The sequence below is a fragment of the Heterocephalus glaber genome, unplaced genomic scaffold (genome assembly GCF_053883595.1).
Source record: "Heterocephalus glaber isolate CG9 unplaced genomic scaffold, H.glaber_assembly_v1.0 deba00001481, whole genome shotgun sequence".
NCBI lineage: Eukaryota > Metazoa > Chordata > Mammalia > Rodentia > Bathyergidae > Heterocephalus > Heterocephalus glaber.
The window spans coordinates 17,448,685-17,586,222 of NW_028258317.1; the positions used below are offsets into that span (position 1 = coordinate 17,448,685).

Here is a 137,538-nt window from a genome sequence, read left to right on the forward strand (position 1 = left end):
TTTTAAATGTTATTTTTATTTTTTTAATTTTTATTTTTATGAGTACACGTTTGCAGTACCTAATGATCACATTCCTCGTGGGGAGTTGGTACAGGTACATAACACACTCTTTTTACACCTTTCTTTTTTCTTTCCCTCTTTCCCTCTACTGATCTCCCTCCATCTCTTGGTTTCCTTCCCTTTTGCAAAAGACCTGTCTCCCTGTTTCCTATTATCTATCTTTTATTTTGCTGTTTAATTTATACTTTGGGTTTCTCGTAAAAAGAGAAACCATGTGATATTTAAGCTTGAGAGTTTTGTTTGTTTATTTGTTTGTTTGTTGGTCTGTTTGGGGTTTTTTGTTTTTGTTTTTTTATATTGGTACTTTTTTTTTTTTTTTGGTACCAGGGATTGAACTTGGGACCTTGAGCTTTCGAGGCAGGCAATGGTACTACTGAGCTAAATCTCCAGCCCTGTTTTTGTTTTTTTGAGACAAGCTCTCCCTATTCAGGCTGGCTTTGAATTCATAGCAGTCCTCCAGCCTCAGCCTCCCAAGTGTAGGGATTACAGGCATGTGCCACCACTCCCAGTAAGTTTATGTTTCTGATTTATTTCACTTAACATTATAGTCTGAAGGTGCATCCATCTTCCAATAAATGACTCAAATTTATCCTTAATGGCAGAGTAGTACTCCATTGTGTGTAAATACTACTTTTTTTTATTGATTCATCTGTAGCTGGACATATAGGTCATTTCCAAGATTTAGCTATTATGAATTACGCTGCTATAAATATGAGTATGTGTGTATCATGTAGTAGGATGAATTTAGCTCTTATGAAAAGATATTCAGGAGAGGTATAACTGAGTCAAATGGAATTTCTAGTTTTAGTTTTTTGAGAAATCTCCATACTGATTTCCATAGTGGTTGTACTAGTTTATATTCCCACCCAAAATGTAGAAGGGTTCCTTTTTCCTCACAGCCTCACCAGCATTGTTATTATTTGATCTCTTCATGATGGCTATTCTATCTGGAGTAAGATGGAATCCCAGTGTTGCTTTAATTTACATTTCTCTAAGCGCCAGAGATATTGAACATTTTTTCATGTATTTATTGACCATTTGTACTTCTGAGAAGTGTCTATTCATTTCAGTTGCTCATTTTTGTTTGGATCTTTTATTTTGGGGAATCTAACTTCTTTGGCTCTTTTTATATTCTAGGAATTAGTTCTCTTCCAAAGAATAGCTGGTAAATTTTTTTCCTGTTCTGTAAATTGTGTGTTCATTTTGTTGGTTGTTTCCTTTGCTGTACAGAAGCTTTTTTTTGGTACCGGGGTCCAAAATTTGGACCGGGTCCTTGCGCTTTCCAGGCAGGCCATGGAAGCACTCAGCTAAATCGCTGGCCTCAGAACATTTTTAATTTTATATAATACCATTTGTTGATTCTTGTTGTTACTTATTGTGCAACTAGGACCTTGCGCTTTCGAGGCAGGTGCCAGACCCACTGAGCTAAATCCCCGAAACTGGGGTTCTGTTCAGGAAGTCCTTTCCTATGCTTACGTCTTTGAGAGTTTTACCTATTTAATCTTCCCACAGATTAAGTGTTTCTGTTTGTTTGTTTGTGACAGGGTATTACTTTGTAATTCAGGCTGGCCTTGAACTATGTAACCCAGGCTAGCCTGGAACTCACAGCAATCCTCCTGCCTCCCAAGTGACCATGACTTGCCTGTTTCTGTTTTAATATTTATTTTTTATTTGTTTGTTTTTGTTTTTGTTTTTTGAGACAGGGTCTTACTATGTAGCCCAGGCTGGCCTGGAACTCATGGTGATCCTCCTGCCTCAGCCTCCCAAGTGCTGGGATTACAGGTATTCACCACCACACCTGGCTGTTTTAATATTTAGGTCTTTGATTGACTTTGATTTTAGTTTCATACATGGTGAGAGATACGGGCCTAGTTTCAACCTTTTACAAACAAATATCCAGTTTTCCAGTACCATTTGGTGAATAGGTTATCTTTCCTCCAATGTATGTTTCTGGTCCCTTTGTCAAAGGTCAGATCAGATGGCTGGATATGCCTGGGGTTGTTTCTGCATCCTCTAGTCTGTTCCATTGATCCACATGTCTGTTTTTGTGTTAGTACCATGCTGTTTTTGTCACTGTAGCTTTGTAATATAACTTGAAATCTGGGATTGTTATACTTCCTGCTTTGTTCTTGTTGCCCAGGATTGCTTTTGCTATTCTGAATCTCTTCTGGTTCCATATGAATTTTAGGATTGCTTTCTTGGTTTTTTTTGGGGGGGGGGTTGTTTTGTTTTATTTTTGCTTTTTTTGGTACCAGGGATCAAACTCAGGACCTTGCACTTGTGAGGCAGGCAGTGGCACCACTGAGCTAAATCCCTGGCCCAGGATTGTTTTCTTTAATTCTGTAAGGAATGCTGTTGGTATTTTTATTGGGATTGTATTAAATCTGTATATCGGTTTTGGAAGTGAGGCTTTTTTTTTTTTTTTTTTGAAATAGGGTCTCCCTGTGTAGCTCAGGCTGGCCTTGAACTCTTTAACTTACTATGCATCCCAGGCTGGCCTCAAACTCAGTGATCCTCCTGCCTCAGCCTCCTAAGTGCTGGGATTACAGACATGCACCACCACACCTGGCTAGTATGGCCATTTTGACAATATTGGTTCTGCTTATCAAGAAACAGGGATATATTTCCATTTGCCGATGTCCTCTTCTATTTTTGTTTTAAGCAGTGACAAAGTTTATTTGAAAAAGTAAAAGTGAAGAGTGAAGGAGAAACTGGCTCTGCAGAGTGAACTTGGGCCTAGTAAAAGAGGAAAAAGCAAGATAAAAGAACACTCTGGAGGGACGGGCATGGTGGAGCACACCTGTAATCCCAGCTCTCGGGAAGCTGAGGCAGGAGGATCACCAGGAATTTGATGCCAGCCTAGGCTACATAGTGAGATCCTGTCTCAATAAAAAGAGTGCATCCTAGGGGCCGGGGATTTAGCTCAGTGGTTTTACAAGGACCCAAGTTTGATCCCTGGTACCAAAAAAAAAAAAAAAAGAGTGCATCTTGGAGTATGAAGGGTAGGCTATTGGGAGGAAAGCCATGATAGCCCTCTTCTGTCTTCTCCTTCAGAGTACTATAGTTTTCTTTAATAGAGGTCTTTCATTTTCTGTTAATTCCTAGGTATTTAATTTTTCTTGAAGCTATTGCAAATGGTATTGTTTTCTTAAATTTCTTTCTAGGTGGGTTCATTATTGGTACACAAGAATGCTATAGATTTTTGTATGTTGATTTTGTATCCTGTTACATTTTACTTTGAGATAAGGTCTCACTAAATTGCTAAGGCTGGGATCTCATAATCCTGCTGGCCGAAACCCCCAAGTGGCTGTGCTACCACATGGGCTAAAATTTAATTAAAAAAAAAAAGTCAAATAATTTATCCAAATCTGCATAGTAAATACTCAAAGTTTAAAGATCAATCGAGATAATTTCAAACTGTGCTTTCTCCGTTATACAAAACCTTTCCAATTTTATCTAGGACTATATAGGTATTTGTATCATTGTTTGAAAAGCAAATTCCTTAAAGGCAGAGAAAAAACACACTGAACTACACCTCAGCCCCTCCCAATAATTTTTTATTTTTGAAACAAGGTCTTGCTAAATCGCTGAATTGCCCAGGCTGAACACTGGGCTTTCAATACTCCAGACTCAGCCTTCCAGAGTATGGGAATTACAGGTATGTGCACCACCACACCTGGTTTGCTTCTTTCTTCCTTCCTCCCTTCCTTCCTTCCTTCCTTCCTTCCATCCTTTCTCTCTCCCTCCCTCCCTCCCTCTCTTTCTCTTTCTTCCTTCCTTTCCCCCCTCCCTCTCTTTTTTTTCCTTCGTTCCTCCCTCCCTTCCTTCCTTTTTTATTGACGTAGCACACAATTGGAGTAAGTAGACCAGTTTACTGACAGACTGTGATAGAGCCTAAAAAATCTGAGATTTCTGGAACTTCATCAGGTCCAGTCCATCCAACTGCTCCTTAAAACAGGCTCCAGATTAGCTGGAAATCCAAACCCACTAAATTCTGCAAGTGTCCTGTTGTGCCATCTACCGGTATTTTGGAAGCATCGATCTCCCCTGGCGTATTTCCTGGGGGCAGTTGGCGAGGACTCAAGAACTAATAAAATTGCAGAACAGAAGTAACTGACACATAGTTGACTCGACACCTATACAAAGGAAAGGAACTACTTTTCTCCACCAATTGCAGGCGTTCCTAACTCCATACCAAAACTTATACTTGTAAAAGACACAGTTCTTGGCTGACTCACCTCCAGCAGCTATGAGGCAGGCGGTGGAACCACTGAGCTAAATCCCTGGCCCTCCACACTTACAAATACAACTTACTGCCTATTCTAGAACCCGACCTGCCCACACAAGGTAGGCTTCAGAAACCCCACAAACCTAAAACACCACTGCCCAGATTCCCTTATTTTCAGACTCCTAAGATTCCTTGCACTACCTTGCAAATCCCACCTACCTTCCCCTTTGCAAATGCACACGTGCTAACCTAGACGTCCCTACAAAGAGTCAAGTTCCCTCTGGCAGCTCAAGTCAGTAAGAAAGACTCGAGAGAGCCCCGGAGGGTTCGACTTGCGCTCTGGCTCCCCAACCCCGCCCTAATCCGGGTCGGTTTGGGTTTGCAGCCAGCCGATCAAAGCCCCGCCCTTCGAGACCTGTCATCATAGAAGCCGCACGTGGCTAGGGTGGGACCTCAGCGACCTGCAGCCATCACTTTGTCTCCTAGTCGTCCAGGCCGCTGCCACCAATCAGAGTTAGCGGATCCGGTCTGGAGTGTGAGCGCTGGGGTGAGGCCAGCGAGAGAAGTGGTGGGGGAGGACAGCCTCTGAGATGGGAGGGGGCTCGAGGTGGAAGGGGTCTGGCTGGGGGGAGACTGCCAAACTGGACAGCGAGGGGCGTGTCCTGGTGAAAGGCGGAGAGACCAAAGGGGGCGGAGCCTGGGGAAAGCGGAGGATCCTGGGGAAAATGCAAAGAATAAGAGAAGGGGCGGGGCCAGAGAGGGGTGGGGCCTGGGCTTCAGAGGAGGATCCTGAGGGATTAAAGAAACGAGGAAAGGGGACTAGCCGGGGAAGGTGGGAGCTGGGACAAGGGAGAGGGTGGGACGGGGCGTTACAGGGGCGGGCCAAAGGCGCGAGGTTTGCAGGCCTAGGCTGCAGCTCGGGCTGCTTAGTAACTGCCCCTATCCACTACCTCCTTAAGTGCAGCGCAACCCACGGAACTACAGGTGTGGGGCAGGGTATGCGGAGAAGAAAAGTGCGCTTGGGCAGACCTGAGGAGGTGGGAGCACCGTTAGGGAAAAAGAAAATCTCCAGGCTGTTGAGGGGGCCATAGAGTTGGGGGAGCAGTTATGGGCTCAGTATGTGGGCTAGAAGGTGTATTCTCCAGGGGCTCTTGGAGGGGGAAGGTCAGGAGCGCTTCGTGGAGGTGGGAAGTACAATGTTAGGGGGCAGGTTTGCTGTCTAATGTGAAGGCTTGGAGGTAACACATGATAGAACTGGGATTTGGAGATGCTTTGCAGGGAAGGGGGTTTATTTGATGGAGAAGGGCTGGTGGTCCAAGTTGTGGAAGGGTCAGAGGGCTGTGTGGAGGAAGAGGGGATAGGACTGTGGCCACTGTGTGAAAGGAAGTGGTTGTGGACCCTAGTTTAGGAGGGAGAATTCCCAGTACTTTGAGAAAGTAACAGTAGGGCATTGTAGGGGCTCCAAGAATACATTTGTGTCTGTGTTCTAAGAGTGAGGATGGTAGAATTAGTGGGGTTAAAGGAGCTAGTCTGGCATGCTCCTGGCTGCTCAGCTCCTAACTCCACCTTCAGGCCTGGATACTCAGGAGCCAGGCCCTGCTTGCCACCAGGACTTATGTGACTGTCTCCTTAGTCTACTTTGGATTTGTGGGGCTAAGACAGGGATTTCTTCCCCTAACTGGTGTCCCTGGGGACCCTCCCCCACAGTGTTTGTGTCAACCCCCCACTCCAGTTCCTGTTCCTCCCAGAAGCCTCCCTTGGTCTCTGTCCCCTTCCCCCACTTTGCCCTGCTCTTATGCACTGGGTGTGTTCATTTCCCACTTCCTTCCTCACCCTGGGGCCTGGCCTGGTCCTTGCCTGACTAAGGATGTAAGCTCTGCTGGGGACTTTGTACTCAATGACCAGCGACCCCAGTAACCAGCAGCAAAGCTCAGATCCCACCCCACTATTACCACCAAAGTCTGCCAAGTGACTCCCGAGTGACTGCTAGCCTCATTTTACCACTTGCCAGAAGCTGATTTTGCTCCCCACTCTTGTCCCTCTCCTGGGTGGGAAATCCTAGGGCCTTCAGAAATTCTGGGCTGGGGGAAGTGGTGAGGAGTATTGAGGGTCTTTGATGTATGTTTTGAGAGGTGGCTGCTATTGATACTTATTTTTTTTTTTTTGGTAGCTGGGATTGAACTCGGGCCCTTGTGCTTGCACAGCAGGTGGAGAAACCACTGAGCTAAATCCCCGGCCCAAGGTGGCTGCTATTATAAGCTCAACCTGGGAAGGGACGTGAGGGTCCAGTCCCACTGTGGGAGGAAGAGGGAGTGACACCCCACCCTCCTGACTTGGAGGCTCACTGTCAGAACTGAGACTAGAATGTAGTCCTCTTGGGGGCTTCTCTTGTTCCCTGAGGGGACTTGATGTAGTGCCCAAATTTCTTTTTCCCTCTGTTGGCTGGGACAGGGTGGGAAAGGGCTGCCTTCCACACCGTGACTGAATGAGTGTGACAGTGTTGCTGAAAAGGGGCCCCAAGCCAGTCTCCTCACACAACCACCCAGTAGCTAAGAGACTGGCTGGGGGGGGGGGGGTTGCTGAGGCCAGACAAAGCCGTGGGGTAGGGTGGGGTAAAGGAGGGAAGGCTAAAGTCTTTCGAGGAGGAGCTGATTTCTATGGCAACACTGCTTCCCAGACAGTCTATCAGAGAAGGAGGGCCTAGGGCACACTTGCTCCAGCTTCTTCCGGACTGGGGCGTTTTGTGTAAGTGGGTGGGGTGTGAAGAGAAAGGACGTCAGTTTGCTCTGCTGAAGCTGGAGTGTAGTGTTTATGCTTTGGCTCAGGGGTTAGGGCCTTCAGATGCTTGAGTCCATCCTCTGAAATGGATTCTGTGTGAACAACAGCCTTTAGAATAATAAGGCCAGAGTTCCAGAGGTCTTCAGTAATCACTGTTTTTGATTTGTTTTGTTTTTTTAAACAGGGTCTTGCTATGTAGTTCAGACTGTCCCTGAACTCACTCTGTAGTCCAGGCTGGCCTCAAACTTGCAGCAATTCTTCTGCCTCAGCCTCCCAAATCCTGAGATTACAGGTGTGATCACTGTTTATACAAACCCTTCATTTTGCGAATTTGGAAATCTATGGTCAAAGAGACTATGTTTCCCCAGGTCTCATAGAGAAGAAGCAGGAATTAGAGTCCAGAATTCCTTTATTCTAATAAAGGAAGGCATAAATTGTGTGTATGTTTGTGCAGCATGGTAGCGCACACCTGTAGTCCTAGTACTCAGGAGGCTGAGGCCAGAAGATTGATGTGGATTGGAGACCACCCTGGGCTACATGAAGGCCAATCTGAACTACATAGTGAGACCCTGTCTTAAAAAACAAAAAATCAAATAGACAAAATTGTGTGTCTGTGAGGAAAAAGGGGAAAATCAATTGAGATAACTATTAAAAAATAAAAAAGCAAGGTAAGAGTTTAGGACAGCCACATAAGGCCTCTTGAGGGCCAGGGATTTAACTCAGTGGTTCTGCTGCCTGTTTCGACAGCACAAGGCCCTGAGTTTGATCCCTGGTACCAAAAAAACCTACAAAAAAACAAAAAAGTCCTCTTGATTGTACCATGCTGGTTTCCTGTAGTACTGAAGCCTGGAACATCTTTGATCCTTTCCCCTGAACTATTGTCCATTGATATTTGTGGATAACTTAAATCCTAGACCTATGGTGGTAATAGTAATACCAAACTGAAGATTGCTGAGGGATTATTTCTTTTCTACAGTGTTTTATGTATATGTTTGTTTTTGTTCTTTTGTTGTTTTTTTGTTTTTGTTTTGAGATGATTTTGGTATGTGGCCTAGGCTGGCTTGAACTGAAAAGCTACGTGCCTCAGACTCTTCCTCCAAGTACCAGGATTACAGGCATTTGCCACCATGTCCAGCTTCCTACAGTATGTTATGTCTCTATCTGTCTTTCCTACTAAGGCAAACAGGCTCTTACCATTGGTACTGCAATTTTATTCAGGGTATTGAAAATTTTCTTAATCCCTTAATTTTCTTAATTCTTAATTCCCAAGGAAGTAAGTCTAAGGGAACCGGGTTATTTTTCAGGGTTTCCCCCCTCATCTGAGGTAAGGAAAAAACCTAGAAGAAACGTTGCTTGTTTCTCTGAAGTCTAGAGCACAAAGAGGAAGTAGGGGAAGAAGAGACTCTTTTCACTGTCCACTGACAACCTAATGGCCCTGGGATCACAAAATAGGGAATGCAGAAACTAGGGCCCTTCTGCCGCCTGCCTCGCAAGCACAAGGACCCAAGTTCGATCCCCGGTACCAAAAAACAAACAAACAAACAGAAACAAGGGCCTTGAGCATTATTAGAATAACTACATGAGAATGGGCTTTCCTTCGTTTGGCTCTGGTGTTTGCCTCCTGCTTCTATGGATGCCAGGAAGAAGCCTGACCATTGGACTTACTGACAACCTGTCTTCCTTACTGACAAGTTCAGAGGGCAAGGTAGACAAGAATTATCCTTTTTTTTTTTTTTGGTACCGGGGATTGAACTTGGGACCTTGCACTTTCAAGGCAGGTGGAGGAACCACTGAGCTAAATCCCCGGCCCCAAATTATTCATTTTCCTAGGTTGCTTCTAAAACAGCCCCTCTAAAATATGTCTTTGAATGGCCAGTCCTTGCAGAGGTTTCCATCTTGGCCATCTAATGGATAGGATGACAGGGGTTTGGGCATGTTGGTTCTGCTGCCGCTTGATTTGGCTGGATTTGGGTTGCGCCTGGGGCCCAGTGGCTTAAGGCAAGGGTGGGAAGTTTCAAGGGAGCCGTGAGTCATGAGGATAAATTCCATTACAAGAGTTGGGTTCATTTCCCCCACTCTAGGCAGAAGCCCTCCTATCCCACTTTGGAGGGCAATTTGCCTCCTTGAACTCAATTAAAAGGGATGGGGCAGGTTGATCTCAGAAAAGGAGTTTAGAAACACAGAGAATGATGCCTAGGTCCCTGAAATGAAAATGTATCCCTGTATCAGGAAACTTTGGGGCCCCTCCAACACAAGCAAAAGAGTATCAGCTGTAAGAAAAGGAAAATACCATTTCTTAGCACAGATAAAAATAGGGTAATACTTTAGGTCTTTTTCTTCTGCCCTGGCACGAAGGAAGCTTCCTGGGGACTCTAAACAGTCCTCTGGCTCTGAAGCTGTAGCTTGGAATATGTGAAGAGAAGAATGGAAGTGGGTCATTTGGGGTAGGGTATGGTATGAGAAGAGCAGACTGACTTTGGGGGTTATCGAACTGTCTATGAAAGCTCTGAGGCTTCCTATTAATCAGTCTCAGAACAAGAAGGGTGGGGGGAGGATTGAGAAGTGTGAGGCCTACACCTTTGAAAGGGTTAAATGGTAGCTCACAGAGCTGCTTTGGACTCGGGCAGAAGAGAGGTTAAGGAGATGGGCGGGGCAATCTTTGTAGGCCTGCACCCTTGTGGACCAATAGGTGTGCACCTCTTGGGGAGGGCGTGACTCACACTTAAGGTCGCCGGGAGGCTGGCCTCTTCTGGGCCAATGAACATGGTTGCAGTTTGGGAGGTGTGGCCTAAGGGGGGCGTGGCGGCGGTGGCAGCCGCGGCGGGGGTGGTGGGGCGCTGGGAGGGGCGGGCGGCCCCATCAGCTGGTAGGAAATGGCCTGTGAGTCAGAGGGGCAGCGGAGTCGGCGGCGCGGAGCCGGGGCGGCCCCGGGGAGGGACTACGCGGGGAGGGGCGCAGCAGCGGCTTGGGGACTGCGGGCTCCAGGGCTCGCTGGTATTGCACTCGAAGCAGATCAGAGAAGAGTCTAGTAGAGCAGGGCTCAGCCCGAGCCACCCTTTGTCTGGGTTGGGGGCCCGTGGCAGGGAGGACCAGGGATCTGAGGGGAGGGACTGGGACGGGAGGAAAGGGTCCGGAGCTGCGGCCACCACAGCGGAGCCAATTTAGTAGTGGGGTGAGTGTGTGCTAGGGGGAAAAAGCAAATCTCCGAAGCCACTGTAGGGTATGGGGCCTGTCCCAGGCTGTGGGAAGGAAAAGAGCGAGAAAGGACCTGGGAGGCTTAGCAGGGGTTGGGGGATCGTCCAGAACAAGGAGTCCAGGAGCCAAGGTGAGTCTGCCGGACTTAGTTTGGAGGGGTTGCTGAGGTCTGCTCCTTCTCCGCCGAGGGTGGAGGGCTGTAGATTAGGGGCCAAGGGGTTGGTGAGGGAGCAGAGGCTGACCTTCCTACCCATAGTGGTAGTCTGGGAACAGCCACGCTAGCTTATGGGGACAAAATATAGAGCAGCTAGCAGCAGCTCTCTCTGCACAGGCTGAGGGTGGAAAGACATGGACAGGGATTCTTCCTGTCAGCTTTCTAGGTCAGGGCAGAAATGGGTATCTTTAATATTGAAAGGAAGGAAGGAAAGAATGAACCTAAAAGGTCCACCTGTACCAACACCCATTTCTCCCACCTCCCTGGCCTAGCAGGTGTCTGAGGGTACAGACCCCATGGTATTCTGGGACTTGTTGTTTTTGCTGGGCTTGCTCCTTGGCATGTTGGGAGCTGTAGTCCTTGCCAGCCACAGCCTGGCCCAGCTGTTTTGTGCTTGCTGCTGCCTATCCCCTGCACAGAGGGTGAGGTTTAGCCTACTCTGCCCTGCCCCCCTTCAGTCCTGCCCCATGAGTCAGCTTGAAGCCATGATCTAGAGCCAGACTGGCTTGGTGGCAAGGGAGTGAGTCTTAGAGCATCTAGGTGACAGGGTGGGAACTGAGAAGCCTCTAGGGTAATGAGCAGATGCCAGGCGTGCTGGGGTCAAGTAGGGCATCATGTCATCACCTGGCTTCCCCAGGGCAAGGGCTCAGAAGGAAAACTGGAATGACCTGGAACTAGGGATATTAAGAAAAAGGCCCTTCCTGAACCTGTATGGCTTGAGTGAAGGACAAGAAGGGTAGAGATGAGAGTAGGTTGTATGCTCAGAAAACACTGCCATTAGTGTTCTGCCTATTCCAGTTACCCCACTCACCACAAAGGACCAGAATTTTCTTAGGGATCTCAATTTATTGAGACCTTGGTGAAATGGGGAGGTGTGGGATGCAATGATAGGAATAATTGGTATAGTAAAGCTTTTCAGTCCCTGAGTGCAAATGTCTTCTTTCTTCTTTCCTTCCATTCCCATTTCTGTTGTTACCAATTTTCCTTGTACAATTTCTGCTCCTTTCATCCTGGGAGCTTTTCTCTGCACTGTCAGGATTGCTGCTCAGATTTCCAGGACTTGCACTCTGTTTTTGAGCCCTGCTATTTGCTTTCCTCTGTGCTTCGAATTGTGCAGAGGAGCGGGGCACTGATGTCACCTCAGGAATCCTGTGGTCAGTCGAGGAGATGCTCCGAGGATGAACACAATTGCCACTGGATTATAGGAAGTAGTGACATTGCCATAGGTGAGGTCTTAGAGGAGGGAGAAATGTTTATGATCTAGAATGGAGAGCAAACTTTCTGGTTTGTTTGTTTATTGGAGGGGGAGGGTGCTGAGGCTCAAGCCCAGGGACATGCTAGGCAAGTGATCTACCAGTTTGAGAGGTAGTCTTTCTGGAAGAGATGGCATTTGGCCTAGTGAAAGAGGATGAATAGGACTTGAATAGATACACAAAGGGTACTCCTTGAAGGGGAAAGGGCATTGTAAAGGGCAAGTAGCACAAGCTACTGTCCAAAGGAGGAGGCTGACAATGGGGGCAGTTGACCTTCAGCTTGACAATTGCCTCATCCTGGTATGGGTTCCTGACAGTAGACTAGTCTGTGAGGACTGCCTTGTACTCTGACAGAAACAAGGTAGTTTGGGTTTTGGGGTTTTTGGGTGTGGGAGCCCTGGCGGAGGGGCATAAAGAGATAACCTTAGTTGCTTCCAGTTGTCTGCCTGCTGCTGCCTTATCTCTAGTTTGCAGGGCTTAGCGGGAGGTGTAGGCCCTGTGTCTTCCGCCAGTGCCTTTTCCCCCAACCACTTGTTTTTGATTGGATTTGTTGTCTCTAATTAAAAAGACAGATTGCTGGGGGGAAATTGGGAATTCAAGGATGAAGGGCTGGCTTCGAGCTGACCTGAGATTTGTATCGCCAAGGAGTATGTGATGGGGTGTGACTATCTACCAGACCTCTGTCCTTAGCACCCTGAAATGGTACTTGTCATAGGGGAAGGAGTTGTGCAACTTGGTGGCCTTGAATAGGAAAGCTGAATTATTTCCCTGCCCATCTCCTAGCTGGCACTGTCTCATGGATCTTGGCAATAGCTCATCTTCCTGCTCATTCAGGCCAGGATTCCACAAGGTGGTGGTCCTGACAAGTGGTTCATGTTGCCTCAATTTACTTCTCACAACCTTATTACATTGAGCAAAGACCTGCCTTTGTATGGCTTCTCAAATAGCCCAACTCTATTGCCTGGGCCCTGAATCCTTCTCTTTCTGAAGAGCTCATCATGTGGGAGGAGGATGTCCTGGAATATACTTTTAGCTCACAATTGAGGAAAGGTCATACCACTGCTTCCAGGGATCCCGGGTTATGTCTGTTTTTCTCTCCTCAGGGTCCAGCTGAGCCCAGGAGTTGCACGGAATGGTGGCAGTCACCTTGCCAGTGCAGCAGGCATGGAGCAGACAGCAAGCTAAGGAAGCAAGGCATCAGTCAGGAAGAGGGGACATACAACTAGGCTTGAGGCCTCTTGATCGTGGTAGGTGCCAGGAAGGGGGGGGGGAGGGTCCAGTAAGAAACCTGAGCTAAATGCATTACTCCCTCAGGAGGTCTGAGAGGAGCCTCTATACTTGGTTAATCCATCTGGGGATTTAGATACTTTTACCCCCAGAACCCCTCAAGGTCACCTCTTCAGGCTAGGGGAGGGTCTGAAATTAATCAGGAAGGAAGAAAAGTCACTGATTCTCCTGACCACCTTTACTTCTTTTCCCTTGCACAGATGTCACCAGGCCCCCCAGCCCAGGCCCAGCATAAAGGCCTTGTTGGGGGGCCCCCCTGACCCAAGGTGGGCTTCATGCGCCACGTGCAGGTGGAGCCGTCTCCATCCTCAGAGCCAGAGGCTGGCCCTTCACAGCCTCCAGTCAGACAGGGGGCCCTCCAGGGTGGCCTGCTCATGGGCTACAGCCCAACAGGGGGGGCAGCATCCCCTGGGGTCTACCAGGTATCCATCTTTTCTCCTCCAGCTGATGCCTCTGAGTCTCATAGGGCTCTGAAGTGGCCAGCCCCACCCACTGAGGGTTCCCGGGAGACCAAGAGAGGCCCTGGTCTTGGGGCCAGAGAGGGACTGCCCCCTGAAGAACCATCTGCTGTGGGGCTGCTGGGTCCAGAGGGACTGGGGCTGGGACTAAGTGTGGCCAGCCAGCATTTCTCCCACCATGGCCTCTGTGTTGTAGAACACGGAGGTAGTGCCACCTCACCTTGGACTGCAGGGCCCCAAAGTCCCTCCTGTCCCCCATCAAATGCTTCCTACAATACTTTGCACACCAGAGACTGGGCTTCCCCAGATCCAGGGGGACAGGGGTCCCTTGAGGATTCTCCAGGGTCAGCCCCTTCAGGCCAGCTGCACACACTTGACACTGATTTGCACAGTCTTGCACAAATAGGGAGTAAGAGCCCAGTGGCTAGGGTGGACAACGGGGGCAGTCCCTGGCCTAGGGAGTCCCCTGGCACTGCCAATGGGCACAGTCCCGAGCACACACCCCCTGGCCCCGGACCTCCAGGCCCCTGCCCCACCAAGCGAAGGCTGCTTCCTGCTGGAGAAGCCCTAGATGTCAGCTCTGAGGATGAGGGGCCAGCCCCTCGGAGGCGCCGGGGAACCCTGGGCCACCCTCCTGCTGCCAACAGTTCTGATGCCAAAGCCACACCCTTCTGGAACCACCTGCTGCCTGGGCCCAAGGAGCCTGTTTTGGTAAGCCAATAGAGGCACTTATCTACTCCCAAGTGGATATTTATGTGGCTGATGGTGGAGGCCTGTGGGAATGTTCCTTTGAGAGCTACTGATGAGCCCCTGACCCAGGATACACCTGGCCTTCCTCAAGTCTCTTTTATCTCCATAGGACCCAAAAGATTGCAGTCCCATGGTGAGGAGGCTGAAAGGTGCCCGCCACCTGAAGCTGTAAGTAGCCAGCTTTTTCCTCTACCTTGTCCTTCAGAGTAGGGGCAGAAGTCTGTGATCCTCTTCGCAGTACGAAAGTAGGGAACCCAGGGGAGGAGACTAAGATAGTGGCAAAGGATGGAGCCGGAGGATGTAAGTAGGAATCCCAGAGTATCTCAAGCCAACCCACTATGTGTCCTCTCCCCAACCAGGAGCTCCCTTCGAAGCCTCCGGAAGGGCCCAGGCCTGCTGAGTCCCCCCAGTGCCTCCCCCATTCCCACCCCTGCCATCAGCCGTACCCTGCTGGGCAACTTTGAGGTAGTTACTCTTTGGGCTTTGTGATTGAGGGGTCTTGGAGGAGTCGGGTGGTGGAGCGTGGCTCGGGTGGATAAGGAAAAGAATTGGCATCTCCCTCATAATGTGTTTTTCCCATGCTAACACCAGGAATCATTGCTTCGAGGACGCTTTGCACCATCTGGCCACATTGAGGGCTTCACAGCAGAGATTGGAGCTAGTGGGTCCTACTGCCCCCAGCATGTCACGTTGCCTGTCACTGTCACCTTCTTTGATGTTTCTGAGCAAAATGCCCCGGCCCCCTTCCTGGTATGACCTGACCCCAACCAGTAGTTCATCAGGAAGAGAGGGGTAGGGGGCAAGAGGTATTCCTTAGATGTTCCTCACCCAGGAGTGATTTGGGGTCAAGTCGGGCAAAATCTCTTGTGGGGCAAAGGCAAGTCTAGATGAGAGATTGTGGAGAGACACTAGTGTTCAGGGCTTAGGGCTCTCCTAGTGCCCACACTGACTGCTGGTTCCATGGTCTTCCCAGGGGGTCGTGGACCTGAACTCCCTGGGGAGGAAGGGTTACAGTGTGCCCAAGGTGGGCACCATCCAAGTGGTAAGTTTGCCCTGAGGAAATGGATATGGAGAGAGAGGAAAACAGGCCCTAAGCCCTACCAACCATGACTGTCCTATCCCCAGACCTTATTTAACCCCAACCAAACTGTGGTGAAGATGTTCCTCGTGACCTTTGACTTCTCGGACATGCCTGCTGCCCACATGACCTTCTTGCGCCATCGCCTCTTTTTGGTGCCTGTGGGTGAGGAGGGAAATGCGAGCCCCACCCACCGCCTCCTCTGCTACTTGCTGCACCTCAGGTGAGGATAGTCCCCAGGAACAGCTGGTGAGGCCCAGGTATCCTTTCCCAAATGCAAGTTCCATTCCCTGAATAGCATCTCTCTTTGCTTCTCTAGTTCTGGATTCTGGCTTTTTTGGTACTGGGGATCAAACTCAGGACTTTGTGCTTGCCAGGCAGACAAGGCGCTACTGAGCTACAACTCTGCTCCCTTGGATTCTGGCTTTGATCATATTCTCTTCTCTCAGGTTCCGGAGCTCCCGCTCAGGCCGCTTAAGCCTGCATGGAGATATCCGCCTGCTTTTTTCCCGCCGGAGCCTGGAGCTGGACACAGGTCTCCCCTATGAACTGCAGGCTGTGACTGAGGCCCCTCACAATCCACGTTACTCACCTTTGCCCTGATTGCCAGTCCTCTGAACCTAGGTGGGCCAACATCTTGCCTATCCTGCCCATCCTGGACAGAGTAAACATGCGGAGAGATGGCAAGATCCCTTTAAGGCTTGTTAAAATCCTTGCCACACTCATGCTCAAACTGATGGGTGAAGCTTCTGATCCTTTCACACCCTGCCCTACTTCCGGGTACTCCATGTGCCTGTCCCCTTCCTTGGGTTTTCCAGGCCAGCTTAGGTAGTAGGCAAAAACCAGAGCTACCCTAAGATTGTCCCAAGTTCCCAGGCAAGTCATGCCAGCATTGCCTCCTTGTCCTGGGCCAGGGACCACTTATTATTTTATTTATTTTTAATTTATAATTTATTCAAATTGGATTGCCTTGGTAACCTCCCAAACCTGATAATTGGCATCACCCCTCCTTTCCCACTCTCAGATATTGCTCAACCTCAGAAGTGGAGTTAAAGAGGCTGATGTGGGGGCAAGGGGAGAACTGCTGTCACTCAGCTGAGTGCAGAGGGGTTACTTCAGAGGGACTGAGTCACTTGCCAAAGACTCAGCTTCCCCTGTCCTTCCCTATTCCCTCCATTCCCCCTACCCTCTAACCCATCTTTGAAAGCCAACTTTGTGTGTGTGTGTATGTGTGTGTGTGTGTGTGTGCATGCGCATGTGCATGCACATGAGCACAAGCTCATGTTTGTGTGGTGTGAGAGAAAGTGTGTATGTGTGAACACATGCAGGGGTTAACCACCCTTCACCTAGGGCTCCAGATCCAGTTATCCCCCTTCTCCTCCCTGTGTTTCTTTGCTTTGGGGTCCTGACGAGGAAGGTGACCAGGCACAGAGTCAGGGCCAAGGACTGGGGTGCCTCCTTTCACCTGGCCAGACTCTGACCCACCTACCTCAGCTGGGGTGAGGGGCACCCCTCAAACTCAGTTATGTGGTTCCCAACTACCCCATTCTCCACTTCAGACTCTACCAAGCCTCAGCCCTTGACTCCTGGGGCTAGGCTGAGGGGAACAAACATTTGCTGAAACTTGAAGAAAACAAAACAAAAAGCAGGAAAAAAATTGTACGTGGTACTTTTTTAAAGAAAAATAAATAAACAATAAATTCTTGTTTGGAAACTTGAACTAAACTCTACTCTTCTGTTGGAGAGATCTGAAGAGGTCTGGAGCTGGGACTCTGCCCTTTCTCCTAGGGAGCAGGCATTAACCCTGAGCCCATGAAGTATTCAGCTAGGTCCTGGGGATTCTTCGATCATGGTCTTGTTCATTTCCCGTAATGAGAGTGCTAGGATAAAGTCCAGCTGTAGGACTCGGTGGATCTGGATTTATTTTGTTTTTAAGTACTGGGAGGAATTGAACCTGAGGCTTTCTCACTGAGCCAGATCCACAACCCTTTTTGTTTTTGATTTTGAGACAGGATCCTGCCAAGTTGCTCAGGCTGGGCTCAAACTTGTGATCCTCCTGCCTCAGCCTCCCGGAGTGCTGAGATCACAGGTGTACACCACCATGCCCAACTAGATCTGGGTTTTTATACTGGCTGTTAATGATTTTAGGGCACTTTCAGTGCCTTTATATATAAAATGAGGATGACTATTATATAGGCTTCTTTAAAGATTTGCCAGAGCAGTAGGGATATTTGCAGGGTGACACGATTCAGACAAGGTTGAGGCTTTTGGCTGGACTCTGTATGCAAGGGGGCCAGGCCATAATTGGGAAGAAATGGAAAGAACTGTGGTGTCTTGGGAAAGGGGGCGGGGAGAGAAATCTTAGCCCAAACATCGGACAAAGTTAGGTTCAGTTACCATGACAACGGGAATGGGGTCAGTTCCCAGTGGGAGGGGTGGGCACAGCACAGGAGGAGCATATCACTATGGCAACGAATCAGCGCAAATCCACTAGTCGCCATGGTGACAAATGGGGCTATTACACGCCTTGGAGGGTAAACTGAGTCTTTGGGGCGTAAAGAATTCGATAGGAGGTGTTTCTGGAACAAGTGTACGCGAAAAATAGCCTTCATTTCCGCCACAATGTCCAAAATCTTGGGCTCAAACAGCGCGAACCAGAACAAGTCGCAGCTTCTGGCCCTCGCTGAAAGGTCTCCATTTCCCAGGGAACATCTCGATGCTCACTCTGCCAATTAACGCCGATCTGGTGAGTATTCAACCCGGAAGGAGCTGAAGAAGTACTTCCGGGGTAAAGGACCTGCAGGAGAAAAGGCTCCGGTCTGAGCTTCTGGATCGGCCTCTCCGCTCCGAGTCTCGTTGGTTCCGGAGGTCGCTGCAACTGTGGGAAATGCTGGCGCGCGCGGCGCGGGGCACTGGAGCCCTTTTGCTGAGGGTGAGAGTAAGGCAACCTCCAGAGGGTCGGGACAGCAACCGTCTGTGTGCTCAGCTGGGAAGGAGCGGGATTCCAACTTTGGGAGAGGAGTGGGGTCAGAAGTCATGGTCCCCACGTGAGTCATTCTCCGAGGACCTTTGATGGTCGCTGTACTTGAGGGAGAGAGGGACAAGTTGCAGGGCCGGCTTATGTCTCAGCCTACGCTTCTCTTTCTTTCAGGGCTCTGTGCAGGCTTCTGGCCGCGCTCCGCGCCGCGCCTCCTCTGGATTGCCCCGAAACACCGTGGTACTGTTTGTGCCGCAGCAGGAGGCCTGGGTGGTAGAGCGAATGGGACGGTTCCACCGGATCCTGGAGCCTGTAAGAACCTCTTTTGCCCATCTCGGGTCAGCCAAATACCCGGATACCACACACAGGGCACTGAGACCTCCTTGGGCCCTGTCTCTGCTTTTGACTGACAACTCCCTCAATTAGTTCTGGCAGGGCCCAGGCTGCTGACCATTATGCCTATGTTATCTTTTCTGCTACCACATTCTAGCATCCTACAGGTCCCATTCTTGGTACTACCCCACTCTCAAATCCATCCATCAGCCTAAAGACAGCTATTCTTTTGGCTCCCATTCTCTTGATTCTCCTCTCCATTTAGAGGCTTAATCTTGCATTCCTATGCTCTTAGATTTCCCTGCCAGTGACATTCTAGCCTTCTGAGGACATCTCTTGGCAGGGGTTACTGCCTTTCTGGGCATGTTCCATATGTTGACTCCCTATCTACTCCAGCCCTAGCTTAGATTCCAACCCTGTCCTCCCCATCCTTCTGAGGACCCGTGACTCCTCTTCCCAGGGCTTGAACATCCTCATCCCTGTGTTAGACCGGATCCGATATGTGCAGAGTCTCAAGGAAATTGTCATCAACGTGCCTGAACAGTCGGCTGTGACACTTGGTGAGGGGTACAGGGTGACATGGGTGCTCTCAGACCATTAGGTTGTGGTTGCTGTAGATCCAGAGCTTAGGAGAAAGAGCTGGTTGGGACCTGGAACTCTGACCTTCCCTCTCTTCTGTCCTGCTTCTCTTTTTGTAGATAATGTAACTCTGCAAATTGATGGAGTCCTTTACCTACGCATCATGGACCCTTACAAGGTATCTGTATCTGCTCTTTGCTATATCCAGTTTTTTGTTTTGTTTTGTTTTATTTTTTTGGTGCTGGGGATCGAACTTGGGATCTTGAACTTTTGAGGCAGGCGGTGGCCTCACTGAGCTAAATCCCCGGCACGCTATATCCAGTTTTTGAGTTGCCCTCTTCACTAAGATCCTGCATCCTAGCTTCTTATACTACCCATCCTCTTTCAGGCAAGCTATGGTGTAGAGGATCCTGAGTATGCTGTTACCCAGCTAGCTCAGACAACTATGAGATCAGAGCTTGGCAAACTCGCCCTGGACAAAGTCTTCCGGGTAAGCAGATTTGGGCCAGAGTTAAGCGTTTAAAGGCACCTGTCTTGGTACTGCCAGTTTTTTTCTAGGGCTCAAAATTGGTCCCAGGCACTTTACCACTTAGCCTTAGTAGGTATGATGATGCTGTGGAGCTTACACCTCTCTTCCTCTAGGAGCGAGAGTCCTTGAATGCCAGCATTGTAGATGCCATCAACCAGGCTGCTGACTGCTGGGGCATCCGCTGCCTTCGTTACGAGATCAAGGATATCCATGTGCCACCCCGGGTGAAAGAGTCCATGCAGATGCAGGTGGGAAAGAGAACCTCGTTGTATTACAGCCCCATGGGGACCTGGACCCCCTTTCCTGTTGTGATAAGTATATGAGGTCTATGTGAAAATTTCTCCTGGCTTTTTATTAATGAGGGTTGTCTGGGGGCTTCCAGGTGGAGGCAGAGCGGCGGAAACGTGCTACAGTTCTAGAGTCTGAAGGTACTCGAGAGTCAGCTATCAATGTGGCAGAGGGGAAGAAACAGGCCCAGATCCTGGCTTCTGAAGCAGAAAAGGCTGAACAAATAAATCAAGCGGCAGGTGAGCAGAAGCTAGAGGCTGAAGGAGGAGCAGGTCATGGGTCTTTGAAGGTTGGTGCTGGAACAGGAGCTTTTAGGCACTCTGATTTCTTGGGTCAAATTCTGCCTCTTTTCTTTCAGGAGAGGCCAGTGCAGTTCTGGCAAAGGCAAAGGCAAAGGCTGAAGCTATTCGAATCGTGGCTGCAGCTCTGACACAACATGTGAGAGCCTCCTGGGTGGGAGTAAGACACAGGAATTGACAATGGAAGAGGTTTTTCCTCATCCAACCTTGGGGGATGTTCCCAATGTTGTGGGCTCCACTGAGCCAGATTCTATGTATTGTAACAAGCATACTTTCTTTCTAGGAATCTGAATTCCTTTTTCCACCCTCTCTTTCTTTTCCAAATCTTTGATCTCTGATTTTATCTCTTTGTGGCCACAGAATGGAGATGCAGCAGCTTCACTGACTGTGGCTGAGCAGTATGTCAGCGCGTTCTCCAAACTGGCCAAGGACTCCAACACTGTCCTATTGCCTTCCAATCCTGGTGACATTACCAGTATGGTGGCTCAGGTTAGAGCTCTCTGATGACCCAGCACAGAGCCCAGTGCAGGAGGCTGAGACCATACCATTCCTAAGACCACTCACACACCATGGAGGTCTTCAGGGTGCTTTGGCCTTCACCTCCCTTCATTCCTTATAGAGAAGAAATATCTGAGAAGATACTGCTTTATCCCGGCTGATAAGGAAGCTCTTGAGCTACCTTCATTCTGTAGATACCTGTGTTAGTGTTCTGAAGGTCACCCTGCTTTGATAGTTTTTTGGTTTTGTTTGTTTGTTTGTTTGTTTTAGTACTGGTTATCGAACTCGGGTCCCTCCGATTTCGAGGCACGTAGCTGAACCACTGAGCTAAATCCCTGGCCCCTGCTTTGCTAGTTTGTAAGATTCCTAGAACTGATTCCAGAGCTTTTAAGACTGCGGCTTGGGGAAGGGAGAAAGAAAAACCAAGTTCTCTGTCCCCAGCCACGTTTGTCCTTCTAGCCATTGGGAGGTTGGGCTGTGTCTTCTACCAGTGTCCTCATGGCTGTCTCTCTATCCCTCTCCTCAGGCCATGGGTATATATGGGGCCCTCACCAAAGCTTCGGTGCCACAGGCACAGAACTCAGTCTCCAGCGGGAGCAGCAGAGATGCCAAGGGCACAAATGCAAATCTTGATGAGGAAATTGATCGAGTCAAGCTGAGTTAGTGGAGCTGGGCTTGGCCAGGGAGTCTGGGGTCAGGGAGCAGCACACCCAGATTCTGGCTCTAGCCTCCCTACTAAGATTTTATTTTTTATTTTTTTATTTGAACTTATTAATCATGTAATAAACTCACCAGTGGAAAATCAGAAACTGTCCTCTTTGATTGGGGAATGAAGTTGGGAAAGTCACTGGTGTTTTTTCTTGGATGTCTACTTCTACCCTGTAGTCCTGTCGGGTCTTGGGAGCTGATGCCTTCATGAGCAAGAGTGAACTTCATGTAAAGTAAAATCATCCTTTCTGTCTTCAAGAGAAATGGGAATAGCATGGAAGGGTGAAACTACACGTCTACTGAACTGCCAGCTGGGGAATTTAGTCCCCCTCCTGCTAAGTGTGGGACTGTGTGTTTCAGGCAAGTGTTTGGGGGATTTTACATAGGAAATTCCTGAGTGCATAAAGGGGGTTAGGGGCTGAGAGCCCTTCTCTTTTTTTTTTTTTTTTGGTACCAGGGATCGAACTTGGGACCTTGCACTTTTGAGGGAGGTGTCGGAACTACTGAGCTAAATCCCTGGCCAAGGCCCCTTCTCATTCATTCATTCATTCATTCAAAAACATTTATTAATGTTGGGCCGGGGATTTAACTCAGTGGTTCTGGTGCCTGCCTTGCAAGCGCAAGGTCCTGAGTTCGATCCCTGGTACCAAAAAAAAAAAAAAAAAAAAAGAACAAAGGAGCTGCTATGGTTGGAACAGAGTTAAGCAAAGAACTGATAGCTAGATAAACTAGGGGAAAGGGCCCCTAAAGGGTAGACTTGTAGGGTCATGTAGGACAGCTGTGGGCTTTTGCTTAGATAAACCAAAGGAGACTTTTTATTTTTAAAAAAATTTTTATTTATTTATTTATTTTTTGGTACCAGGGATCAAACTCAGAACCTTGTGCGTGCCACTGATCTAAATCCCTGGCTTATTTTTAATAGTAGTTTTATTGAGATATTATTCACATGCCATACAATATACCCATTAAAAATGTAAACTTAAAGTATATTTAGTAGTTTAGTATATTCATGCAGTTGTGCAATCACTACAGTTCTAGAACATTCTTCCCCTGGCCTGCCAATATTCCATTGTCTGGGTGTACCATACTTATTTATCCATTCATTAGTTAGACATTTGGTTTTCTGCCTTTTCATGATTATACATAATTGCGACTATCAACATTCATGTATAAGTTTTTGTTCAGATACATGTTTTCATTTCTGTTAGGTATCTACCTGGGAGTGAAATAGTGAAATTGCTGGGTCATATGATAATTTTAACTTTTTTTTTTTGTAATGGGGATTGAACTAGGAAAACACATAGCTACATCTCCAGCCCTTTTTAAATTTTGAGAAAGACTGTTACTACATTGTCCTGGCTGGCCGCAAACTTGCCACCCTCCTCCCTCAGTCTCCCAAGCAACAGAGATTACAAGAATGCACCACCACACCTTGGCTCTATTTAATCTTTGGAAGAACTGTTGTTCTATTTTCCAAAGCTGCTGCACCATTTTACAGTGCCATCATCGGAGTATGAAGGTTCCAATTTCAACATCCTTGCTAGTACTTGTTAGTGGGTTTTTTTGTTTCTTTTGTTTTAGCATCCAATCTGGGGCATTGCATATGGTAACCAAGGTATCTATTACTGAGTTATACCTCCAGTCTTTCTTTTTTTGTTTTAATTATAGCCACTCTGGTTGAGTTTGAAGGGGCATCTTGTGTTTTCCTGATTGGAAACAATGTTGAGCATCTTTCCATGTGATTGATTACTGGCTATTTGTATCTATCTTTCTTAGAAGAATGTCTAGGGAAATCTTTTGCTCATTTAAAAATTGGATTACTTGCTTTTTAAAAATTTATTGAAAGATTCAGTACAAGGCTTTGAAGACAGGAATAACGTACTCTATCAGTTGGAGTCAGCTAAGCAAAAAATGGGAAATAAATATTATTTATCCCTGTTTTACAGATGATAATGTCCAGTAGTTCACAGTGAGTGGCAGAGCTAAAGTTCAAGCCAAATTTGACTCCAGAGGCCATGCTTCTAGTACTAACCAAGAGTGGATAGTAGTTTCCTGAATCCATCTAGCTTAGTCCCTTTTTCCAATTCTAAATTACAATACATTACGTGCTTAAAAAAAAAACTTGCCCCGTCTACCTTTCTTGAGAAACTTCCATCCAGGCGCCGGCAGGTGGCGCTGGGGCTCCGTGTGACGCTCTATCTGGTGAGCGCAATTCTGTAGTCCCGGGCCTCTGGGGCCACCGCCGCACTTCCGGGAGCCGATTCAGGTGAGCCGTGGTCTCCCTAGAACCCTCACTGTCCTAACCTCAAAATAAGAGAATCCTTCCTCTGCCCGAGGTCTCTGCATACGGGGGCCAGAGTGCTCAGGTGGAGGTTGAGAAGCCAGTGAAGGAGGCAGAGCTGCCTGTATGCCTGGGTCTCTTGGAAGGCCTAACCAGCGTTAGGTGGTGTAGGGGTAGATCTACCTGGCTTCGTGGGGAGGTTGTGCCTTGGGTCTTTTGGAGATCCTGGCCTCCCGGAAGCGGGAAGGGCCAGAAGCGTGGCTCCGCCCCTTTGTCTCTTGGCCTCAGGCTGGCGGCATTGTGGAATTGGTTCAGATTTCCCTGCGGGCCTTTGCAACCGCAGGTGTGTTGATACAGGTCAGGAGAGAAGGCGTTGAAACGCTGTGTCGGACAGTAGCCTACCACTCAGAATAAGTTTTCGTTCAAGGACGATTTTTCAGCCTTAGGATCACCTAGTTGTACATATGCAGATTCCTATGCCCCACCCAAAGATACTGATTCAGTGGATGAAGGGTGGACTCTGGAAATAGCTTTTTGTTTGTTTTTTGAGACAGGGTCTCACTATTTCAGGCTGGCTTTGAACTCACTTTGTAACCCAGGCTGGCCTCAAACTTGCGGGCGCCCCTCCTGCCTCAGCCTCCTGAGTGCTGGATGGAAATAGGTTTTTTGGGGGTTTTTTGGTACCAGGGATTGAACTCGGGACCTTGCGTTTGTGAGGCAGGCCTCAGAACCACTGAGCTAAATCCTTGGCCCCTGAAATAGCATTTTTTCTAATCACATGAATTGAGTTTTTCATATGAGAAGCTCAGTTTTACTTGTAGGTATGAGTGCCATGTTGAATTTTAAAAAATTATATTAATACATGTTTGCAGTACATAATGATTACATTCATTGTGAGGAGTTGGTACTTGCATATAATGGAAATAGCATTTTTTAGCAGCAGTTCTAGGTTGGTGCCCATAGTATTGGGAACCTTTAGAAAGACTGACATAACTAGTGAAAGGGAACCTTGGAATGGGTTGGCTATTGAACTCTTTGAGTCCCGAAAGGCTTCTAAGAGGAAATGATTCTAGTTCGGTTGCTGAGAGACCAAAATATCAACTGGTTCTATGGCCCACAGTGATGAATTCCTTCTCCTGCCTCACCAGGATGCAGAAGGTCTCAGTGTTACTCTTCCTGGTCTGGGTCTGTTTCTTCTTCTATGCTGGGATCGCCCTCTTCACCAGTGGCTTCCTTCTCACCCGTTTGGAGCTCACCAACTACAGCAGCTGCCAAGAGCCCCCAGGCCCTGGGTTCCTAGCATGGGGGAGCCAAGGGAAACCTGGGGCCTGCTGGATGGCTTCCCGGTTCTCCAGAGTTGTGTTGGTACTGATAGATGCTCTGCGATTTGACTTTGCCCAGCCCCAGCGGTCACATACATCTGGGGAGCCTCCTGTCTCCCTGCCTTTTCTGGGAAAATTAGGCTCCTTGCAGAGGCTTCTGGAGATTCAGCCCCACCATGCCCGGCTCTATCGATCTCAAGTTGATCCCCCCACCACCACCATGCAGCGCCTCAAGGCCCTTACAACTGGCTCACTCCCTACCTTTATTGATGCTGGCAGTAACTTCGCCAGTCATGCCATCCTAGAAGACAACCTCATTAAGCAGCTCAACAGTGCAGGTCAGTATGGGCCCCTTTGGGCAGATTTCTTCCTCAAAAGTCAAGGGCTGGGGATTTAGCTCAATGGTTCTGCCGCCTGCCTCGCAAGCGCAAGGTCCCGAGTTCAAGTTCAATCCCTGGTACCAAAAAGAAAAAGTCAAGGAGCCAGAACTTTGGGTGCTTGGCTATAGTGTTGTAGGACTGAGGAGGAGAAAAAGACCAGAACCTTGCATACAGGGAACTCAGTTTGGGGGACACAGGGCTTTGGGATAGGTGAAGTTTCTCTCTTTTTTTTTGGGGTACCGGGGATGGAACTAGGTAGTTTTTAATCTGTGTGAAATGTTGAATTTTATTCTTAGAGAACTCAGTAAAGGGGCAGGGGAGATATGAAAAGATAAGGATCTTGGTTCATAGGTATGGAGAAGAGAGTCAACTGACTTGGAAAAAGCAGGATATACCAAGTAAAAACAGGTCAGCAGAGATACCAGGGACTGAGAACTAGCAGATTATTTTGTAGTGAACAGAAGTGAGAGGTCTATGTGAAGTTTGGTTATCAGGGAAAACTTTCTGGTGGGAAGTTTTAGGCCTCAAAGGGTAAGGAGTTGCTGCATGGAATGGCTACATAGTTGGGATTTCTGGTGGATCTTTGAAGAGTCTCTTCCTATTCTCCCCTGTCCTGATTCCTTCTCAGGCTCTGACTACCTCTTGTATCCCTACAGGAAGGCAGGTAGTCTTCATGGGAGATGACACCTGGAAAGACCTTTTCCCTGGAGCTTTTTCCAAGGCTTTCTTCTTCTCATCCTTCAATGTCAAAGACCTACACACAGTGGACAATGGCATCCTAGAACACCTGTATCCCACCAGTGAGCATGGGGCCAGAGCACTTAACTCCCCAACTGAGACTGGGAAGCGGGGAGATCTGCTTTAGTCTACAGATTCTGAGCTTTTCATGGGTGCAACCGCCTGGGCTTGTGTACCTGGACTAGAGAAATGGCCAAGCCTAGCTGGGGTTGAGGAGCGGGCCTTAGTCCCCCATGCTCAGTGTTCTCCCCTTCACAGTGGACAGTGGTGAATGGGACGTGCTGATTGCTCACTTCCTGGGTGTGGATCATTGTGGCCACAAGCATGGCCCTCACCACCCTGAAATGGCCAAGAAACTTACCCAGATGGACCAGGTGATCCAGTGAGTGTGGGGTGTTGGCTGGGGGAGTGGGTTTGTGTATGAGACTCTCAGGATATATAGTCTGAGGACAAAAAATTCTTATTTGAAGCCTCTTTCTTGGTTGAGTTTTGTCTTTTTCGGGCTTTTTTCTGGAGCTAGGGGATTCATCTGTTTTGAATAACTTTGTTTGGCTTTGGGCAATAGTGTTATGGCCAAAGCGATGTCTCTTTGCCAGAGGCCTGGGCCCTGCTAATAGAAGTTGTAGCTGGGGGCAAATGGGTCCCTGAAAAGAATCTTTATCCATTCTTAACATATTTCTTGGCCTCCAGGGGACTTGTGGAGCGTCTGGAAAATGACACCCTGCTGGTGGTGGCTGGGGACCATGGGATGACTGTGAATGGGGACCATGGAGGGGACAGTGAGCTGGAGGTCTCGGCTGCACTCTTTCTCTACAGCCCTACACCCCTCTTCCCCAGCGCCCCACCAGAGGTGAGGTCTGGGGTGTGCCTCTTCAGGTCTGCCACTATTCAGCCCACATCATGATCACATTGTCTTCATGGATCCCTCTATTTTAGGCCACCAAATCCCTGATCCTAGGTATCCCCCACACATTTCCTACATAGGTCCCTAAGTCTGCCATCTCAAACAATGACTTCAACTTTGTGATTAACCCACTGACTCCTATCCTTTCCCTCTAGGAACCAGAAGCAATTCCTCAAGTCAGCCTTGTGCCCACACTGGCCCTGTTGCTGGGCCTCCCCATCCCATTTGGGAACATTGGGGAGGTTATGACTGAACTGTTCTCAGGAGGCGAGGACTCCCAGCCTGACTCCTCTGCATTAGCCCAAGCCTCGGCACTCCATATCAATGCCCAACAGGTGGGTAAAGGGCTGGGCTTCCAAGTGATAAAGCTAGGATGGAATAGTTGGGTATGGTAGCACATGTCTTGTGAAGCTGAGGCAGGAGGATTGCAGAGAGTTTGAGGCCAGCTTAATCTACATAGTAAATTCAGGGCCAGCCTGAAACTACATAGTGAGACTCTGTCTCAAAAAAAATACTAGGATGAATATGAGAGGAGCATAATGACCATGTTACTGTCCTTTGTCCAGTCTTCATCCTAACTTCCATAGCCATGTCCCCCTTTTCAATATCTCTGCTTTCTCTTGATCTGGATAGTTTGGGTCTGATTTCTAGGTATCCCCTTTTGTAATTCCTATCTTTGCCTCTGCACTGATTTATATCTCTGACCTGTTCCCCTTGGCCTCTGACCTTTTCTGTCAGGTGTCCCGATTTCTTCACACCTACTCGGCTGCTACTCAGGACCTCCAAGTTAAGGAGCTTCATCGACTGCAGAACCTCTTCTCCAAGGCCTCTGCTGACTACCAGCGGCTTCTGCAGAGCCCCAATGAGGCTGAGGCAACACTGCAGACTGTGATTACTGAGCTGCAGCAGTTCCTTCGAGGAGCTCGGGCCATATGCATCGAGTCTTGGGCCCGTTTCTCTCTGGTCCGCATGGCAGGGGGTGCTGCTCTCTTGGCTGCTACATGCTTTCTCTGCCTGCTTGCATCCCAGTGGGCAACTTCCCCAGCCTTTTCTTTCCGTCCTCTACTGCTGATGCCTGTGGCCTGGGCCCTTGCTGGGGCCACTCTGTATGCTGGATTATTGACAACTACCAGCCTGAAGCTGGATCTAGTGGTTCTAGGGGCTGTGGCTGCAGTAGCTTCACTCCTGCCTTTTCTGTGGAAAGCCTGGGGTAGCTGCAGGTCTAAGAAGCCCCTGCCAACCCTGATTTCCATCCCTGGGCCTGTCCTTTTACTCTTGCTCATTCGCTTGGCTACCTTTTTCTCTGATAGTTTTGTTGTAGCTGAGGCTAGGGCCACCCCCTTCCTTTTAGGCTCACTCATCTTGCTCCTTGTTGTCCAGCGGCACTGGGAGGGCCAGCTGCTGGTACCTAAGCTGCTCACAATACCCCGCCTTGGTTCTTCTACCCTAACGGGCCCCCCACGGCACAGTGGTGGATATGCCCTGAGGCTTGGCATTGGGTTGCTTTTATGTACAAGGCTAGCTGGGCTTTTTCATCGCTGCCCTGAAGAGACACCTGCTTGCCACTCCTCTCCCTGGCTGAGTCCTCTGGCATCCATGGTGGGTGGTCGAGCCAAGAATTTGTGGTATGGAGCTTGTGTGGGGGCACTGGTAGCCCTGTTAGTTGCTGTGCGCCTGTGGCTTCGCCACTATGGTAATCTCAAGAGCCCTGAGCCCCCTGTGCTCTTTGTGCGCTGGGGGCTGCCTCTAATGGCATTGGGCACTGCTGCCTACTGGGCATTGGTATCAGGGGCAGATGAAGCACCCCCACGTCTCCGAGCCCTGGTTGCTGGGGCATCACTTGTGCTTCCACGGGCCGTGGTGGGGCTGGCTGCTGCAGGCCTCATGCTGCTGCTCTGGAAACCTGTGACAGTGCTGGTGAAGGCTGGCACAGGTACCCCAAGGACCAGGACTGTCCTCACTCCCTTCTCAGGCCCCCCCACTTCTCAGGCTGACCTGGATTATGTGGTCCCTCAAATCTACCGACACATGCAAGAGGAGTTCCGGGGACGGCTAGAGAGGACCAAATCTCAGGGTCCCTTGACTGTGGCTGCCTATCAGTTGGGAAGTGTCTACTCAGCTGCTATGGTCACGGCCCTCACCGTATTGGCCTTCCCACTTCTGCTATTGCATGCGGAGCGCATCAGCCTTGTGTTCCTGCTTCTATTTCTGCAGAGCTTCCTTCTCCTGCATCTGCTTGCTGCGGGGATACCCATCACCACTCCTGGTAAATACATAGCCAAGCCCTTGTTGATCTAAGTGCAGTAGTGATGTGAGTCCAGTCCCTTTTGTTTTCAGGGAGGTATTGCTTTTTGTTTTTCTCATGTTGACACAGGGTCTCATGCCCTGCACATTTGGGAAGGTCTTCCTGATGTCTTATCTGTCATAGCCAAGCTAATCCCTCCTGTTGGCTTTTACAGTACATAGAGAAGGAAAAGGAGTCTCTTAGGACCACAGTAATTTCTTATGGAAATGCTGCATCCTCAGGAGCACATTTTCTGATGTTCCAATAGTAGAAGTGGCAGATTACGACCACAGAGGGAATTAGAATAACAAGAGTGTTGGCTGTAGGGAGGTTGGAGCTATGAGCATGTGAGTGTGTGAGAATTAGCATCGAAGTAGTAGGAATATATAATTATGGGGCAGCAGGCTGTGGAGTAGGGGATGAGATGTGATTGTAAAGAGGCCTATCTTCCTCCAGGTCCTTTTGCTGTGCCATGGCAGGCTGTCTCAGCTTGGGCCCTCATGGCCACCCAGACCTTCTACTCCACAGGCCACCAGCCCGTCTTTCCAGCTATACATTGGCACGCAGCCTTCGTGGGATTTCCAGAAGGTCATGGCTCCTCAACTTGGCTCCCTGCTTTGTTAGTGGGAGCCAACACATTTGCCTCCCACCTTCTCTTTGCAGGTACCTCCTTTCTTCCTCTCCCTTGCTTCAATTGTTTACTCTAGTTTTATGAGAAGAAAGGAAAACCCTGGATTTGGGTGGGAAGATGTGGTTTTGTTAGATCCTTGGCATCTCTTAGCTTAACCTAATTAGAGTTGAGCCAATTGGGTAGGGTAGGAAGTAGGGTGGACTGGTTCTCCACTGATGCCAGCCTTGCCTTCTCTGAAGCAGTAGGTTGCCCACTGCTCCTGCTTTGGCCCTTCCTGTGTGAGAGTCAAGGGCCAAGGAAGAGGCGGCAGCCCCCAGGGAGTGAAGCCAAGGGCAGGGTCAGGCCTGAAGAGGAGGAGGAGGAGGAGGAGGAGGAGGAGGAGGAGGAGGAGGAGGAGGAGCCACTAATGGAGATGCGGCTCCGGGGTGCACCTCACCATTTCAATGCAGCGCTCCTGCAGCTGGGCCTCAAGTACCTTTTTGTCTTTGGAATTCAGGTGAGTGTCAGGTAAAGATCAGGGACTAATCACCTTGTCTCATGTGTGTGCTTCAACTCTTTTCTTTCTTTTTTTGAGTTGGTTTTACTATGAAGTTCAGGCTGGCCTTGAACTCACTAGATAGCACAGGCTGGCCTCAGACTTGGAATAATCCTTCTACCTTAGCCTCCCAAGTGCTGGGTTTATAGGCATGCACTACCATGCCTGGCTCCTTTCCTTTTTTTTTGAGATGGTCTCACTATATCGTTCATACTGGCCTCAAACTCGTGGCCTCTTGGCTCAGTCCTCCTGCCTCAGCCTCTTGAAGACTGGGATTATTCACCGTCTTTCATCCTTTCAAAAACTGTAGGAGGGCTGGGCACAGTGGGGCACACCTATAATTCTAGGTACTTCGGAAGCTGAAACAGGAGGATCCTGAATTTGAGGCCAGTGTGGGCAATATCACAAAGATGCTATCAAAAAACAAAACTCTGGTTGAGAACCTTGACTGATGTAGAGATAAGTAAAGGGTTTCCCCAAGCTCAGTGGCCTTAAATGGCAATTTTGAGACTTAAATCTGGGTTTCTTTATCCTAGTCGTGGATCATTTCCTTGTTACAACCTGGACTGTGCCAGTTACATGTGGAGATTACTCCATTAATAGATGTACTGGAAAGGCTGAGGTAATGGCCAGGATTCTTTCCAAAACTGTGGTCATAGAGCCTACTCCTTTCCTACAAAGGCAGAAGATGTGATGCTAATTTCTTCCTTCACCCTGGGAATCATAACATGAGTGTTAGCGTCAGAGATGGATAGTGACTTGCCCAAGGTCACTGAGTCAGTGGCTGGGCCAGGACAAGAATTGGACTTCTTAGTTGGGCATGGTGGTGCAGGTCTGTAATCCCAGCACTTGGGAGGTTGAGGCAGAAGGATCATCTCGAGTTCAGGGCCAGCCTGGGCTACATAGTGAATTCAAAGTCAGCCTGAACTCCATAGTGAGACTATCTCAAAAAGAAAAAAAAAAGAATTGGACTTCTAACTCCTACCCCGGTGTTTTTTCCAGTGATATACTGCTTCCTCCCTCCTTCCATTTTTCACAGAGGCCTGAAACACCTCTCCCTTTGCCCTCCTTCCTTCCCTCCCCAAATAACTGGGCCCCTTCTCTCTTCCCTTAGATTCTGGCTTGTGCCTTGGCAGCGTCCATCCTCCGCAGGCATCTCATGGTCTGGAAGGTGTTTGCCCCCAAGTGAGTGGATTTCCTTGAGAAGTGGGGTGGTTGGAAGGGAGAAGCTTGGAGCCAAGTACAAACATCCAGACTGGACACAGTTTTGCTTCCATAGGGAAAAGGTACTAGATCTGCTCTCTGTCCCTGAAGTACTTCACCTTTCTTTGCAGGTTCATTTTTGAGGCCATAGGCTTCATTGTGAGCAGCGTGGGACTTCTCCTGGGCATAGCTTTAGTAATGCGAGTGGATGGTGCTGTGAGCTCCTGGTTCAAAAAACTAGTTCTGGCCCAACAGAGGTAGCCTAGTCTGTGGATGCTGGCTCCTGGCTACAAAGACAGCTGGAGAAGCACCTGGCCTGGACTATACAGGTGCTGGATGATCTGCAAGAGAGGTTGAGCCTCTACTGCCATGCAGCATAGGGGCTGCTGGCTATAGAACTGTGTTATTCTAGAATTCAGTATCACAGTGGAGCCTGATCCCTTTCTCCTGATTTGGCTGCATCTGATGGATAAAGGGGGTGGTCTCCAAAGTGGAATAAAGTAATAATGTAACTATGTATGTCTGAGATGTGGGGGAGTACCCACTGTCCTATAAGGGCTGGGGAGTGTCAGTCTCCCCTCCCATAAGCACAGATTGGACCAACCATCTCAGGCAGGCCTGGATATATCTGAGAATGTTTGGCATGAGGTTGGAATTGCCTGAACTCATTGCCCCTGCGTATTCTATTCCACCTGCCATTTTCCTTTGCCGTCCAGGATTTTTAAATTTCTTACTCGGCTGATAACAGGATTGAAAATATAAGCCTAAGCATCATGGAGCACAGAGACATTCACTGTCTGAAGCCTCAAACAGTGCAGTCTCCCTTGCTCTGCTGTGGCCTTTCACTATAGAACACCTTTTGCCCTATACTTTTGTGGAAGCCTCCCTAGTTTCCCAACCTGTGCTGCCTTTATCAGACCTACTCACTCATCTTAGAGAGCATTTTACCTTTCCCCATTGATTATTCTTGACTTGCAATCAAAACTATATGAATGTAATACTTCTCTTGGGTATCTCCTGTGCCCTCTGTCTATCCTACACTTGTGTCATTTTTATTTTATTTTATTAAAAAAAATTTTTTGGTACCAGGGATCAAATTCAGGACCTTGGGCTTTCGAGGCAGGTATGGTGCCACTGAGCTAAATCCTCGGCCCTCAAGTGTCATTTTTAAATTGTTTTTTGAAGTACTGTACTGGGGATTGAACCTGGGGCCTCAAGCATATTAGGCAAGCCCTCTACCATTGAGCTATCTCTTCATCCTTTTTATTTCACTTTGATAACAGGGTTTCACTAAATTACCCAGGCTGGCCTCAAATTTGCAATCCTCCTGCTTCAGCCTTCCAAGTAGCAGAGTTATAGGCTTGTGCCATCTTGCTGGGCCCAGGTGTCAGATTTGAAGTGCTGATAAAAGGTCTTTCTGGAGTTGTCCATCAGAAGAATTGGAAGAGGCTCTAGACAGCAGGGTCAGATTGAAGTTTGTACCCAGGTGTAGAGAAGGGATTGCTAAAAGAATACGTGTTAAAACCACGGGACAGGCAGGCATGGTGGTGCACATCTGTAAAAATCCTAGCACTCGGGAGGCCAAGGCAGAAAGATTACTTTGAATTGGAGGCCAGCCTGGACTACATAGTGAGTTTGAGGCCAGCGTGAGACCCTGTGTCAAAAAAAAAGAACTTTTTGGGGATTTTTTTTGAGACAGGTTCTTGCTATGTGTGTAGTTCAGGCTGGTCTTGAACTCAGTATGTAGCCCAAGTGGCCTGGAACTTGCAGCAGTCCTCTTGCTTTGGCCTCCCAAGTGCTGGGATTACAGGCATGTGCCATCATGCCCAGCATAAAAATTCTTTATCTCAGCTTTTTACCTGACATCTGAGTCTATTACACACTAACTCATTGATTCTTTGAAGAGATTTTTTTGGTACTGTCAGGATAAAACAAAATGGCTGTTTTTCCTTTGCTCTTACACTGTAATCAACATAGAAGACTTCTATGACCTCAAAAGCTGTGGGATGGTGGCCTATATCTCGTTTTTTGAGACAGGGTGTTGCTGTGCAGTTCAGGTTGGGCTTGAACTCACTATGTGGTCCAGGCTGGCCTCTTAACTCATGGCGATCCTCCTGCCTCAGCCTCCCGAGTGCTGAGTGCTGGGATTATAGACATGCGCCACCATGCCTGGCTGGTGGCCTATATTTGTTGTCCCAGCACTCTAGGAGGCTGAGGCAGGAGGATCACAAGTTCAAGCTCGACCTGGGCAATTTAGTGACTTGGTCAAACCCTGTCTGTATCTATGCTATGAACTCATGTGTTGTCCTCCTGCTTCAGCCTCTTGAGTGCTGGGATTACAGGGGTGTACCACCAGGATGCCTGGCCCTGTCTCAAAAAATAAAAAAGGGCTGGGGATCTAGTTCAATCCTCAGTACTGGGGGAAAAAAATAAAGCTATGGGAATTTCTTCCCACTAGCAAGCAAGTGATTTTCCAGTGGATACTAGAAAAGTATCCTCATTCAATTCAGTTTTGATACTGATTCCAGAGTCAGTACTGAAACTTTGGGAGTTTCATATCCCAAAGATGAAGGGCTTTGTCCCCAAGATGGCTCCCTTCTCTCTGCCACTTCAGATGCCAGTTGCAAGCCCCAGGTCGTTTTACTCATGGTTCTAACTGGGTGGCTATAGATTGTGTACTCCCACAGCCTCCTTGGGATCAGTCAGTTTGAGAGGCTCACAGAACTCAAGGAAACAATTACTTTACCAGTTTATTATGCTGTTTTTTTGTTTTTTAATTTTGGTTGGGTTTGGTTTTTGAGACTGGGTTTGCTACATTGCTCTTTTTGGCCTTGAATTCACAATCCTCCCATCTCAGCCTCCTGAGTACTGTACCTTTGATTACTTCCTTTTTTTGGTACCGGGGATCGAACTTAGGTCCTTGTGCTTGCAGGGTAGGCGGCGGAACCACTGAGCTAAATCCCCAGCCCTGTACCTTCAATTACAAGCATGAGCACCCACACGAAATTCCTAGGGTTAGGTGTGTGGGAAGGGGTGCAGAGCTTCCGTGTCCTCTCCAGATTCACTACCTTCAGGAATTTCCTGGTGTTCAGCTATCAGGATACTTGCCAAACCCTGTCCTTTAGGGGGCTTATGGAGACTTCATTGCATAGGTATGACTGCTGATAAACTGGGGGGCAAATCTAGCAAGTCCTAGCTAGTCAGATTCTCCTTGGCCTCTCTGCACCATTCCTTCAGGCCATGGTGCAGGACCCCTCTGGGATGACAAGGGTCTTAAGACCCATTGTCAGACAAAGTAGGTCAGAGAATTTCTTATGGCCAGCTAAAGGCAGGGAAAGATTAGTTTCTATGACTTTTACCTTGAGGAGGAAGTTATAAGCCAGGAAACAAAGATGAAGACTGAATATTTCAAAACATCACAATTGTCTTTTTTTTTTTTTTGGTACCGGGGATTGAACTCTGGTCCTTGCACTTTCGAGGCAGGAGGCAGAACCATTGAGCTAAATCACCAGCCTTTTTAAAAATTTTTTTTTTTTTGGTACTTGGGATCGAACTCAGGACTTTGCGCTTGTAAGGCAGACGGTGGCGTCACTGAGCTAAATCCCCGGCCCCCACAATTATCTTCTAAAAACAAGATTGTATTTTCCGTTTTCCTTTGTTTGTTTTGCAGTGATGGGGATTGAATCCATGGTCTCATGCATGATAGGCAAACACTCTACCACTGAGCTACAGCCCCAGACTTTTTTGTTGCTATGTTTAGGGGCAGGGATCTCAGTGTAGCCCTGGCTAGTCTTGAACTCCTAGCTCAAGTGATGATCCTCCCACTTCACCCTCCTGAGGAACTGAGGCCACAGGTGCAAGCCACCAAGCCCAGCTTCATTTTTGCCATGATGTCCTTTGGAATGCAAACGTTTTAAGCCAGGCATGGTGACACAGCACTCTGGGAGGCTGGCGGAGGAAGAATCACAAGATTGAATCCAGTCTGGGCAACTTAACTCTTTTTAGAATTTGAGACTGTCTCAAAATAAAAAATGAAGGAGGGCTGGGCATGTAGCTAGCTGAGAAGGCCCTGGGTTCAATCCCCAGTAATACAAAAGACAAAAAGTAATACAAAAGACTAATTGTAAATTTTGATAAAGTCCAGTTCAGCCTATTTGTTGTTGCTGCTTGTGCTTTTGGTGTCATATATAAGAAACCATTGCCAAGTGCAACATTTAGTTCTAGAACATTCTGTATCCCCTCCCCACTACCTCACACTTAGTTTTACAGTCAATCCTACTCTAGGTCACTCATCTATTTTTGGTCTTTATAATTTGCCTTTTCTGGACATTTCATATAAGTAGAGTTATGCAATATATGGTCTTTTGGGGTGGCTTAGGATAAGGGTTTTGAAGTTCACCCATGTTGGTGCATATATCACTATTTTGCCCCTTTTTATTGCTGAATCATTGGCTATGACCAACTGGTGAACTTTGTATGTTTCCAGTTTTTAGTGTCTCCCCTCCCAACCCGGTATGGGGATCGAACTCAGGACCTTGCACTTGCAAGGCAGGCGTGGCACCACCAAGCTAAATCCCTGGCCCTACAGTTTTTAGCTCTTGTGAACATTTTACTTCTTTTAATTTTTAATTTTTGTTTTTGCAGTACTGGGGATTGAATCTTCAGTCAGCCTTCACAGAGTGAAATCTCCAGTTCATTTTTACTTTTTTTGAGATAGGGTCTCATTAAGCTAAAATACTCAAGTTGGGCTTGAACTTGTGATCTTCCAGCCTCAGCCTGCTAGAGCGCTAGGATTACCTGTTTTGTTTTTTTAATTGTAGCTATTCTATGTGTGTAGGTATGTAGTGTTATCTTTTTTTTACCCCCGATATTAAAGATTGAAGACATGGCCTGGTGCATGTTAGGCAAACACTACCACTGAGCTACATCCTTACCCCTATCTAAAGGGTTTTTTTGTTTTGTTTTTTAGGGTTGTTTTTTTTTTTGATTTTTTGAGACGAGATCTTGCTCTTAGTTCAGGGTGGCTTTGAACTCACTGTGTAGCCCAGGCTGGCCTGGAACTCAGCAGTCCTCCTGCCTCAGCCTCCCAAGTGCTGGGATTACAGGTGTGCACCACCACACCTAGCTTCTATCTAAAGGTTTTAATTTGCGTTTCTCTAATAGCTAATCATGTTGACCATTTTTATGTGCTTCTTAGCAATTTGTATATCTTTCTTTGGTACAATGTCTGTTCATATTTTTTTCCATCCTAAAGTTCTGTGGAGTTTTAAGCATTTCTATGTGTTGTGGATACTGGTCTCTTGCCTCAGCCTCCCAAGTGCTGGCATTACAAGTGTGTGCCTTCACTACCAACAAGGAAGTTAAATCTGCATGAATCAGGTATGGTGACACACACCTGTAATCCCAGCACTCTGAGAGGTCTAGGCAATTGCAATTGCAATTGCATTCTAGCCCAGCCTGGGCAATTTAGCGGTTTAATGAGACCCTGCCTCAAAATTTAAAAGGGGTTGGGGATGTGAAGGCTCTGGGTTGAACCCTCAGTTACACTGCCAAACCAAACCAAAACTGGCGTGCTAGGCACGCCTGTAATCCCAGCATTCAGAAGGATCAGTGCGAGTGTGAAGCCAGCCTGGGCTGCATACTGAATTCAAGGCTAGCCTGAACTACATAGGGAGACTATTAACATAAAAAAGAACAAAACCCCAAACAACACAAAAACATTTCTTTGCCAAAACCAGAGTTATAAAGGTGTTCTTTTATAAGTTTTTTTTTTGGTTTTTTGGTACTGGGTATCGAACTCAGGACCTTGTGCTTGTGAGGCAGGCTTGATGCCACTGAGCTAAATCCCTGGCCCTCTTAGGAGTTTTGTTTTTGGCTTTTATAGTTCCATTTTTAACCCATTTTCGGTTGATGGGGGGGTAGGGTAATTAAAAAAAAAATTTCCCCTATGGTTATGCAATTAACCTACTTCCACTTCTTTAAAGAGGAGATTTCGGAGGGCCCTACTCGTCAGCGCCAGACTGATACTGAGACGCTGTGTCTGCGCTGGAATTTCCGGGCCGCACTACGACCCCCAGCATGCACTGCGCGTGGCGGCGCGCTGGAGGGAAACCTCGCGGCCCGGGGGCGTGGCTGCGAGGAAGGGCTGAGCCCCGCCTGCTGTCGTTTGGAAGATTGGTTCTGGACCACCTTCCCTAAAAGTGGGCTCTGAGAGGACCCAGCTAGCGAAACGGCGAGCCTTGTGATTCTGCCACTAAGGCACGCCACTCCACCTCTGGCCAGTTTGGGTTCTTTCCCCAGTTTCCCGCCGGAACAGACTTTGGAAGTGGACCAACCGAAGCCGAGTTTTGCAGTCCCAGCCCACCGGAGGCGAGCGGTGCCAGATTAACTTTGGAAAGGGTGGGTCGTCCAGGTTGGGGCCCGAGGGGAGCAGGGTGTACCATCGGCCAGCATGTCCCGTCGGACCCTTCTGTGCGCCTCCACTCCACGCGCCAGCTGCCTAGACCTGTGGAGGGAAAAGAACGATCGACTTGTTCGACGGGCCAAGGTAACGCAGTTGCTGGAACCCTCGCTTTGCAGCTCCAAGACCCCAGAAAGCCGGTTTGCAGTGGATTTGCCTCAGCCAATGGGGAGGAGCAGAGCTTGACCTGACCCTCCCTCCCCCATAGAGCCAGAAATGATGAGAATGCACCCCCCCCCCAACATACTGCTGCAAGGAGAGAACAAAAAACTGATTCTCGGTGACGTCCCCTCCTACTTTTGGCAGGAACTGGTGCCTCAGGAGTGTAGTCTAAGACGACAGCAGTTGACTCAAGACATACTGGAGGGGCTCAGCGGGCTCCTCCACAGTCTGCAAGGTAAGCAGAGACCTCCTTGGGATGGTCACTTCCCTTCCTTCAACGCCAGATACCATTTCTCTTTTGCATTTTTGGGATTGAGGGGGCAGGGAGTCCTGTTTGAGGCACAGAGAGGACTGTGATTTCTAGGATTGTGTAATTTGGAGAACTTCCCGCTCTTTCCAGATTGTTTAAAGGATGGGTTCTTTGTTGTGGCCATTTGGGTTGGAGTGGGATTATCTCTGAGTTGGGGCATCTTTCAGTGGAGAGCCTGTGAGACCAGCATCTGTTGTTTCAGGGCTCCCTGCAGCTGTTTCTGTTCTTCCTTTGGAGCTGACTGTTACCTGTAACTTCATTATCCTGAGGGCAAGCCTGACCCAGGGTTTCACTGAAGACCAGGCCCAGGATATCCAACAGGCCTTAGAGAGAGGTAAGGGCTGGAGATTGCCTCCCATGTCCCTGCCAGCTTCCCTCTAGCTTTAAGCCTTTGTGTGTGTGGGCGGGGGAGGCGGGGGGGGGGGGCAGCACAGAAGGAACAGCAGTCACCTCCATGGAGAAGGGTGCCCTTTTCTAATCCTCCATGTACTGTTCAGATCAGATTGAGGTATTATTGCAATCCTTGGGCTTTTGCAGAATAGAAAAGCCAGAGATTGGGGAAATGGAGGATGAGGTCCCACTTTAGCTGTGCATATGTGTACTCTACAGTGCTGGAGACCCAGGAGCCGCTGGTTCCCAGGTTGGAACAGGGGCTCAGGGAGCTATGGGACTCTGTTCTCCATGCTTCCTCCCTCCTGCCGGAGCTGCTCCCTGCCCTGCACCTCTTGGCTGGCCTGCAGGCAGCCCTTTGGCTGAGCACTGACCATCTTGGGGACCTGGCCTTGTTGTTGCAGGCGCTGAATGGGAGCCAGGTAATGGAAAAAGTGATTTGAAGATGAGAGTGTCCTTCCTCCTCTCTTACCTCCAGCTGCAATAGCATTGTTATATAATGGAAAGGCTGCTGGCTTGCTGATCAGAAAACCTAAGTTTTCCCAGGGATTCTTGGGTGTTCTTGCTCTGGTTGGCTCCTAACTGGGGAATTTGGAGGGGGGTTAAAAATATCTTAATGAATTTCGGGCTTTTATGATCTTGGTGAAGCCCCCTTCCAGCCTTAGTCTTCTTATTAGTGACCCAGACATGGTCCTTGCTCCATGTACTCAAGAGCTTCTGAATGAGAAGGGATACTAGAAAAGATCATCATTTGCCTGGATTAATTCATTCTCCCTCTTTTATTTTCCTTTCCTTTTCTTCCCTTTTTCCCTTCCTTTCACTTGTGCTATCCCATCCTGTTGATTGAACCCAGGTCCTTCATACTGAGCTACATGCCCGGGCCTTTTTTATTTTGAAACAGCATCTCCCTAAGTTGTTTTGTTTTGTTTTGTTTTGGTACCGGGGATCGAACTCAGGTCTTTGCGCTTGTGAAGCAGGCGGTGAAACCACTGAGCTAAATCCCCAGCCCTCCCTAAGTTGTTAAGTTGTCCACTCTGGGCTCAAACTTGCTTGCAGTCCTCTTACTTGAACCTCCCAGAGAGCTGGGATTCCATGTGTGCACCACCATACCTGGCTTCCCCTAGATTTTTCTTCCTTTTTTTGAGACAAGGCCTCACTATGTAGTTCAGCCTGGGTTTGAACTTACCGCAATCCTTTTGCCTCAGCCTCCCAAGTGCTGGGATTACAGGTGTGAGCCACCATGCCTGGCTTCTTCCTTTTTATCCTTGCCTCACACTTATCTTTCTGTTAGAATTGGGGGAATAGGAATCAGGAGGACTCCTGAGCTCAAAGTCCAGGACCAAGGAGAAGAGGGGGTAGTTAGAAGCTTACAGCTTCTGAATGTCCTCCTTTTTCCAGAATAGGGCCTCTGAGGATCTGTTGCTGCTTCTAAAAACTTGGAGCCCTCCAGCTGAGGAATCAGATGCCCCATTAATCCTGCAGGATGCCCGGGGTTTGAGAGATGTACTTTTGACAGCATCTGCTTTCCACCAAGGTCGGCCAGCAACCTGGCTTATCTCCTCTTCCCATAAGGGGTCCTCTGGGTTTATGTTGTCCCTGTTATGTCCCATTTAGCTCCAGGGTTTCAGGGTTTATCCTGTCATACTCCTTTCCCTATGGGCATCTCTAAGCTTGCACCCTGGTTGCCCCCAGGCCTCCAGGAGCTGATCACAGGGAGCCTACCCAAGGCACTGAGTAGCCTGCATGAAGCAGCCTCAGGCCTATGTTCACGGCCTGTGCTGGTCCAGGTGTATACAGCACTGGGGAACTGTCTCCGTAAGATGGTAAAGATAGCCCTGGGCGATTGTGGGGGCTTTGGGGGAAACCATGGCCATTATGGATGGCATTATGCTTTGTGAGGGTAGCTGAGGACTTATCTTTCCACAAATGTAGGGAAATCCACAGAGAGCACTGCTCTACTTGATTGCAGCCTTAAAAGAGGGGTCAGCCTTGGGTCTTCCCCTTCTGGAGGCTTCCAGATTATATCGGCAACTGGGGAACACAACAGCAGAGCTAGAGAGTCTGGAGCTGCTGTTTGAGGTAAGGAACTGGCAGGTGAAGATATGGGGTGGAGTATTGCTGAGGTGCTTGTGTTTGGGTGACTAGTGAAGATGCAAATACAAGAAAGTATGGCTCCCAAAGATTACATAGATTATTTTTTCTCTTCTTTTAGGCCTTGAGTGTCACTCATAAATCTGAAGCTCCCCACATTCTCATTGAGGTAGAACTGCTACTCCCACAACCTGGCCCAGCCTCTCCCCTTCACTGTGGCACACAGAGCCAGGTCAAGCACCTACTAGCAAGCCGATGTCTACAGATGGGGAGGTAAAGTTCCCTCTTGCTTTCCTGAGCTCCTCTTTCCTCCTCTGATGCCTTCCCTAAGCTGTGGCTCTGCTTTAGTTCTTTTGACCAATGAGTGAAGCAGAGGCAGGTCATAGGTCCCTACTTGTTAGTCTCCTGCCTTATTGCTGGACCTGAGCTGAGGACTCCTCATTTAGATAGTAATTTTCTCTATCTTTGAAGTTCTGGTCTCCTTCCTAATCTGTTCTGTAACTGAGGTAGAGCCACATTGAGCCAGGGCTAGAGTCCCAAAGACCTCCCTCTCCCCTCTCCTCAGGACCATTAGTATCCATTAGTTAAAAGAGAATGTTATCCCTGGAACCCTTGGAGGGTCCTGACGGGGCCTAAGGTAAAGCTGATGGGCTATGACTCCGCAGGGCAGAAGAAGCTGCAGAGCATTACTTGGACCTTTTGGCCCTGTTATTGGATGTCTCAGAGCCAAGGGTAGGTATATCTTTAGGATTTTCTGCAATGAAGTGAGAGGGTTGGGGTTGCATTTGGAGTAGAGCGGGACTGTTATTTTCTGTTTTTTTTTCTATGGTTCTATCTGTGCATTCAGGGAAACCAGGTCTCTGAATGGTACCAGAGCCTGGGGAAGAGGCAGGGGTAGTGACTCATGCCTCATGCCTGTTTAAGACACTGCATCCTCCTCCCACCCCAGTTCTCCCCACCCCCATGTCCCCCAGGACCCTGTATGCCGGAGGTGTTCTTGGAGGCAGCAGTAGCACTGATCAAGGCAGGCCGAGCCCAGGATGCTTTGACTGTATGTGAGGAGCTGCTCAGCCGAACATCATCTCTGCTTCCTAAGATGTCCTGGTTGTGGGAAGATGTCCGAAAAGGAACCAAGGAACTGCCACACTGCCCACTCTGGGTCTCTGCTGCCCACCTGCTTCAGGGCCAGGCCTGGGTTCAACTGAGGGCCCAAAAAGAGGCAGTCGGTGAATTTAGCCAGTGAGCCCAGGAAGCCACCTAGGGTTCTGGGGAGGTATGGGAGGATAATTTTCTGATTTGCACTGGGTTAGTGAGTTCAGTTCTCACCCACTCACATGATTCCTTTTTGCTCTTGTCCATGTCTTACTTCAGTTGTCTTGAGCTGCTCTTCAGGGCCGTGCCTGAGGACAAAGACCAAGGTAATTAGACATTCAATTTTCCTTATCTCCTGGAAGTGGTGGAAGTGGGTTCTCTTTCCATGTTTCCCAGCCCACCAGACTTTGAGACCTAAGAGAAAGGGACCCTGGACACAAGAATAAATAGAAGGGTGTCTGGGATCTTGGTGTCTCTGTGGCTTTGGAAGACACTTTCATGACTTCAGGGGTGGTTCACAGGAGGAGCTTCCAACTGTGAGCAGGGGTGTAGTTCAGATGTGGCACTGCAACATCTTCGGGCAGCCGCTCTGATCAGTCGTGGACTGGAATGGGTAGCCAGTGGCCAGGATACCAAAGCCCTACAGGACTTCCTCCTCAGTGCGCAGGTGTGCCCAGGTATGTATACTTGCATGGTATCAGCTATGCACAGATATGCAAGGACAGAGAGTACTTGGGCATAAGTGTAACGGAGGTATTCCCAGGTGGGAGGGGTAAAAGGGATTATGTGTGTGGTATATACCTAGGATGTACCCAGATGTGTAAATACAAACATACACAAGTATGTATGCAAGCCTTCTAAGAGTTTCCTGCTCACCTCAGTGTCCTCAGACACAGGTTCTGTGACTCTGTTGGAATGGGTTGTATAGGAACAGGTTGAGCTGAGCCTTTTGTACTGGGCAGGCAGTAGACCCTGGGATAGGTTGTTGATGATCTACCCTCCATTTCATGAGTGAGTATAGACAAGGCACTTCTCTCTGGGGCTCAGTTTCCCGTTTTATAAAATGATGCCTTCAGCTATATCGAGTTCTAAGTCTTTGTACCCTGGGATGGGGCTATAGGACACAGAGATGCTTCGTTTCACCTGCTTCAGACTCTGAGGAATCTGAATCGGAGGGATGAGGCCAATGCTGTCTGGTGGAAGCTGAAGACCCAAACTCAGGTGCCACAGGAAGAAGCTACCTGGTGAGGCTCAGCCCTGCAGGCTTGGGGCAGAGGGGCTGGGATCCTGGAGTGCTTTGGGCCTATTGGGGGTGATGAGGAATGAAAGGCAGGGAAGGCCGCTCAACCTTCTTTCACTTTTAGGCATCACCCTTTTTGATCTCCAGGTCTCTCCCCCTGTACCTGGAAACATATTTGAGCTGGATTCATCCACCTGACTGTGAAACCCTCCTTGAAGAGTTTCAGACTTCGCTAACAGAGTCTTGTTGACCTACAGCCACCACATTTCCAAGACCTTGGGCTGGGACCTCAAGCTCTCTGTGGGGAGAACGTTTTTCTGTCTTGCCCTGGAGAATGTGGCTGAAGCTGACCATTCCTATATAAATCCTGTACTGGTGAGGTTGGAGATAGTCCTATGAAATTTGGCCCATTATTGCCATTCTGGTTCCAGAGCAAGCATTGCCTACCACCAAGGAGTTATTGCCTTTGATCATGGCACCTTTTTTCCTGTTTTCTTTTTTCTTGTGTTGAGTAGAACTCATGTTTCTTTTTCTTTTCTTTTTTGAGACAGGGTCTCACTATGTAGTTCAGGGTGGGCTTGGACTCACTGTGTAACCCAGGCTGGCCTTGAACTCGTAGCAGTCCTCCTGCCTCAGCCTCCTGAATGCTGGGATTACAGGCGTGCACCACCATGCCTGGCAAACTCATGTTTCTTGTCTGCCTACTACACATAGTTGAGTGTTGGTTGCCTAAGATCCCTCTCCCAACTTTTTTTTTTTTTGCAGGGGATAGGGGAGTAGTGCTGGGGATTGAACCCCGGGCCTCACAAATGAACCCCTAGCTCTTCAACATCTGTTTTATGAGCTTCAGGTATAGGTATGAGAAAAACTAACCCTTCCTCTGGAACCAGTACTTTAGCCCTTTCCATTGCCTAAAACCAGGGCCTCAAAGTGCAGGATCCTGTGCTAGGTGAGTGTGAGTGGAGTTAGGTCTGGTGGGTGATCTAGATGGGCCTCTCAAGACATGGCAGGTATGGTACTTTATACTGAATAGAGATGGGCAGTCTTCTGCTCTCCCTACCCTGTCCTTACTAGAAATTGAATCTCAGCCAAATGTGTCTGTGTGGTAGAAGGATGAATTGAGTCAACATTCACCAAGAGCCAGCAGTCATCTTGGGCCAGCAGTCATCTTGGGCCCAAAGACTTCTAGTCCCAGCATACAATTTTCTTGCTGCCTTGGGCTGTATTGAATCTGCTGTGTTCTGTGGTTGTCCTTTGACCTCTCTGGACTTGAATGCCCTGGAGTGTAATAGGAATTAGTGAGACAGGAGTTAGGGTTCTATTGATCACAGGTTCTATTAAGGACAGTGGCCCCAAAATGGAGTCTGGTGAGTCAAGACCCACCAAGGACCTTACAAAATGTGACAGCTGTCCTGCTGGCCGGGGCCTCCCCAGAGCATGACTAGACAGCCAACCCATTGGCTCAAGGGCACATAGGTCTTGCATGGACACTGAGTGAACACTGCATAGATTGGACCCTAAAAAATAAGTAGTCTTCTAGGGCGAGATTATATTGTTTACACAACGGCTCAAGCTGCCTTCTAAATCCCTTAAAACCCCTTAGACAAAGAAAGAGCACTCGTGGTTATCCAGAGTGGGAGCTTTACACCTTACTTTTGTATCTTTTAAATAAATTTGCTTGCACCCTACCTCCTCCGCCCCAGTTTTATTCTTCGTCACCGTCGGACAGGACTTCAGCCTTCCGGTAACTAGCCCCTCCAAAAATTAATGTCTTATGGTAAGGGGAATATTTACCCCCAAGCGCAGAGAAACTGTAAAACCTGCGAAATTATTTAGAAGAGGGCACAACGTCAATAGGGTAGGATGAATTAGGAGCTGGCGTGCTAGTCACAGAGTCCAGGATAGGGGTGGCTGGGACCAGTACTTTAAAGGAGCAAGGAGAAGGGTTCGTGTGGTACAGAGTAAGAGGATCCTTAGATTTGGGGAGAAACTGTGTGGTCTTAACAACTACAACAGGAATAGACTAATACAAGGGTTCAATCTATTGTGCCAGATCCTTCCAATAGGATACGCTTAAACCAATAAACTGGAGCCAAGTGGGGAAGTCCGCCTCCAAGTAAAGGTCCTCCTTTTACCAGTCGATCTGGACCTATCCTTTTTGTTGATTGGTCAAAAACCCAAATCCGTCGAGGAAGCGTTGCTTTGCGGCCAATTGACGTGGCGTTACTGGGCGTGTTGCATCCCTGAGGCGGGAGCCGAGCTATAAACGAATTTTCTGATTGGCTGTGGTGCGCGAGTTGCTGGGGAGAGGCACAGAGAGGCGGGCGCGAGTCCCTAGGGCAGGCGCTGATTGGCTGAGGTAAGGGCCGCTTTCCTTCCGATGATTCGGCTCTTCTCGGCTCAGTCTCAGCGAAGCGTTTGCTGCCGTCGTTTGAGTCTTCGCTGTTGCCTCCCCCTCGCGGATCAGGAGCTAGCGTCTCCCACCCGCCCGCCGTCCCGGTGCAACTGGGAGGAAGCCAGAGGGAAGCCGTCTGCGGGTTTGTTGCTGCTCCTCGCCCCTCGCCTGGGAAAACTGAGCCCCGGCCCAGTCGGCCGCCTGCCACTCGTTGCCGTTATCCGTGGGCAGCCACAGCCACCCACTGGGAGAGGCGCGCGCCATGGCCTCTGGAGCCGAGTAAGTGTGTGCGCGCGCCTGCCTGCACGCTGCGGGGGCGCGCGCTGCGGGCCCTGTCGAGCTGGTTAGGCCCGGCCGGGCCTGGCGGGGGGCGCGTCTGAGAGCTGGTGAGGGGGATAGAGAGAGAGGGAAGGAGAGGAGACGAGTGAGGGGGTCACAGCCCGGTATGCGCCCCCGCGCGCCCCCTAGGCTGGGCTCGCTTTGGTCCCGGGTCGGCGTCCGGGTGAGATCGTGCTGTGTCATGCAGGCCCCGGCCAGCCTGATTGGCAACGTCGGAACGGTAGTCCTGGCCTATCAAGGTTTTTGGGCCCACATAGCCGGTGGGGCCCTTCGGGGACTCGGGGCGCCCATCCGCGCTCCTCCTCTTTCCTCTGGAAGGCCCTAGGTCCCCGACGAGAGCAGGCCCTACGAGCCCGAGGCCCCACTGGGCCCGGTGGGCGTGGACTTTGAGCCACGTGAAGGGCTCCCGAGCCCTGAGAGTGAGGCGGGGCCGGGGCGAGGGAGGTGCGGCGAGCTGCGGGAGTTCACACCCGCCTTGTGGAGCCTGGCCCGAGTGACCTCCTCTGTGCCCTGCTGCTAGTCAGGGGCATCAGGGAGAGGATGAGCCCTGCCTTTGGCTTTTTCCTTCTTTAGGTCTGCTGAAAATACTCGAAAACTCTAGTCAGTTTTTCTTACCTTATGGGGATGGGAGAAAGGAATTTTTCCTCTCCAATTTTAGATCCTGCCCAAGTTAGGGTGTCAAGTTTATATTTTGGAGGTATTTCTATATTTCAGCTTTTGTGAATTCCAGGTTAGGGTTACCGTTGCCCTGCACCCCCCCCCCCCGCCCCTTTCTCCAGACAGTTACGACGGGGAATTGTCTGTTTCCTTGGGGATTTCTGGCCCCATCTTTATCTCAGGAGAGCTTCAGATAAAACCTTCCCACTTCAGCCCATTCAGTTTAAAATCTAGAGCTTTAGATGCTAAAAAAAGAAAATGAAAACAAGACAATGTAGCCAGCCCACAGAAACTCTTCTATGTAAATTACTTTGCTGCTTTGAAGAGATTAATTTGAGATGTGTTCCTTTTTCGAAAGTTTCTGAGTTGGGGTGAAGTATTACTCAGTTGCTAAATTAAAAGGACTACTTATTAGTACCAAAAATAATCTAAGTTACATCCAGTCTGTCTTTTGCTTTCAAAACTAAAAGTAAGTCTAAAATTTTTGGAACCCAGTATCAAGGGTAGTTTGTGACCTCTAGGTCATCTTGATGAGTCCTACCTAAACCTCTTCCAAGTCCCTGGGGCCTCTTGGGATTATGGAAAGGGCCTGAGTCATGCTGAAGACAATAGAGGATGTCCCCAAAGAACATTGAAAACTGCTGTTGACCTATGGTCAGGTTGAATTCACTCTTGGAAATAAATTACCACCTCTGATCTCTTGGATAGGTGGGAAATTAGAGTTCTTTACCTTAAATGAAGGCCATCTTAGAGCCAGTCAGGAATAGTAGACAAGTTGAAGGTTTTCCTGGAGTGCAGTTCTGAGGTTCAAATACAGCCTGTGAAGACTTGAAACATGTGGCAGTTTTTTCCTTAAGCTCCGATCCTATAAATCGAAAAAGAAGATGGGCAACCTTTGGGGGAAGGTATTTGTTTGGGGTTAAAGAGGAGAACTGATGGGTTTCTGTGTTACCCTTAGCTGTCACGTTGATTGCGCTTGAGTGTTGATAAGCTTTCGAAAGAGTACTTACTCTGCAGCACTGTACCCAGAGTTGCACACTTCTGGGATAGGGAAGCAAGTTACAGCTGAGGAAACTACTCTTGGAAATTAAAAGTGGTTAAAGATACATCTCGTGTAAGAGAGCTTTAGCAGAAAGCTTAGCACTTTGTTAAATGAATGGGATTTGTTTGACATTCTAGAGCACAGGCATCTTTTGTCTTTCTTGAAAATTGTGATATTTCCAATGGCAATACTATTCTGTTTTCTTTAGGGTTTTTGAGACAGGGTCTTGCTCTGTAATTCAGGCTGGGCTCGAACTCACAGAAATCCTCATGCCTCAGCCTCCCAAGTGCTGGGATTACAGGCATGCACCGCCCCACCCAGAACTATTTTGTCTTGATTTGAAACTGTATTCCCAGCTCCTTGAACAGCACCAGGTGCAGAGTAGATACTCCCCCCGCCTCTGTTTCCTCCATTGTTTAGCCTCCCTATTTTGGTTAATACTGATTTTCATGAGCCTACTAGAAGCAGTAACTCTTCAAAGGGAGAGTCCTCTGAGTAAGTGCGTGGAGATGAGCTAGTTAAGAAATTAGTGTCACTATTCAATAAATGATCCTAGCTTCTAGAAAATGATGGAAACTGAGTTTAGATTCAGGCAACCTTGATTTGGGTGAGAAGGATGTGAATTTGCACCATGTCTCAGTATTTCTTGGTTTTGACTTTTTTTTTTTTTTTTTGGTACCAGGGATCGAACTTGAGACCTTGAGCATGCAAGGCAGGCAGTGGAACCGCTGAGCTAAATCCCTGGCCCCTGGTTTTGACTTTTTGAATGAACTCCATGGAACTATGTGCCTCTGTAGTAATTACTGTAAAGCTCATTTTGAGCTTAAGCTGTTAGTGTTTATTTCTGTATATGATGGTTTGTGTCTAGCATTCTTGTACCAGGAAATACTCTGGCATTCAATAGGTTTATCTTTGAGGAAGGTAGTGCTAATAATTCTGCTTTATTGTCTCCAGGATTGTTTGGTGGGACTTGGGGCCTCTTTGAACCCTAAGAGAAGTTATTTGGCTCATTTCATTCCCTTGGAAGGTTAGCAACCAAAAAAGCGCCAGTCATGATGACTGTTAGTACCGCAGGCCAGGTGTTGTGTTGAGCATTTACTTTCATTCACTTAAAATAGTAAACCTCTGAGCTAGGAACTTCCATAATCTCCCATTTTGCAGATGAAGACATCAAAGTCCAGAGTTGAACTAACTTGCCTAAGATTACATTTAATTAAGCATTGGCAGGGTTGGGATTCAAACTAATAGGTCTGACTGTAGAGCTCTTGTTTGTAAGTTTTGTTTTTTTTCTTTTTAGCAGAGATTATGTTTTCAAGGGTTACTTTTTTTTTTTGGTACCAGGGATCTAACTTAGGACCTTGCACTTGCGAGGCAGGCAGCGGCACCACTGTCCTGTTTCTAACTGTTGTTCTCTACAGTCTAAGGCATCTTTCATCTCTGTTATTCGGCAACCACTTGTATCATGTCTTCTTTGATTCCTAGGCCATAGTTTCTTGACCCTGAGGCAGGATCAGTTGGGGCCTAATAGCTAGGATAGCAGTGTTCAAAATGCTAAGAACTCCCAGAGCGGGGAATGGAATGTAGCTGAAAATTGTTCTTTGTGACCTTGGTCTTTAGTGTAAGAATAGCTTTATGGCCAGATGTGGTGGTGCATGCCTGTGATCCTAGCGCTCAGGGAGACTGAGGCAGGAGGCAGCCTGGGTTACATAGTGAGTTCAAGGTCAACCTGAACTACATAGCAAAACCCTGTCTCAAAAAAATAAAAAAGGAATACCCTTATCTACCCATGTTATCTTTCCTAAGTGTGAGTTTTAGAGACTGATATGGTCCCTGGGGCTGTACTGGGACTGACTCCATTTCCTCCTCCTAGTTCAAAAGGTGATGACTTATCAACAGCCATTCTCAAGCAGAAGAACCGTCCTAATCGGTTAATTGTTGATGAAGCCATCAATGAGGACAACAGTGTGGTGTCCTTGTCCCAGGTAAGCTGGGACCACAGTCCAGTCTTACTGCATTGACTTAAGGAATTTCCCTGGGTTTCTTTTCTCATTTTTCTTGCAGTGATCACAGATAGAGTGGGATTTACTGGGGATCCCAACCTCAGGGCTGTTGCTTACCCCCTTTCCCCAGTGACCCAAAGGATTTAACCTTCTTTCCTTAGCCCAAGATGGATGAGCTGCAGTTATTCCGAGGTGACACAGTGTTGCTGAAAGGAAAGAAGAGGCGGGAAGCTGTGTGCATTGTGCTTTCTGATGACACATGTTCTGATGAGAAGATTCGAATGAATAGAGTTGTTCGGAATAACCTTCGAGTGCGCCTAGGGGATGTCATCAGGTGTGTGTGTGGGGTTCTTGGCCTCTCAGGGTTGGGAGGTCAGAGATAGCCTGTGCTATAGGTTATATGTCCCTGCCTTATAGCCAGGATTACCAGGATTATGTTTTTGGCAGCTGTTGATACAAGAAGTTGTGAGAAGGAAGACTCATGTTTCAGGGTTCACTTTAGCTTTTGGTTCTGCTTTCTGGTCTTCAAAATCCATCTCTGCACGGCCCTTTTGACAAGTTGAGATTTTTGGACTTTCCTGGTACCTTTATTTTTTCCTACCAGAGGTATAATCCATCAAACACTAGACCAGTGGTGGTGAATATATAACATGTGTGCTGCCGCTGACTGTTAGTGAAAGCTCTAAAAGATTTGCCATCACTGCCCTAGACTCAGCTTTATGATTGCCATTTGAGGTGTATCTGCCAAATAATGTCTTTACTAGTCCCTCTGTAGCAGTGGTGGTGAACCTATGGCAGGCATGCCCAGTGGCTGATTTATCATCCTTGAAAACTCTAAAAGGTTTGCAGTCACTGCTCTATACTGTGTCCAATTAATGGGTTATGATGGGTGTGGAAAGAAGTAAAGAGTGTATGAATAGTAGTAGGCTTCTAACAGTTCTTTTAAGGAGCTAAGTGAATGTAGGAGAGGGGCATGGTTAGAAACAGACCCAGATTAGTTCCAGTGTAAATGATTTTGCTTGTTCCCAAATAACTGTAGGCAAGAGGCTTCCCCAACCACCAGTCACCTGGCCAGGATCATCTCGGCTTCTGGTTCTTTTTCATGGGGTCTTAAGGTTCATGTTCTTTATTCCTGAGAGTGCTTAGTCACTTTCTGAAGGTGTTCTGACCATGTGGCTGAGATTATTTTATTTTTTTATATTTCTCTGACCTAACACACTTGTCAGACCAAGGCTTCTACTTGTGATATTAGGTCATAATACTAGCTTGAAGGGTTCATCCTTGAGTATTGCTCATTGAAGACCCTAGTGGTAGGGCTGTGCACGTTTTCTTTGTGGGGTCTTTCTATTGAGCTACCTACCTCCTTGGCCCTTTTTATTTCAAGACAGGATCTTGCTGAGTTGCCCAGGATGGGCTTGAAGTTGCAATCCTCCTGCTTCAGCCTCCCTCAGTGCTGGGATCTTAGGTGTGCACCACCATGCCCAGCTGTGAGGCTTTCATATGTTCTTAATTTTGGCTCACTAATTAGGAATGTGCTGCCCTATAGTATCTTCTAGTAGCTTCTCCTGCTACCCTACCCTGGATGTGATCTTAGTTCTTCTTGGCTGTTCCTTTGCCCTCCCATTCTTGATCTCCTTCCTCTCTTCACCTAAAGCCATCCCTGCATTTTCTCTTGTGCTCACCATCAGCTCTCTGTGCCAGGCCCTTTTGGACACCCAATGCTTGGGGCTGCAGTATGGTTGGTAATGTGGAGTCTGCTTGTCATCCTCAGCATCCAGCCATGCCCTGATGTGAAGTACGGCAAACGTATCCATGTGCTACCCATCGATGATACAGTAGAAGGCATCACTGGCAATCTCTTTGAGGTATACCTTAAGCCATACTTCCTGGAAGCTTATCGACCCATCCGAAAAGGTGAGAGATAATTCTAGAAACTGAACTTAAGGATGGTTGTTTGGAGGAATACGTAGGAGTAAACCTTGGGACATTTTCATCTCTGTCTGTCTTTGTGTGTGTCTCTGAGTCTCTCCCTCTCCCCCTCGCCCCATCTCCCCCTCTCTTCTGGGAGTTGAAGCCAGGGCCTTCACACTGAGCTACATGCCCAGCTCATTTTTTTTGAGAGAGGTCTTCCTAAGTTACCTAGGCAGAGACAATCTCAGACTTGAGATTCTCGTGCCTCAGCTTCCCAAAGTGCTGGGATTATAGGCATGTACTACTGTGCCTGGCTGATCTCATTTTCATGTATATGTGCACAGGTGTATCCTACCACATGGTCATGTGTCTTTCCCTCTCTGCTCTAGGAGAATGAGCTGTCTTATTGTGTTCCTGATGGAGAAGGTAGTCCATTTTGGCTGTGTCATAATTCAAAGTTCACAGCTCTACCATGGGTGGTTGTAATGAAAACTTATACTACCTATGTTCCAGAAGTTAAAAGTTGATGGGTTTCTGGCACATCAGATACTATTCACTGCACTTTTGAGTGGCAGAGGGATGCTTTACAGAGTAACTTTTTACTCTTAAGTGGTGCTAAGACAGTGCAGGGTAAGACTGGGTAGGATGATATCCAGTGCTAAGGTCTCTTGAGGAATTCTCACTTGGTCTTATAGTTGACACTTCTAACGCACTCTCTTGCTCTCATAGGAGACATTTTCCTTGTCCGGGGTGGGATGCGTGCTGTGGAGTTCAAAGTAGTGGAGACAGATCCCAGCCCTTATTGTATAGTTGCTCCAGACACAGTGATCCACTGTGAAGGGGAGCCTATCAAACGAGAGGTGAGTTTACTCCCTGATCCCAGTACCTTATTTTATTGTTGCTTATTGTGGCAGTCATGTGTTAACTAAGTAAGGCTGAGTACTCTTTCTAACTAAGCTGAGAAATGGGAAGCCTCTCAGCTATTCATTCTGGGCCTAGGTGTTTCTTGGAATAACCTAATATCAAGAATTTTAGATTGAATATGAAAGGTACAAGTGATTGAGATAATTTTTGAAGTACAGCTGATGATGTCATCCAGGCCTCTCCCTATTCCCAGTTTCAGGTGTTTGGTTTTAGGGAGCCCTTTCCAATAAAGCTAAGGGTTATGTGAGAGCCAGGTGTTGTGCTAGAATTCTTTGCCTTGGGATTTTTATGGTGGTTCTTTGAGGCAGGGTCCCTTACGAAGAGCACCTTCCCAACTCATACAGCAGAGTTTTCATAGCAGATAGTGATTTGTGAAATTCAGCTCTGCTGATAAGAGTATTTATGCGTTTTCCTTTCTTTGTCTCTTCCATATCCAGGATGAGGAAGAGTCATTGAATGAAGTAGGCTATGATGACATTGGAGGCTGCAGGAAGCAGCTAGCTCAGATAAAGGAAATGGTGGAGCTGCCCCTGAGACATCCTGCACTCTTCAAGGCAATTGGTGTGAAGGTGAGCATCCTGGGCTCTGTGGGAATGAGTCAAGGGTGATGATTAATGATTATACAGTGTCTAATCGTGGGACTGTTTTCATGTATACCTTGGGTTAGTGGGGCAATAGAATATTTGGGGTTATAAGAAGACTAAATTTATTAGAGCTACTAATGTTCAATGGTCGACAGCTTAATTAAGTGTTCTTTTGTATATCATATATGTATTACATATATATGTATGTATGTATGTATATATCAGGTGTGGTGACACATATAATCCCAGCTATTTAGGAGGCTGAGACAGGAAGAGGATTGGAAGTTTGAGACTAGCCGGGGCAATATAGTGAGACCTTGTGGTGGTACACACCTATAATCCCAGCACTTGGGAGGCGGAGGCAGGAGGCAGGAGGATCGCTGCCAACCTCAGCTACATAGTGAGTTCAAGGCTAGTCTGAACTCCATAGGGAGACCCTCTTTCAACCCCCTCCCCCCCCATATCAAACAGGCTAGGGATGTAGCTCAGTGTTCCAGTGCTTGCCTAGCTTGTATGAGGCCCTTGGTTCAATCTCTGGTACTGGGGGAGAGAAGGAGGGGCACACAAGACACAGCAGGGCATAGTGGAGCACACCTGTGTTTAGTTCTGGCTATTTCAGAGGGGAGGGTGGGGGGACTGCTTGTGGCCACAAACTCAAGGCTAGCCTGAGCAATGTAGAAACTCTGTCTCAGAACATAAATAATAAAAATATAAAGACAACTTTTATTTCATAGATCTTGTTTAAGAAAGTGTCAAGCTGGGTGGGCGTGGTGCTACACACCTGTACACACTCCCAGCACTTGGGAGACTGAGGCAGGAGGATTGCTGAGAGTTTGAGGCTGGCCTGAACTGCATAGCAAGACCCTGTCTCAAAAAAAAAAAAGGTGTTATAGTTTGCCCATTTTTCAAGAGCATTATCCAATAGAGGTAGTAGAGGTAGACGTTAAGGAAATTTGTGGATACTAAGGGTCTTGATTTTGGTGTTTTTTTTTCTTTCGGTACCAGGGATTGAACTCAGGACCTTGCCCTTGTGAGGCAGACGTAAGGGTCTTGAGTCCAAAATATTTAAGAATTACTATTCTAGAGTGTAGCTTTGTGACTTTTTCTATATCATGGGACACATTGAAGATGAAATTACTACTTTGCCTAGTAAGCATTATACAAGTAATTTCTTCTTCTATGTGGACAGTTTCAATATCCTGCCTGTTAATGAGACCACAGAAAAGGCAGCTGTGTGTGTCTGTGTCTGTGTCTGGTACCGGGGATCCAAACTCGGGTCCTTGCGCTTGTGAGACAGGCAGTGGAACCACTGAGCTAAATCCCCGGCAGAAAAGACAGCTTTAAAGAGGAAAACTTGTGATTGAGCATAAGGAAAAGCATTCCAACGTGGTAATCCTGAGATGTTGTGATTATTGGAGTGGGTGAGCCTCTGGTAATGAAGAAAGTAGATCTTTTTTGTGTGTGTGTGGTACTGGGATCAAACTCAGGGGTGCTGTACCCCTGAGCTGTATCACTACCTCTTACTATCTTTTTGAGACAGGGTCACTCTAAGTTGCTAAGTTGCCCAGGCTGGGCTCCAACATGGCAATCCTCCTGCCTCAGCCTCTCAGATGCTGGGATTACAGGTGTGTACCACCAAGCCTGGCTGACCCTGCTTTCTTAAATGGTTTAGCTAGTATTTGATCCTTGCTCCATATAGAAATTGAGCCCTTGGAAAGAATTAGGATGTGTTATTTACACATACCAACCTCATGAATATAGTCATTATATACTATGCTCTTAGCATAATGGCTTCTTGCTTTTGCCCTGTTCCCAGAATCTTGAAACTCCCTGATTCTGCATTTTCTTGGGGTACTTTTTTGGTTTTTTGAGACAGTCTCACTGTAGCCCAGGCCGGCCTTGAACTCCTCAGTCTCCCCATTGCTGGGATTACAGGTGTGCACCACCATGTCCTGCTTGGGTAGTTTTTTTTTTTATGATAATTGTTGCCAAGTTTCTAGCAGTTTCTGTTTGTTTTGAGACAGCATACTGTTATGTAGTTCATTCTAGCCTTGAATTCACTATGTTTGCTCATGCTGGCCTCGAACTCACGATTCTCCTGCCTCAGACTCCCAGGTGCTGGAATTATATGTGTTAGTTACAAGAGTGACTATAGTCTGAAGTAAACTATCTAATTAGCATTTACTACCAAGGGCTTTTTTTTTTCTTTTCATGATAAGGTCTTGCTGAGAAGTCCAGGCTGGCCTTACAACCATCCTCTAGCCTCAGCCTTCCTCCCTTGTGCTGGGATTTATGGGCATTAGCCTCTATGCCTGGTTCAAGGCTCATTTGTTTTCTTTTTGGAGCAGGGAGAGATTGGTAATACTGGGAATTGAACCCAAGGCCTTCACACTGAGCTATATTCCTAGCCTTTTATTACTTTTTATCTTGAAACACTGTCTCTTTAAGCCTCATCCTTCCAGAGTACTGGGATAACAGATGTGGTCCGTCATGCCCAGCTTCAAGGGCTTGTTCTTTTGTTTTGTTTGGTTTTGGTTTTTTTTAGATAGGGTCTTGCTGTGTAGCCCAGCTCATAGCTCTTGCTGTATAGGCCAGCTCAGGCTGGCCTTGAACTTATTCTCCCGCCTAGCTTCCTGAGTGCTAAGATTCTGGCATGTGCCAGCATGCCCAGCTATGGGCTAGTTTTTATTTTTGTTTTTATTTTGTTTGTTTGTTTTTGGTTCTGGGGATTGAACTCGGGACCTTGCACTTGCAAGGCAGGCACTGGAACCACTGAGCTAAATCCCTGGCCCTATGGACTAATTTTTAATTGTGTCAGGGTTGTATCTTGATTCTTGCCCTCTAGAGCTCTAGTTAAGCTATTTTATTAGCCCAGCATGTTCTCACTACACTACTCTGTTACTAGTCAAGCTATTTTAGAATGGGTGAAGTTGGGAAAAAATGAGAATCTGAACCTGATCATACTCTATTGGTCATCAGCCTCCTCGAGGAATCCTGCTCTATGGGCCTCCTGGAACAGGGAAGACCCTAATTGCCCGAGCTGTGGCAAATGAGACTGGAGCATTCTTCTTCTTGATCAATGGTAAGAGACTTGGTTCATCTTGTGACTGGGTAGACTTAACTCTGAGCTGGGCAGCTCACAGGCACATCCATTTGCACCATGCCCTTGAACATACTTTAGCATCTTCTGTTGGGTACATTACAGACAGATAAGCAACAAGGGAAAGATATTTTACAATGATACTCCATGTCCTTTCTGCCTTGAGAAAGATTATGGATAGACTAGAGGCATTTAGGGGGAACAAATTGAAATCAGAAAAGGTACATACCTAATTATTAGAAAGGGTTTAAAGGAAGGAAGATGGGCTGAGAACACTTGACTCTCTGAGAATAATATTTAGCTGGTAGAGGTCCAACTGGTATGCTGCCTTCTACTTCGACCAGAGGTCACAGAGCACCTGCTGTCTTCACATTTTCAGCTTTGCTATGAGAAAAGTACACTGAGTCCTTTGGCTTCTTTCCAGCCTGGCCTATTGGCTATCCTAGGATTATGGCTAGTAGAGGCTGTGAAAAGACAGGCAGAGGTTATCTTACCCAGTCCTATCTCTGGGCTAGGCAAACAAGATGATTTATTCTTTTGGGATTGGGAAAGAGTATAGTTTTGTCATTGTTTCCTTTCTGTATCCTTTTAGGCCCTGAGATCATGAGCAAGTTGGCTGGTGAGTCCGAGAGCAACCTTCGTAAAGCCTTTGAAGAGGCTGAAAAGAATGCACCTGCTATCATCTTCATTGATGAGCTGGATGCCATTGCTCCCAAAAGAGAGAAAGTAGGAATTTACCTGAGGGGATACTGGGGGAAGGTTGAAAGGTCCTAACTTCATTTCTTACCAGACATCTTGTCCTGACAGACTCATGGAGAGGTGGAGCGGCGTATTGTATCACAATTGTTGACACTCATGGATGGCCTAAAGCAGAGAGCACATGTAATAGTGATGGCTGCAACCAACAGACCCAACAGCATTGACCCAGCCTTACGACGATTTGGTAAGGACCTCAGATTTCTTTCAACCCTGTTCCTGCATATAGGGTTTCGTTGCATTGATCTTACATCTAATTCACCTAATCTTGATTTCTTAAAGCTCTTTGCGATAGGGCCAAGGGGTCATTTTCACTTCACCTATATTCTCTAGAGTGACTAGTCATCCTGGTTTGCCTGAGATCATGTTTCCTGAGCCACAGGATTTTAAATGCTAGACTAGGAGAGTTCTGGGGTGGGATGATCACATTAGGCCTATCTTTTCTTCCCTTTGGACCAGAAACAAGCCCTGACAATGTTTATGCACTGTCTCACAGGTCGCTTTGACAGGGAGGTAGATATTGGAATCCCTGATGCTACAGGACGGTTGGAAATTCTCCAAATCCATACTAAGAACATGAAGCTGGCAGATGATGTGGACCTGGAACAGGTGGAGTGGTGATGAAAATTGACCAGGAGTGAGGAAAGCTCTCTGTATAGGAAGTTGGAGAGAACTGGCCAGCGACTTTTTAAAATAGATTGGTTTTGATACCAGAGCTGGGAGAAGGAAGTGATTTGAAGCTGAATTTAGGAAATTGGCATGTGTCTCAGTCGAATACAGTAGAGTAAACCGAAATTGTTTGGGCAGCTTTATTTCTTGGCCCCAAGTCCATATTTGAGTACTTAAATCTCATCCAGTGAAGGGTGTACTATTCACTGTGTCCAAAGAAATGGGAGGACCCAGAGATAGGATTCAGGAGAAGGGGGTCATAATTCTATTGTCTCTGAGCTTTCTAGGGTAACTGGGCCTTTTTGTTGTTTTTGTATTACAGTACTGAGGATTGAACCCATTGCCATCACACTAAGATACATCCTTAGTCCCTTTTTAAAAATTTTTTGAGACAGGGTCTCATTAAATTGCCCAGATTGAAGTCAAAGTAATAGTTCTGCCTCAGCCTTCCAGAGTGTTGGGATTGTTGTTAGGCACCACTACACTGAGCTTAGTTGGTCTTAGAAATAGGGTTGTAATAGATTTTCTCTTTGCAGGTAGCCAATGAAACTCATGGGCATGTGGGTGCTGACTTAGCAGCCCTTTGTTCAGAGGCTGCTCTACAGGCCATCCGAAAGAAGATGGATCTTATTGACCTAGAGGATGAGACCATTGATGCTGAGGTCATGAACTCTCTGGCAGTTACTATGGATGACTTCCGGGTAAGGACCAACCCTGTGCCAAGTACACAAACATATGTTTTGTCCCCCTCCCATGTACATCTCATCAGTTTTTCCGATCTTTTTAGTGGGCCTTGAGCCAGAGCAACCCATCAGCACTGCGGGAAACTGTGGTAGAAGTGCCACAAGTAACCTGGGAAGACATTGGGGGCCTGGAGGATGTCAAACGTGAGCTTCAGGAGCTAGTCCAGGTAGGATAACTTGGTATAAGGATGAGCCACAGCCTCAGTATAATTGACCTGGGTGGTCTCAGGGTATCAGCACATTCACTACAAGAGTTATGAGAGCACAGCTTAGAAGCCTGCTATTCTCCAGTTAGAGACATTAAAAGTATTCCAAGAGAACTTGGTGGAGGGGGTGCTTCTGTTTGTTGTCAGGTTTCCTTTAAAATACGGAACTAGGGCCGGGGATTTAGCTCAGTGGTTTCACCGCCTGCTGCGCAAGTGCAAGGACCCGAGTTCGAGCCCCGATACCAAAATAGATAGATAGATAGATAGATAGATAGATAAATAAATAAATAAATTTTAAAAAATATGGAACTAGCCTTGACTCTTCTTTCCTTTTCCTTCTAGTACCCTGTGGAGCATCCAGACAAATTCCTCAAGTTTGGCATGACACCATCCAAGGGAGTTCTGTTTTATGGACCTCCTGGTTGTGGGAAAACCTTGCTGGCTAAAGCTATTGCTAATGAATGTCAGGCCAACTTCATTTCCATCAAGGGTCCGGAGCTGCTTACTATGTGGTTTGGGGAGTCTGAGGCCAATGTCAGGGAAATCTTTGACAAGGTGAGCTACACGAGGCTAGATTATCTATTCACTTGCTTGTGGGCAAGGTAGGGTAGAGGCTGTTTCTTTAGGAAATTCAAAACCCTCTTATTGTTGGCAGCTCAGCTAAATCATTTAGGGGTACTTCGTTTTCCTTCTGAGGTCTGAGAGACCCAGTTATGTTAGTGTTTGAGTTAATCTGTCCCTCCCACAGGCCCGCCAAGCTGCCCCATGTGTGCTCTTCTTTGATGAGCTGGATTCAATTGCCAAGGCCCGTGGTGGTAACATTGGAGATGGTGGTGGGGCTGCTGACCGAGTTATCAACCAGATCCTGACTGAAATGGATGGCATGTCCACAAAAAAGAATGTGTTCATCATTGGCGCTACCAACCGGCCTGACATCATTGATCCTGCCATCCTAAGACCTGGCCGCCTTGATCAGCTCATCTACATCCCACTTCCTGATGAGAAATCCCGTGTTGCCATCCTCAAGGCGAACCTGCGCAAGTCCCCAGTTGCCAAGGCAGGTGCAGTGTTAACAAGGACAGCGTGGAGTGCCTTTTGGTTTCTAAAAAGATTAGATTCTACTGGGGATTTCTGGGGTTAGGGCTGGTCTAACAGGAAGGTGGAAGATTTGGGCATGGTAGAATAATCTAGAACCAGGAATAAAATGGATAGTAGAAGATGGGGAAAACTGGTGTTGGGGTTGCCCAAAGATCAGTGTATCCCAGAGGAGGAAAGACTAAAGGTAGCTCTGTTGCTTCTTTTTAGGATGTAGATTTGGAGTTCCTGGCTAAAATGACTAACGGCTTCTCTGGAGCTGACCTGACAGAGATATGCCAGCGTGCTTGTAAGTTGGCCATTCGTGAATCCATCGAGAGTGAGATAAGGCGAGAACGTGAGAGGCAGACAAATCCATCAGCCATGGTGAGTCTGCTTGCTTTCCTCAAATGTGCTAATTGTGGGGAGCCAGAGAATAGACTCCACCATGCCCCAGAGTTGAGAGTAGAAAGTTCTTAGATCATATGACTGAGGAAATACTGAGTAGGTTGTCAAAGAGAAACAATACTGAGCTACACCCGTTTAGTCTGAAATAAGGCTGAGAAGAAATCGGCAGCCTACGTGTTCAGTCTATATTGAGTTCTTTGAGGAAATCAAAGTATGATTATGTACATAAGGAAACAAAACAGGGTTTCAAATCTGGGGTCCATATATCATTCCCTGGAAGTAGGCGAAGGGGTCAAGAGACCTCCCAAAATTTGTTTATTTGTGTATATGTAAGCGCTGCAAAGGTTGGGACTTACCACCTCACTTGTTTACCACTGTGTTTTGGTTCCATGTTTAGGACTTAGTGAATGAAGAAATAAGTAAATAAATGAATGGCTTGTTTTACCTCTTGGAGGGAGTCTTCTTTCCCAGTAAAATCTTTAAAACTATTGGTGTACTATTGCTAGGAAGCAGGCTCATAAGTCACAAGAGTTGGGGTGGCCTCTCAGTGAAAGAGATGGGGTTCAAGCTGGGCCATAAAGGGAGAGTAGAGTTTGAATAAAGGGATAAGTAGCCCAAATAATTTGTTCTAGTAGTAGGATTGTAAGAAGTGGGAAAACCTGGGTGAGTATAAAAGAGTGTACAGTATATATGTTACTGGAAGTAAGGCTGTTAGGTAGGGTGTGGTCACCAGATGTGGTCACCATTGACATTTTCTTTTTAAATTTTAGATTTATTGAATAACCATACAGTAATACATACTCTTTTAGGGGTCAGTGTGCTTTTTTTTTCTTCCCTCTCTCTGGTTACCAGGGATCGAACTCAGGACCTTGTGCTTGTGAGGCAGGTGTGGTGCCACTGAGCTAAATCCCCAGCCCTGGTCAATGTGGTTTTTGACAGATGCATACGAATTAACTACTGTAACAGTTTATATGTAGAAATTTCTATTATCTTGACCATTTTCTCTGGCCACTTCAGTCAGCATCTTCTTTTCCTAAGCCTTTGGTAACCACTAGTGTGATTTTTGTTCCGACATTTTTGTCTTTCTGAATGCATTAAGTTATTTAGTTTGTTTTGAGATAGGGTCTCACTATGTAGTTCAGGCTGGCCTCAAACTCGCAGCAATCCTCCTGCCTCAGCCTCCCAAGGGCTGGGGTTACAAGCGTGTACCACCACACCTGGCAGATTGTTAAATTTTTAAGAAGACTAGTAATCCAGAAAGTTTGGCCTATTGACTTGCTGAGGTTGGATTGGAGGGTCAGGAGACCAGTAGACTATTGCAGTCATGGGAAGTTGAGGACACCATGGTTAGAGTCCAGGCTGAGCCTTAACAATCCTGGTGGTCTGTTTCCTAACTATAGGAGGTAGAAGAGGATGATCCAGTGCCAGAGATTCGCAGAGATCACTTTGAAGAAGCCATGCGCTTTGCCCGCCGTTCTGTCAGTGACAATGACATTCGGAAATATGAAATGTTTGCCCAGACGCTTCAGCAGAGTCGAGGCTTTGGCAGCTTCAGGTAACTTGGTTGGGGGCAGTGGGCATTTCCTAAGTTGTCTTGGAGGTCTGCACATAAAAAGTGATGAGAGAGTCCTAAGGAGACTGGAGGGTGGTTATAAAAATCTTACATAGGCCTTATCCTAATACTCTTTCTTCCCCTCCCCCCCTTCTTTGCTCTGCTCTTGTATACAGATTCCCTTCAGGAAATCAGGGTGGAGCTGGCCCCAGTCAGGGCAGTGGAGGTGGCACAGGTGGCAGTGTGTACACAGAAGACAATGATGATGACCTGTATGGCTAAATGATGTGACCAGCGTGCAGCAAGCTGGCCTGGCTGGACCTTGTTCCTGGGGTGAGGGCGCTTGCCCAGGAGGGACCAGGCGTGCGCCCACAGCCTGCTTCATTCCTAAGTCTGAACAGTTCAGCTACCAGTCAGACTCTGGATGGGGGTTTCTTTTGCTAAATATACAAAAGTGATAAAATAAAAATAATTTTCATTTGGGAGGCAGAGAGTGAATTACCAGGGAATTGGGCCTTGGGCCTGTGCCATTTCTGTTGTAGTTTAGGCCACAGTGCAGGGAAGCTGTGTGGGGTGTGAACCAAGGCACCACCACCACCCCTCGCAGTAAAGCATCTGCACTTCACTCCATGCTGCCTGAGCCCTCTCCCCCTAGCCAACCTGGTTAGGTGGGTGAGGGGCCATAGTTGCTGGGTGTTCATATAGAGAGTAGATTGATTTTATTTTACATGCTTTGGAGTTATTGTTGGAGAACTAATCACAAGCAGTTTCTAAACCAAAAAAATGACATGTTGTAAAAGGACAATAAAGGTTGGGTCAAAATGGAGCCTGAGGCCTGGCCCCTATGCCTGATTTTTTTTCCTGGGAAGGGCCTTGGGCTGTCCCTCACTGCTGAGGCAGAGGCATAATTCCAAGTGTAAAGTCCTGGAAGTAAGATTGCACTGTGTTCCACTACGGATTAACAGTGGTAGATACCTCCTGTTGCCTCACTATGTCTGTTCCATTACTGCAGTGAAGGAGCAGCCTGATGGAGCTGCTTATGTGGATAATATGGCATCAGTTCACCTATATTTGACGTGGAGGATAAGGGCAGGTTTGCAGAACTCTCATCCTGACCAAGGACAAGATTGGGGTCTCCTTTAAAAATCTTAAGGTTATAAAAAGATAGTTTGTTTGCAGGTTGGTATTATTTTTACCCCCTTTTGATGTATTTAAAAATCCCAAACATTCATCCCCTGGATAAAGATCAACTGCAATTATGTCCTGCTTTGTCTTTTTCTTTCATTTTTATCTTTTGAGGCAGGTTCTTGTTGTGTAGTCCAAGCTGGTCTTGAACTTTCAGTCCTGCTGCCTCTGGCTCATAGTGCTAAAACTGTAGGTGTTTGCCACTGGACCCAGCTTGGTTTTTTTATTTTTTCAGTGCTGAGATTACATCCCTCATGGTCTTGAACATGCTAAGCAAACCACCTACCACTGTGCTACAACACCCCCAGTCATTTTTATTTTGAGACCAGGTCAAGCGAAGTTGCTCAGGCTGGCCTTGAACTTTAGATCTACTCCACCTTTCTTAGTAGCTGGAAATGCATGTATGTGCCACCACACCAGGCTTAGATGTGTTTTTTTGAAGTAAACATTTCTCTCTTCCTCAGATTGTTCTTATAGTGTGTGTGCGCGCGCATGTGGTGATGAAGATCAAACCCATGACCTTTTGCATACTAAACAAATGCTCTGCCACTGAGCATACACCCCAGCCTTACTGGCATAGCTTTGTGCACAGGTATAGAGTATCCTCATTCAGATATGAAAGTAATAACAGTGCTTCTGGGCTCTTTACCATATGCCTTACACTAAGAGAGTGTACACTGAAAATAGTCCATAGTCTGCTGACCAGAATTTAGTTATCCCAGGACCCACACGAATCAAGATAAACTAGGCTCTATTTTAGTCTGTATAGATAAATCTGCAGGGATACAATATGTTTAAATCGGTTGATTAAACAGCTTTGGAACTCAGGTGCTGTGAAATAGACAGTTTTGCACATTGGTATTTGAATTGACTATCCTTTGTTTTCATGACAATTTCCCCACCAAATTTTTTTTTTTTTTTTGGCAGGGGTTTCTTTAGTCTTCCTACCATGTAGGTATTCCTGAGGGCTTGGTTTTTTTTTTTTTTTTTTAATCACATCTTAGTCCTATTTTACTTATCTCTTCCCTTCTACCTTTCTTCCCTCCATTCTTAGACATCCCCTTCCCATCTACGAAAAGGTCTACCTCCCTGTTTCCTATCATGTTACTTTGCTCTTTATACTTTGGGTTTCTCATATAAGAGAACGATGCAGTATTTAACTTTGTGTGTCTGATTTATTTTGTTTAGCATTGTGGTCTCAAGGTGCATCCATTTTCTACACAGGACTCAAATTTAACCTTTGTGACTGAGTAGCCCTCCATTGTGTTTATATACCTCATTTTCTTTATCTGTTCATCTGTAGATTTAGCTATTATTGTGCTGCTATAAACATGGGTATGCACGTATCAGTGTAATGTGATGTCATTATTGTTCATTTTTATTTTTTGGAGACAGGGTCTCTGTAATTTTTTTTTTTTTTTTTTTTGATACCAGGGATCAAACTCGGCTCCTTGCTTTTGCACAGCAGGCAGTGAAACCACTGAGCTAAATCCCCGGCCCCTCACTCTGTAATTTTGACTGGCCTTGAACTCACTAGGTAGCTCAGTTGGCCTTGAACTTGCAGTGATCCTCCTACCTTAGCTTCCAGAGTGCTAGGATTACAGGTGTTTGCTACCATGTCTGGCATTGATGTCTTTAACTCTTTTGAGGAGAGACTTAGATGTATAGTTGCGTTGAATGGAATTTCTATTTTTAGTTTTTTTGAGGAATCTATAGATTTCCATAGTGGTTGTATTAGTTTACATTCCTACCAAGAATGTAAAAGTGTTCCTTTTCCCCCACAACCTTCCCAGCATTTGTTACTTGATTTCTTGATGATAGCCATTTCTGGAGTAAGATAGAATCAGTGTTGTTTTGATTTGCATTTCTCTAATGACCAAAGATGCTGAAAATTTTTTCTTTTTTTGTTTGTTTTGTTTTTTGAGACAGGGTCTTTGTAATTCAGGCTGGCCTTGAACTTGCAGTGATCTTACTGCCTTTGCTTACCAAATGCTGGGATTACAGGCATGTGCCACCATGCCTGGCTGAACATTTTTTCATATACTTATTGGCCATTCATTTGTACTTCTGAGAAGTGTTTTATTTCAATTGCCTGTTTCCTGTTTGGGTACTTGGGGATGTATTTTTTTGAGTTATTTATACATTCTAGATATTAGTCTCAGCTGATGAATAGCTGGCAAATTTTTTTTCCCATTCTGTAGGTAGTTTCTTCACTCTGGTTGTTTCCTTTGCTATGCAGAAGCTTTTTAATTAGATATAATCCCATGTGTTGATTCTTGGTATTATTTCTTTTCATTTTTGGTTCTGGGGATCAAACTCAGGACCTTGCGCTTTCTAGGCAGTTGCCAGAACCACTGAACTAAATCCCTGGCCCTTGTTATTATTTCTCAATGCAGTTGGGGTTCTGTTCAGAAAGTCCTTGCCTGTGTCTGTGTGTTCAAGAGTTTTACCTAATTTAGCTTCCAGCAGATTTAGTGTTTTAATACCTAGACCTTTGATCCATTTTACCTTGATAGTAGAATAAGAAATACAGGTCTAGATTCATTCTTCTGCACATGGATAGCCAGTGTTCCCAGCACCATTTTTTAAATCTTAAATTCTCTCCACTCTGAATTTTGTCACTGTCATCCCTGTGGGTTGATAAACTGACCTGAAACCCCAAGGCCAAAGACAAGGGCTATTTGATAGAAGACTTCTGGGACTTCTTCGTCAAACTATGGGAACATAACAGAAGGCATGTGTAATTTTCCCCCAAGACATGTAGAGATACAACTTTATAGGCATTAGAACTTCGTGTTAGAATGGTTGGTTTACTTCTTTCAGTTGTCATAAAAAGTCTGTCAGTAGGGAAGATGGTTGGACCTCTGTAGACTGTTAGAGAAGACTAATAATTAGAAGGCCCACTTGTAGTTCTAGCACTTGTGCTTAAGGTAGTGTGGTTGTGAACAAAGATGCTTACCTCTTTTGAGGCCTCAGGATTTTCTTTTTTTTTTGGTGGTGGTACTGGGAATTAAACCAGTGTTCTTCACAGCGAGCTTCATCCCGAGCCTTTTATTTTTTTAAATTTTGAGACAATGTCTTGCTGAGTTTCCCCAAATGGGCTCAAACTCATGATCCTCCTCCTTCTCGCCTTCTAGAGTGCTCGGATCACAGGGGTGCACTACAACACCCAGCTTCAAGTTTTGGGTTGTTTGTTTTGAAACAGTATACATTTCAGGCTGGCCTTGAACTCATTGTGTAGCCCAGGATGGCCAATGCTGGGATTGTAGGCATGCACCACCGTACCTAGCGTGCTTTAGGTTTCTTGATCTGATAAAATGAACTTTCTAAACTGTAGAAAGCAGTGCAAGGACTTTTTTTTTGTCAGCTTATGATTGCAGAGGAGACTGCATACTTTGTACTTAAGAGACAGGTTGTATAGGCACCCCCTATACCCACCCCAGTGTTCTTAGAAAAATTAGAATTTATCTTAGTGCAGCTAAGCCCTTCTTCCCAAAGGGTAGATGATATGATTAGAGGACAGATTTCAGACCAAAAATATGGCATCATATTGCTCATAGAGAATCAGCAATATGCCATAGAGGTAAAGGCAAAGCTGGAACTATGAACCTGATGTCTTAAGATACATTTGTGTCTTGAGATAATGGTCTTGCAAATTGTTCTGAGAATTTAGTGATATACAATGCCTGTGAAGGACACAAGTCTGTCAGTTCAGGTGAACAATGGCAGATGTTACATGGTTTGGTTTGTTACCCTTTGCTAGCCCAATCTGCTGATAACTTTAAAGCCCTTAAGAATTGAGAACATAGGATTTGGGGTTTTTGTTTTTTGGGAGGGCAGTACTGTGAATTGAACCTAGACCCTTGTGCATGCTAGGCAAGTGCTGTATCACTGATCTACATCCCCAGACCTTTTTACTTTTTTTTTTTTTTTTAATTCTGAGACAGGGTCTAGCTAACATGGCCTCAAACCTGCCACAATCCTGTCACAGCCTCCTGAGTAGCTGGTATTACAATGGTGTGCCACTGCACCCAGCTGGATTTGGATTTTTTCATAAAGCTATTCAGAGAAACATAGACTTGTCTTCATGTCAAGTGGAAATTCAGAATTTCACTGATGCCAAACGGGAGACAGAAAAGTACCTTCAGTTCCACCCTTTGGCAGCAGGTGGTGACTCTTGGACACAGGTCTTGTATACAGGTTTAGACTAAATAAAGCTTTGACACAACGGTAACAGTAGTGAGATGAAACAGGAATATCATGTACCTTCTGAATGCTATTTTTTTTTTTCCTCAACCAGATGTACATACTAAGGAGAATATTGTAGGAGTGGAAAGAGCACTAGCTTGAAAACTGACATTATCGCATGTAACCTCACTTTCTTTAAAGCCATGCTGTCAGGGAGGGGGTGGCAGCAACAAGACACAGTGGGGCTACAAGCAAGGGAAGTCATACCAAAAAGAATCTGAGAAGGCTCCTTGAGGTATGAGCTAAGCTTGAAGGTGGGAGACTTGATATGGAGAAGTAGAAGAGAGCACTGAGCAAAAGGTACAGCTTTAAAAATTAGGGGATTAGGCAACAGAACATTAGACTGGCAAGGGAATACTGGAGTAAATTTGGAGAGCCCAGGAACTATATTGTAAAGAATCAATTGCCAAGAGTGAACCTTATCCTAATGGTAAAGGGAAGTGACAGTGTCAGATTTTAGTATTAAACAGCTGACTTTAATTAAGGGAAAAACTTCAGCCAACAGTTTCCAAGTGTAGCACAATGTTGTGAACCACATGCATATTGTATATAGACAGTTTATTTCCATTTTTTCCTCTTGCAGTATGGGGGATTGAACCCAGGGACAATCAACCTCTGAGCTACATCCTCCCCCTCCTTTGTTTTTGAGACAGGGTCTTGGTAAGTTGCTCAGGCTGACCTCTAACTTGAGATCCTCCTACTTTAGTCCCTTTACTAGCTAGGCTTATAGGCATCTAATGACAATCCTCCCTCCCTCTTTTCTAGTGCTGGGGATTAAACCTATGGGGTGCTGTGCTACATCCCTAGCCTTTTTTTTTTATTTTGAGAGAGGATCTCACTTAAGTTGTCCAGACTGGCCATAAACTTACTATTCCTCCATTTCTGCTTAAGTAGCTGAGATTACAGGCATATACCATTGTGCCTAAATCTTTGGGTTTTTTTCTTCTTTAATTTTTACTAGTATGCATTTGCAGTACATTAATGATTACCTTCATCGTGGGGAGTTGGAACACAAAGTTAGCACATCCTTTTTCATCCCCTTCTCCCTCCTATTTTTTAATGTAGGCACTCAAGTATAAATTTCCCTTGTAGTGCTGTTTTTGCTGTATCCTGTAGATTTATTATGTATCTCTCAGATACATGGGTCACTGTCAGTCAAAAGTTTACTGCTCAGTCTCCGTATGTTTGTATAATTTTGCAGTTAGTCTCTTACTGATGATTTCTAGTTTCATTCTGTTATGATCTGGTAAGATGCAAAAAAAATTACTTTAGTATTTTAACACTTGCTAAGACTTGCTTTTGTGGCCTAAAATATCTGTTTTAGAAAAAGTTCCATGAGTTGATGCATGTTTATTCTGCAGCTGTGGTATACATGTGGTATTTTAATGGCCAAATTGAGATTATACTACTTTATAACTTATTTAGTCAATAAACTCCACCTTTCTCTTTTAGTAAATTGCCTGGAGATCGAGAACAGTCTAATACATTTTTCCAGTTAACCAAGTGACCCAAATGTCATTCTCAACTATTCTGACCAATATCCAATCTAGGACCACAGGTTGTATTTGTATACTCCTTTGCTCAAACATGAAGAAATTGGGTCACTTTAGCTCCAGAGAATTGTAGCCATGTGGAGGATGGATTGAAAGGAACAGGGCAACCAATCTGAGAATGATGACTGGACTAAGAAAGTGATGGTGAAGGTGGAGAGTGAGGATGGAATTTTCAATTACATGTCAATCTCAGGATTTAAGATGGAGAAGTCAGGGAGGAGGGAAGGGAAGAGTTAAAGATGACAGGCTTCTGGATTAGGTATTTGGATGATGTGGTACCTTTCAATAGGAAAGTAACACTGGAGGGAAAGACAATGGAAAAATGTAAATTTTAGACAAATTGAGTAAGAAATTATGTTGAAAGGCCAGACGTGGTTCTGCACACCTGTAATCCCAGCACTTGGGAGGTAGAGACAGGAGGATTGCTGTGAGTTCAAGGCCAGCCTGGGCTACATAGTGAGACCCTGTCTCAAGAAAAAAAAAATGATGTCAAAATAACCCATTGGTTACATGGATCTGAAGCCAAGAGATGTTAATGAATGACCTATGTTTTGCAGTATGGCACATTTAATGGAGTGGGCTCAAGGCAATTATGTTTCTAAAAAATGGACATCATTTTAAGAGGAGTTAGATTCTCACTTCAGCAAGCCTGTTAATCCTAGCACTCTGGGAGGATGAGGCAAGGGGATCACAAGTTAGAGGCCAGCTGGGCAGCTTCGTGACTTAGTGAGATCCTGTCTTAAAAAATTAAAAAAGAGCTAGAGATTCTGTAGCTCAGTGTGAAGGACCTGGGTTCAATCCCCAATACTGCCCCTGCCCCTTTTTTGAGACAGGGTCTCACTGAAGTTCAGGGTGGCCTTGAACTCACTAGGTAGCCTAGGCTGGCCTCAAACTCAGTGATTCTCTTGCCTCAGCCTCCCGAGTGCTGGGACCACAGGCATGAGCCACCACTCCTGGCCACACTGCCAAAAATTAGTAAACAGTATAAACATAAATATACAAAGCTAGTTACAAAAGAAAGTTTTTGGTTTTTTGGTTTTTCAGTACTGGGGATTGACCTCAGGAGCTTGTGCTTGCAAGGCAGGTGCGGTGCCACTGAGCTAAATCCCCATCCCCAAAAGTTTTTTATAAGCCATAAAGAACAGTGTTGGCCATGGGTGGGGATTTAGCTCAGTGATGCCTCCACCTGCCTGGCAAGCCCAAGGTTCTGAGTTTGATCCCGGAACCAAAAAACCCAATGTAGGCCAGGAGTAATGGCACATGCCTGTAATCTCAGCACTCAAGGCTAAGGCAGGAGGATCACTGCACATTTGAGACCAGCCTGGGCTACATAGTTCAAGGCCAGTATGAACTACATTGTGAGCCTTGTCTTCAATTAAAAAAAAAAAAAAGGAATGTGTAACAACATACAAACTTTAACTTTGGTATAATGTTACTACAAACAAGCTACAGATTGGGAGAAAGTATTTGTAACATGAGTTAATATCTCTGGAAGGCAGGATAACAACCTCCCAAGATGTCTATATCCTAGTCACTGGGATTTGAATATATTGTTTTACATGGCAAAGAACAGTTAAGGTTGTTCACTGACTGACTTTAAGATAGGAAGTGTGTCGTGGATTACCCAGCTGTATCCACTAATCATAAAGGTCCTTAAAAGAAGAGGCCAGAGTAATGCAATGTGGGAGCTTGCCTTCCCTTTGCTAGCTCTGAAGGGGCCAGTAGCTAAGGAATGTGGGTAGCCTCTAGGGTGAACCTTAGCTAGAGCCTACAGAAAAAAAATGCAGCCCTGCCAACCCCTCGATTTTATATCTGTGAGACATCAAGCTTCTGACAAAATATGTGCTATTTTGTGGTAATTGTTAACAGCAGTATTAGAAAGCTAGTAGAAAAATGAGTAATGGCTATGAATAGGCAATTAAAGAAGAAAAATCCTGATGTTACTAAACCTGCTAAAAGGCTCTTGTTTTCGTAGCCTTGGGGATAGGCGAACTGACCCCATGGAGTAAAAAAGAGCAGGCCTAAGAAGAAATGGTTAAAAAGTAATAACATGGGGAACATTAAGAAAGTTAAGCTTGCATAATGCTGAGCTCTGTACTTCTAGGATCTGATCGTGAGGGGATGTGGCTGTAGCAGAAGCTAATAGAGAACTCACATTCCACTACCCTGTGCTCCACAGAAGACAAGAGTGAGATTTGTGTAAATTAACGTCATTTATTAGGATTTTCTCTGCTTTTCTTTCATCTTTCCATTGTCTATCTGGTTTGGCTTCATGTCATGGGCTACAGGGTGCCAGTGCTACCGGTGTTTTCTCTATTGACTGGATTTTGTTGGCAGGGGTCCATGAGTACCTAAAAATTTGGCTAATAGCCTTTGGAGACCCCTAGTAATGGGAGCCTGGGATGTAGGGATTGGAAGATGCCTCTCCATGTGGGCCCACGGACAGTGCTTATAGTGCTTACCGTGCAGAGGGTTCTGTATGTCACCAGTCACCAGCCCTGCCCTTTGGTGATCCCGAGGACCAGCAACGTTGAGAAGCTGCTGAGGAAGCGCAGTGTGTTGAGAGGTCTGGCCCTTGTGCTGAGACCTTTGGGAAAGTCTGCTTACAGGGCCCTCTGCTAGTCTCCAGGCCTGATCAGGGTGGCTCTTTCCTGTAACTGTGGATGAGCCCAGTCTTGCATTTCCTCTTCCACATTCTACTGCTTTGAGTTTTCTGGGACTCTCTCTTATTTTGGCCAAAGATAGGGCCAAAGCCTTGTTTTGTCTCTTGCCTGAGGCCAGAACCCCAGTGTTTGAGGCCTTTCCCAAGTCTAAAAAGTTCTCAGCAGCCTTTTTGTGAAAATCTGGCCCATGGGATGGGATTCGGGCCACCATCTTCCCTTTTTTTCTCTCCTCTTTTTGAGACCGTTGCTCTTCCTGGTGAGAACCTGGTGGCTGAGGCTCCAGAGAGAAGGAGTGATGACAGTGGGAGTCCTGGACAGGCTGAGATGCTGTGCTCTGAACATTTGGGGGATGACAACATGAGTGGAGGTGCAGGTTGGTGGGATTCTGTGGGGCCCAGGAAGAGAGTTTCCAGGAGTCTAGATTAGTGGGACTCAGGGCAGCAGAGCTGCAAAATGGTTGACTTGGGCCAGGGGATGTGAAAGCAGGGTTCTGCTTCAGTTTCTTCAGTTTGTTCTCCAACTCCCTGCTCCATTGCCAGGCAGGGACCCTAGGGTGGGTGAGCACCGCTGGGACAGCCTGACCATGGGAAGATGGGACCTCTGCCTTAGCTCCTGCAAACGTTTCTCCTTTCTGTAGGCCACACTGAGTGGGTTCAATCTTGGGAGCTTCAACTTGGACAGGGGGCCAGGATATTGGATGTAGGGGATCTACTGCAGGGCTGGGGCCCCAGGGGACCTCTTTTTGTTGCACATTTTTATACACAGATTTAAGGTCAGTGTGTGCCTCTGGTAGAGGAGCAGAGAGTGAGCTGGAGGCTGGGAGTTCGGTGGCCCAGCAGTTCTTGCTCTGCTCTACTGCTTCCCCTGCAGGCTTACAATTGCTTTGGTCTCCAAAAGACTCATTTATGTGAGACTTAGAAACAGAGTTTGCAAGTGAGCTGGGACTCCAAATTGAGGATGCAGGGACACAATAGTTTTCTTTCTGTTCCATGTCCCCTGTAAAAGGCTCAGAGTCAGATACATCCAGGAGGCTTGCTCCATGCAGGTCTTGGAATAAACTAGGAGTTGGGAGCTCAGAGGCCCCAGAGTTCTTTTTTCTTTGTATATCTTCACATGTAGCTTCATCAGACAGAACTCTCATGGGGATAACCCCGAGAGGTTTGCATACAAGAGCAGGGGGTGGGCTGAGGGCCAGACACGGGGTCTCAGAAGCCCAGGAATTCTTTGAATGCTCAGTGACTTTCCATATAGTTTCTACTCTAGGGAGGCCACCCACAGTAGTGATTCTATGTGGTTCTACAGAGCAGGCTAGAGGTGTTATCTGAGCAGGCTCTGAGGAGTCAGATACCCAGAAGTACATTTTTTGCCTCTTGGTGTCCCACAAGGCTTTGGACTCTGACAGAAGTCCCTGGGAGCCTATTTCTAAAGACTGCAGCAGAGAGGCTGAGGGAAGGCTAGGAAGGCTGGGAGATGATACTGAGTCAGCAGAGACCCAAAGATCTCTCCTCTGTACATCCTTCCATGGAGTCTCAGATCCTGATGGGACACACACAGGTCTGGTTTCACAGAGCTCTGGGTTGAGGTCCGAGGCTGGGAGTTCAACAGCACGGGGATTTCCTGGGTTTGTCCTGAATCCCCATTGGGGTTCATATCCAAATGAATCTTCTGAGGGATTCTTTTCTTGGAGTTTTGAGTGGGAGTCTAGGGGAGAGAAGAGGACTGGCATTGGAGATTTAACCTGGGGGTTCTCCCTGTATCCCATGTTTCCCTGGAAGTTCTTAGGAGCAGAATCTTCAGGGCTGACTTTTGGAGATTCTGGCAGAGAAGCTAGAGGTTGGCAAGAGGCTGAAATTGAAGGTTCAGAAACTTGAGGGCTCTCTTTATGTCCTATGGTTCCCCACTGAGCTTCATATCCAGGTAGACTGGATGGGGCACTGGATCTTTGAGATTCTGTCATGGTTACTATGGTTTGGCAAGGGTTCAGGATTGGAGGCTCAGAGGTCTGAGGATCCTCCTTTTTCTCTATGGTTTCCCAGAGGGTCTTGTATCCAGATAGGCCTCCTATAGGACTGACTCTCTGGATTTCTGGCAGAGAAGCTGGAGTTGGGCTGGGAGCTGGCATTGCTGGCTCAGAGCCTTTTGGGTCCTTATTTTGCTTCATTGTCCTCAATGGGGCCTCAAACCTAGTCAGAACTCCCAGAGGGTTAGAGGCATATAATGGGGAGGTAGAGGGTGACTCTGGGTTATGTTGATGGAGTCTGGGGTCCCATGATTCTCCCCCGCAGGCCTCAGATGAGGATAAGCACTTGGAGGTTCTGATTCCTTGGAGTGAAGGCTGTGGGTACAGGGCTTGATCATCAGAGACCTGAAGAACCTCTCGCTTCTGTGTAAGCCACTGCTTGTGTGCCTCACCACCAGATAGGTCTCCACTGTAGTCCATAGGCAAGGACTTAAGATGGAGGGCTAGAGATGGAACAGGAAAGGAAGATGGAGGTGAAACTAGCTGAGCATTAGGGGCCATCCCTTCCCGGTCTTCCCTAGTATGGGCTTCATGGATAGGAAGTTGGGTTGGGGAACAGTAATGGGGAAGCAACAGGTTATACCAAGGCAGGAAAGGAAGCTTACTGAAGAAGACAGAAGGACAAACAGACAACTTCAGGGGAGAGGAGCCATCTGAGCTCAGAAAGATAGTCTCCAGGGACTCACTGTGCTGAGAGGGGAGACCGAAGAAAAGCTGGCCTTTTCTCTGCTGCAGGCAGCTCCCTGATGCGTTCTTGTTTCTTACAGGTAAGTTGGTAGGGATCTGAAAGGTGGGGAAGGATCTGAAGGGGCTTGAGGGCTGTGGGAATATTTGCTCTGTGGGAATTTGTGTCCCTGTGGCCTTAGGGAGGCTCTCAAAACCACAGGATGGCTGGAGTGGGGCTGTGGTGTCTTGGTCTCCAATGGGAGCTTCTTTAGGAGGAGAGCACAGTTTCACTGGATCCAGAGATGATGACTGGTCTTCCTTTTCTTCCCCCTCTTTTCCCTCTTTCTCCTCTGACTTTTTCTGCCACAGGTGATCAAAGAAAGTCAAATCATACAGAAGTGGTAGACCCTGGGGAATAGAGAAGGATATTCTCAGGCATTCAGAAATGAAAGGAATACCATAAAGTCCTCAGTTTCTGCTCTATATATCAAAGTAAACAATGTTTCACTTGGCCTCACATCTGTGGTCAGCAGTAACCCAATGTAAACAGTCATGACCCAGGCCTCATTTGGAGATCAGCATTTCCTTACCTAACCTTACGTCTTCAAATCTTTTGTCCAAGGATACTTAGCCAGCCTGAAATCTAGGGCTCCATGTGGGGCCACATTCATACCAATGATTCCTCAGCTGACCTCACATATAGTGTCCACAGTCTTTCATCCAGCTGTACATTCTTGTTCAGTCACCCACCTTGCCTTGCATCATGTTCCCAGAGTACCAGGATTCACGCTGTTGCCATCTTTGAATCTGCCAAACCACAAACAAGAATAGTATCACCAAATACCCTGGACTGTGGAGGCAGCAGTGGCCACAGTGGCTGCAGGCCAGAGCGTATGTCAGTAGGTCCCAAAGGAATCCCATATTTTCTGTAGCTCTCAGCAAGTCTTCAAACAGCCATTGCATTTTCCTTGCTCTAGTGGCAGTTTACTTTGAGGTCACCATTGCATCATAGAATAAAGAACTCCCATCCCCCACACTGGCCCAGCCCTAACAACCTTCTCCTTGAAATACCTCTCTCATACTCATACAATGAAATGAGTGATCCCCTTTTGACTTGGTTTTTGTGGTACCAAGTAGTTGAACCCATGCTAGGCAAATGCTCTGCCATTGAGGTACATCCTCAACCCTTTTTTAAAAAGTTTGAAAAAGGATCTCACTGAATTTCTCAGGCTGCGCTTGAACTTGCAGTCCTGTCTCAGCCTCCTGAGTATCTGGGAGTAGAGGTGTGCACACCAGTGCCAAGCCTGTTTTGTCTCGATTGCCAATGTCAGAATTATGCTTCTGGCATTAAGATTAAGGACATGAATTTTAGCATTGAACTGCCTTATTCCAGTACTAGTTCTACCACCTCCTACCAGTGAAACCTCAAACTATGAAATCTTTCCATGCCTCAATTTTATCTATAAAGTGGAGATAATATTATTACTCATCACAGAGTTACTTTGAAGATTAAATAAATATATGTGCTTAGAATAATGCCTGATACACAGTATATGCTATATTATAATTTTATTTCTTTTACAGTTCCTGATTATAACCTGTATTCATCTTTAATAGATGGGAACTGCCTCTCCCCCCTTGTTTGGTACTGGAGATCGAACTCAGGTCCTTGCACTTTCGGGGCAGGTGGCAGAGCCACTGAGCTAAATCCCCAGCATCTGCCCCTTTTAAAAAAATGCCATGTCAGCTAAGAACTGTCTTATTTGACTTCATGTTGCCAAAGATCCTTTTGAAAAGTGTTCATGGAAAGATAAAAAATAGCTAGGCATGGTGGTGCATACCTGTAATTTCATCACTCAGGAGATCAAAGCAAGGGGATCATGAGTTTTAGGCCAGCTGAGCTACATAATGAGACCCGGTCTCAAACAACCAGAAAGAGAGAGAGAGAAAGTGAGGGAGAGAGAGAAATGTGTTTAACCATTTCTGTTCCCATCCTTTCTGGGCTGAACTTCAATCCCTGCCTTTTCAGTACAGTTTAAGCCCCTGACCCTATCAAACACCAGTTTAATCTGATAGAGTGCTGAATTGCAAGTGAAGAGATACTGTTCTCTAGTTCTGTCACTGATTGGTCACGTGATCTTGATAAATCAAGAGAAATTTCTCCATTGGTACCATGAACTGGACTAGATTCATTTGTTCATTTATTCAACATGCAATTATTAAATGTCTCTTATAGATCAGGTATTGTGCCCAGTCTTGAGGTGAAAGAAGTAAGGTAAAATTTCTGAACTAAAGTCTCATTTCAGTGGGGAAACAGTTAAAAGTAACAGAAAATAAAACTAGAGATGTGCACAGGGTACTGTGGTCAGTGAAAAGGTATCTACCTCCCAGAAAGGATGATTAAACCTTGGTTGGAGGAATCAGGAAAGTGAGGGTGTTGAGTAGGAAGTAAGTGGAGAACGATCCGAGCAGTAGGAACAGCGTGGGTAAAGGTGCCAGGAAGTTGGAAGTTAAAGGTCCTTCAGTGTGGCTCTAATATTGGATGGGGCTGGAGAAGTAGTAGGAGATGCACCTGGACAGACAAGATCACGAAGAGCCTGAGGGAATACCAGGCTAAGAATTGGGAACATTCTGTTGAAGGTGATAGGAAATCATTGAAGAGTTTTAAACAGGAAAGTGACAAGATCAAGTTTTTGTCTTGGAAAGAAGACTCTAGCTGTAGTGAGAGCAAAGAGACTGGAGGTGAAAGATTAATTAGGGAGCTCTTGCTTTAGTTAAAACAAAGGAAAACATGAGGCCTGAACCAAAATCCTGATGGTGGGAATGGAGACTAGTGGATTCAAGTAGAATTTCAAAGATATAAGTGATTAGACTTAGTTTCTAATTGGATAGGGTTGGGGAGAGAGGAAGTTAGAATATGACTCCAGGGCTTCTGACTTGGGAAAGTAGATGTATGTTGATGCTATTTAACTGAGATAGGAAGCACAGACCTGAGAACCAATTAAGGATGGTGTTGGATTATTGGGATCTTTTTTTTATGGGATGTTGTATACATTTGAATTTGGGGTTCCTGTGACATCTCAGAATAAAGGTAAGGGGGAGAAGATACGTGGATCTGAAACTTGACAGAGTAGTCTATAAGGGATATAGATTTGACAGCTAGCAGCATGTATGTAGAAGCAGAAACCACAGAAAGATATAAAGATGACCTAGTGATAGGTAACATAAGGCCCAGACAGTGTGGCCCACAGTGGTTTATTTTTTAACCCCTCCCCCCCTTTTTTTTGGTACTGGGGATTGACCTTGGGTCCTTGTGCTTGCAAGGCAGGTGGCAGAACCACTGAGATAAATGCCCAGCCCCTATGCCCTTTTATTTGGGATTGAACCCAGGGTGTTCATGCTAAGCTACATCCTCAGCCCTTTAAAAAAATTTTATTTTGAGGTCTGGGGATTTAGCTCAGTGGTTCCGGTGCCTGCCTCACAAGCGCAAGGTCCTGAGTTCAATCCCTGGTACCAAAAAAAAAGAAAGAAAAAATTTTTATTTTGAGACAGGTTCTCACTAAGTTGCTAAATAGCTCAGATTGGGCTTGAAATGGCAATTCTACCTCAGCCTCCCAGAGTGTTGAGGTTGCAGATATACACCATCACACCAGGTTCAGAAAGCAATGTTTTTTTGGGTTTTGTTTTGTTTTGTTTTTTGAGATAGGATCTTGCTATGTAGTTCATACTGGCCTTGAACTCACTGTGTAGCCCAGGCTGGCCTTGAACTAGTGGTGATCCTTCTGCCTCAGCCTCCTGAGTGCTGGGATTATAGGCATGTGCCACCACACCTGGCTGTCCATTTGAATTTGTATTATCTATCTGATATTTGAGTTTGCAACCTCTGCATGAAGAAGGTAAGTTGAGTCTTAATGGGAAACAATACTAATGGGAAAAATACTGAATATTCTATGCTTGTTAATTTACATTTATGGCAGGTGATTTCCCAAGTTAGTAATTTCTATCTCCTACTCATGGCCAGAGGAGAATCCCAGTTGGATAAAAAGGTAACTATTCCAGGAATTCTAAATTTCTTGTCCTATGGAACTGTTAATGAATTTTGCATTTTCTGGTCCCTAATGAGAGCTGCAAAAAACCTGTTCTACGACCTTATCCAGGTGCCTTTGTGGATGGGAATTTAGCTGGGTATTGTTTTTTTTTGGTACTGGGGATCGAACTCAGGTCCTTGCACTTGCAAGGCAGGCGGGAGAACCACTGAGCTAAATCCCCAGCCCCTAAGCTGGGTATTCTTGAGATGTAGTGGGAGGAGTTTTGGGGTTGAAAGGAGAAGTGCCCAAGGACAGCAGTGGGCCTAAAGACTTCAGAAAAGAGATGTAGCAGTAGGTTTCATGAGTGGTAAGGTTTTACAGATGTCGACTCCGGGGCAGCAGGACTTCTGATAGGGAGAACAGATTTTTTTTTTTTAATTAACTTTGTTGTTGTTGTTTGTTTGTTTTTTTGTACCAGGGATTGAACTTGGGACCTTGCTCTTGCAAGGAGAGAGACAAAGACTCTGATAATGATCAATACTGTCTTCCCACCTCAGTGAGTGTGGGCTTTGACCCGATTTAATTTAAAAAGTAAATAATGAGGGGCCGGGGATTTAGCTCAGTGGTTTTGCCGCTTGCTGCGCAAGCGTAAGGACCCGAGTTCGATCCCTGGTACAAAAAAACCCACAAAAAACAAAACAAAACAAAAAAGTAAATAATGTAATATTTCTTTCTTCTCAGAGATGTGGAACAAATTTATATGCTAACATTTTTTTTTTTTGGTACCGGGGATCAAACTCGGGTCCTTGCGCTTGCAAGGCAGGCGGTGGAACCACTGAGCTAAATCCCCGGCCCTTATATGCTAACATTTATTTTCCCATTTAATCTTTTTTGGCTTAAATACCAGGCTTTCATAACTGTAGTTGCTGGGAATTTTAAGATCAAGGTGCTGGTCAATTCTTTTTTGGGGAGGCCCCCCCTTCCAAAATAGATGCCTTTTTTTTTTTTTAGTACTGGGGATCGAACTCAGGTTCTTGTGCTTGCAAGGCAAGCGGCAGAACCACTGAGCTAAATCCCTGGCCCCTAAAATAGATGCCTTTAAAACTCTTGGAAGTGTAGGTATTTCTTATCTCTTTTACATAGGGGAAACCAAGGTACAAAGATATATGTATATGGAGAAAGAGGGGGGGAGAAAGACCTGTATATCTTTATCATCTTGTGTTGTGAGGAATCACTTGGATAAAAGTGACAAAAATCCAACAGGTGTAAACAATGGGAATGAATTAACTCATAACTACACAGCTCAGGAGTAGGGCTCATTTCAGGTACTAGGGCTGATGCAGGAACCTAATTCAGTGCCACTGGGATTCAGTTTCGATTTCTTAGCCCTCTTCTGTGCTAACTTTATTCTTAGGTTTTACATGGCAGCAGGGATAAATGAAGGCTGAAAATCTGTCACTGACAACAGTCCCTGCAAGTCTTATTGTTTCTTATAGGCTCCAATTTGTCACAGATCCATCCTTGAACTACTCACTGAACTGTTCCAGTGGAATGGAGTCCTTATGCCTTAACACCCTTGGTGTAAGGATGTGGAAGGGACACCAATCCACCTGCACATGGCCTGAGACTGAAGAAGTGGGGTGTTACAGATCTTTCCAAAGTGCTTATTATCCCAGCACTTGGGAGTCTGGGGAGGACCACTGCAACTTGGAGTCAGCCTGAGCTACACAGTGAGTTCAAGGCCAGCCTGCACTACATATTGAGACCCTGTCTCAAAAAACCAAAACCAAACAAACAACCCCCCCAAAACAAAAACAAAACAAAAAATGAAACCAAAACAACATAGAAAATCTATTTCCAGAAAGATTCTAATGCTGATATCAAAACAAAACAAAATGGATGGCCATTACACCCTCTGTCATTTCCCCATTTTGTTTTCTGGCACAGAGCCATGCCACTGCCATTTAGTATTGGAAGCTTAAGTTGAAAGTGTGGGGCTGGGGATTTAGCTCAGTGGTGCTGCACCTGCCTCAAAAGCGCAAGGTCCTGAGTTCAATCCCTGATTAAAAAAAAAAAAAGTGTGAATGTAGATTCTCTGAAGGGAGGGACCTTGTCACCCAGTTCACTGCTCTAATCTCTGCAACTGATGCTTAGCACTGTATCTGGTTAGGGCTCAGTACCACAGAGTGAATGAATGAGAGATGGGTGGGATTTCTGAAACAGGCTGTCCCAGGGATGGGGCCTGACTGTGCTGTCCTCAGGCTTCCTAAGGAAGCCTCCTTCACAAGAGCCAAGTTTGAACGGGGCCTCCGGTGTTCACACCAGAAGTAACCACAGGTCCCTTTGCCCTCTCCCTTCTTCTCCCTCCCCTCTTACTCTTCATTCTCCTACTCCTCCATTTTCCAGATGAAGAGTGAAGGGCCAGCCAGTGGCCGGGCTCCAGTTGCCACATGGGCTTGACATCATCTTGTCTGGTGCCCCTGAGAGGCCCAGGGTCCTGGAAATGGCAGCACTGGCCAGAAGAACAGTGAGATCTCACAGAGCCTCCCTTCATGAGGGGCTGGGTGTCACCCTCCCTGCTGGTTTGACAGCAGGAGGATGATGCCCATGGTCGAGGGTGGGGTCGTTTCCGAGAAGGGAGCTATGGGGCTTCTGTGCACAGGGTGGACCCCTGGGAACAAGGGAATAGGATCCCCAGGCCTCTGGGGTATGGTATCAATGACCAGAGGTGACACCGGGTTCTGAGGGGCAGAGGCAGAACGAGTGTCCTGCCCTGCAGACCTGGGATGGCATCTCTGGAGGCCTCTAGCAGACACCACAGGCTCCATGCTTCTAGAAGGGAGGAGCATCTGAGGCAACTGCATTCTGATGCCAGCTGTTGGTACATTAGTGCGTTTTTGGAGGGCTTTAGATGGAAGTTTCTTTTAAAGTTTTCCCATTATATAGTATTATATGCTGACTTGGGAAGACATGAAAATGCAAAAGGAAGGATCTCACCAACATGCAATCTCTAAATAATTTCCATAGCAATTTGATGTTTTTATTTCTAGGCTTAGCTATTCATATTTTTATACTATTTAAATAAATAACATTTGTGTGTGTGTGTGTGTGTGGTGCTGGGGACTGAACCTGGGGCCTCTCATACTAGGCAACCACAGTACCAGCCCTTTTTCATTTTTATTTTGAGACAGGGTCTCACTAAATTGTCCAAGCTGGCATCAGACTTGGAATCCTGCCACAGCCTCCCAAGAAGCTGGGATTACAGGTATGTACCACTGTACCTGGTTAGAAATGTTTTAAAAGTTAAGAAACCAGCTCACTGCTAGACATGATGGCACATACCTGTAATTCCAGCACTTGAAGGCTGAGCCAGGAGGGCCACTGTGAGTTTGAGGCCAGCCTGGATTACATAGTGAATTTAAGATCAGCCTGAACTACATAGACCCTGTCTCAAAACAACAAGAACAAAAAGAAAGCAGTTCATTCGGGCATGGTGGTACATGCTTGTAATTTCAGCACTCTGGGAGGCCAAGGCAAGAGGATTACAAATTTGAACTTAGCCTGGGCAATTTAGCAAAACCCTGTCTCAAAAAATTAGAAAAAGACTGGGAAGGTAGCTCTGTGTAAAGACTCTGGAGTCGATCCTCAGTAACACACACACACACACACACACACACACACACATCAGTTCACATTTTATCATAAACTTTTTCTATACACTGTAAACTCTTCCTAACATCATTTTAAATGACTATCATGTTCTCTGAAGTGGATATACCATATTAATTTAACCATTCTTTTGTTCTTTCACTTTTTTTTTTTGGTATTGGGGATTGAACTCAGGACAGGTAGGAGCAGTGCCGAGCTACATCCCTGGCCCCCTTCTCTGACCTTTAGATGCTTTACAATTTTCTGAAACCATACACCTGATTAATATTGGTTCATAGTTGAATTTGTTTATAAACTTTTAAAAAACCCACAATGACTTGGGTCACTATGCTTTTCTGTCTCCTTAGGTGAGTTAGCCAATTGTATGGGTATTTCAGCATTGACTTCTCTGAGCTTCAATCTCATAAATCCAACTGCTTGCTAAACATCTCTGAGCTTGATTTCCCACACATACTCCAAGCCTTACATCTTTTTTTTTTCCTCCTGAATTTGGAATTGAATCCAAAGCCTTTGCACTGAACTACATCCCCAGCCCCTTTCTTATTTTTTATTTTGAAACAGTGTCTAAGTCACTAAGCTGCCCAGGTTGGTCTCAAACTTGTGATCTTGCTGTCTCAGCCTCCCAGAGTGCTGAGATTACAGGCATGCACAACCATACCTGGCTCTCCAAGCATAAAATGTTTAGAATTTAGGGCATTATTTTCTTCTGTCTCAGCTTGCTCTTATGTTATTCCCCAAATCAATTAGTATCACCTGGTCCCTCAAGTAAGAACTACAGAAGCCATTCTGCAGTGTTTTCATTCCCCCATAAATAGTTTGTCACCAGCTTTTGCTAATTTTGTCTGCTGTTTCTCAAATCTGTCTTTCCTTCCCATCCTTATTGTCACTCTGGTAGTTCAGACCCTTATAATATGCTGTGCGGGAGCCTTGCGGCTGATCTCCATTTTTCTAGCATTGCCCCTCTTAAATCCTTTCCCCCAACTAATACCAAAACAGTTTACATGAACCAAAACTGACTATGATACTCCCCTTCATAACATCTTCCAGCAATGCCCATACTTGCTACATAGGGTGCAAAGCCCTCCACATACTGAGCTCTTGATACTTCAGCTTCCCTTGCCCTTCCCTGAATTTATTATTGTAGTAATAGAGATGCTTGTACTTTCCCCTGGGCTCCCCATGCTGTTCGGTCCTTTTCGGGTATTGTCTTCCAAAACCAGTGAGTATTTTACACTTAGAGTACATCTGAATTTGGACTAGCACATTTGAAAGTGCTTCATGGGTTAGAGGTTACAGTTTGTGGCAACACAGTATTAAATTATGAAGCCAATTCAGGATACTTGCAGGAGAACAGAGTTCTTCAACATACCTGCATCAGCCACTTTCCCTTCTCAGGTGTCTCTGGATCAAGTATTTCCTTTGTGCTTGAGCCAATATGGAGAACAGTGCAGAAGCTGAGTCTAAGCTTTATACCTAACAGATAAAATCCTATTGGGCAGAACATACTTGTACCTATTTTTGCTTTCTTTCTCTTTCTTTCTTTCCTTCTTTCTTTCTTTCTTTTCTTTCTTTCTTTCCTTCTTTCTTTCTTTATTAGGGCATCGTTCTTTTTAAAAAATTTTTATTTTATTGGTACATTTTAGGTATACAATATAATGACATTCATCATTGGAAATTTGCACCTTTATATAATCTCTCTTGGTTCTTATTTTTCCCCCTTCCCCTGCCCTTCCTTCAACCCCTCCATCCCTCCCTATCTACAAAGACTTTGTTTCTATTTTTTCATTTTCTCGTATTAATTCCATTCCCTTCTTTCCTTTCCCCCACCCCTCCGACTTCCCCTTCCCCTTTGCCCCTCTTCTTCTTATTTCACATTATCTATTATACCTTTATCCTTATTTACACTTTCAGTTTCTCACACTAGAGAAACTATTCGGTATTTACACATGTGTGTCCTATTTATTTCACTTAAGAGTATTGCCTAAATGTGCATCCATGTAGCTATAAATGTCTCTAATTTCTCATTTTTTATGGCTGAGTACCACTCCATTTTATTTTTTTAAAACCACATTTTCTTTATCCAGTCTCCAGTTGATGGGCATTTGGGCTGTTTCCAAGTTTTAGCTATTACAAACTGTGCTGCTATGAACATGGGTGCACATATATCACTGTGGTATGATTCTTTTGATTCTTTGAAAAAGATACCCAGCAGGGGAATAGCTGGGTCAAATGGGACTTCTAGTCCTGATTCTTTGAGGTATCTCCATACTGACTTCCACGGTGCTTGCACCAGTCTACACTCCCACCAGCAGTGGAGCAGTGTTCCTCTTTCCCCACAGCCCCACCAGCATTTGTTATTGATTGATTTCATGATAGCAGCCATTCTTTCTGGGGTGAGGTGGCATCTCAGCATTGTTTTCATTTGCTTCTCTCGAATGACCAGTGATGTTGAACATTTTTTCATATATTTATTTGCTATTTCTACTTCTTTGTCTGAGAAATGTCTGTTCATTTCAGATGCCCATTTTTGGATTGGGTGTTTAAATTTGGGACGTCTGGTTTTTTAAAGTTCTTTATAGATTTGAGATAGTAGACCTTTGTCTGAGGAAGAGCAGGTGAAGATTTTTTCCCACATTGTGGGTTGTCTCTTCACACTGTTGGTGGTTTCTCTTGCTGTGCAGAAGCTTTTTAATAAGAACAGATCCCACTTGTTGATTGTTTGTGCTAGTTCATGGGCAACTGAGGTTTTGTTCATAAAATCTTTTGCTACACCAATGTCTTCAAGAGTTATACCTAACTTCTGCTCCAGCCAGTTCAGCGTTTCTGTTTTAATATTTAGATCTTTAATCCATTTCACTTTTAGTTTAGTGCATGTTGAGAGATACAGGTCTAGTTTTAATCTTTGGCAAGTTGAAGCCCAATTTTTCCAGCACCATTTATTAAAGAGGCTATCTTTCCTCCAGTGAGGGTGTTTGGCTCCTTTATTGAAGATGAGATGACTGAGTGTGTCTGGCATTGTTTCTGCATCTTCTAATCTGTTCCACTGGTCCTCAGGTCTGTTTCTTTGCCAGTACCATGCTGTTTTTATCACAGTAGCTTTGTAGTAGAGTTGCAGGTTGGGGATTGTGATACCCCCGGCCATGTCCCTGTTATCTAGAATTGCTTTTGCTATTCTGAGTCTCTTCTTGTTCCAAATGAATTTTTGGATTGTTTTCTCAAGTTCCATGAAGTATGCTGCTGGGATTTCAATTGGGATTGCATTGAATCTATATAGCAATTTTGGAAGTATGGCCATTTTCACTATGTTGATTCTTCCTACCCAGGAGCAGGGCATATCTTTCCATTTTCTGATATCATCTTCAATTTCTCTATTCAGAGTGCCATAGTTTTCAGAGAAAAGGTCTTTGATTTCTTTTGTTAGGTTGATTCCTAGGTATTTCAGTTTTTTGGATGCTATTGAGAAAGGAATTGTTTGCCCTTTTTCTCTCTCAGTGAGTCTGTCATTTGTGTAGAAGAAAGCTATTGATTTTTGTGTGTTGACCTTGTATCCAGCTACTTGACTGAATTTGGTTATTAAGTCTAGAAGACTTTTGGTGGAGTTCTTGGGGTCTTCTATATAGAGTATCATGTCATCTGCAAATAATGACAATTTGACTTCTTCATTTCCTATCTTTATTCCTTTTATTTCTTTCTCTTGTCTAATTGCCATGGCTAATGTTTCCAGAACTATATTGAACAAGAGTGGTGATAGTGGACCTCCTTGTCTTGTTCCTGTTTTTAGTGTGAAGGATTTCAGTTTCTGACCATTTAGTATGATATTGGCTGTTGGTTTTTCATAGATGGCTTTTATCAGTATGAGGTAGAGACCATCTATTCCAAATTTTTGTAGGGTTTTTATCATAAATGAATGTTGGATTTTGGCAAATGCTTTTTCTGCGTCTATGGAGATAATCATATGGTTTTTGTCCTTGGCTCTATTGATATAGTGTATTACATTAATTGATTTTTGTATATTGAACCATCCCTGCATCCCTGGGATGAATCCCACTTGATCAGGGTGTATGATCTTCTTGATGATCTTCTGCATTCTGTTTGCCATTATCTTATTAAGGATTTTTGCATCTATGTTCATTAGTGAGATTGGCCTATAGTTCTCTTTTTCAGTTGGATCTTTCTCTGCTTTGGGGATCAAGGTGATGCTTGCTTCCAGGAATGAATTTGGGAGTATTGCTTTCCTTTCAACTTCACTGAAGAGTTTAAACAGTAGTGGCAGCAGTTCCTCTCTAAATGTCTTGTAGAATTCAGCAGTGAAGCCATCAGGACCCGGGCTTTTCTTAGTTGATAAGTTTTTAATTACTTTTTCAATTTCATTCATTGATATTGGGTTGTTCAGAAATTTTAGGTCTTCTTCGTTCAACTTTGGTAATTCATGTGTATCTAGGAATCTGTCCATTTCTTCTGTGTTGTCCATCTTATTGACGTATAGGTTCTTGAAGTAGGTATTGATGATCCTCTGGATTTCTGCTGGGTCTGTTGTAATTTCACCCTTTTCATTCTTAATTGCATGGATTTGGGCCTTTTCTTTCCTTCTTTGTGATAAGTTTGGCTAAGGGTTTGTGAATTTTATTTATTCTTTTGAAGAACCAACTTTTGGCTTCATTGATTTTTTTTATATCATTCTCTTAGTCTCCATTGCATTGATTTCTGCTCTGATCTTTATAATTTCCTCCCTTGTATGAGCTTTGGGGTTGTCCTGCTCTTCTTTTTCTAGAAGCTTGAGGGTCAGCATGAGGTTATTTAATTGGGTTTGCTCTGTTTTCCTATTATGAATATTCATTGCTGTGAATTTCCCTCGTAAGACTGCTCTCATTGTGTCCCATATATTCCGATATGTTGTATTGTCATTGTCATTTAATTGAAGTAACTGTCTGATTTCTTCTTTAATTTCCTGTGTGACCCATTGGTTATTCAGAAGTGTGTTGTTCAATTTCCATGTGTTTATAAAATTTTTGCAGTTTCTTTTGCTATGGATCTCCAATTTCATTGCACTATGGTCTGATAATATACAGGGGATAACTTCAATTCCTTTGCACTTACTTAAACATGTTCTATGTGTGAGTATGTGGTCTATTTTGGAGAATGACCCCAGTGCAGCTTAAAAGAATGTGTATTCTGATTTTGTGGGGTGGAACACTCTGTAAACATCTGTTAAGTTCATTTGTCCAAGAGTTCAATTGAGTTCTAGTATTTCATTACTTATTTTTAGTCTAGTTGATCTATCTATTTGTGACAGTGGGATATTGAGTCCCCCACTACTATTGTATTAGTGCTTATATGGTTTTTCATGTCCATTAGTATTTGTTTTATATAGTTGGATGCACTAGTGTTTGGTGCATAGATATTTATGATTGTCATCTCTTCCTCTTGGATTCTTCCCTTTACAAGGATGTAGTGTCCTTCTTTGTCTCTCTTAATCAGTGTTGCTTTGAAATCCATTTGATCTGCAAAGAGGATAGCTATTCCTGTTTTTTTTCAGGTTCCTGTCTCATGGAGTATTGTTTTCTATCCGTTAACTTTCAGTCTATGAGTTTCTTTTTGAATCAAGTATGTTTCTTGTATGCAGCATATTGTTAGATCTTGCTTCTTGACCCATTCTGGCAGTCTATTTCTTTTGATTGGTGAATTGAGACCATTAACATTGATGGTTATAACTGATACATATTGACTTATCATTGTCATGAGTTTTTGTTGGAATCTCCCCCTGTGCATTTAATTTCTTTTCATGCTCGATGGATTCACTTTGCTGGGCTTCCTGGAATTGTGATCCTTGTTGTCTTTTTCTAGGATATTGTCTAAAATTTTTTGGAGTGCTGGTTTTGTATTCATGAAGTTCCTAAGGTGCTCTTTGTCATGAAAGTATCTTATGTCTCCATCAATTTTGAAAGATAGTTTTGCAGGGTCCATCTATCTGGGTTGGAAGCTGTTTTCTTTTAGTGCTTAGAATACATCACTCCAAGCTCTTCTTGCTTTGAGGGTTTGCATTGAGAAGTCTGCTGTGATTCTGATGGGCTTTCCTTTGTATGTGATTTGTTTCTTTTCTCTAAGTGCTTGTAGAACTTTGTTCTTCTGTTTGGTTTCTGGAATCTTAACAGTTATATGCCTATGTGTAGATTTATTTTTTGATCAAGACTATTTGGAGTCCTATATGCCTCACTTGTCTATATGTCAAGTTCTTTTCCCGTGCTTGGGATGTTTTCTGCCATTACTTTTGTGAACAGTTTTTTTTTATGTCATCTACACTCTCTCCTATTTCTTCATTGACTCCGATCAGTCTTATGTTATTCTTCTTTGCATTGTCCAGCAGCTGCTGGATTGATTTCTCATGGTCCCTTACAATTTTAAAGCAATTTTTCTTTTCTTGTTCACTAATTGCAATCTTATCTTCTATATCTGAAATTCTGTCCTCACATTGGTTCATCCTGCTGCGTAAACTTTCAGTGGAGCTTTTAATCTCCTGGAAATCTGTTTTTATCTGTTTTATTGATTCCATTTGTTTCCTATATTGGGATTCCATCATGTTCCTCAGCTCCTCTTTAGATTTATTAGTCATGTCTTGCATCATGGGCACAATCTCTGCTGTTATCTGAGAAACTATTTCTTATTTCAGTTTTTCCAGATCCTCTTTTGGAGTCAATTCAGGGAGTCCAGGTGGTTGAGTATGAGAGTGGTCCATCTTGTTTCCCTTTGGGGTTGCTGTAGGTGATCTGGAAGTCTGCTTTTGAGGCTTGTTTCCGTGTCTTCTCATTTCCACGGGGTGGGGGTGTGGGGATGCTCGTGGCACCTGTGTGGCTCACCTCTTCTGTGGTGGGAGTGGTGGTACATAGGCCCGGAAGCCTCCTTCTCTCCTCTTGGAGCGGTAGCATGTCAGCCCAGTAGCCTCCTCCTCTGTGCTGGGAGTGGTGGGATTTTGGCCCAGAAGCCTCCTCCTCTGGGCTGGGAGAAGTGATATGTTGACCCAGAAGCCTCCTCCTCTGCCACTTGTACCTATTGATCTGAGACTCTGCTCTTTTTAGTGAAGGACTACTCACTAAAAATCAATTGAAGGTCACTTACAGAAAATGTTTCATTTCAATTTCTTCCCCCTCCTTCTTCTCTTTCTTTTCCTCCCCTCCATTTCCCTCTCTTTTTTTCTTCCTTTCATCTTTCTATATTGCCCAGGGTGACCTCAAACTCTTGGACTCAAGCAATCGTCCTGTGACTACAGGTGCATGCCCCTTCACCAGCTGAGATTTTCAAAGTTGAAAAAAAATACAAAATATTTAATTCATTTAAAAATACGAGAGCTGGGGATTTAGCTCAGTGGTACCACTGCCTGCCTCACAAGCACAAAGTCTTGAGTTTGATCCCCAGTACAAAAAAAAAAAAAGAAAGAAAGAAAGAGAAAAGAAATCATGGTTACTTAAAAATATGAGTTTCAGGGCCCAGGATGTAGCTTAGTAGTGCCACACCTGCCTGGCAAGTGCAAGGTACTGAGTTGATCCCCCAGTACCAGAAAACAAAATGAGTTTCAGAGAAAGAGCACGGAAATTAATTAATTAATTAATTAATTTTTTATTTTTTGGTACCGGGGATTGAACTTGGGACCTTGCACTTGCGAGGCAGGTGGTGGAACCACTGAAATAATTCAATGTAGAATTATCTGCAGGCAGATATGGCGATACTGCTTGGGAGGCTGAGACAGGAGTGTTCCAAGTTTGTGGTCAGCTTGTACTATTTAGAGAGATCTTGTCTCAAAAACCAAAACAAAAAAAGAACAAGCAAAAAAGAACAAAACAACCCCCCAAACAAACAAAGAACAAAATATCAATTTCCTGCTTCAGCCATCCCTGGGAATAAAAGATGGAGCCGACAGTAGCCTTGCCCACTAGATGGAGGTGTGAGATGCAGCGGGATGACTATCTGGAGGCAGACTTTCAGTCAGGGTTTTGGACTACTGTAATTGTTTAACTTCTCTGAGATTCAGCTTCCTTCTTGAGATACTCTTGGCCCGTGTCCTTTATGACATGGTTATTAGGATAGTATTTGATAGTGTATAAGAAATACTTTCAACTATTTCATAATTGAGCCTATTAATTATTTATTGGCCACTTAACCTTGTGTGTTAATGTCTGGATCTCTCAGAATCTGGTCTCCCATAAGTCTCTCCCAAAGGACTATTATACTCTTATGATCCCTTTGCTCCTATGTTCACCAATATGTGATGGAGTCATTCAGAGTTTGCCAGAAAGGAACTCATGTGACTGTGGACTTGCTTGCTCTTTGGAAAAGCAGGTACTGATTAATCTCTTCTTTTCTATACCTTTTTTCCTAGCATAGTGTATTTGTTAGTTCTCTAGAGAAACAATTGATAGAAAACAACAGATATATCAAATTGACATACCACCCTAACCACCACCTATGGATTGGAACTTCTGGGTGTAATTGGGTGTATTGGTCTATGTCTGGTCCCTGATCCCTTCCTCTCTAGCACTGTTCCCCTGCCTGCTCTGCTTTCTGGCTGCTATGAATTAAGCAGCTTTGTTTCTGCCTTGGAGCCAGCTGAACATGGATTAAATCTCCTTGAAATGTGAGCCAAATTAAATCTCTCCTCCTTTAAGTTGTGGATATGAGGTATTGAGACCAGAAATAGGAAAGCTGATTTTTTTTAAAAAGTGACATGAATTAGTAATGTGGTGGAATGCAACTCCTGTCAAGATCGTTTGGCCCTCCTATCCCCATCATGGTTGCAATTTGTACCTCCTGTCTTTCACAGCCATGTGTGAAAGCTTCTTGCTGAGACCAGCTTATAGCAAGATTCCTGCTGGGAAGGTCACAGTAGAGTGACTGTGGAAGCTGATGTCCTGTTTAGGGAGGTCAGGAAAGATGTTCCTTCCTCTGGGGCCCTTAGGGTTTCCACAGCTCCTCTGTAAGCCCTCTTCCTCCCTTTGGCCTCCACCCTCTCACTAGATCCTGTCTGTGTGAGCCCTCTCAACACTGGCCTGTTTACTGGCCTGTCAGCCGAATGACCATCTGAAGATCATCTGAGCCCTACAGAGGCTCGTTTTCCCATGCTATGCTCTAGCTCAGCCTTCTTCACTGTCTCTCCACGACCACATCTCTCTTCATTCCCAAGCCTTCTCTCTGCCAAAGAGGAAACTGACATTTGCCCTCCTATTATCACTGACCTATTTTACTCATCCATCTACAGCTTTATCTCCATTTTCAGAGTTCTCCCTGGGAGCTCCTGGGACTTTCCTTTTCCTCACTTAGCCTTCTTTGAGTCCAACCCTGACTTTTTCAACTTTGCTATCAGGTTCTCTGCTACTACACCTTTCTCCCCAACCTCTCACCTCTCACCCACAAGAATGGGCTCTTCTTTGTTACTAGTCTTTTTATTTCCCTCATCACTAGATATCTTTTGGACACTAAATACTGGTTTCTTATTCAGTTATCTTTCACCCCTAACACTTGCCTTTTCCCTTCCCCTGAACTCACTCAGATCCTGCTCTCCAGGTAGACTGCACTTTGTGTCTGGACAATGCACCTTACCTGACCCCACTGTCTCTTGGGATGTCAACCTGTTATCCTTTAATTTTAAAATATTTATTTTCAAAATCATGATATAATTCACATACTATAAAATTCCCTTCTTGTACAATTTAGGCTGGGTATGGTTGTGCATGCCAGTAATCCCAGTTACTCAGGGGGCTGAGGCAGGTGGATTATAAATTAGAGCCTAATCTAGGCAATTTAGTAAGACCCTGTCTCAAAATTTTAGAAAGGGTGATGGGAGTGGGGGAGACTAAGGGTGTAGCTCAGTTGGAAGGCCCTGAGTTCAATATACAGTAATGAAAAAAAATGTGTATAATTTATAGTTTTTAGTATACTCACAGATTGTAGCAATCAATATCACCATTTAATTCCAAAACATTTCCATCATTTCAACAAGTGGTGTACTCATTAACACATTCCCACTCCCCCACTTCCGCTAATCCTGCCAAGCATTAATCTACTCTCTGCCTGTATAGATTTGTCTATTTTGAACATCTCATTGTGTTAGTTAGCTTTCCATTGCAGTAACACATACTTGAGATAATGAACTTATAAGGAGAAATGGTTTATTTTGGCTCACATTTTAAAGGTTTTAGTCCATGATTAGTTGACCCTCTTGCTTTTGGCCAGTAGTAGCACATACTGCTAGTACTTATGTCATGGTGGAAGCAAAACTGCTTATGTCATGGCCAGGACATGTAAGAAAGAGGAGGAGGAAGTGACTGGAGTCTCAGGATCCCCCTCAAAGTCATGCCTCCCAACACCTAAATACCTCCCTAGGGTCTCACTAAGTTGCTGAGTTGTCTAGGCAGAACTGAAACTTGAACTCTCCTGCTTCAGCCTCCAAGGGGTGCTGGGATTACAGGTATGGGCTACCATGCCCTGCTCTATCACACATTTTAAATCACCTCTAAATTATTTATTTATTTTTAATTTTATTTTAGTTTATTAGTACATATGTGCGCCATAAAATGTTTACATTCCTTGTGTAGAGTTGGTACATGGACACAACACATTCCTTTTTTCATTCCCTTTCTCTTCCCACTCACTCCTTTCACCCATCTCTTGATCCCCTTGCTTATTTTTTTTGGTATATGTTTACAGTGCATAGTGTTTACATTCTTTCTGTGGAGTTCATGCATGTGTATAACACATCTCAATTCCTTTTGTTCTTCCCCTGCCTACCTCCCCTCTTTCCATCTCTCTCTTCTCTTTTTTTTTTTTTTGGTACTGGGGATCGAACTCAGGTCCTCACACCTGCTCAGCAGGCGTTGAAACCACTGAGCTAAATCCCCGGGCCTCTTTCCATCTCTTGATCATTTGTCCTTTGAGAACTATCATCCTACTTTCTGTTATCCATCTTTTATTTGCTCTTTATTTTTACTCTGGTTTCTCATATCAAATAAACCATGTAATATTTAAGCTTGTGTGTCTGATTTATTTCATTTAACATGATGGTCTCAAGGTGCATCCATTTTCCTACAAATGACTCAAGTTTATCTCTCTTTATGGCAGAGTGTAGTTCTCCGTTGTATGTAAATACCACATTTTCTTTATCCATTCATCTATTGATAGACATATTGGGCTGCTTCCAAGATTTAGCTATTAGGAAGTGTGCTGCTATAAACATGGATATTCGTGTAATATGATTTTTTTAACTCTTCGGGAAGATACCGGGAAGTATAGCTGGTATGAATGGAATTTCTATTTTTAGTTTTTTGAGGAATCTCCATATTGATTTTCATAGTGGTTGTACTAGTTTACATTTCCATCAACAGTGTAAAAGTGTTCCTTTTTCCCTTCAGTCTCTCCAGAATTTATTATTATTTGATTTCTTGATTATGGCCATTCTTTCTGGGGTAAGATGGAATCTCAGTGTTGTTTTAATTTGTATTTCTCTAATAACCAGTGATGTTGAGCCTTTCTTCATGTATTTATTGGTCATTTGTGCTTTTCCCTCTGTGAAGTGTCTATTCATTTTGCTTGCCCAATTTTTGATTGGCTTTTTTATTTGGGGGGTCTAATCTTTGGAGTTCTTCATATATTCTAGATATGAGTCCTCTGAGGAATTGCTGGGAATTTTTTCTCATTCTGTAGGCTGTCTTTTTCACTCTGTTGATTGTTTCTTTTGCTGTGCAGAAGCTTTTTAATTGCTGATTCTTGGAACTGTTTCCTATGCAACTGGGTTCTGTTCAAAAATTTGTTGCCTGAACCTATGACAAGTTTTACCTATTTTGTCTTCTAGCAGGTTAAGTGTTTCTAGTTTAACATTTAACTCTTTGATTCATTTTGATTTTAGTTTGGTACATGGTGAGAGATATGGGTCTAGTGCATGTGGATAGCCAGTTTTCCCAACACCATTTATTAAAGAGGCTATCTTTCTTCCAGTGTGTGTTTTTGGCCCCTTTGTCAAAGATCAAATAGTTGAATGTGCTTGGGGTTGCTTTTGCATTCTCTATTCTATTCCATTGATCTTTACGGCTTTTTCTGCCAGTACCGTGCTGTTTTTTTGTTTTTTGTTTTTTTGGGTTTTTTTGGAGACAGAGTCTCACTTTGAAGTTCAGACTGTCCCCGAACTCATTATGTAGCTCAGGCTGGCCTAGAACTCAAGGTGGTCCTCCTGCCCCTGCCTTCCGAGTGCTGGGATTACAGGCGTGAGCCACCATGCCGAGCAATACCCTGCTGTTTTTATCACAGTAGCTTTGTAATATAAGTTAAGGTCCTACCAAGTATATCATGTAAAGGTGCAACTTCCCAATGATGAATGTCATCATACTGTATACCTGAAATATACCAATAAACTTAATGAATTTAAAAAAAGAAAAAAATAATAAATTAAGGTCCAGAATTGTGATGCCTCCCACTTTGTTACTCAGGATTGCTTTTACTATTCTAGCTCTCTTCTGGTTCCATATGAATTTTAGGATCGTTTTCTCCAGTTCTGCGAATAATGCTGTTAGAATTTTGATTAGGATTTCATTAAATCTGTGTATCAGTTTTGGAAGTATGGTCATCTTGACAACACTGGTACTGCCTATCGAGCAAGGGTCATCTCTCCACCTTCTGATGTCCTCTTCAATCTCTTTATTCAGAGTACTCTAATTTTCTTTGTAGAGTTCTTTCACTTCCTTGGTTATGTTGATTTCTAGCTATTTCACTTTTTCTTGAAGCTACTGTGAATGGTATTGTTTTCACAGTTTCCTTCTGGTCAAGTTCATTATTGGTGTAGACAAATGCTAATAATTTTTATATCCTGCTATATTGCTGAAGTTGGTTATTAATTCTAAGAGGTTCTTGGTGAAGTTCTTGGGGTTTTCTATGTAGAGTATCATGTCATCTGCAAATAATGATAATTTGAGTTCTTCCCTTCCTATATGTATCCTTTTTATTTCTTTTTCTTGCCTAATTGCTCTGGCTAATATTTCAAGTACTATGCTGAATAGAAGTGGTGATAGTGGAAATCCTTGCCTTGTTCCTGATTTTAGAGGGAATGCTTGTAGTTTTTCCCCATGTAGTATGATGCTGACTATTGGTTTCTCATAAACAGCCTTATCATATTTAGGTATGGTCCTTCTATATCTACTTTCTTCAGGGTTTTTATCATGAAGGGGTGATGAATTTTGTCAAAAGCCTTGTCTGTGTCTATTGATATGATCATATGGGTTTTGACTTTGCTCCTGTTTACGTGATGTATTAAATTTATTGACTTACATATGTTGAACCATTCTTGCATCTCTGAGATGAAACCTCCTTGATCATAATGTATGATCTTTTTGATAATGTGCTACATTCTATTTGCTAATGTCTTGTTGAGAATTTTTTAAATCTATTTTCATTAAAGGGATTGACCTACAATTTTCTTTTTTTAGTTGGATCTTTATCTAGTTTTAGGATCAGGGTGATACTGACTCCCATAAATTAATTTAGTAACCAACTATAAAAATGACCCCTAAAATGGGATCCATAAATGAATTTAGGAGCACTTCATCTGTATCAGTCAGTATTTACTAGAGAAACAGATATAACACAAGATATACAAATATATATGAATTTACAAGATTAGCTTACAATGACCACCCACAGAGTCAGATGAGGAAGAGTTCAAAGGGTCTGTCTGCACACTGGAGACCTAAGGATTTAGTCAAAGGTCTGGAGCTCAAGGCAGTGTCCCATGTGAGTCCATGTTGGGAGGCCAATGGTTCTGCAATGGAAAGCTGAAGAGTCTATGCTGGAAGGCTGAAGAGTGTGCTGGAAGTCAGGAGATGATGTCCAAGGCGAAGGTGAAGGTGAAGAATGGAGCTCCTCCAAATAACAAAGCCAATCCATCCTTTCTCATTTCCCCTTTATACCATCCAGATGATGAGCCACCCTAGGATGGGTCCTCCACACCCTAGGGCGTGGAATTGCTGAGCTGATTTAGCTAAGCTTCTCTTAACCAAACTTCTCAAGCTGACACTTATCAATCAACCATCATACACACCATTCCTTTCAGTTTCTCTGAAGAGCATGAGTAGTATTGGTGATATAACATCCTTAAAGGTTTTGCAGAATGTAGCAGTGAATCCATCAGGTCCTGGGAATTTTTTAGTTGGTAAATTCTTTATTACTGTGCCAATTTCATTGATTGTTATTGGGTTATTAAGTATATTAATATCTTCTTAGGTTAGTTTTGGTAGCTTGTATGTGTCTAGGAATATGTCAATTTCTTCAAATTTTGCTTATTTGTTGGAATATAATTTTTTTCCCATTAAGTTTATTGGTACATTTTTGGTATAAAATACAGTTATATTCATCATTGGGATCTTGTACCATTACATGAGTATCTTGGTTCTTATTTTTTTCCCCTTCCCTTGCCCTCCCTTCACCCTCTCCACCCTTCCCTATTTGCAAAGATTTTGTTTCCATTTTTTTCCTTTTCTCATATTTTTTCTTTTCCCTTTTCTCCTTTCCTCTACCCCTCCCACTTCCCCTGCTCCTTTAGACTTTTTCTTCCTGTTACATCATATCAATTATACATTTTTTAAATTACAATATCAAGATCTGGAGACATTACCACAGATTTTACAGAATTTAAAAGGATATAGAAAGCATATTACAAAAATCTGTTTTGAAATAAATTTGACAACTTCTAAGAAGTACCTTGGAAGACAAATTAATGAAACTAACTCTGGAAGAAATATAAAATTTGAATAGCGCCTATTAAAGAAAGTATATTCCTAGCTTGAAAACCTACCTATATGACAACAGCAGGCTCATATACATTTTAACTGATAAATTATATCAAACAATTAAAGCAGAAAAAAGAAGGAACACTTCTCCCCTCATTTTAGGAACTCAACATTGTGCTAATCCTAAAACTGGATGAAGATAATAGAAGAAAAAAGTATGAACATAGATAGAAATTTGTTTAACAAAACAAACGATTAGAAGTCAGATCTGGCAGTATGTAGAAAGTGGTTTTATTATAGGGATGGCAGTGTTGGTTCAGCATTGGAAGATCCACCCCCAAAAGTAATAATTTTAACAGAGGAAAGGAGAAAGCCATATGATCCTGTCACTAGTTGGAGAAAGAGTATTGGACTAAATTCTACAGCTGTTCATGGTAAAAGCTATCAGGAGACTAGAAGTAGAAGAGAATCTCCTCAACAGATCAAAGACATGTACTCCATACTTCCAACAAAAACTCCTTCTATGAATGGAGACCATACAATGTTTTCTCCCTAAAGTGGGGAACAAGGGCATATATGCCTACTCTTCATCTGTCCATCAGACTTTGAAACATAGGTCTAAACCAAAATAGTCTGGCAATAAAATGACACAACTAGGATAGGATTGGCACGGCAGAAGCAAAATCTTTATATGTAGATGAAATGATCATCTACAGAGAAAATACTGAGAAATCTCTAGGAGCCCTTAGAACTTGTACTTGAATTTAGCAGGATTAGAAAACACAAGGTATATATAAAAATTCAGGTCTGTGTGTACTTGCTATAAATGAAGAACTGGATATTGAAATTTAAAGGTTATGTAGGAGTACAGAGGACCCAGAAAAGCCAAAAACAAAAACAGTGTTGGAAGATGTTTAGCACCCAATTTTAAGACTTCTTCTAAAGCTACAGTAATCAAGGCAGTGTTGGTGTAAGGAAAGACATATAGATCATTGGAATAAAACAGAGAATCTACAAATAGAACCACACATATATGGTCCACTGAGTTTTGAAAGATTCTTTAACATTAGCATTTTATAGAATATAAACTCAATTCAAGAGCCAAGGAAGAGTTAGTGTCTTCAGCAAATGGCACTAGAACACCTGGTATCCGTATATAAAAAATTAACCTCAACCCCTTTTTTTCCATACATGAAAATAACTTGAAGGGATTCAAGGACCTAAATAAGAAAGCCTAAAAGTATAAAACTTTAAGAAGAAATTATACGGGAAAATATTTATGAATTCAGGGTAGGTGAGAACTACCTAGGATACAAAAAACATGATGTATAAAAGAAAAAAATTGATAAATGAGATTCCATCAAAATTTAGAACTTTAATGACATCATTAAAATGAAAAGTAATCCTTAAACAGACCATATTTACAATGCATAGAACCTATGAGTAGAATATATAAAGAATTCTTAGAGCTCATTAATAGACAACCCAGTTAAAAAGTAGACATAAGAAGATGATAAATAGCCAGTACAGCACAAGGAAAGGTGTGCAACTCTAGAATCAGAAAAATACTAATCAGTACAATAACAAGGTTGAATTCTACACTCATTAGGGAGATGAAGTTAAAAGTTTTAAAAGCCTTGTCATGACTTTTTCTTTTTGTTGGATTCTCCCCCTATGCGTTTAATTTGTCACACCCAGTGGATTCATTCTGCTGGGTTTCCTGGGGTTGTGATCCTCATTGTCTTTTCCTAGGGTATCGTCTAAAATTTTTTGGAGTGCTGATTTGATATTCATGAAGATCCTGAGGTGCTCTTTGTCATGAAAGTATCTTATTTCTCCATCAATTTTGAAAGATAGTTTTGCAGGGTCCATCAATCTGGGTTGGAGGCTGTTTTCCATTAGGGCTTGAAATACATCACTCCAAGCTCTTCTTGCCTTGAGGGTTTGCATTGAGAAGTCTGCTGTGATTCTGATGGGCTTTCCTTTGTATGTGATTTGATTCTTTTCTCTCACTGCTTGTAGAATTTTGTTCTTCTGTTGGATTTCTGGAATCCTAACTATTATATGCCTATGTGTAGATTTTTTTTTTTTGATCAAGGCTATTTGGAGTCCTATATGCCTCACTTATCTGTATGTCAAGTTCTTTTCCCCTCCTTGGGAAGTTTTCTGCCATCACTTCTGTGAACAGTTTTTTTATGTCATCTGCACTCTCTCCTCTTTCTTCATTGACTCCAATCACTCTTATGTTATTCTTCTTTGCATCGTCTAGCAGCTGCTGGATTGATTTCTCGTGTTCCTTTACAATTTTAAAGCAATTTTTCTTTTCCTGTTCACTAATTGCAATCTTATCTTCTATATGTGAAATTCTATCCTCACATTGGTTCATTCTGCTGTGCAGACTTTCGATGGAGTTTTTAATCTCCTGGAAATCTGTTTTTATCTATTTTATGGATTCCATTTGTTTCCTATGTTGAGATTCCATCATGTTCCTCAGATCCTCTATTTTTTTATCTGTGTCCTCTCTAGATTTATTAATTATGTCTTGCACCATGAGCACAATCTTTGCTGTTACTTGAGTAATTATTTCTGATTTCATTTTCCCCAGATCCTCTTTTGTTGCCAGTTCAGAGAGCCCAGGTGGTTGAATATCAGAGTGTTCCATCTCGTTTCCCTTTGGGGTTGGTGTAAGTGATCCAGAAGTCTGTTTTTGAGGCTTGTTTACATGTTTTCTCATTTCCACGGTGGGGGGCGGGGGGAGGGTGCTTCCAGAGCCCGCATGGCTCACCTTTTCTGCCCTAGGAGCTTGGGATGGTGGCGGGGGAGCTTCCTTCTGGGTTCTGGGGCTGGCTCACCTTCTCTGCCCTAGGAGCTTGGGATGGTGGCGGGGGAGCTTCCTTCTATGTCCTGGGACTGGCTCACCTTCTCTGCTGGAATATAATGTTTCAAAGCCATTACTATCTCTAGATTTCCACAGTGTCTGTTGTGATTTCACCTTTTTCGTTTCTAATTGTATTGATGTGGAGTCTTTTCTAGCTTTCTCTTGGTGAGTCTGGCTAAAGGCTTTTCTATTTTATTTATTCTTTCAAAGAACTAGCTCTTTGATTCATTGATTTTTTTCAAACAGTTTTTAAAGTCTCCACTTCATTGATTTCTGGTTTCATCTTTATAATTTCCCTCCTTAATTTCAGTTTGGGGCCAGTTTGTTGTTGTCTGTCAAGTATTTTAAGATTTCTCATACAATTATTCATTTGGGGTGGCTCTGTTTTCCTAATGACAGCATTAATTGTGATGCATTTTCCTCTTAGCATGGCTTTCATAGTGCCCCAGAGGTTTCATTGAGTTGTACAGTCACTGTCATTAACTTCCAGAATGTTTTAGATTTCTTTTTTGATTTTTTCTGTGATCCATTGGTTATTTAGGAGTATGTTGTTAATTTTCCAGGAGTTTTGCCTTTTCTGAAATTTCTTCTGTCATTGATTTCTATTTTCATTGCACAATGGTCTGATAGTATGCATGGGGTAATTTCTTTTTTTCTGGTACCTGGGATTGAACTCGGGACCTTCTGCTTTTGAGGCACATGGCAGAACCACTGAGCTAAATCCCTGGCCCCTGGGGTAATTTCTTTTATATTTACTTAGGCTGGTTTGTGGACTAGTATGTGATCTACTTTGAATTCATGTGCTGCTGCTGAAAAGAATGTATACTCTGTTGTAGTAGGGTAGAACAATGAATATATATCTATTAAGTCCATATGTTCAAGGGTGTGGTTCAGCTCTGATATTTCTTTACTGGTTTTTTGTTTAGTTGATCTGTCTCTTTGTGAAAGTGGGGTGTTAAGATCCCCTACTATGATTGTTAGTGTTTATTTGATCTTTTAATTTCAATAGTTTTTGTTTTATAAAGATAGGGGCTCTGGAATTCAGTGCATATATGTTTATCAGTGTTATTTCTTCTTATTGGATTATTCCCTTAACTATCATGTAGTGACCTTTGTCTATTCTAATCAGTTTTAGCTTGAAATTTACCAAGTCTGATATTAGAATTGTTATCCCTGATTGTTTTCAGGGTCCTGGGTGCATGAAATGTTGTTTTCCATCCTTTATTATTTCTATTTTATTTTTTATTTTTATTGGTACATTTTAGATATACATAATGATAGCATTCATCATAGAGAATTTGTACCTGTACATGATATATCTTACTTCTTTTTTTTCCATTTCCCTCCCCTTCTTTCAATCCCTCTTCCCTTCTTTATTTACAAAAAGTTTGTTTCAATTATTCCAACCTTTAATTTTTAATCTGTGAATATCTTTTTTCTAGAATGATTTTTTTGTTGTTGTTACCAGGGATCAAACTCGGGTCCTTACACTTTCGAGGCAGGCAGTGGAACCACTGAGCTAAATATCGGGCCCTATGAATATCTTTTTTGATTAGATGAGTTTATTGACTGCAACAGACTGTTGAATTCTGTTTTTTGATCAATCTGCCAATCTGTGTCTTTCAATTGGAGAACTGAGGGCATTAACATTGAGAGATAATACTGAGATGAGTTGGTTATTTACTATTATCACCTTCTTTATCTGTTGGCCAATCTTTTATTTTTCCTTTCCTGATACTTTTTTGTTGCTGTTTATCCGTTAACCTCACTAGTTTCCTTGGTGTTTTTAGCTGTGTCCATTTTATTATTTCTGTCAAGAATTCATTCTCAAGAGCTGGTTTAGTACTCACATATCTTTTGAACTGGTCTTTTTCATGGAAATACCTTATTTCTTCATCTATTTTGAAGGATAGTTTTGCTGGATAAGTAAATCTGGGTTGGAAGTTATTTGCTCTTAGGGCTTGCAATACTTCACTCCAAGTTCTTCTGGCCCTTAAAGTTTGTGTTGAGGAGTCTGCTTTGATTTTAATTGGTTTTGATAGAATTTTTAATGTCTTAAATTTCTATTTGGAGCCTTTTTATGGACTCTGATTATTTTCTATGCTGGTCATTCATGTTTAGCATTATTTTGTTTACCTCTGTTAGGTTTTTATAAGTGTCTTCAGGAGAGTCACTAATCACTTTATTTGGCCTAATATCTTACTACTTAAATAATCTGTGAGCTTGCTAAATCCCCTATTAATGTATTTTATTATCTCCTTTGATATTATTTTAAATAATTCAGGTATGTGGCTTTTGGTTTCCTTCCCTTTGATACTCCATGGATTGGCTTTGGGAGAGCTGGGAATTTTGAGAGGCATTTTATTGGCTTGTCTTCTCATGTTTCTATTTGTTTGTTTGTTTTTGTGTTGAGGCTTGTGGGTTAATTGTAATGGAAAACTTTGTTTCTAGTGTGAGACCTCTTTGGTTAGTGTCTACTATTCAGTGTTGTCCTCTGGGCGTGGCTCACTATTGGCCTTTGCCTCTGTCCCAGGATCCAATCACTTCCATTTACTTCGGTTGGGAAGTTGCAACATAGTTGGCCCAATATCCAGTTCTCTAGGAATGGACCATATTATTGTTAATGATCCCAAGGCAAATTGGCCTCCTAAGAATACCAATTAATAGCAACAGCTATGTCACCTTGATTATAGTAATAAAACCAGCATCAATTATAGCATCAAATATAAACTGTGTATCAAAAAACCCTAAAGATCAATAATGTAAGACCATAAAAAAGAGATCTATAATTATAGTCTAATCACTAAAACAAACCAAATAGTGACCTACTATTGACATAGTAAATAGTAAGTAGAACAACTTTATATCCACTAACAACAGAACAAAATTCAACAACAATAGCATAAAGTTAACTAGCTATCTAAAGATTCATAAAGCTTAGGTGTTACACTAGTAAAGGTAGAGGGGCTGGGAACCCTAGAATGAATAAAGCAAAATTTGAGAAATTACTCAGTGGGATATAAGAAGTAGAGAAAATTTAGATAAAGGGTCCTATTTAGGAGTAAACAGAAAATAATAATGTTAGAGAACAGTTTCAGGAAAGAATGAAAAAGAAAAGAAAAAAGATAGCAAAATACAGGAAATAAACAAAGATTAAAAAGGAAGAGAAAGAAAGTTGAAAGAGGAAAGGAGAAAAGGAGACAATAGAAACTAAAAGAGGGGGGAAATGGAGGAAAAACCCCAAACCACCAAAAGATCTGATGAAGGAAAGATGAAAAATAATAAAAAATAGTAGATCAAAAGAAGATTGAGTCAAAGAAAAAAAATTACTGTGGTTTTGAGTGAGTGGTTTCTTTCCAAGATCAGCTATCTTGGGATCCAGCCAGTCACAATTTTCTCTGCCTAGCTTTAGGGCCTAGGGATTTTTGAGGTGCCTTCCCTGTTCAAGGGGTCCCTCTATCTGTTCACCCTAGATTGGTTACTGTCCAAGCCAAGGTATGTCCTTTCTCTCATTGATTGATGGTGAATGCAGTCAGCCCTCTGTTTTCTGCTGGATGTAGGCTGCCTGGCAGAGGTTCAAGCAGACTATTGGATTTAATGTCAATGGTCACATGGTCTGGTTGCTCTCTTCTCTCCCTGTTCATTGTCTTTGTTTGGGGTTAGGTTGGTTGATTAGTCCTTGCCTGTGCTGCTCCATGCCAAGGGGAAGCAAAATGCAGAGTCAGCTTGGAGTTGGTGGATGGTCTTGTCTCAGCACTAGTGTGTGTGTAGGTGTGCTACGCATCCTGCCATGGCCTGCTTGCTTGCATTGGGATTGAAGTAGAGGTGCCTGCCATCTGGCACAGGCCTGCTTGCTCATGTAGAGGGAAGTGCTGTACGTCTGGCAGGGGCCTGTTTGTTGGGGGAGGGTCGCTGCTCATCTTGGATTATTTTTAAAAATCTAATCTCTACCTTTAGTCAGAAAGTTTAATCCTTTTATATTTAATATAATTATAGGCCCAGTAGGATTTATATTAGCCATTTTCTATTAGTTTTTTTATGTGTCTTATTTTTGTAATTGCTCCATTATTGCCTTCTTTTTGTTAAATAAATATTTTCTGGTATTTCTTTATTCTTCTTTTTGAGACAGGGTCTTGCTCTATAGTTCAGGCTGGCCTTGAACTCACTATGTAGCTCAGGTTGACCTCAAACTCATGGCGATCCTCCTGCCTCAGCCTCCCAAGTGCTGGGATTACAGGCATATGCCACCACACTTGGCACTGGTATGTTGTTTTTAATACCTGATCATTTCTTTTTCTATTTTAAAAGGGGTTTTTTTGATGATTATAATTAGTTTCTTAATTTATCCTAATAAGTCTGATTTATCTTATTTTGTCTTATCTTTATCTCAATAGATATTAATTTATAAGAAGTTTTGAACTAATACCAACTGTATTTCAACAGAATGTAGAAACTTTGTTCTTGTATAGTTCTATTTCTTTACCCTCCTTTGTTCTCTTTTGGGCATACAAATTATATCTTTATACACTGTGCCCATCAACACATATTTTTATCTACTGTTTTATGTAGGTGTTTTAAAATAAGATTAAAAAACAGAATTACAAACAAAATGTAGTATATTATCTTTTATTTTTACCTCTATAATTACCTTTACCACTGCTCTTTATTTCTTTATGTAGATTTGTGTTACTGTCTAGTTTCCTTTATTTTAGCCTGAAGAACTCCCTTTGTTTTTTGTTTTGTTTTGTTTTGTTATTTTGAGAGAGTCTTGCTATGAAATCCAGGCTGAGCTTGAACTCACAACAATCCTCCTGCCTCAGCCACCACACTTGGCTCCCTTTATTATTTTTTTAGGGCAGATTTGCTAGGGATGGATTTTCTCAGTTTTTGTTTATCTGGGAATGTCTTGATTTGCCCTTTTGTTTGATGATATAGAATTTTCCCACAGCACTTTGATTACATCATTCATTGCCTCTGATTTCTATGGCTTCTCATGACAAATCAACTAATTATCTTACTGACGATCCCTTACACATGATAAGTCATTCTTTTCTTGCTCTTTCAATATTTTCTGTCTTTTCTGGTGGTACTGGGGTTTGAATTCAGAGGTGCTCTACCACTGAGCTACATCCCTAACCCTTTAATTTTTTTTTTTTTTTTAAATTTTGAGACAGAGTCTTGCTACATTTCCAAGGCTGACCTTGAACTTGCAATATTCTTGCCTTGGTCTCCAGAACAGCTAAGGTTACAGATATACATCACCACATCCAGCTTTTGTCTTTTGACAATTTGATATGATGTGTCTAGCTGTGAATCTCTTTTTGTTTATCCCCCTTGGAGTTCATCAAGTTTTTTGGGTAATAGATTAATAAAAGTATTTCATCTAGGGCTGGGGATTTAGCTCAGAGGCCTCGCAAGTGCAAGGTCCCAAGTTCGATCCCTGGTACCAAAAAGCAAAACAAAACAAAAAAACAAAACAAAAAAAGTATTTCATCTAGGGCTGGGGATTTAGCTCAGTGGCAACAAGCCTGCCTGGCAAGCACAAGGTCCTGAGTTTGATTCCTGGTACCAGAAAAAAAATTTTCATCTGATTTGAGAAGTTTTCAGTCATTATTTTTTCAAATATTTTGTTCCTTTCTCTCCTCTCTTTCCTAAACTTCCATTATTTATATGTTTCTTTGCATGATGGTATTCTGTAGGTCTTATGGGCTCTATTCATTTTTCTTGATTCTTTTTATTTTGTTCCTCAAATTGAATATCAATTGACCTATCTTTTAGTTCACTGATTTTTGTTCTGCCTTCTCCACTGTTCTTATGCATCTACCAAATTTTATATTTCAGATATTGTACTTTTTGACTCCAGAAGTTTTATTTGGTGATTTAAAAATATTATCTTTGTCTCTGTCTCTCTCTCATCTTTTGTGGGTGTACTGGGAATTGAACTCAGTGGTATTCTACTATTGAACTATATCCCCTACCATCATTATTTTTTTATTTTATTTTGAGGTATTACTAAGTTGCCCTGGAATGGCTTGAACTTGCAGTCCTCCTGCCTCAGCCTCCCTCAGTGCTGAGATTACAGGCTTGTGATATCACACCCAGCTCTATCTCTATATTTATAATATCTACTTGTTTTGACATTGTCTTCATATTTTCTTTTGGTCTTTTTAGACATACAATGGACCCTTGACTTACAAACTCGATCGGTTCCCAAGGGCTGGTTGTAACTGTCAATACAGCTGAGATCTGGATATTTTTCTGGGTACATGCTATTGATAACAAGAGGCAGATGAATCTTCCATTTGCTATTGATAACAAGAGGCAGATGAATCTTCCATTAACCTAATTAACTCAAGTTACTTGTATGTCAGGCTGGTTGTAACTTGAGGGTCCACTGTAGTTTTCTTCACTTATTTGAACATATTTTAAATAGCGAATTTAAACTCTTTATCTAGTAAGCCCAATGTTTGAGCTTTCTTGGGGTCACTTTTTACTGACCACTTCCTCCCACCCCCATCCCCTGTGTATGGACATGGGCTTATTTGTTTTGTTTTGTTTTGTTTCTTTGGATGTCATATAGTTTTTGTTGAGAATGGAATATTCTATATGTACATTTTTTTTTTTTGTACCGGGGATCGAACTTGGGTCCTTGCACTTGCGCAGCAGGTGACAAAACCATTGAGCTAAATCCCTGGTCCTAGAATATTCTAAATAATATAATGTGGCATCTCTGGAAATCAGATTTCTCTTCAGGGTTTGTTGACGTTGTATTTGTTGTTGTTTCTATTGTTTGCTTAGTGACTTTTCTGAACTAACTCTGTAAAGTCTGTATCCTTTGTTGTGTGTGGCTGGCCAATGATTGAACAGGGGATGGGAATGAATGGGTCCCCAAGACTGATGATGATATCTATCTATCTTTTATCTATTTATCTATCTTCATCTGTGTATCATCTATCATCTGGTATCATCTATTTAAATCTATTAATCATTTATCTATATCTATCATCCATCTATCTATCATCACCATCTATTTATATCCATCTATTAATCATCTATCTTCATTATTATCATCTATCTATTATCTATCTCTAGCTATCTTCTAAGATTATTGTAGTCACTGCTGACATACAGCATACAACAGGCTCTCAACTACTGGTGGAACACTGAAGATAAACCAGAGCAACCACACAGTCCTCAACAGCTCCCAAATCCCAAACCTTGGGGGCCTCAGGGAATCATTTATAGCAAAAATAGAGCCACCTCTTCTAGGGTCTCTCTACTTGCTGCAGAAGTAGATTGAAAATTTCTGGGTTTTACTCTTTGTAATCCAGAGGTCTTAGGAAGCATTTAGTTTTCCAGCTCCCAACAACTTTTTTCTCTTTCTTTCTTTCCTTCTGCCTTTCTTCCTTTCTCTTTCTTTGTTTCATTTTTCTCTCTCTCTCTTTCTTCCTTCCTTCCTTCCTTCCTTTCTTTCTTTCTCCTTCCCTCCCTCCTTCCTTCCCTCCCTCCTTCCTTCCTTTCTTTTTCTCTTTCTTTCTTTGGCATTGCTTGGGATTGAGCCCATGGCCTTGAACATGCCAATAAGTAAATGCTCTACCACTGAGCTACATCCCAGACATACACCTTGTTTCAGCATAGCCTGACCTCAGAGAACTATGTGCCACTTTCCATGTTTCCTAGAGAGTTTCCTGTAAGCAACAGTATTTAGAACCAACTAGAGTTCTGCCTTCAGGAGCCTCATGGGACACTGGTGACCTGTAGCTTGCAGGGTCCAAGAGTCTCTGGAACAGATGCAGCTTTAGGACAACTAACAGAAACATCTCAGCTAAGAATAAGGATAAAGTCTCACAGCCCCTAAGGTGTTTGTAGGCTAAAGCAGAAAGGATCTAAGGAAGATTTAGTTGGTGACTCAAGAGGCTTCCATGAGAGATGTCTGGCAAAGTTTCAGCTAGGGAATGACCTAGGGAAGAGGCTGAGGCATAGCTAGAGAAAGGGCCCCAAGGGTAACCCATCAAGCAATTTGCAGTTACTCAGGTTTTGGGGGCTGATTCTTTAGAAGAGACAAAAAAAACCTGTTGAGTTCCTTAGGTACTGGGTCATGAAATGACTTATAAATGTGCTCAAGAGAGAACTGAGACCAGAAGCAATCGGAAAATATCCCGAAGGTATACTTGGGACCTTATCGATGTGTATTGTTTATGACTTGCTGACAACCATACACTGCCTCCTCCTGGTAAGTCCTTTAGGGCCTTGGAAATGAATTTCAGTAACCCCAGTGAGTCAGGAATACTATCTAAATACCTTTAAGATGCTGTCCTTTCTCATTAGAAAATAGAACAATATCCCCAAGTTCCTGGATAAGCAGAATCAATATTGTAAAATGGTCATATTACAAAAAACTGTAAGGGCTCGGGATTTAGCTCAGTGGTTCCGCTGCCTGCCTCACAGGCACAAGGTCCTGAGTTTGATTCCTGGTACCAAAAAAAGAAAAAGACATATAAAAAACTGTATATACACTTAATGCAATTCCAATCAGAATAGCAATAGCATTCTTCACAGAAGTAAAAAAAAAAAGTCCTAAAATGTATGTGGAACCATAAGAGACCCAGAATAGCCAAAGCCTTCCTGGATAAAAAGAGCAAAGCAGGAGCCATTTCAATCCCAAACTTCAAATTATACTGCAAAGCTGCAGTAATAAAAACAGCATGGTACAGGCATAAAAATAGACATATTCACCAATGGAATAGAATTGAAGGCACAAAACAACCCCATGCGCCATCATCCATCTGATTTGTGACAAAGGGGCCAGAAACATACACTGCAGAAAAGATAGCCTCTTTAACAAATGGTGCTGGGAAAGCAGGTTATCTATGTGCAGAAGAATGAATCTATAGCTATATTTCTTAACTTGTACTAAAATTGTCAAAATGGGCCAAAGACCTAGATATAAAAATAGAAACACTGAGTTTGCTGGAAGATAAAATGGGTAAAATTCTTTGAAGACATAAACATAGGCAAGAACTTTCTGAATAGAATTCCAACTGCACAAGAAATAATATGAAGAATCAACAAAAGGGATTATATCAAATTTAAAAACTTCTGTGTAGCAAGAGGAATAACCAATAGACTGAAGAAACAACCTACAGAATGGGGAAAAAAATTTTTTTTTTTTTTGGTACTGGGGATCGAACTTGGGACCTTGCACTTGTGAGGCAGGCGGCAGCACCACTGAGCTAAATCCCCAGCCCCTGGGAAAAATTATTTTGCCAACTACTCCTTGGGCAGAGGACTAATATCTAGAATATATAAAGAAGTAAAAAAAAATTAGCCCCCCCCAAAATAAAAGATTTAATAAAAAAATGGGGAATTGAAATTAATAGACGCTTCTCAAAAGAAGCACAAATGGTCAATAAATATATGAAAAAATGTTCAGCATCTTTGGCCATTAGAGGAGTGCAAAACAAAACAGCAGTGGGATTCCATCTTACCCCCGTCAGAATAGCTATCATAAAGGACTCAAGATTGTAGGGGGTTGCCAGGCATGGTGGCACAGCCCTGTAATCTCAGCACTTGGGAGGCTGAGGCAAGAGCATTGCCATAAGTTCGAGGCCAGCCTGGACTACATAGTGTGTTCAAGGCCAGCCTGAACTACATAGTGAGACCCTGTCTCAAAAAAAGAAAAAAAAAGGATTGTGGGGAAAGGAATTCTTTTATATTGTTAATGGGAGTGTGAATAGTATAAACTACCTTGGAAATAAGTATGGAGAGAGATTCCTCAAAAACTAAAAATAGAAATTCTGTTTGAACTAGCTATTTCCTTTCTAGGTATCCGCCCAAAAGAGCTAAGTCAACATATTACAGCAATACACACATACTCACGTTTGTAGCAACATAATTCACAATAGTTAAATTATGGAAGTGACCTATATCTCTACTAACAGATAAATGGATCAAGAAAATGTGGTATACATACACAATGGAGTACTACTCAGTCATAAAGAAGGATATATTTGAATCATTTGTAGGAAAATGGATGGATCTTGAGACCATATTACTAATTGAAATAAATTAGGCAGAGAAGGATAAATATAGTGTAGTTTCTCTTGTATGAGAAACCCAAAATACAAATAATTTAAGAGAAAAATAAAAGAGAGATGGTAGGAAACAGGGAGGTAGGCTTTGTGGAAATGGTAAGGGGATCTGGGGAAAGGGAAAGAGAGAAAGGTGATGGAGAGGGGAAACAAAAAATGATCAAGATGAGATATATATGTGTACCAACTCCCCAAGACAAATGTAATTATTTTTCTGTGCAAATATATAACAACAATGAAAAAGCTATCTTTCCTTAATTCAGGCATTACACATGCACTAGAAGTCAAGATAGTATAGTTTTAAATATGACAGAGGTAGAACGTAGCTCTCAAGGTCTTTGTTTTATTTTGTTTCTTTGGTTTGGTGAGACAGGGTCTCTCTGTGTAGCCCAGGCTGGCCTTGAACTTGTGGTCATCTTCCTGGCTCATTTTCAAGGTCTTTGAATCCATAAAACAGCTGAGGTGATAAAGGCCCAATCATGGCCCCTCCCTCAGTCCAGCTTTCTCAGCCACTCATGTTTCAGGGGTAGTTAAACTAAGGTTGCTTAGCTCTTTGAAGGGGACCTTTGGGCAGGTTGGGAGATAAACTTATCATAAAAAAGCCAGTCCCCACCCTGGATAGTCCTTTTCCTGTCCCCTCAGTAGTCAGTAAAAGTGTCCAGAGGGCCCTGAGATACTGGTCATGGGCTTTTAAGAGGACCATCAGTCATAGCAAAAGTGCAAACTTTTTGGCTTCTGATGCCATTATCATATATAAATTGCAGAGTCGCTCCAAGTCAAACAAGAGCAGAACATGACCCAAGAGAGGAGAGTGGAGTTGCATCCCAACAAGCTAAAGCTGTGAAAGAGCAGAACCCAGAGGCAGAGAACAGAGAGGCGAGGGCCTAGAGGGGCTCATCACAGTGGGGAGAATCTTTTCAGAGTTTCCTCTTTAGGAAGAGGATAGTGGAGGTTTATGGATTCCCTTAAGGACCAAAGGGCCCAGGCAGAAGTGAAGTCCGAGGAGACTGTGGCCCCTCAGCCACGATCAGATGTCCTGACAGCCAGTGATGTGGGAGAGGTTTTAGAAGCTAAATGGCTCTCTGAGTGGTCAAGGAACTTTAGTGACCCAGGAATGCCCTCTATTCCCAGCCCCACTGAGAGTGTTGGTAGTCCAAGATGGATAAGCCTTGAAGAGTATTTGTCATACAAAATAAATGAATGATTGTCAGAGTTCTATCATTACAAAATTACACACACACACACACACACACACACACACACACACACACACAAACACACGATAAAGCATTCAGGGACTTGGCAAAGTAAGAAAACCCAATAAAGACCCACTCCCCATGGCTGGGCTGAACCAGTCTTTCCCCCAGCTCCTTTACCCTCTTGACTTTGACTTCTATGCATATTCTCTTTCTCCCTCTTTCTCCCCTCCACTACTCCCACACAACACAGACATTCTAGGACCAGAAATTCCTGCACATCCTCTAAGAAGGGGAAAGTTCAAGTTTCAGAAGGAGCTGGAGAGCCAGCCTCAGGGCATTCTCAATAAAGACTGTTTGCTTCAGATGGCTTGGTGTCTCAGATGAGTGTTCTTGGTGAAAACATGACAACTTCTCAGGTCCTGTGTGTCCACATAAGGGCCAGAGGGAGCAGTCTGGGCAAGCAGACCTTGATCCCAAAGCTGCAGACCTCCAGGGAGATCAGTGGCAAGAATTTAGCCCCATGTGAAAAAAAGGGACTAGATACCCCAAAGTAGGAGAGTATGGAGCAGGGGATAAAGTGTTGGGGTCTCCCTGCATAGGCCAGGGGATTATCAGACTTGTAAACGAGACCCCCTAGTTTCTGCCTTAGCAGAAATAGCCTCTCCTGCAAAAAGTATCTCAGATATAAGGACAAGAAACTTTTAGCGTCTCTGTCCTGGGATGAAAAGCAAAGCAGGAAGGATGCTGTGAAGCCCAGTCAGTGTTCACCTCTGTGTGGCCAGGCCAGCTGAAGGCGGCGTTGTCTTCAAGGCCCTAGGAGCTCTGAGCTCAAGAGGGTTTGCCTGTCATGGCCTGTTCTGGGAGATGCAGCTGTCATGCCTGGAGGAAAGTCCCAAGAGGAAGATCAAATCCAGGCAGAGACTGCAGAGGCAGTCTAACCCCAGGGCTCCTTCCCAGCCAGACCCAAGGGAAAGGACAGGTATGTCATGGGGCAGAGTGATCTCAGGAGAGGGCCACAGTTGTTTCAACAGGGACAAGCAGGTCGGATTCCAGGATAGACATCCTCAGAGAACTGTGTTCAGTGTCTCCCCAGGTGCTCAGGTCCCTATTCAGGCCCTGCCAGTCAGGGCCAAAGAGGTCAACAACCTCTAGTCATCCTCTCTACTGCCCATGCCTGGTCTTTGGGGATGTGTCTGTTCTAGTCAGCCAAAAAAACAAAAAACAAAACCTCTACCTTCTTCTAGGAAGAAGATTTCTCTAACTCAAAGAGAAGCTTTAGACAAAAAAACCCCAAAAAACTATTACAGTAGGTTTCACATTGACACATTTTCTGAAGATGATGGTCTCTGTCATGACCAGGGATATTTTTTCTTCCAAATGGTGTTTCTTCTAATAGCTGAATGGTGTATTTTGTCTTTGTTGTATTTGGGTAGTTTTGGAATCCCAGGAGTTTGAACTTAGAAGAAGGAAGGAGTCAGCTTCTGTTCATAATTGAGGGTCTGCTTGGCTTCTCAAAGGTGACCGGGGTCCTGGAGGGAGGTTGAGAGCAGCACTGCACACCACACCTCCTACACTCCAGGCTCACTGCTTCTGCTCAGATGCCATATTTTTAAAATACTTTATTTTTCATAATACTGTCATTACAAAAAATACAAAAAAACTACTATAAAAACATTCAGGGGCTTGTCAAAGTGAGAAAACCTAAAGACCCCACCCCAGGACCAGCTGAAGCAGTTTTCTCCCAGCTCCTTCACCATTGACTTTCATACAGCTGTGAGAGTGGGGTGGGGTCACGCAGGCATAAAAGGGCTGGAATTCCCCCCACAGCCTCCAAGAAGGGTAAGAAATAAGTAGCTTCACATATCACAAAAGTGGGACTTGGAAGTTTGGGGTGGCTAGGCCCTGAGTTCAGAGGTGTGGGGAGAAACCTGTGACCCTGAATCTCTTGTTGGGGGGTAGCTGCCACCTGACCCCAAAGCCCTTTCCCTTCTTGATGAAGGCTGGGAGATGGGCCCTGCCTCACCTCTTAGCCTTAATACCTCAGGCCCTTCTTCCCTTTCTCCACCCTCAAACACTCCTCAGAGCAGCAAGGAAGACAGAACCTCCAACTCTATTAGGTGTAGGCTGGGCAGCTACTGGGGAGGCTGCTGAGGGTCAGTTCATCTCCCTTCCCCCAATGAAAAGTGTCTTGTGCTCAATGGCCCTGTTTGAGCGTTGCAGACCATCCCTTCCTATCTCCTCGCCTCTCCTATCTCCCATAGAGGTACAGACAGCTCTAGATGAGTGCTTCCTGTGCATGGGTGTGTGTGCGATAACCTTGGACACTGTGGACCAGGGGGTGGGGGTGGGAGATCAGTGTCCTTTCTATCCTCTTCCTCCCCAACAGGAGGAAGCCTAAGGGAAGGGAGAGGAAAGATATCAGCAAGGCTGAGAGGGGAAGGGACATGCTATTTACAAGCGTGGGCAAGGAATCTGTATCTTCAAGTAGCACTCAAGTCACTCCCCAGCCACTGGAGTGGAAACTGGATTCAAAGCTAGTGACATGAAAACTGACCCTTGGCCTGGGCTAGCTCTCCCCACCTCCCTCCCACTCCTCAAGGCAGCCCAGCTCTGAAAAGGGTCAGGGACACGAACATTATCCTGAAAACCAGTGGCTTCTTTTGCATTTTAGAAAAAATTGCCAGTGCCCAGTGGATATCAAGCTGGGTGCACACTGGATGGGGTGAGTGTGGGGGGTATTGCTGTGGTAGACTCTGGACTAGCTGGGGCAGAGCCTAGGAACACGGTAGGTGCTGCTTAAGGATCTGTCGCGTCTGTGGTGTTAATCTGTCTGGGAAGCGAACTTTGAACTCCACAATGAGGTCTCCTCGCTGAGTAGGGACCTTGGGAAAGGGAAGGCCCTCCCCACGGAGTCTCTTCACGGTGCCTGGCTTGATGACATCATTGCAGGGCAAAGGGATCACTCGGCCATCAATGGTGGGAATGTTCACGGTGCAGCCACACAGCGCCTGGGGAAAATGAGGCAGGGAGTGAGGAAAAGGCTGGGCAGAGTGGGAAGGGAGGAAAAACATTGAAATGGGGAAAGGATGTGCCAGGAAGGAAAGGAACGTTTCCTGGCATCCCCCCAACACACACGCACACACCACACACACACACCACACACGTACCACACACACACTCCCTGAGCAGGCCCCACCTCCTTGAGGCTGATCAGGGCACTGTAGAGCACATTGGTGCCATCCCGGCGAAAGTGTGCATGGGGTTTGTCCTTGAGCACGAAGACGATGTCAGCAGGGATGTTGTCAGGTGTGGCATCACCCTCTTTGGGGAAGGTGATCTTGGTGCCTTCCTTCCAGCCTCGCTTGATGACGATGTGCAAGATTTTGTCCTCGGTGCGCACAGTTCGCCCATCAGGGTTGAGGCGCCGCCTTGTGATCTTCATGCGCTTGGTGGAGCCATGGTAGATCTCCTCCAGGGACACTCGAAGCTCATGCACCACAGGTGGGTCCTGAACTTTGCGCCGGGGGTACAGTGGTTCTGGGGCTCGCCTTGGACCCCTACTCAGCCCATTGAAGCCAAAGCGGCCAAAGGCACCAAATGGGTCCTCATCTTCATCCACATCCATGTCATCTGGGTCAAAGCCACTGAAGGGCCGAGTGGAGCGGCTGCTGGCAAAGAAGATATCGAAGGGGTTGGAGCCACCAAAGAAGGAGGCAAAGGTGGCATGAGGGTCCCCATGAAAGGTGTAGTGAAAGGAGCCACTGGAGCCACCTGATGTACCACCGCCGGTCTTCAGGCCTGGAGGGGAGGAGAAGTTATAGGGGCAGTGTGGCCCATCCTGGACCCACCCCAATCTCTCCCCCCTGCCCTCTAGCTTCTGGTTTGTGGGCCTGAGAAGGAGGCAATCTTTAATTCCTGTGGAGGGGGACAAACTAACAGAGCAAGAAAGCTTCTGGCAAGATTAATTTCCACTCTTAGTCAATTACACAGTTAAGCATAATGTACATCTTGAGGTTTCAGGAGGTCAGGTTACCAAAGAGTCCAAAAAGCCAGGAATAGGGGACTGATGAGAGGTGACCTCCAGTCCTGTAATCTTTTCCACATACTCATGGCCCAGAGATATCTCACAAAGCCTTGAATGACCGGTCTGGTGTCACATTACAAGTCATCCTGACTCCCCAGTCTCTGCTCATCTCCAAAGACACACAGGATGAGAGGCAATCAGACAGGATTTGACCACATAGAGGGCTAGTAAGTGACCTCTTCCAAATGAGGTGGGGATACATTCCAGGAGGAAGCCCACCTTTTACTTTGCTTTTAGCAATCTTTCTTTCCCTGACTCTTGCCCAAATGGAAAATCAGAAGAGATTAAAAAAAAAAAAAAGCAGGAAAGTTAATTAATTTCAAGGCCAGGAGGTATTTTTTCCAGGAAAAAATTTCAAATAAGCTGTGCACAGTGTTGTACAGCTCCAGTGAGTGTCATTCACACGTTGTAGAGACATAGCCTGCAATGGGAATGGAGCTCCCTGGAGTTACACAAAACTAAGCCCTACACCCCACGCCTAACACTGAACAAACACCATTCGTGAATGGGTTGGCACAGTGCAGGTGGTGACCCAAGCTCCCCTCTGGAGTCAGGTCCTGTCTAAGGGAATCCAGTTCTTGAATGGTGCCTTTAAAGGGGTAGTAGTGGTGGCAACGGAGGTAATGGGGGTGGGGAGGGGATTAACTCAGAGCTGAACCAGAATGTGTAGACTCAGGGGTGAGGCCCCTTCTCTTTAAGGCCTTTTACCTAGAATTTCAATTGGCAGTGGAAGCCTGGGCCTAAATTAGTCTCTTATTTCTTGGAAGTACAAAAGCAGATTTGGATTTCATTAGAGAAGAGGCAGCCAGTTCAGGGACTTGTGGCAGCTGCCTCTTCATCTCTCCTCCAAGACTTAGAGTCTGTTATTTCCTCCTATTGAAAGGCTGGCTATCAAGCAAGTTCAAGAAGCTTGGCAGAGCTCAGGGAGGGTGGGAGGTTGGACTAATGATGACAGGAGTGGGTAATTCTCACTGTAGGGATTCCTGCACTACCACCACCACCTTTTCAAGCTGGGAACAACTTGTCCCTAGGTGGAGCTGAACACAGAGTCCATGTGCACAATTGTTCTGGCTGGCTGTTGGGGAGGAGGCAGGGTGGACAGAAATGTAACCATTTCCAAGGCTGCTTTTCCCTCCCCAGGGCCTGGAGGTCTGCATAGCATAAGGCTGTGGAGCATCATCAGGGGCCCTCCTGAGAATGGGATCTGCATCTGAATCCAGTGTCCAGGCTCAGAGTTTGAGTGAAGGTACCCTTCACTCAGGAGGGGCAAAGTTTCAGGGTAGCTCTCCCTGTCTTTGCTTCTTAAGCAAAGGCAAGGCGAGTGGAGGAATCAGTGCAATTCCGAGACAGGTCACATGGTGGCATGGTGTCTACGCTGCTTCCTTTTTTCCCCACCCTTACCCCTCCCATCCCTCCATCCCAGAAAGAAAATGCTGGGGATAATGCTGGGGATTCCAGCAGGTTCCCGGTGGATCTGGGGATAAAGCAGGGATTCCAGCAAGTGCCTGGTAGATTTGGGAGTTGAGAAGTGCCAGAAGTGGACAGGAAGAAATGCAGGGAATGACAGCCCAGAGAATAAGAAGAGGGGGTTGGGAGGACTGGGGCACACAGAGGATAGGAGAATACAAAGCAAGGAGTGGGTGAGAAAAGAACATCTTTGAGCCCCTGCTTTGTGTCAGGCATGGTACATACCATTAGCCTATTTCATTTTGAGGATAGGGTGGGGAGGTTAAGAGGAGGATAACATGAAAGAAAGGTAGATGTTTTGGGGGAGGAGAGTCCTCAGCTGTGACAATGTCTCTTAATATAGCCTGACAGGTGCCTGTGGCTGGCGGGTGGCAGGCGGCCCTGAGGGGCAGGCCCAGAATTAGCAGCTACATCATGCCCGTGGGATGTGTGGGGAGGGGCCACTCTCTCAGAGGCTTTATTTGGGCCTTTCCTGCCACCCGCCCTATGCTTGGCCACCAGCTGCCCCAGGGAGGGGATAAGATGCCAGCAGCAGTTCCCCTTGCACCCTTGGATCCCTGCCACTTCCTTGGTGAGGCGAAGTGCCTCCTCTGTTCTGCTGGCCTGAAGTGGGCAGAGATGGGGGAGGGAAGGGGACAACTACTTTTACTCAGAACTCTGGTGGTTAATCCTCAGGCTGCCTAAGGGCCAGACTTTAATGCTGATGAATCTAAATGCTCTGTCCTCAGAGAGCCACACAGGCTCCTCTCCCCAACTTTTCCCATCAGCCAATGGAGCAACAGGGACTTCAGACAGGACTAATAAGGCTGGAAGGAAAAAGGAAAGAGGTCTCTGGCTCTGGCTTCAGACCTCTCTAGAGCTTGAGCTTGAAGAGGGAGAAGGGAAGAAAGGTGGAGAGAACCACAGTAAGCTGAGGCTAGGCAGTGAGTGGTCTCCCCTCTTCCCAGGTATCTGTGTTAAGAACATTTGCCTCCCTCACCCTCCTTGGCCTCCATTGCCTGCTGTGAGAACTGGCTCACCCAGGACTCCAGACAAACACAGGGTTCCAAGACTGGGCTGCAGCACACTCTCTTACCTTCCTCCCCATACTGGTCATACAGGCTCCGTTTCTTAGGGTCACTCAGCACATCATAGGCCTCTGCAATCTCCTTAAACTTCTCCTCAGCGTTGGGTTCTTTGTTTTTGTCTGGGTGATACTTCAAGGCCATCTTCCGATAGGCTTTCTTGATCTCATCCTCATTGGCCCCCGATGGGATCCCAAGAATCTTGTAATAATCTTTGCCCATCACAGCCACTGGCCCAGTGCTGGTCTCCTTGTTTCTGAAAGAAACCCAGGGCCAATCTTTGGTGCCCCTATTCTCTACTTCCCAGCCCTGTTCCTGATAATCCTACAATCCCTAAATGATATCCTATGTGACCTTCAGCAGGTCATGCCTGTTCTGTGGACCTATGTATCCCCATCTACAAAACGAAGGGTTCGGACTAGATGATCTTTTCCAGCTCTGACATCCTAGGATTCCATGATTCCTTCCTCAGCTTCCGGGTTTTCCCAGCAGGATGCTTAATGTTGTAGCCCACTTCTTGGGACCAGACTGAGGACTTCTGAGAGGCCCTTCTGAGGAAGGTGGTGGCATGGAGGACTGACAGACCCAGGCACAAAAGCTGCGGAAGGTCGGTGTACTGGGTGAGGTCACCTGAACATCGTGGCTCCTACGCCACACCTCAGGCATGGTGCCCAGGCTGAGGGCAGCTGGGGCAGTGCCTAGGACTGGGAACAGGCCTGGGTCTTCAGCCAGCTGCCCTGGCCAGCCAGGCTGAGTCAGGGTATAGGTGTCTAGAGTCCTTGCTTCTTTTGGAGACCCCAAGCCTCCCTGCCCCTGCCCACCCTACACTATGCTAAGCCTTACATGTGACTCAGATCACAGGGTGACTCACAGCCTGTGCTATTCTAACACCCTCATTAACTGGGGGTGACACTGTCCTTCCCCCAACCAGGGCAAGAGTTGCCTTTACTCATTTCCTAATCTCTACACACAGAATTATGTGAGGATTTGTCTGTACTGCTTAAGTACCAGTATTAGTGAAAAAAAGCTTCCCCAGGATAGGGCTTTTTTGAACTCTACCTGTTAGGAAACAACTGGGCACTCACCACCATTTCCTAAACACCTTCCCTGCAAGTCCCTGCCTCTCACCTGTTCCTGTGGTTTAGGATCTGACTCAGCCCACACACCCCTGATAACCTCTTCTAAGCAGGTGCTGGGGCATCTATACATGAAGAACAAACACAGGCTCTGATTCTTGCACTCTGGTTTTCCTCTCTCAGTGCATCTGTGAAGGATATGAAGCAAAGGGGGGGGGGGTTCCTCTGTCTAGAGCTACTTGGGGGAATGTCCAGAAGGCATTCTCTAGCTCTTCTGAGACTCGGCCAACCCCTGCCAAAGCTGGGAGAATCAGTCTTTCTAGCAACGTCCTGGGCTGGCAGCCACAGCCCAAGCCTACTTTTCTGCTATGACTGCTTCAAAGCAACAAAGTGTATGAGGTATCCTGGCAGAAATGAGGACTGTGACTGGGTAAAGGGGGGGCCTCCAAGGCCCAAGGTAAGCAGAGACAGTGGCCCTAGATCCTGCCCCCACAGGGCCTGCTGCAGGTGGCTGGGTTGACTCATGGTGCTGGGAGTCACCTTACTCTGACGAAGAGAATGCACCATAAAGGCGGGTACTCCCCCATCTCCCCACACCAGCATGTCACCACTGTGGGGGAGACTATGGTTGGGGGAGGCAGAGAAGAAAGAGCATCTGGGGGGAGGGCAGCCATTTTCGGAAGCAGCAATAGAAGCTGTCTAAGAGGGAGCTGGAGGTGGTCTGCCATCTCTGTCTCAGCCCACACCCCCCCCCCCACGGGCAGGAACCCTAGCACACCAATGGGTGCCCCAGGGAACTGTAACAGCTTCTAGCCAGAGGGCAAGTAGAACCGCTCACCATCCACCCACCCTCCTTTTGTTGTCCCCGAATTACCTTTTCTCCCGGCTAGCTTCCTCCCTGGCACCCACCTGCTAGCTATTCCAGACCTACAATTCTCTTGCCTCCACAGACACAGGGCAAACTGTTTCAGGACATGCCTCCTTTTCTTTCTCTTTTCTACCCTCCCTCCCTCTCCCTACCCACAAGCAAGCCACGTGGTGGTATGACAAAGGAACCCCAAGGCATGTCACTGCCTTTGATGGAGAAGAATGACAGGGGATGTTAATGCAGTGACAGGAATAAAAAATGGGGAGAAATGGCAAGAGGAACTGCTGGGGCATAGGGAGGGAAGATGGTTGAGGTGGAAAATGAGGCATTGATGGGTCAAATGGGAGAACTGGAGAAATTATTGAAATGTTGGAGGAGATGTTTAAGAAAAAAGGATTTGAGAGGAGACAAATAATAAGAGGTGCAATTCATTCACATGTACGTATGAAAAGGGGAGTCTCACATATAATTGGAGATGAGATGAAGATGAGATGGAGAAAGCAAGTCAGCAATGGAGAGGAGTAGCTGATGTGGAGAGTTTGATTTTGTATGAGAATGAGTGCCCTTCTCAGGAGGGACTTACCGAAACTTTACAAACCCATTCAGCGTCCACGCTCGAAGTTTTAAGGGCTCCAGCTGAATTTTAAACATCAAGCTGGCTAAGAAGTCTTCTCCCCAGAAGTGTGGGAAGCTCCGGAAAGCTCCTCGAGCCTGTAGTGGGGGTGCTGTTGGGGGTGGGCAGGAGAGCACTGTGCGCTTAAACATGCCCAGCCAAGGCCCTCACCTCTGATCGCTCCACCGGAGCCTGCTTGGAAAGCTGCAGCTCTGGAAGCCACCTCCTCAGATTCTCAGAGGCCCTTGCCCAGCAAGGCCTGTCTGGTGCCGCAGGAGCCGGACCTGATCCCCAGGTGCCAAGAGTGAAGGAAGAGGGTCCAGGTGCAGTAGTGTCTGGAGAATTGTGAGTGTCTGTATGGTAGTGTGACAGTGAGGCTGGCAGTGGCAGCGTGTGCTTGTTAGTGGCAGCGTGTGTACCTGTGACAGGTGTGACTGCGAGAGATGCGAGGCAGTGAGCTCCTCTCGCCTCTGTCTAGGGAGGACCCAAGCCCGAATCCCCAAGAACCTACTCAATGAAGTCACTGACGGGGAGTCTCCTCCCCGGCAGATGGGCGGGGAGGGGCGGGGCAGAGGAGAGCCTGGCCGGGACAAAAGGCGCGGCGGGGACAGCAGGGGAGGGGGTTTGGGCCGGGAAGGGGGTCGGTGATGTCACCCGCGTTGGCTGGCTGGCCTGTTTAGAAACGGCTCCGCCCGGCGGAACCCCAACCCACCTGACCCTCCCCGACCCTCCTCGACCCTCGGCCCGCTCAGACCCTGAGTGTCCTCTGTGAGAACCAAGCCTGGGTCACGGACACGGAGCACCTCGCAGACCCCGAGCTCCCAGCCCCCGCATCCCCACAGTAGAAGACCCGATGGGCCCTTGGTGTCCCACCCCCCACCCCAAGACCCCTGGCTTCAGGACACCCCGCTCCCAGAGTCCTGGCTTGGCGGCCTCACCGGTAAGGAGCTGCGGGCGCCGCCGCGGTCTGTCAGATATCCGCTGCCCCCTCCCCCGGCTCCGGCTCCGCCGCCTCCACTCTGGACAGGAGTTGCCTGCCCGCCGGCCGCAAACAGCGGCACCGGGAGCCCGCCCCCACGGCTCCGCCTCTGCACTGCCCATTGCGCCACCGGCCCGTCACTCAGGTCAGCCTTATCTGTGATTGGGCAGCTATCAACGAGCGGCTCGGTGATAGCCGCCCCTTCTCCGCCCCTCTCACCCGGCCACACGCGCACACATTCCGGGCAGTCACTGGTGTGGGTCTGATTGGTGCCCTCTGAGATCAATCAACCACGCCTTTTCTCCATCTTGTCGCACCATTGGTGAAAAGGACAGAGGTTGGCAACTCCAAGCGCCCTTTGATTTTATTGGTCTGTCTGTGAGACTCAGACCCGAGGGTGGTGGGGAGGGGGCGGGGAGCAACTATATTAGTCCAATCTCCGGTTTGAGAAGGTAGGACGGACTGGCCACCGCTCGAATCCTGAGAGAACCTTCTGGAACTCATGCAACGTCAAAGACAGCCTTAAAGAAAAACTGCGCCCACCAGTTGGCACTGACACGGGCATTCTTTTCTTTCTTCATTTAGGAGAGTAGGAGAGAAAATAGTGCACTCTGGGAGATGTAGTCTCTGGACCAGGGCCAAAAGGTCACCCCTTCTTAGCTGACTTCCATCCAACTGTGAACTAACCTCGACCTGACCTGATTTAGCTTTATTTTACCTTAGCCTAGTGTTGACCTGACATCGCCTAGTTGAATCTTAGCACAGACCCGGGTAGACATAGTTTGCTTAAGTGCCCTCCTTCCTGCCCCTGTAACCTGGGGCCTCTCCTCAGGAGTGGCACCTCCATGATTCTCTTTCCAAGCCCCTTTCCAACCCCTGTATAATCCCTTCAGCCCAACTCCCTCATAAACAGCCCCTTCTGAGCATTCTCACATTTCACATTTTAGGCCGCCTCATAACCAACCTTTCATTTTATTTCCATTTGAGTTCCTGAACATTAGACCCTTCTTCTTGCCCACTGTGGTCTCCTGTTCCTCCACCCCAATCTTCTGTCTTGTCCTATTTATTTCTTTTTTCTTTTCCTTCTAAAATTTTGTCCTAGTCTTAATCTATCCTGTGGCTCTGTGGTCTCCTCTATTATAGCTCCCCCTTTAAACTTTCATCACATCTCCTTTCTTAACACCCTCAGGCTCTCTCATCTCATTCGCCCCCCCCCCTTAAATAATTAAATCTCAGCCCCAGTGTCCCCGATGCTCAGAGCAGGCAGGGCTGCGGAGGCGGTCGCCAGCGGAAGCCGCCGCTCTAGCAGACACGGAGCCTGGCGCCCACGTTACTGTCTCCCGGGCCCATCTGTGCTCCAGGGAGCAGGGGTGGGGGTGGGGGGTAATCTGGGGGTGAAGAGGAGGAGGGAGTTCTTGGGGAGTTCGGTGACAAAAGAAGGGCCTGGGAAGAAGTTCTCACCTTTTTCTTTGCTGTTTCCTAGAGACAGAGTTTAGACACCCATGAGGTCATGCAAGCTGGAAACTGAAGCTTGGAGGACTTGGGCCACGGAGTTGGAGAGAGGCCTAGGAGCCCTGGGTATTTCTGTATACCCTACATTAGCTGCCTTCTTTCTGGTGTTCTCATTGGTGCACTTACACCACTGGGTAAAGGGATGTGAGTTTAAAATCAGCAAAGGAATCAGGGTGAGAAGAGGATTGAGAAGTGCAGGTAGAGAGAAGGTGGGGATGCCTTGATGAGTATGGGGGGTGAGGGGGAGATGCTGGGATTGAGGAAGCAGGAAGGTGGGAGGTAAAGAAGGGGAGGAAATGAAGGTGTGAGGAGAGGAAGTGCCCTGTGATGGGGATGGGGAATAGTAGAGAGGCAGGATGGCATGAACAGCAAAATGCTGGGACAGAGCCGATGAGGTGAGGAAGAATGAGGAAGGGAAGGGATGGAAGAGTGTGATGTGGAGAGGGGTAAAGTAGGATGCGGGAGCCTAGGACTGGTGCTGGCTCCTCAGATCTAGGGGCCCTCACTCCCCCTCCTCATGACTTGTGGGGGCCCAGGCTGTGGGTGGCTCTGCCTCTTCTTATTCCACTTCTGGCTCTTGCCTCCCCCAGCCTTGCCTGTGCCAACACAGAGGCAGGGTTTAGTCACCAGCTCTTACCTGGCCCATGTTAATGCCAAAGTGTAGGCTTGAACCCACAGGCCTGCAAGGTTATACCCTTAGGTGTTGGTGGCTGAAATTCTATTGTGTTTCTGGATCACAATTGCTGCCTGCTGTCACACTGTCCTGGGCATTGGGTGTGTGTCTTAGGAACCAACGCATGGTGTAAATTGCCAGAATGTGGGTCTTAGAGTCAGACTGTCAACATTGTGAGACTACATGCCACACTTGTGCTTCATTTTGTCTTTTGTAAATGCAGAGAGGCCAAAGCAGTACCTCACAGGATTGTTGGGAGGGTTAATTAAGGTAACACATGTAATCTGATTAGTTCTGAGCTTGGTATGTAGTTAATGCTTGACTAAGTTAATTATTACTTTGTGTTCACAGATATCTGGGCATGTGAATGCATCTATAATAGTGTGCGTCTGGGATTAGGAGTTATTTGTACTGTTGTATTTGCAATTCAATTTTTGAGTGAGTGTATCTGTATAATTGTTTTGTGTGGTAGTGTGCTTGGTTCTGTTATTTGTTATAAGTATGTGATTTTGTGTCAGTGTACATGTGCAACTAAATATGTAAGCATGTGGCACAATGTGGGTGAAGTATGTGGCTATTTAGACATTGACACCACGACTGCTATGGAATGCAGGCATCTGTAATCATGCCAGCCCCAAACACCCCCGCTTACTCTCCCTCCCCATAGAGACGTCATAACCCTAGGTGTCCCTCATTTCCTCACCCTGAGAGAACCGGAACTTGTGGGTAGGGCGGGGGTAGGTGCCAGTGAGGAGGTGTTTAGACAGGAGCACATGTTCCCTCCTAGACTGTGTATGGGAGGGGTAGCACCCTATCTCGCACACATCTCATAGCCTCCAGAGGAAGTGCTTCCCCCCTCCAGTTCTCAGTTCCCTGTCTTGTCACCATGGCAGCAGTTGCCAGGGGCTCCCATGGTTGCTAAGATCTGGGTGTGGGAGGCTGCCAGGCTTAGTTGCCAGTAGAAACAGAGAATCCTGGGGTGGGGGGAGGAAGACTACCCCCACAGCTGCCAGCTCTGCAGTGACAGGACTGGACCTTGGGTCTCTCTTCTCCCTAAATTGTATCGATGATTTGTATGTGGGTACTACAGGGCAGGAGACTTTAACAGGAAGCTGGAACTAGAATACTTGGATCTACTTTCTGAGGAGAAAGGGTCTTATTCTTCATACCTCTTCCCTGGGCAATATCTCTGCTTGAATTCTTTAGTAATTGGGTGCTCATTACTTGGAATGCTATGTGAATCTATTAACTTGGATGCAGACCAACTCCTTTCTGTGGTGACTTTTAGCATCTCTCCTGATGTATACTTCCTGAAGACACCTGGACCTAGGCTTTGATCTCACACCGAGTCCCAACTTTGGCATCAGTCTGAGTCACTGACTTTAGTTGTACTGTAGTTCTGGACAAGACAGTTCCCCAAATCCAGCCACAGCCTAAGCTCTTCTCTTAGACATGGACAAGCCCTAATTTTGATACCAGACACTTGATCTCACCATGATTCTTTTTTGGGGGGGTGGGTACCAGGGACCAAACTCAGGACCTTGAGCTTGCCAGGCAATTGCAGTGTCACTGAGCTACATCCCTGGCTCTTAGACTCAGTTTTGATCCCATCCACTAGGCACCAGTCAGGATCTAACTCCCTGGTCCTGGGGTCTCTCTGCATGTTTTGAATCTACACAAATCAGCGCCATAAGGTTTTAAAGGAGTTCTTTTTTTTGAGATGAGATGGCAGTGCTAGGGATGGCCAGCAGAGGGTATACAGAGTCAGGTTCCACAGGTAAGCTTCCAGAGCTCTCCTGTGAACTAAAGAAACTGAGGTTCCCAGGTTTTTGGTACCAAAACTTTAGGGTCATGAAGTCCTTAAAGTTATGGGTCTTCTTCTTTCAGTTAATCCAGTATCAGGGCTTGGCATGTGCCAGAAGGAATGTGTTGACTGGCATTTCAAGACTCAAGAGCACTCAATACTCGATAAGGTATTTCCTTCTGTACACAGCATTTCTGTCATGTTTATACAGATTCACTGCCATCCCTCATACCCAATTGTCTTTTGGTCCTGATGAGGGGAAATCTGCCTTCCCCTAGTGGCACCTTTTGTCTTAGCTCTGTCCTTGAGACCACATCAACCTCATCATACCCACGTGCCATATGTCAGCCCTCAGTATTCCTCATGTCTGCCCCTCTTCAGGATTAATGCTTTCATAGGGTTTTCCTCTGCCTTGATTCCAGCCACTAGGACTGTGTTCTTCTTTATGGGTTTCAGTTTGTGGTGTCTGGCCTTGATTAACTTCTTCCAGGAGCACTGGTGCAGTGTATAAATGAACCAGCCTGTCTCCCTTCTCTGACTTCTTTCCATATAGCCTCACATTGCATCAGTTAGTTTTTAGGTAGCCACCTCATGCAGTTCATCTACATCAAGTTAAGACTTCATGCTTTTCCCCCCTGAGCTGCTAGATCACCTTCTGCCCATCTGCACCTGTTATGGATTTGAAAAACCAAAGATATATGAAATAAATAAAAAACATTTTGACAGCTTCTGAATTTTAGGGCAATCTTTGGGGTTGAAAATTTGTGTACTTGATATTTACTTAAAGGTGAGACAAAGAAAGACCGAAGGTCCCCAGATGGCTTGGCTGTGACTTCAGCACTGTGGACAGAGGCCACTGGCTGTACCCCCAGCTCTGCCTGAGACTGGGAGAGTGGAAGAAGACAGTTTCAAATGGAGCAGAAATCCTTGCTGCTCACTCAGTGCCTTACAGTGTATTAAGCTCTTTCCTCTTACTAGTCTCATTCTGTTCTTACTCAACTACTAGCTCAGGAGGCAGATAGGACATGGACAGTTTTCCAGAGGAAAAAACATTCAGCAAGGTCAAACTCCAACCCATCCTTGGAAATGGTGGGAGAGAGAACACTACTCCATGTTTAGCAAATTTAGCAGCCAACGTTTCCTTTTGGGAAATGGCTTTCTTTAGGGAAAAAAGAAGTATACATGAGCCAGACCAGGACAGGTTGGTGGAGGTTTGTGTAAAACTAACGCTCAAACCAACCATGGGAATACATGACAGATGGTGGGAGGGACAGTCCTTGGAGGGCATAAAGCCCCAGCCAGGACTGCTGGACTGAGGGTGGCATAAACTTGTTCTACTCCACAGAGACCCAGTCTTTATGCCTCTTTTTCTGCCTTCATGCTCAGCTATTCTGGAGACAAGGAAGAGGCCGGTGTGATGTCACTAAGATGCCTCTGGGTCTAATGGATCCCCCATCCCCATCTCTCCAAAGAGAGGAGGTATGAGAGTCCAGTGAGTGAGGTGAATTGTACATGTGGCAAGAAATCTGTGACATGGCTATAGGCCTGGATACCTGTCTAGGTCTATTTCCAGGGGTAGAAGAGGGAGGTGCTAGACCACACTGCAGTGGTTCCTTTGAGGTGTACTTTGACAGGCAGCACAATGAAGTGGCTAAGAACATGGGCAATGAATGCAGACTAACTGGCTTCCCACTTCCTATGTGACTATGTACCCTTGAGAAACATAGCTGCTGTTCCTCACTTGTCTCATCTGCAGTACACATCTCACAAGGGTTTTTTGTTTCATGTGATACTGAGGATCAAACACAGGGCCTTGTGCATGCGTGGCAACATGCCGCTGAGCCACACCCCTAGACCGTTCATAGTGTTATTTTGAAGCTTATTGACTTTATGTGAACCACTTAGGATTTTCCAGTACATAGTAAGTGATAAAAAATGTTAGCAATTACTTGTATCTGGGATCTTTGATTTTGTCAGCCCGTTTTATAGCTTAGAAGAGATACTTCCCCTTGGAGGGACTGGGTGTTCTCACCAGGTAAAGAGATGAATGGGGGCCACATAGACCTCCAAATTCCTCTCTATATCTGAGTTTCCCCAACTCTATCATATCACATTAAAACAGTGGTGAACGTGGGAAGAAACTTGACCAGGGAGGTCCCAGAGATTAGGACAAAACAACCAACTAGCTGCCTCATTTTGTAGCTCAGCTGGAGCTGAGAGAAGTGTCTAAAACTGTCCTTTGGTGAGGAGGGGGACAATACATAGCAGATACGTTGGGAAACCTTATTATTTCAATTTCTCCAAAAGCTCTGATGGTCCCCTTCAGTCCCCACCTCCCATTTCCTTTCTGTACCTGTGCGGGATAGATTGCTGTATCTTCTATCTGATCCCAACACACACTCATCACTTGATTCTTGGGAAGGTTAGGGCCAGGCAAGTGCCAGAGAGCCACTGTGTAGTGTGTTCTTGGAAGCTACTATGGCTCCTGTCTTATTCTCAGGCCCAGAAACTGGTCAACTACGGGAAGAGACAGATAAATGGTAGGTTCTACAAACAAAAGGAAGCAGGAAGCTGTAGTATCACAATCTCTTTATTATGGTTTCTGCTGTACTCTGGGAGCTCTTCTTGGAGTAGCATGAAGGCTGAGGCAAGGGAGGAGCATGCAGCTGTAGACAGGAAGACAGGGCCTGAGGATGTTCTCCTCAGCTTACTGTCAAATTACCTTCTGCAGAAAAGTACATGGAAAGGACGGGAGGGATTAGAGGGTGTTGGATCCTCCATTGTTACTCAAGTGCTCTTAAGAGCTCCCTTTCTTGTGTTTGGTTGGGAGACAGATCATGGACATCCCTATCAGCTGGAGGCTAAGCTTGAAGGCCTTTGTTCACCATGGATATAGAAAGGCCAACCTGGTGCTATTCCTGGTGCTGGAATGTGATTTGGCTTCTTAATCGTGGGTCCAGATAAGACTTGACTGCCTCTGTGTCATTGGGGTAGGTGGCCTAGAGGGAGGCAGCTTTTCCTGAGTGCTGGTTGCATCTAGTAGAAATTCTGTGACCCATTCATTTTCTTTTCCTTTCAAGGCTGCCAAAAATAAGGGCAGCAAGAAACCAACAGCTGGGAATATGCTCAGCCCCACTCCCCTCTAGGGTTGAGCTACTGGGAACAGGAGTGATGCACTCCAAGTGCCCACTCAAGATCTCTGTTGTCTGGCCTGTGGCCAGGGGCCTAGAGAGATATCTTAGCAAATTCAAACTAAATGGTAAGGAGAAAGGAGAAATGTTGTTCCACTGTAAATAGGAAGGGTAAAAAGGGACTACAGTTACAAATGCTTCAAGGATGTCCTGAAATCCTGGCATCAAGATCGATTGACCTTTGGTGCCAAGTACAGAACAGTCATGCACTGCATAGCAATCATGTTCCAACAATGAACTGTGATGCACGTGGTACCATATTACCTAGTTTTGTTTTGTATAAGTACGTTATAAAGTTCATACTACAAAGAAATCACTTAGTTCACAGAATGTATGCTGTTAAGCAATTCATGACTATATACTGTATCTCTGCCTTTACTCTGCAGGTCTGAAAGGGACATACTTGCAGGAACATTAATGCCTTCTACCAGCCCTGCCTAGAGGTTATTTTTGGCTCTGGGGTGTCATGGCTGGCCTAGTCCTTCTGCTGAGCCTTTTTCTTGGCTTTAGGGCTTCCTGGTATCACTCTTACCAAATCCTTGATGCTTGCAATGGTTGAAGTTGTGTTTTGGGATAAGAGGGATGGGCACAACCCTGGGGCTCACTGCCTGGTGAGGTGCCCTCTCCTCAGGCAGTCTATGTGCTTTCCATACTGGTGATAGGAATGGGGGAACCTCAACACCTGGCCACTATAGACAAGGCTAGGGTGACATTCCATTAGGTGCACCAGGGCCAGAAAGGTGGGTGTTTGCCATTCTAGTCCATTGCTTTGGTGGTAGAAAAAGGCAACATATTCATGGCTTCTGCTGCAGCTGTCCTCAAAGGAAGAGCAATTGAGAACTGAATCAGTACCCAGGAGTGAGGAAACTGCTCCATCTCTGGGATACCATAGAGGAGTCACTGCTCGAATGTTCTGTTAGAAGGACAGCCTGAGGAAAGGAAGCAAAGTTGCAGACCTACAGAGATTACGTGGCCACAGCCACTCCCTCAGTGACCATCCGTCCCTGCAGCTCCACGTTGTCATTCAGATGCCCTTTTATTTAAATCTGAGCATGGATGACTGGTGGGTAAAAACAGTCACTTACCCTAAGTGGTCTTCAAAAGAGCATACACATAACCCAAGCCTCTCATGGTTGGGATTTGGGGTGGGAAAAAGCACTGATCTCAATTTTTGGTAGCCAAGTGTAAAAACAATTGAAATATTTTCATACCCTTGTTAAGAGGCAGACATTAAATTTGTACTTGGCAGAATTTCAGTCACAGTGATGAAAATGCTTGAAAAGGGAATGGGCCTAACTGGGTCGATGAAAGTCTGGACATCTCTGTACATACTATAGTACAGCTCTAGGGATTAGAACACTGCAAAGTATTTGGGGTAGGGCTCTGCACCTCTGGACTGGGGGGCAGTGGACCCTCCCTTTGGTAGAGCTAGATACTTACATAGAAGAGGCTGGCTGCCCCTGTGTGCTTTTCTGCTTCTTATGCCTGCTGTGGATTAGGAACTCTATTTTAATTTGCTGGGGACAGTATCCCCTGGGCCCTCTACAGCAGAACCCCCATCAAGGAAGCTTGCTACCCTGAGATAGGGAAGAGTGATCGTAAATGGGCCTGCTCCCATTGTGGAAGAACTCTGGGGCCTGCTCTGAAACCCTGGAACACAGCCAGCTTGATCTGGCCGGTGGTCTCTCACCACTCACCCGCTGAGAGCTAGAAGCAGCAGTACCAGAGCGGTAGGCATTGCCTTGATCTGTGAAAGATTAGGGACCAAGAAGATGGCCTTTCAGTCCCTCTGACTGATGAAGAGGCAGGAGAGAAAAAAACTGTTCAGCTCTCAAAAACTCAAGAGACTTAAAATGTCCTAACTTTGAGGTTGAGCAGCCCACAGCTACTGGACTAGGTTACTTGCCAGGATAGTAAGCAAGAGCCCTTGTTCAATGTGTTAATCTTCTCTGTGCAAAAACTCAGGCCCGGCTACCTCAGATGCAGTCCTTAGGGGCAAGAGTGTGTTTTCTTTCATTTCTTCCTTTAAAAAACCCAAAAAAACTAGGCTGAATATTGACCCCTCTTACTGATCAGTCCTGGGAATATGGCTAAGGAGAAGCTGTGGATTTTCAAAGGTTCAGGATCATAAATATGAACCCACATTTGCTTCCTGTTTCATTTCATTCCTAAATAATTTATCCCAAGATTATCATCCTGCTCTAGGTCATTCTTACAGAAAGACTACACAGGGCTCTTTATAAGCCCCTAGTTGCAGCTCCCTGCTGTCCCCTGAGTGGTAGTCTCCTCTTTCTCTAAGTGCAAGGGCCTTACACAATGGAGATATGTTAGCTTCTGTGTGGCTGAGTTCAATTCCCTCTTGAATAATTCTTGGTAGTCATGTCTTCTTACAACTAAGTTGTGCAGTTGGAAACAGAAATACAGAACCTGGGCCCCTAGGCCAGGGCTGACCCATAACATATTGACTTGAGAACTTGATGAAAACTTGAGAAGGGCTTGCAGGCCAAGTTTGGCACCACTGGTGCCTTGCTTGCCCCCAAAGTCCTCCATATCAGGCCCAGGCCCTAGCATGAAGAGTAAGGACATGTAGTGAACAGTGAGGAAAAGCAGCAATTGAGGCCACACAGTTATGGGGTAAGGGGAAATGTGCCTCTAGGAGGCTTTACTGGGACCTCCTGTGCTTGAGAGAGCTGAGATGCAGATCTTCTTCATAAGCCCAGTTGTTTCCTATCCTTATTGTCATTACGGCAGAAGGCAATCCCTTCTCAGGGCTTCACAGAGCTGCTCTCTCTTGAGTTGTGGAAGCTGGATCCGTTCTCCACACAATAGCACACTTTTCTAAGTCTATGGTTGACCTGGAATGATGGAAAAACATGAGTTCTCTCCTCTCCTCTTCCATGCAGACCTTATCCTCATTGGTCTCTGTGGTAGTTGACTTGGGTGAAGTCTTATACAGAGGGCTCGGGATCCTGCCAACATATTTGTTCCATTCAGGTTCTTTGGGTAATGAGCTACCATTTGAAAAATAGACCAGGAAGGTTCATCCCATTTTTTTTGTTTGTTTGATTTTTTTTGGTACCGGGGATCGAACTCAGGTCCTTCTGTCTGCAAGGCAGGCGGTGGAACCACTGAGCTAAATCCCCAGCCCACACCCCAGTTTTTAACTACTCTACTCAGGATTTATGGACTTGGATGACTTGGGTGAGAGGTTCCTGGAATTCTGGGTCTCTGGAACAGGCTGCCTCCCCCCTTTCTGGTCAGCGTTTCATAAGCTAGCTTCTTTCTCTGTCATAGGGAATTAAAATTTAAATAAATAGTGGATGAGACTGCAGTGGTGATTTTCAACTTTTTCCCACCCCCACACACCTGAGGAACATAGTAGATTCCAACTAGTAATAGTAGCTCCCTGCTGACGAGGCTTTCAGTGTGGGCAGAAGAGCCCTCTCAGCATTTCCAGAATGTGAGTCTGGTATACTTCCTTTTTAAGAATCAATCAATCAATCCGAGTATTGTCTATTGGAAATCAGAACTGAGCAACAGAAGAGTTGAGTAGAGACCATCTTATCTATGTCTGGGTTTTTTTTTCCACAAAGGGATTTTGGTCCTTTTCAACTAAAAAGAACCAGGCTTCTAAAGGCATGGACAGCGAGGCATGTGTGCGCACGTGCATATATGTGCGTGTGTGGTGGCAGGTTTGGTCTCTGATGTGAGGGTAGGGGCTGGTCCAGGAGTGGATGCTGCCACAGCTCTCATCTTCTCCCTGTGGCAGTACACTTACTGCCTCTGCTGTGAGGGGAATGGTGATTTCAGTGCCATAACGCTTAATGACAAATTAAGATGTTGGCAGTGCCCCATCCCCATGAGTCTCAGTGCCAGAGGTTGGTTGAGGAAAGGGAGAAAGGAAAAGAGGGAAAGGATGCCAATGTCCCTGAACCAAGATTCTATGTTCCGCACTATCCTGGGGGCTTCAGGTGAATGGCTGCACTGTTGGGGCGAGCAGCCAAGATGTAGATGACATTCTCTTGCAGGAAGGTAGGCCAGTCCACAGATCTGCAGTAGAAGTAAAGAACAGATTCGTGTTGCTGGGTGCAGAGCCTAAAGGCTTATGAGACCTGATCCTAGTGGCAGCACGGCTTGGGCTAGACAAAACTCAGGGAAGCCTTGGCTCATGTCTGATATGATTATGGTTGGCTGTATTACCAATCCAGAAGATCAGCTGCCTGGCTTACTGAAGTGGGCATTTTCTATTTTGGCAGTGGCAGTGAATGATGCCCTCTCCTACACATATGTGATTTATGGGGGCGGAGACTATAGACAGCCAAGAAGAGGGTCCACTTACCTGGACTCCTGCTCTGTAGACAGTAGGACCTTATCCTGACTCTTGCTGCTGCTGCTGGCTGGGCTGCTGTCTGCTATGGGACCCACATGGCTGATGCTGCTAGATATAAGACCATTGGTTAAGAGTAGGATGGTAAAAGTCCTGGTCTGTCTCACATTATGATGTACTCATGGCTTTGCACATGCCTGCCCAGACTTATCTGACATGAGGCAACACAGGGTTTAGAGTAGGGGCCATCCCATGCCCTGGCCAAAAGGAATCAATGTCCTCTGCCTAATACACAGGAGGATCCTCTCCTGGCTGTTGGTAGAACCAGGGAGTTACCTTTTACACCAAGGGTCACCTGCATGGAAAAGGAGGAGGGAGGCTGGGACTGGTAAGAAGCGGACCTGACGCTGCAGGAAGGAACCTCTGAGAGGTGTTTGCCGAACCAAGAGTGCTGGGCACGGCGACACTCTTTCTCACTGATGGTGTTCCCACTGCCCCATGCCAAGAAGGTAGCTCGGGCTCGTTCTCGCTCCTTGACTGTCAAAAGCCTCAACAGAGAGTTCTGAGGAAGAAGAGGTAAGTTAAGATCTTGGAGTTAAAGATTTCTTGTAAACTGTCAAGGCACAGAAAATCCTACTCCTATGACCTAACCTTTGCAACCTCTCTTAGAAGTTGCCAGAGCTTTTCTGATAGCACACTGTTTTCAGGGGAGTCCAATGTAAACCAACTTCTATGGGCAGCTTCCCTGGTCTGGGCACTGATCAGCTGTCACCACACGGAACCTTCACCCATTCCTGATAACTGGCTCCTGCTCGGACACTATTCCCTGATCTCTAACCTGCCCAGCATGCTTCCCAGGCCTCTTTCTCCCCCTTCCATGGACACTCATTCCAGCTTTCTCTCACCTGAGGACGTAACTGCTGCAGAAGTAGGAGGGACTCATGGGACAAGAAGTCAGGCCACTCTACATGGCCTCGGTGCTCAGGGTCTAGGGCTGCAAACTGGCGAGCTGCCTGTTCCTCTTGCTTGTCACTCAAAGCTCTGTTACTGTCCCCTCGTTTTGCTGCTTGGTGGCGGTAGCGCACGAAGTCCTCCAGGGTCAGGGAGCAATCTGTGGGAGGCACCCCTTGCTGGCCATGCCCACCCTTCTTCAGCTTTAGACACCTCTGCTCACCTCCAGGGCACATTCATGCCCCCCCAAAGACACAGCTGAGGCTGTGGTAGGGTGGGTGCCTCTCTGGCCAACAACTCAGGAATAATCTCCCATTTATCCCTTATCTCCCAAATCCCAGAATATGCCTTTCATAGTTAATCCTAGAAAGGATGAAGAAGAACTCTGTCCATCCCTTCTCCCTCCCAGCAGTGCTGTTTAAGCCTTACCAGGGATGACTTTACACTGCTGAAAGGTCTCTGTGAGACTGTACATTTCCTCCTCAGTAAGCAGCAAGTTGAGGTTGTCCTGAAAAAAGGAAAAGCTAAGTCAGCAGCCATATAGGCTAGTAAGAAAAAGGAAAGCAGTCAAGAGGAATGGAAATGATATTTCAACTGAAAGGCAATTCCAAGATCACCTGATCTGAGCCTCCCATTCACAGACGAGACTGAGACCCCAGAAAGAGCAAAGGACTTGTTCAGAATTCTTAAACTTTGGGAAGAATCTGCCCCAGAATCCATATATACCAATTCCAGCTGAGTCCCTTTTGCTAAAATACTAGTTTTTGTCAGGGTGTGGTGGCTCACACCTATAATCCAGTACTCTGGGCAGCTGAGGCAGGAGGATTGAAAGTTGGTGCCTAGCACTGTGATAAAAACAGCCTGGTACTGGCAAAAGAACAGTCCTGAGGACCAATGGAACAGACTAGAAGATGCAGAAACAACACCAGACACGCTCAGCCATCTAATGTTTGACAAAGGAGCCAAACACATTCACTGAAAGAAAGATAGCCTCTTTAATAAATGGTGCTGGAAAAACTGGCTTCCCACAGGCTGAAGATTGAAATTAGACCCATACCTTTCACCGTGCACTAATCTAAAGTTAAAATGGATCAAAGATCTAAATATTAAAATGGAAATACTAAATCTGCCTGAAGAGAGAATAGGTAGAATGCTTGAGAACACAGAAGTAGGCAAAGACTTCATGAACAAAACCCAGATAGCACGGGAAATACTACAAAGAATCAAAAACTGGGACCCCATCTTATTAAAAAGCTTTTGCACTGCAAGAGAAACCACCAACAGAGTGAAGAGATGACCCACATTGTGGGGAAAAAACTTTTACCAGCTATTTATCAGACAAAGGACTATTATCTAGCATATATAAAGAACTCAAAAAAAATCAGACCCCCCCCCAAATTTAAAGACCCAATCCAAAAGTGGGCATCTGAGATGAATACACACTTTTCAGATGAAGAATTAGAAATGGCAAATAAATACATCACCGGTCATTTGTGATATGCAAATTAAAACAACACTGAGATTCCATCTCTCCAGAAAGTATGGCTGCTATCAAGAAATCAACCAATAACAAATGCGAGAGGGGCTGTGGGGAAAAAGCAACCATTTTCCACTGTTGGTGGGAGTGTAGACTGGTGCAACCACTGTGGAAATCAGTGTGGAGATTCCTCAAAAAACTAGAATTAAACTGTATAATAATTTGACCCAGCTATTCCTCTTCTTAGTATTATCCCAAAAGAATTAGAAGCATCCTACCACAGCGATATACCCATGTTTACAGCAGCACAGTTTGCAATAGCTAAATCTTGGAAATGGCCCAAATGCCCACCAACCGATAAATGGATAAAGAAAATGTGGGGTTTTTTATACAACGGAGTACTACTCTGCCATAAAGAAGGATGAGCTTCAGACATTTATAGCTAAATGGATGGACCTTGAGACCATACTCTTAAGTGAAATAAATCGTACAAATATGTTTAAATACTGCATTGCTTTTCTGGTGTGAGAAACTGAAGGTAGAAATAAGGACTAAAATATATAATAAATACTGGGAAATGGGAAATGTTCAAATGGGAAGGGGAACAAGGAAGGAGGGAGAGAGAAAGGAAGAAAGGGATAAGAGAAAAGTGAAAACAGAAGGAAAAAATGGAAACAAAGCTTTTGTACACAGGGAGGGGAGGGAGCGTAAGGGGAATGGAACAATGGGATAAAATAAAATTTATTTTAAAAATGAATAAATTTTTTTAAACAGAAAGTTTGAGCCCAGCCTGCAATTTAGCAAGACCCTGTCTTTTAAAGAAAAGGTCTGGGGATGTATGTAGTTCGGTTCAAAGGTCCTGAGTTCAATCCCCAGTACAGAAAAAAACAAAACAAAACAACAACAACAAAACATAATTGGTTTTCAAATTATCCTCTGAGATAATGAGCAATTTCTTGGGAATGCCTTAGAAAGCTGTTGCAGAGGACAAGACAGTAGTAAGTGGGCAGGGCTGTCTCTGTCTCCACCAACCACAGCAACTCCATATTTATACATTTAATGTATCTGCCTTCTGTGTTAAGCTGTGCTTGAGAGTATTTTAGTTAAAAAACTAATTCTAGCTTTGCTCCTAGTAGATTATATTGCATTAGATTACTCCAGAATGGTTTTGAAAGAGATGCCACCCCAAAGTCAAATGATTTTTTGTGGTACAAGACAATTTAATTCCAAACAAGCATTGATATCTTATTTCAGAATTACTAATGCAGTCTATATCAAAGATTCTATTAGGTTAAGTTTTTTCATCAAAATACCAGCCAAGAACACAAGCAGGTATTTCATGAATATTCATTTCAAAAAGAACTCAAAGCATGGTTTCAATAAACACTTACTGAGGGCCTCATATATTCTGGGCACCACAATGTTGTGTTTGCAACACTGTGACATATTTAGTGTGGCTGGAGTATAGAGCATGTGTGAATGTGAGTAGGAATTTCAGGGAAGAATGATAAAAGGGAGGGTAGATAGCCTGACTGGGAAGCACCTGAAATGTCTTTGATTGAGCTCTTCAAAAAAGACCTTTATTCTGAGAACAAAGGACAAGCACCCAAGGGCTTTTAAGTAGAGAATACATTGGTCAGATCTCAGCTGTGAACAAATGGATCACAGTGGCAAAGTCTGGAGGCATGGAGAAAAGTTGGGTGGCTGTTGCAATAGTGCAGATAACAAAAGAGAGGCTAATTTTGATGTGAGAACAGAGACATATGATTGTAATTCCAATACTGTGGGAGGCTGAGGCAGGAGGATTACAAGTTCAAAGCCTGCCTGGGCAACTTGGTGACTTAATGAGACCCTGTCTTAAAATAAAAAATAAAAAGGCCTAGGGATACAGCTCAGTGTGAAGGCCCTGGGTTCAATCATCAGGAGAGGAAGAGAGTGAAAGGGTATGAGCAGAGAAGAAGGGAGAGACAAGACAGGCAGAGTTAATGGAACTGACGACTTACTGGATGTTGAGTGGAGAGGGAGAAAAATGAGCTGGGACTCAGATCTAGAGGATGGTATTACAATTCACTGATATGAGCGATGGAGGAAGAGCAGGTTAGAGAAAAAGATGAATTCATCTAGGGGCAAGCTGAGCATGAAGTATCCATGAGACATAAGATGGATAAGTCCCACAGACAGGAAATTTAAGTCTGGACACACAGATATGGAAGTTATTAGTGTTCAGATGGTGGCTGTAGGATGAAGTCATCCAAAGAGTGTACAGTGAGAAGAGTATTAGCAACAGAACCCTGAGAAGGACCAGCATTTAAGACTGAGACAAAAACCTAAAGGCACTGACCAAGAAGGGTCAGAGAAGGCTGGAGGAAAGTCAATAGAGAAGAGGGTATTGGATATCAACAGAGAGAGAAAGTTGAACAAAGTAGCTCATGCTAACAATGGTAACACAAGTGTGGAGGGATTTTATATTTTCTTTAATTTCCACATGTTGTGTAATAATTCACACAAAAATACTCAAACTCTAAGAAAAATGGGAAATTAAAAAGTGCTAAGTGCCTCAGAAAAGTCAAATAAGATGTCTGAGAAAGAATCACTGGA

The 137,538-nt window shown here is 45.2% G+C and overlaps 8 protein-coding genes across 40 annotated transcripts in view; 5 read left to right on the plus strand and 3 right to left on the minus strand.

Annotated features, from left to right (window-relative positions):
• The first annotated feature begins 4,656 nt into the window (after positions 1-4,656).
• Atosb (atos homolog B) lies at positions 4,657-17,027 on the plus strand. 6 transcript variants are annotated; one of them, XM_021251492.2, is made up of 9 exons: positions 4,657-4,835; positions 12,832-12,975; positions 13,216-14,184; positions 14,333-14,391; positions 14,583-14,688; positions 14,815-14,973; positions 15,197-15,265; positions 15,349-15,524; positions 15,751-17,027. In XM_021251492.2, the coding sequence occupies exons 3-9, from the start codon at positions 13,291-13,293 to the stop codon at positions 15,902-15,904; spliced, it is 1,617 nt and encodes a 538-aa protein (XP_021107151.1). In that variant the 5' UTR covers positions 4,657-4,835; positions 12,832-12,975; positions 13,216-13,290; the 3' UTR covers positions 15,905-17,027. The 6 variants fall into 6 exon arrangements, with proteins under 6 accessions (XP_021107151.1, XP_087040427.1, XP_021107152.1 ...); XM_087184301.1 differs by having other exon boundaries at positions 4,739-4,823; XM_021251493.2 differs by lacking the exon at positions 4,657-4,835 and adding an exon at positions 5,177-5,325.
• Positions 17,028-18,075: 1,048 nt separating this feature from the next.
• Positions 18,076-21,613, plus strand: Stoml2 (stomatin like 2). Of its 5 annotated transcripts, none has more exons than XM_004873931.4 (10): positions 18,076-18,233; positions 18,453-18,590; positions 19,072-19,171; positions 19,310-19,368; positions 19,579-19,680; positions 19,833-19,967; positions 20,102-20,246; positions 20,366-20,445; positions 20,667-20,795; positions 21,331-21,613. In XM_004873931.4, the coding sequence occupies exons 1-10, from the start codon at positions 18,189-18,191 to the stop codon at positions 21,466-21,468; spliced, it is 1,071 nt and encodes a 356-aa protein (XP_004873988.1). In that variant the 5' UTR covers positions 18,076-18,188; the 3' UTR covers positions 21,469-21,613. The 5 variants fall into 5 exon arrangements, with proteins under 5 accessions (XP_004873988.1, XP_087040430.1, XP_021107149.1 ...); XM_013068939.3 differs by having other exon boundaries at positions 18,110-18,239; XM_013068941.3 differs by having other exon boundaries at positions 18,174-18,348.
• Positions 21,614-21,687: 74 nt separating this feature from the next.
• Pigo (phosphatidylinositol glycan anchor biosynthesis class O) lies at positions 21,688-32,305 on the plus strand. Of its 10 annotated transcripts, none has more exons than XM_004873924.4 (11): positions 21,977-23,778; positions 24,914-25,453; positions 26,152-26,295; positions 26,492-26,615; positions 26,924-27,083; positions 27,293-27,472; positions 27,876-29,403; positions 29,878-30,084; positions 30,292-30,548; positions 31,702-31,772; positions 31,922-32,305. In XM_004873924.4, exons 2-11 carry the CDS (start codon positions 24,916-24,918, stop codon positions 32,049-32,051), a joined length of 3,339 nt encoding a protein of 1,112 aa, XP_004873981.2. In that variant the 5' UTR covers positions 21,977-23,778; positions 24,914-24,915; the 3' UTR covers positions 32,052-32,305. The 10 variants fall into 10 exon arrangements, with proteins under 10 accessions (XP_087040421.1, XP_004873981.2, XP_004873984.2 ...); XM_004873927.4 differs by having other exon boundaries at positions 24,942-25,453; XM_087184294.1 differs by having other exon boundaries at positions 21,980-23,778; positions 24,942-25,453; positions 30,295-30,548.
• A 5,601-nt stretch (positions 32,306-37,906) lies between these two features.
• On the plus strand, positions 37,907-45,223 carry Fancg (FA complementation group G). 3 transcript variants are annotated; one of them, XM_004873919.4, is made up of 14 exons: positions 37,909-38,337; positions 38,557-38,647; positions 38,925-39,056; positions 39,332-39,534; positions 40,511-40,646; positions 40,805-40,935; positions 41,045-41,191; positions 41,325-41,476; positions 41,869-41,935; positions 42,153-42,442; positions 42,575-42,621; positions 42,817-42,972; positions 43,416-43,539; positions 43,683-45,223. In XM_004873919.4, exons 1-14 carry the CDS (start codon positions 38,242-38,244, stop codon positions 43,783-43,785), a joined length of 1,875 nt encoding a protein of 624 aa, XP_004873976.2. In that variant the 5' UTR covers positions 37,909-38,241; the 3' UTR covers positions 43,786-45,223. The 3 variants fall into 3 exon arrangements, with proteins under 3 accessions (XP_004873980.2, XP_004873976.2, XP_021107148.2); XM_021251489.2 differs by having other exon boundaries at positions 38,149-38,337; positions 43,660-45,223; XM_004873923.4 differs by lacking the exon at positions 40,805-40,935 and having other exon boundaries at positions 37,907-38,337; positions 41,082-41,191.
• Positions 45,224-45,937: 714 nt separating this feature from the next.
• Vcp (valosin containing protein) lies at positions 45,938-62,721 on the plus strand. 2 transcript variants are annotated; one of them, XM_004873918.4, is made up of 17 exons: positions 45,938-46,209; positions 49,839-49,950; positions 50,130-50,302; positions 51,740-51,882; positions 52,609-52,739; positions 53,241-53,372; positions 56,367-56,469; positions 57,080-57,213; positions 57,295-57,430; positions 57,740-57,852; positions 58,449-58,613; positions 58,700-58,822; positions 59,204-59,416; positions 59,610-59,918; positions 60,167-60,322; positions 61,744-61,898; positions 62,072-62,721. In XM_004873918.4, exons 1-17 carry the CDS (start codon positions 46,193-46,195, stop codon positions 62,175-62,177), a joined length of 2,421 nt encoding a protein of 806 aa, XP_004873975.1. In that variant the 5' UTR covers positions 45,938-46,192; the 3' UTR covers positions 62,178-62,721. The 2 variants fall into 2 exon arrangements, with proteins under 2 accessions (XP_004873975.1, XP_087040423.1); XM_087184297.1 differs by lacking the exon at positions 45,938-46,209 and adding an exon at positions 46,235-46,316.
• An 8,279-nt stretch (positions 62,722-71,000) lies between these two features.
• Spata31g1 (SPATA31 subfamily G member 1) lies at positions 71,001-75,245 on the minus strand. Of its 2 annotated transcripts, XM_013068935.3 has the most exons (3): positions 74,981-75,243; positions 74,251-74,638; positions 71,001-74,007 (listed from the first exon to the last, which is right to left on the minus strand). In XM_013068935.3, the coding sequence occupies exons 1-3, from the start codon at positions 75,191-75,193 to the stop codon at positions 71,195-71,197; spliced, it is 3,414 nt and encodes a 1,137-aa protein (XP_012924389.3). In that variant the 5' UTR covers positions 75,194-75,243; the 3' UTR covers positions 71,001-71,194. The 2 variants fall into 2 exon arrangements, with proteins under 2 accessions (XP_012924389.3, XP_087040419.1); XM_087184293.1 differs by having other exon boundaries at positions 71,001-74,638; positions 74,981-75,245.
• Positions 75,246-112,458: 37,213 nt separating this feature from the next.
• On the minus strand, positions 112,459-121,096 carry Dnajb5 (DnaJ heat shock protein family (Hsp40) member B5). Of its 4 annotated transcripts, none has more exons than XM_087183728.1 (5): positions 120,965-121,096; positions 120,198-120,310; positions 117,481-117,725; positions 114,051-114,652; positions 112,459-113,862 (listed from the first exon to the last, which is right to left on the minus strand). In XM_087183728.1, the coding sequence occupies exons 3-5, from the start codon at positions 117,689-117,691 to the stop codon at positions 113,629-113,631; spliced, it is 1,047 nt and encodes a 348-aa protein (XP_087039854.1). In that variant the 5' UTR covers positions 117,692-117,725; positions 120,198-120,310; positions 120,965-121,096; the 3' UTR covers positions 112,459-113,628. The 4 variants fall into 4 exon arrangements, with proteins under 4 accessions (XP_087039854.1, XP_004873969.2, XP_087039853.1 ...); XM_004873912.4 differs by lacking the exon at positions 120,198-120,310 and adding an exon at positions 119,997-120,138 and having other exon boundaries at positions 120,965-121,087; XM_087183727.1 differs by lacking the exon at positions 120,198-120,310 and having other exon boundaries at positions 120,965-121,095.
• A 6,470-nt stretch (positions 121,097-127,566) lies between these two features.
• The window catches only part of Phf24 (PHD finger protein 24), a 24,704-nt gene continuing 14,732 nt past the window's right edge, over positions 127,567-137,538 (minus strand). For 4 of the 8 annotated variants that reach the window (XM_087183732.1, XM_087183730.1, XM_004873908.3 and 1 more), the window contains 5 exons: positions 133,893-133,971; positions 133,418-133,623; positions 132,914-133,074; positions 132,525-132,623; positions 127,567-132,235 (listed from right to left, as the gene is read on the minus strand). In XM_087183732.1, the coding sequence (XP_087039858.1) occupies positions 132,139-132,235; positions 132,525-132,623; positions 132,914-133,074; positions 133,418-133,623; positions 133,893-133,971 (642 nt within the window). In that variant the 3' untranslated portion in view covers positions 127,567-132,138. The remainder of the gene's footprint in view (positions 132,236-132,524; positions 132,624-132,913; positions 133,075-133,417; positions 133,624-133,892; positions 133,972-137,538) is intronic. The other 4 variants (XM_087183731.1, XM_021251501.2, XM_021251499.2 and 1 more) reach the window with 3 other exon arrangements.

Excerpts from the sequence above, each read along its gene's own strand:
- Atosb (XM_021251492.2), top strand. The coding sequence starts at position 13,291 with ATGCGCCACGTGCAGGTGGAGCCGTCTCCATCCTCAGAGCCAGAGGCT. Across the intron at positions 15,266-15,348 it reads AGGTGGGCACCATCCAAGTG|ACCTTATTTAACCCCAACCA; the intron begins GTAAGTTTGCCC and ends TCCTATCCCCAG. Across the intron at positions 15,525-15,750 it reads TGCTACTTGCTGCACCTCAG|GTTCCGGAGCTCCCGCTCAG; the intron begins GTGAGGATAGTC and ends CTCTTCTCTCAG.
- Stoml2 (XM_021251490.2), top strand. The coding sequence starts at position 18,189 with ATGCTGGCGCGCGCGGCGCGGGGCACTGGAGCCCTTTTGCTGAGGGTG. Across the intron at positions 18,349-18,452 it reads TCAGAAGTCATGGTCCCCAC|GGCTCTGTGCAGGCTTCTGG; the intron begins GTGAGTCATTCT and ends TCTTTCTTTCAG. Across the intron at positions 19,369-19,578 it reads GCATCATGGACCCTTACAAG|GCAAGCTATGGTGTAGAGGA; the intron begins GTATCTGTATCT and ends ATCCTCTTTCAG.
- Pigo (XM_021251484.2), top strand. The coding sequence starts at position 24,808 with ATGGGTTGGCTATTGAACTCTTTGAGTCCCGAAAGGCTTCTAAGAGGA. Across the intron at positions 27,473-27,875 it reads TCCATATCAATGCCCAACAG|GTGTCCCGATTTCTTCACAC; the intron begins GTGGGTAAAGGG and ends CTTTTCTGTCAG. Across the intron at positions 30,549-31,701 it reads TTTTTGTCTTTGGAATTCAG|ATTCTGGCTTGTGCCTTGGC; the intron begins GTGAGTGTCAGG and ends CTCTTCCCTTAG.
- Fancg (XM_004873919.4), top strand. The coding sequence starts at position 38,242 with ATGTCCCGTCGGACCCTTCTGTGCGCCTCCACTCCACGCGCCAGCTGC. Across the intron at positions 41,192-41,324 it reads GTCTGGAGCTGCTGTTTGAG|GCCTTGAGTGTCACTCATAA; the intron begins GTAAGGAACTGG and ends CTCTTCTTTTAG. Across the intron at positions 41,477-41,868 it reads CGATGTCTACAGATGGGGAG|GGCAGAAGAAGCTGCAGAGC; the intron begins GTAAAGTTCCCT and ends ATGACTCCGCAG.
- Vcp (XM_004873918.4), top strand. Across the intron at positions 50,303-51,739 it reads CGCCTAGGGGATGTCATCAG|CATCCAGCCATGCCCTGATG; the intron begins GTGTGTGTGTGG and ends TGTCATCCTCAG. Across the intron at positions 61,899-62,071 it reads CGAGGCTTTGGCAGCTTCAG|ATTCCCTTCAGGAAATCAGG; the intron begins GTAACTTGGTTG and ends TCTTGTATACAG.
- Spata31g1 (XM_087184293.1), bottom strand. The coding sequence starts at position 75,193 with ATGCAATGGCTGTTTGAAGACTTGCTGAGAGCTACAGAAAATATGGGA. Across the intron at positions 74,639-74,980 it reads GGAACATGATGCAAGGCAAG|GGTCTACCACTTCTGTATGA; the intron begins GTGGGTGACTGA and ends TCTATTCCCCAG.
- Dnajb5 (XM_087183726.1), bottom strand. The coding sequence starts at position 120,178 with ATGTTTAAGCGCACAGTGCTCTCCTGCCCACCCCCAACAGCACCCCCA. Across the intron at positions 117,726-119,996 it reads AATGGGTTTGTAAAGTTTCG|AAACAAGGAGACCAGCACTG; the intron begins GTAAGTCCCTCC and ends GGTTTCTTTCAG. Across the intron at positions 114,653-117,480 it reads TGACCAGTATGGGGAGGAAG|GCCTGAAGACCGGCGGTGGT; the intron begins GTAAGAGAGTGT and ends CCTCCCCTCCAG.